Here is a 133420-nt window from a genome sequence, read left to right as displayed (position 1 = left end):
ATATCTGTTCCGTGTCTAGTAGCTACAAGACTCTATATTTCATACTATAAAGTGTAAAAATCTAAATTTTTCCCCTGAGTCTACTTGGGGTAGTCTAGTTAGAAAGGGCACACATAAACCTATGATAAATAACAATTCCATATTATATAACAAACCAAAGCAATAGGACAGTACAAAACAGACTGCTAATTTTGTGGAAGAGCAAGTAAGATCTATTGAAATTCAGAGAAAGGAGTAATTATGTACAGTTAGGGTGGAGATTGTTTTTTAATTTTTAATCTCTGATAGTGGTTATCTTAGAAGATAAGTGTGGTATGAAACAGAAGCATTGTCTTTCATCTGGAAAGGATGTTATCAAGGACTAACTGAAAAATGCTTTATCAAGGACTAACTGAAAAAACTTCTTTGTTAACTTATAATAGAAAGTAAGTTCAAAGAGACTTGAGACCCTCTGGAAAATTTACATGAGATAGGCCACAGGCTGCTATTTAGCCTTCCAAGGCCTGCTTTTCCTTACTGGCAAATGAGGGGGTCCATGATCTCAAAGACCCATTCCAGTCAAGGACTGTAAGATTCTGGGACCTCTTGGAAATGACTGGTTTGAAAAATTCTCTAGACCGTGAGCTTCATGTATAAAAGTTCTTATACCTAACAAAGTCTGTGGCACTTGGCATTAGGAATCTCCAATCAGCTTTTCATCCATGGAATATGTTTGTTGAGCTCCACAGTAGACATGAAGGTAGGCATACAAAAAAAGTTTCTCTCAAGGAGCTCACAGGAGTAGACATGGGTCAACGTTTATTTAAAAACATGTGGTAAGGCCCAAGATAATTCAATGGGGGAAAAGAGTTTTTGTTTTAACTAATGATGCTGGAACAATTGGATATCCACATACATACAAAGGACCCCTACCTAAACCACTTACAAAAATTAACTCAAAATGGATCAAAGATCTAAATGCGAGAGGTAACATTATACAACTATTAAAAGAGAACATAGCAGTAAACGTTTGTGACCTTGCATTAGGCAGTGGTTTCTCAGATTGACACCAAAAGCACAAACAACAAATGAAAAAATAAATTGAACTTTATCAAAATTTAAATGCTGGTATTTCAAAGGACATCATCAAAAAGTGAAAAGTCATTCCATAGAATGGGAGAATACATTTGGAAATCATATATCTGGTAAGGGACTTGCATTCTTACATATATATGATATATATATCATATATATGATATATACGTATTATATATTCACATTTATATATACGTATATATATCATTATATATAAATGTGAATATATAATGTATATATATACATATCATTATATATTCACTTTTTGATGATTTATATCTATCTATCTATCTATCTATCTATATATATATATAGATAGATAGATATATTCATTCTAAGATATATATATATATCTTAGAATGAAACAATGAAAAGACAAACTTCTTTTTGTTGGCAAAGGATTTGAATAGACATTTCTCCAAAGAAGACATACAAATGGCCAATGAAAACGTGAAAAATATTCATCATTAGTCATTAGGGAATACAACTCAAAATCACAATGAGATACCACTTCACACTCACTAGGTTGACTTTAATTAAAAGACAGATAATAATTAGTGTTGATAAAGATGAGCAGAAATTGGAACCCTCATACACTGCTGGTGGGAATGTAAAGTAGTACAGTTGTGTTAAAAGCAGTTTGACAATTCTTCAAGATGTTGAACATAGAGTTAATATATGACCCAACAATTCCACTCCTGGTTATATAACTAAGAAGATTAAAAGCATATGTCTACACGAAGACTAGTACATGAATGCTCATAGAATCATTATTTGTAATAACTAAAAAGTGAAATCAAACCAAATATCCATTAACCGAAGAATGAATAAACAAAATGTGGTTTATCCACAACATAGAATAGTATTCATCTATAAAAAGGAATGAAGTACTAAAACATATTACAATGTGGGTGAACCTTGAAAACGTTAAGCTGAGTAAAGGAAGCCAGACACAAACAGCTACATGATGTGTGATTTCATTTGTATGAAATGTCCAGAATAGGCAAATCCATAGAGACAGAAAACAGACTAGTGGGTGCTAGTGGTTGCAGGAAAGGGGGAATTGGGAAATGGGAAATGATTGCTTAATGATCATGGAGTTTCTTTTGGGGTAATGAAAAGATTCTGGAATTAGATAGTGGTGATGGTTATACAACACTATGAATATACACTGTGTTGTACACTTTAAGCAAATGAATTTTATATTAAGTGAATTATATCTCAATCGCTTGGTAAATACTATTAGAGGAGTATAAACAGAGTTCTGTGGGAGCAGCTGACTCTTATCTGAGAGAGGCTGTGAAGGCTGAAGGAAGAAAATGTTGAGCAGAATCTGAAGAATACTGTCAGATGACGATAGTGCGTGGAGAGAGTCAGCATATGAAACAGGCCAGAACATGTATTTTGGAGTTAGACTTTGGCTTCAAAGCTGGTCTTGCCACATACTAGTTGTGTGACCTTAGATATGTTATTTAATCCCACTAAAATGAGTATCCCCATCAGCAAAACGGAGGATAATAATACCTACTTTATGGGTTTGCTGTGCAAATTAGATAGGATACTGTGTAGAACACTCAATAAGTATTCAACAAGGGTAGCTTCTTTTTCTCCATGGAACCTCTTCTTTTTGCTATTTTTAGATGGAATTAATGTTGAGTGTAAAGGTACAGCAATGAAAAGGCCAAGTTTGTGGTGGGATGGTGAGAAATTCAATGAAGCTTAAGTATAAAGGCAGTTGGAAGCAGAGGAAGGTATTTTATAGTCAGAAAATAAAGACTCTGTAAGCCTAGGATGGAGCTTTGGATTTAGTCCTATGATTTAGTCCTAAATCAGCTGAAATTTTAGGGAGAAGAGGAATTGAAGATATTTGTTCTTTAAATGAGGGCAGAAAAAAGGGTGGCCCAGAATAGATAAGAATCATAGGTCTGGGACCTCAGGAGAGTATGCAGATTCCTAACTTCATTAAGTGTTAACCCAAGGCCTGCATCTTAGAGACACTTGATACATCCTTTTGCTGATACTGAGTTGCTAATGATTATATGACAACAGATTTTCTATATTTTAATTGCTTGCACCACCAAGTATTTTGATAAAAACCACACTTTAGATGATTCCAGCAAAAGAACGTGCTTATTGCGGAGAGCACTGCAATCTCCAGTCTGAGTAGTATGTGGCAAAATTGAAAGCCTTTGTTCTTATTTTGACTTAAGCAGGTTATATAACTTGCTCTGTATTTATTTCCCTTTCAGAGAGCAAATGACGACAACTTTAACCTAACTGACTTCAAAATATTACGAAAATAAATAAGCATTTCAAAGCTTTTTGAAGTTTATTGATGGAAAAATACTCTTTAAATCCGAAATCTCACTATGTAAATAGTAAATTATTATTCTTTTCTTGAATCAATTTTTAGTGTTCCCCCCTCTGGTCTTGCCCTTGAACATTTCTACAATTACAACAAAAAAAACCTTCTGAATTCTTTCTGAAAAAAAAGTCCCTGGAGAATATTGCAGTCAGAGTAAACTTTAAACACATGCACGTAATGCATTGCAGTTATAAAACACTTTGGCAAATAAATCACATTTAGGTTAATTGATTTCTACCAAAAGCTAATCTGGTAAAGATTACTGCTATTCTTGCTTTAGTGATGATGAACTTGGTATTCAGAAAGGTTAAATGAATTGCTGAAGAGCATTGGCTGGAAATGGGCAGGAACCAGTGCTGAAACCCGGTTTTTAACTCCAAATTTCTGGCCCTGCCTATCTTCCAGCATTGAACTAGACAAAGATTCTTGCAAAAACACACACGCGCACACACACACACACACACACACACACACACGCATTTAATTACCTACAAAATATTCCATGCTGTTACAAAGAATAGATTGCTTCTGGGATCTTAAATATACGTATTAAGATTGAGGAAATTTATTGTAGATTGAGATTAAATAGTATGGTACCAGATAAGAGAAAATTATCATCTTCTACATGTTTTTTCCCATAAAACTACTTCAAATAAGTAACCTAAGCATTACTCAAAATATGTTAATATTACACAAATTATTTGAATAAAACTAGGTATAGATTAAATCATCATAGCAAAAATCATTCTGAAATCAATGTATATCATACTATGCTTTGTATAAGTATATAGTGTATTTAAAATACCACATAGTAATAATGGTTTTTATCTTTCATCTGAAGAATTTAATCAGGAAATAAACCTTCATAATACCTAAATAAGCCTAGAAATGTATTAAAAACATGCTTTTCTGCTATATTTTATGATATTTTGACATCTTGGTGGCCTTCCTGACACAGAGAGAGACTGTCCATCCTGGAGCTAGCTAATTCCTAGAGACAGCAAATGACTCTCCTGTGAACTTCTTTGTCATATGCAAACCAACCAATCCAAAACTCATATCCACAACAATGTCCTTTACCTAACTGTCACACACCAAGCCAATACCTGCCCTAAATCACTCCAGGGCCAGGTATTGGACAACTAGAAACCACCTTTGTAGATTAGAGCCTGCCAAAATTACTCAAACTATTCAATCTCAAATTGGTCAAACTTTCCTATACTGTTCCACCCATTCCTTCCTGCAGATACCACAATAAAGGCTCTGGACCATTCTTTTTCTTGCACTCCTTCTGCTTCTGACTGACCCTGGTATTTCCCCATGTAGCCCTGCATATGGTGTGGCATGCCCCCTTCTTTTGGGAACTGTAAATACTAAACTCTTCTTTCAAAGGCAGATGTCCCTACGTCTGTCACCTTACCATACCTGATTAAAATAAATCCCAGGTACAAATCAAAAGACAAGTGTGGTATTGTTTCTGAACTACGAGTAAATAAAGACCTGAAGAAAAAAGAAGGGAATGCTCCTTCCATCATGCACAGGAAGTGAAAGTTCAAATACACTTCTTTTCAGTACATTACGTACAAGTTTATTTATTCTTCCAACACTTATTTATTGAGAGCTTCTTATCTGCCTGGCACCATGCTACGCGCTGAATGTACAGTAATGAACAAAACAGGTTTGGTCCCTGCCCTTGTGAGAGTCACAGGTTAGAGAGAAAAAATAGGCAAGAAAACAAGTGAACAAACACATAATTAGAAACTGTAGTACCTGGTCCAACGGAAATAAATATGGTGTAGTGAATAGAGAATAATGGTGGGGAGGACTCCATAAATTGATCAGGAAAAATCCATCCAAAGAAATGACATTCATGCAGAAAATTAAAGGAAATAAGGAACTAGATTTACCAAGTATGGGAAAGAATATTCCAGGGTTGTGTGGAAGGCCCCAAGGTCAGCAAAGTTTGGTATGTTTGAGGAACTAAGAGAAAACCATGCACACTGACATGGAAAGATACACTGTTAAGTGAAAAAGTTTGCAGAAGAGTATGTATAGTCCAATACCATTTTTGATAAAAGAGATACTGTGGGGACAGAGCTAGGAGTGCAGTTTCCAGGCTATCGCCCTCATGTGGAAAGGTGCTCACTTGGGTAGTAAATGGCCATCAACTGTGATTGGATGGCCATCAGCTGTGGCTAGTTGGCCGTCAGCTGTAACCAGTGAGCCATTGGTCACTAATGTAACTGCCGTGGCTATGCTAGCACCAGATGGGGGGGCTAGCAAGAAGATGGTGGCTGAGCTAGCAAGGGTGGAATGTGGGTTGCGGATTGCAGAGAAGTGGACGGCAGGTTGCAGATAATGTGGCTTCTGCTTCCTGAGTCTCCAACCCAGCCACCAGCGAGAATATAGTGGTATGACTCCCCTATTTATGGCTCCGTGGGTGTTCCTTTTTGGCCTCACCATATCCTGGGGTTCTTATGTAGGGAGCAGGAGCTGAGACCCCGCATGACACCCTGCATGACAGATACATACACTTTCATGTATGTCAGTGCATGAAAAATGAAGAAAAATATACAGTAAGCTCTTAATAATGATTATTTGAGGGCATGGAAAGAGTGGATTATAGTGGACTTCCACTTTTTACTTCATATATATTTCTGTATTATTTAAATTTTTGCACAATTTTGTATTCAGGATTTACTAAAGCTATATATTAAAATCAAATTCTGTATCTTTTATGCTTGTATCTCATAACTTTTCCCTAAAATTTCATCCCTGTTCACTAGATTCGCTTGTTTTCTATAATATATTTTGTTCTGCCTCCTGTTACCTCTGGCATTTTATGTGTTTATGAGAGATGTATCTATCATAAATAGATCATCGCAATTAAGATTTATACATTAGGAGCATCCAGGCAAAAATTTATTCTCAGATACTGTCCCTAAATATTTTAAAATACAGATGCAAATTAAAAAATGTATAATGTTAACTAACTTTCAAAAGTAAGGACTGCTTTATAATTTTTAAAAAATCATAACATTTGAAAGCAGGAGGATTATTTTCCTTTACTTTTAGCATAATAATATGGGGCAAAATCACACAAAAAAGTGAACAATAAGAATAGCTGTGCTTAGTGAGCATTGCTCTACTATGCTCTATAATGTGTATACATTATTTCATTTTTAAATTTAACTTCAGAATAATTTTGTGGTAAATATCCCTATTATTCAGATTAGGAAATGGGATTAGAAAGGTTAAGTAACTTCATTCAATGCATATTTATTAAGCACTTAATGTTTTAAGAACTGGGAATACAGCCCAGTGAACAAAACGTGGAACTTACATTCTGGAGGTTGATGGGAGTAGTGATTAAATAAACAAATATGCACATAATATAATGTCTGGTGCATTGCAGTGCCATGTGGGCTAGAGAAAGACAAGTGATGTGGGCTAGGGAAAGACAGTGTTAGGAAGGCCATGTTGGGTAGGTGGTAAGTAGGGAGTGTTCTCTGAGCAGAGTCCTGAATGAAGTAAAGAAGTGACATCTGTGGGAAAGTCACTCCTAGCTGGGGAACAGCAAGTACAAAAGAGGAAAAGCAAGGAGGTCAGTGCGGCTGGAGCAGAGTAAACAAGAGAAAAACTCCGGGCTCTCTGCTAAGTGTAATGGGAAGCCATTGGAGGATTTGAGAAGTGTAAATCAGTGATCTGATTTACAGTTTTAAAATCTTACTTAAGTTGTTGGGTGGAGAACAGATCGTAGAGGAACAAGAATAGAGAAGCGGGGTGACTTGTCAGGAGCCTATTGCAGTGGTCCAGGAGAGAGACAATGGTGGCTGGGCCTAGGCTGATAACAGTGGAGGTGGTGAGAAGTGTCAGATTTGGTTTACATTTTGATTTCATGCATGTTTATGGTAGTGTGGCCAGAGATGAGGTTATAATTTGAAGGTGGAGCAGACAGGATTGCAAGAGATCACACAGCTAGCAAGTGGAAGAGCCAGAATTTGTAGTTAAATTTGTCTGATTCTAAAACCCTTCTTATAAGAACTCTTCTAGGCTGCCACAATGCTAAGCAAACACTAAATATAAAAGCAGAATGGAAGTGAAAGTACATAGCATCTTTAGGTGTTTATTGAGCACCTATATACTTGAAGTAAGGCTTTGCGGCACAAGGCAAAAAACTAGACTGGGAGGGTAGGAAATCAGAGTTTAAATTCATCTTTTGCCATGGATTCTTCCTCAGCGTGGATCACGTGGCTTCTAGTGACCTAGGTACTATACAGCACCTAGGGAGATACAGCAGACTATGTACAGTACCGCCCACAGGTATACAAAGGAAGATAAGACAGATAAGCATATGATTAACATACTGATTATTGCTAAAGTACATGAGAGGTGGCAGGACTAGAGATTGTCTTTTCAGTTTCAATCATATTTGGTTTAGTAAAAGTATTTGGTTTTGGTATATTACTTTCAAGGAAAAGACAAAGCAAGTCTACACATTGTGTCATTCCAATTTACAGGGTATTCTGGAATTGTATGCCTCATTCATTCGTATATTCAAGCACGCATTCCCTCAACAAGCATTGAAAACTTATTGTATATTAGGCATACTCAATAAAATCTACTGAGCAAATCTAGGTAAAGAAAGACCTTGATAAAAAGTTAAAGAAAGAAAAAGAGGACTTTTTTTGTAGATTTTTACATGTTAATTTTTAAGACTTTACAACAATCTTGTAAGGTGTTGTTGTCCCCTCTTTTTTCACATTATAAAACTAAAACTTGAAGCAGTTCAATCACTTCCCAAGGTGGCTCACTTGGTAATGTAGTGAGCCCAGTAATCAAATCTGGGTCTGCTGGACTTTTTGTCTCCAACATAGGATCCTATGAGGACAGTCACTGGCTAGGTGGGGCGTAGGACATGGTGTGCTGTGTTAACTACCCTGAAAGTGTCCAGCACAGGGTGATCAGTGACATAGAACAGAGGTCAGCAGACTTTTTCTGTAAAGGGACAGACAGAAAGTGGACCATTGTCGTGTCTGTTGAAACTACTCAGCTCTGCCCTTGTAGCACAAAAGCAGCCATAGACAACACATAAATGAATGAGTGTGTATATGTTCCAGTAAGACTTTATTTGTGGACACTGAAATTTAAATTTCATGTAATTTTCACTTGTCACAAAATATTCTTATTTTTCCCCCCAATCATTAGAAAATGTACAAACCATTCTTAGCTTGAGAGCTGGACAAAAACAAGTAGTGGGCTATATTTGGCCTGTAGGCTTGTGTTAGTCCGTTTGGGCTTGTGATACAGTGATTTATAATTAAGAAATATATCTTAGGTCTTCGACCCCATTACTGGCAAAACTCCTAAAACCCTTGCAATTTCCTAAGAGATAAGGGCCATAAAGTTGTCTTTTGTCACGTTAATGAGGTGACTTTTGGACCCCTACTTAAGGGTTCGAGTTGATTGGCAGGAGGACCTTGCAGTCCCATGCCTCCCCCACCCCACGCCTGCCTCCACAGAGGGGAGAGGGACTGGACGTTGAATCAATGGCCAATGATTTAATCAAACATAACTATATAATGAAACCTCCGTCAGAACCCCAAAAGAAAGGGTTGTGGAGAGCTTTTGGGTTGGTGAACCCATGGAGGTGCCGGAGAGTAGCGTGCACGGAGAGGGCATGGATGATCTGTGCTCCTTTGCACACTCCTTGCCCTATGCAGCTCTTCTATCTGGCACTTCCTGAGTTATAGCCTTTTATAATAAATCGGTGATCTAGTAAGTAAAGTGTTTTTCTGAGTTTTGTGAGCTGCTCTAGCAAATTAATTGAACCAGAGGAGGGGTCGTGGGAACCTCTGATTTATAGCTGGTAGGTTAGTAGCACAGGTAACAACCTACACTTGGTACTGGAGTCTGAAGTCCAAGGAGAGGGTCATTGAAATCTCCAATCTGTTGCTTATTGGTCAGAAGTACAGGTAATAGCCTGGGCTTTCGACTGGCGTCTGAAGTGTAGCCCAGGGGACAGTCTTGTAGGATTGAACCCTTAATGTGTGGAATCTAACCAGTTAGATAGTGTCAGAATTGAGTTGAATACTTGGATACCCTGCTAGTAATCCAAGAATTGTTTGTTGGTGTGGGAACCACCGTCAACCTCCCCATATTGGAAGTTGGGTCTCAGGGCACCCTAAAGAGGGCTGCTGTAACAAATACCATAGACTGGTGGCTTAAACAACAAATAAATATTTCTCCCAGTTCTAGAGCCTGGAAGTCCAAGATCAAGATGCTTGTCAGATGTGGTATCTGGTGAGAGCCTTCTTCCTGCTTTGCAGAGGGCTAACTTGTTGCGGTATCTTCACATGGTAGAGAGAGAGAGAGAGACATCTCTCTCATGTCTCTGTTTATAAGAGCACTAATCCCATTTATGAAGGTTCCACTTTGATGACCTAATTACCTCCCAAGGGCTCCAAATCCCCATCACATTGGGGATTAGGGCTTTTACATATTTAGGAGAAACACAAACATTCAGTCCATGGCAGTTTCTGAGAGAAACCCTGGCATCCTTGAAGAGCTCTGAGATCACTCTTCTCTATAGGCCAGAACTTACATAGGGAACTGCAACCACTGAATTGGGAAACCTAAATGCCATAGGAGTAATTGGGTGGCAGGGGCCAAGTGGCAGGACAGTGACACACTACCAAAAAATTTATACTGTTAATCTTTCTCCAGCCTTCACCTAAGGGACCTTCAAGCTTTTACCAGGGTAACTGTGCACAGGGGAAAAGGAAACAATCAGACCTTTTGGGGACTACTGGACGCTGGCCCTGAACTGACACTAATTCTAGGAGACCCAAAACATTCCTGTGGTCCACCAGTCAGAGTAGGGATTTATGGAGATGAGGTTATCAGTCAGGTTAGGGTTAGGGTTGAAATTCTGAAATGTTTCTAGAAAGCAATACTGGTCTGACTTTACCTAACACATTCTGACTTGTAAAGACAATCTGTACAAGGTGACAATATAAATAATAGACCTTAGATAGTCAAGGGAAAGAGAGACGAAAAGGAACAATTTTGGCCCGTTTATTCCAAACAGTTCTTTGAATTACGCATTTTCCATCTTAGGTATAACACTGCTTTCTTCACTTTTGTTTTTCTAAACAAAAATTTCAGCAATACCAATGGACAGTTGATTCTTGAGAGTTGAATGACAATGACATCATATGAGCATGTCAAAAAAGAAAGAAAAAGTAGTAATATCTTATTTTTAAGCATCTACAGGGACTTTCAAAGGGGACTTTCTCAGTGAGTTCTCTTAGGAGGAGTAGGAAGGGCACTGTTCTCAGCGAGGAAAATAAGGTAAAGAACCAATGTTATGAGATGAGAAAAGGAAGGGACAATTTAGCTTACATAGGAGGTGTTCTATTCCCCTCCCTAGGGAGACTCTGGAACACAAGATTTCTAAGATTAAGTGTACTTTTCATTAGACCGTATTACACTTTATGATGGATTTCTGTCAGTGCTTTATTTCTCAATTCTTGAAATTAGTGTGACTCCACCATCTTAAGGAACGCAAGAAGAAGACATTGTTGTGATCATTACACTTTTTTCTGTGAAAGGCAGTGAAGGTTTATTATTTCTTGAATTTAGGGTTTCCAAAGCACTTAATGGATGTTTCAGAACACTTACTAGATTGTACAGATGTCTCTGTAAAACCCACTCCACACTCCAGATTAAGACTTCTTAGAAGAAAGAGCCTTTTTTTTTTTTTTAACTTTCATTTATTTTAAGTGTGTTTTTCCAGGACCCACCGGCTCCAAGTCAAGTAATTGTTTCGATTTACAGTAATTGTGGAGGGCGCAGCTCACAGTGGCCCATGTGGGAATCAAACTGGCAACCCTGGTATTACAAGCATTGCACTCTAACCATCTAAGCCAACTGGCCACCCCAGAAAGAGACTTTTTATACTCATCTTTATATGTTTGTCTCATCCTGCCACACAGTAGTTGTCATATATACATATATATGTACATGTGTATATATATATATATATGTACATGTGTATATATATATATGTATATGTGTATATATATATATATATATATATATATATATATATATAGCAACATTAGTAAACTGGTAGCCGTTCCTTGTTTGCAAACATCATTAGCAAATAAGGTGGCCCTCTGCAAACCAGGAAGAGGGCTTTCTCCAGACACCACATCTGACAGCACCTCTAGAACTGGGAGAAATAATTGTTGTTTAAGCCACCTAGTCTATGGTATTCTAGTTTTGTAATCCTAACTAAGCACTTAGTAAATTCATGTCAAAGACATGAATGATATTCGCGGGATAATCAGGATGATTCTTTAACCCTTTCCTCACTGGCATCCAGAACACCATCTCTGAGCCTGAGAGAAGTTCTGCTAGTTCCTACCCTCAAACTCCAATGTGTCCCAGGCAACAAGCCTTGCAGTCACCAGAGCATAATCGTTTCCCTCTGAGACCTAAGCATCCAATATTCTTGGTATTTTCTTTCATCTCACTCTTTACAGTTTGAATAGGCTTTAGTATTTATATGTTTTTCAAATTTTTAATTTAACAGTCTAAGCAGAACTTTTCATATCTTGATTACAGACCCTTCCCCAAGAGCAAGAAGACCTTAGGCAAGAGAAAGCGAGGGTTGGAAGTGAGACACAGGTATTTAAATTGGGGAAACCTGGTCACTTCCCAGAATGAGCAGAGCCAGAGTTTGGAGGGGGGTTTTGGAAGCTGATGACCCCACGTGACCTCTGGGGCCCAGGGGCTGAGCCGACCCCGCCCCTCCGCCCGCCGCCGGGGGGCGCATGCGCAGCCCGTATTAGTGATGGAGGAGAGAAGATGGCGGAAGCGGAGTGAGTGACTTGCTGGTGACTGATGTCGTAACGGGGGGCGAGTAGGGGCAGCGACACATCCCCAGGGGGAAAGCTCAGGGCTCTTTCGCGGGCAGTGCGGGGAAAGGGAGACCCCAGAGCTTCCTTAGTGTGGAGGAGCCCGCTTGGCCCGTGTCGGGGGCGGAGGCGAACTGTAAGGGTCCAGTTAACCTCCAGGCGGGAGCGCCCCTTCAACCGTCTGGTCCCGGATCAGCGGAGCCCTGCGCGCAGGGTCACCCTTGGGACCCTGGCCGCTGGGGTCTTCCGGGGGATGAGCTACTGCAGGCCTCTCAGGCGCTGTCATTCCTGCAAGTGGGCCCCGCGGGCAGCCTTGTCACGGCTGCCGGCGCCGGGGGCCGCGGAGGCTGGGTAGGGCTGGGCGGGTACTGCCAGGCCTCCTTCGCGCTCCTCTCTTCCTGATCCCGGCGCCACCCCACCCCTCCGTGGGAGAACCCGAGACGTGGGGTTGTTTACCGCCCTCCCCCGGGAGGCGTGGAGGTGGTGTCCCAACGCCGGCCTTAGGGCGGCGGGGGCTCCTGCGGGTCTGGTCAGCCTGAAAACACTCTGGAAGGAAAGATCTTCTTTCCCTTGGGTCTCTGGCTGCAGTTGATGCCTCCCTAGAGGGGCCACATTCTTGTGTGGCCGTGTGATGGTATGCTTAGTTAGCGACGCAAACTTAGCGTTTCCTGGGTAGGCCTCTGATGTACCAGGACTGCCGGCTGTGTTTTGCAGGCATTACTCTGCATAGACAGCGGAGTTACAGAAATTGTTCTTTTGTGCCAGGTATCCAAATGCATTTCAATGGTCTGGCCGGTTCCACTCACCGATGTTTAGACTTGTGCCTACAATTCGGATTCTCTGTGATCCTATTTGGTTAGTTACTAAACTGCTTACCATTGAGTTTGGGTTTGAGGATGTGGCTGAGCAGAATAGCACTCTAAAAGAATGTAAGCTGGCTTTGTGCATATCATTGGTACGCAGTTCAGACGTGTTATGACAGCCAGTAATTTGGAAAAAGTTTACCTTATCGACCACTAAGTCTGTAGGATGAACAGTTAACGTGTGATGCTGTGATTTGATGATTGGAAGGCAGCTTGAAACATTATTTTAAAAAAACCTACAGAGAAGCATAAAGGTGAATGAGTCATTTACTAATAAAAAGTAAGGGAAGAGTTAGTCCCCTCCCACACTTTTTTCCTTTCACTTTTCTATTTATTAAGTTGAGATTTTTTTTTAAACATTTGATTCCTTGAAGAGCGTATAAATATTTACATAAATGATACAAAGAACAAAGAAAACTTGTACATAAAAGGACACCATATGGGAATAGTGTATGCATGTGCAATTAGTACCAAATTCCTTTGTCTTTTGGTGAAGTAGAAAGTGTTCTTGTTACCTTTTGTCAATGCTGCTAATGTGAGGTGGGTTAGATTTTGTTTCCCAGAAGAAAAGACTGATAAGAAAGGCAGATAAAACCAGTAAATTCTCAAGTGTGCTTTTCACCATTGTGGTGCATTTCTAACCCTACAATTACTTGTAGTTCTAGCTTTTTAACAATATGGAGGCCCTGAAAATTGACTTAAAATAAAATATTGTTTGAATTTATTCAGATACAGATTCTGTATTTAGTGGAATTTTGTACCATAACAGTGAAGTGAGTTTGTAGTAGTGGAGGGGAAAAAAAATCAAACCATCGGGAAGTCTTGTACAAAAATGTATTTTACTGTCCATACCTGAAGAAAGGGGCATAATTATGCTGTTTTTGAAATTTCAGGCAATTCTTTGGAAAAAGATTTTTAGTAAAGAAGTGGGGAAATTGTTGTCAGCTGCTTCTCTATTTGCCCAGAGTAATCTGCTTACGAGTATTACTCAGAGTTATTAGATGTACTAAGGACCAAGTAGACTTATAGGGAAAAAGCCAGTGTGATTTTTAAAAAAAAATTATTATTATTTTCTAAGAGAACTGATTTTTAAAGCAAAGTATATATGGTAGCCAAAAACTAAGCTTATTAGCACAAGTCCTTAGGCATCCTACTTAATGTATAGATAAGAGTGACCTTAATTTGTAATTAATATGGTCAAAAGAATGTTAATAAATATTTTAAAGTACTCTGGTGTTGCTTGAGTTTTTATTAGGTAGTTTAGTATTCTCTCATCACCTGTGTTGGTTTCAAAACTCTCATCTTCTTTCAATCCCGAAAAGATAAACTTTAGGCCAGGCTTTATGTGAGTTACATATCCTGAATCATTTGAATTCAAATTTTGTTGGTATTAAGTATTAAATATACTATATATTTATGAAGTACTTTTTCTAAGTGTTATATGCTGTCTGTATTTTGAGGGCCATAGAAATTTAGACTGTTGCTGATTATTTCTTTGGAATTCAAATATTCTTTAAAGCCCAGAGGATAATGCTTTTGCCAATGCAAACCCTTTGCTATCTGCCAGATTTAAGGATCACAGTACAGCTATGGATAGTGAACCAAATCCTGGAACATCCTCTGTTTCGACAACAACCAGTAGCACCACCACTACCACCATCACCACTTCCTCCTCTCGAATGCAGCAACCGCAGATCTCAGTCTACAGTGGCTCAGACCGACATGCTGTACAGGTATTTCAGTTATAATGGGTGGGCTAAGACTTAGGATGCCATTAGTTTTTGCTTAAGCCAGATTAATCTATTGTTTCATATCCTTCAATAAGTTCAATGACGTCCTCTAAGTGAGTACAGTTAGAATTGTTAATGTGTGAAACATGCAAAAATTTATCTAATAATCATTCTGTTGAGGGGGCTTCCATGTATCGGCATGTAGCTTATACAGTGATATGTCAGGAAAACTATAATTGGAAGGTCTCTAAGCTGCTGCTACAATGTGGACACACGCAATCTAGAACCCAGCAGCAGAATGACTCTAGGTTTTTCTGGGTTACTTTATATTTGAACCCAAAATACAGACTTAGGGAGATCTATTCAGGTCTGTAGATGCATAAAGAGGTTCATTTTAAACCCAAGTGGTCCAAAACCCTAAACAGATAGTTTTAATCTAAAGCCCTTTAGGGGCAGAAGGGAAAGGGATATTTAGGAAAAGTCTTTGGCTCTTCACTTAGTTGAGAAAATGAAGTTTACTTAGTTAACCTTTACAATAATGAAAGTTGAGGCAGTGTGGTAGTATTGCATAAAAAGGGTATGGGCATTGCAGTCTGATATGTTCTTTGTAAGAATTCCATTTTCTTATCATTAGTAGCTGTGTAGGCTTGGGTGAGAGGCATAATTTTCAGCCTCAGGAAACTATAAAATGAGGGTGAGACTACCTACTTCATTAGTTATTATGAGGATTAATGGAAGCATCTAGAACATTAACTATACCCAATAAATAATGATAGCTAATATTTATTGAACAATTGCTATGTGCCAAGCATTTGATAAATGACTTACATGGATCATCTCTTTTAATCCCCACTACACCTCTATGAAGTAGATACTATGATTATCTCCATTTCACCTATGGGAAAACCAGTATTTTAAGCAGGCTAACTCACTTTCCTAAACTCACTTAGCTAGTAGGTTCTCTGACTTTAGAGTTATGTCCTTAACCACTCTATGAGTTCTTATTTTTTCCGTTATACCTGCTTACTCTCTATAGAATCCGCACAGTTGCATTCTACCCTGAAAATAACTGTTTGTGATGTAGTGCTTTTCCCATTCATTTTTGTAGAGTGGATATCTCAGTATAACGGCTATTTAACTGTTCTATGGTTTAGGATTATCAACTTATCATGGGTGCAGTCAGAATTGTTGGAGATCCAGGTAGTTAAAAAATTCAAACTGGGAATGCTGAAAGTGTTTTAAATGTTCTTCAGCTTTTTGAGGCAAGGGATATAGGGAAGAGTGTCTAGATCTTTTAGCATACAGATGATGTATTTTAATATGCCATTTAGTTCTTTAGTTTTTATCTAAGCTGGATGTGTTAGTAAAAAACAAAGTGTTACTCAGGGATATAATGTACAACATAGGGAATATAGTCAATAATATCATAATAACTTTGTATGGTAATAGAAGGTTACTAGACTTGTCAGGGTGACCACTTGCAAGGTATATAGATGTTGAATCACGATGTTGTACACCTGAAACTACTATAATATTGTATGTCAGCTATACTTTAATAAAATTTTTTTAAAAAGTGTTACTGGAGATGTATAGATACAGATATATCTCACAAATACCACTAACATTAGTTTTTATGAGATCACAGAATTGCTTCCCCTAAAATGTAGTCAAGTATTTATTTAACTACCTAAGTAGATTCTTAATACCTTCCAACTTTCTTTTTCAGTCCTGTGAATTCTATGTACCTTCCTTGTTCCTTTAAAGCAGGGGTGTCCAAACTGCGGCCTGCGGGCCAGCTGCGGCCCGCAATCCATTTTTTATTGGCCTGCAGCAAATTCCAAAAATATATTTAGTTAAATAAACCAGGTGAGGCAATACGTATTTCACCTCGAGTGAGTGGCCCGGCTATTTGTGTATTTTACCGTATGTGGCCCTTGGTAAAAAAACGTTGAAAAAAGTTTGGACACCCCTGGTTTAGAGGAACAAAATGAAAACAGTGTGCTGTATCTTTAACTTGTATTTAAGAAGTCTCTCTCCCGTCAGTATAGCATTGAATGGTAATGAAAGACTATGCTGACAATAGAAAAAATTTCTATACTCTGACAAAAATATCCATCAAATAGATTATGCATTTGTTATTGTGGTTTGATTTTAGAATTTTGTTATGGAATTAGAAGAACATATATTTAAAAAATACAAAAACATATTAAAATATACATTAAAATATGTAAAAAAAGAACATACAGATTTACCTGACCAAAAAGACATATTGTTATAATTCTAAATTACTTAATGCTGATCTGTAATCCCCTGCAATTAGGGGTTAGAAGCCCACATTGATTTTGTGACAAGGGTTTGTAGCAGGTCTAGCAATCTATAGTCGGACAGATGAAATATGAATACATATTATAAAAGCAAACAACACAAGGAAATATGCTTTCTTGGAATTTGGATAAAGAGATTCATGGCTTTGTAGTTCAAGGTGTCCTGTCTTAGATCCTCAAGCTGTAGGAGATGACTCCATTACTCCCTTAGTTCTTTGCAAACTGGTTTGATGCTGCTATTAGGGTTCTGTGCTGTTTCAGAGTCACTGTGGGCATGAGGTGACTTTGGGATGTGGTTGCAGAGGACTGGCATGGTTTGAACAGAAAAAGGATTTTTCTGTTAGAATACTGGACTTTTCTACATTTATCTATTTATGAAGTTTCAGGTTGAGATTTTATATTTTACTAATAAACTAATAACTATTCACAGTAATTAACAGTGAATAGAAACAATTGAAACAAGGAATCTGACATTTAAAAAACATTTTAAAACATTTGAAAAAATAATTAGTAGTTTTCTAAAAATGAAATCTCTGTAATTTTTGTGATTATTAATATAATACCTACTCATTCTATGTTTTTTCAGACATTTGAAATACAAATGAGAAGACAAAAATCACCTCTAATCTAGCTACCCATCGGTAGTCTTTTGATGTTTTCCTGAATATTCTTTCAGATTTTTTAGCATAAAAATGGTATCTTTACTCTGTATACTATTTAGTAACCTGCTTTTTTTCACTGTATGATATATTTGGGAATTTTTTTGTTAATAAATATAGATATATCTGTGCTGTTCAATATAGGAACTACTAGCGGCATATGACTTTATATTTAAATTAAAGTAAAATTAAAAACTCAATTCTTTCATTGCACTAGCCACATTGTAAGTGCGCAGGAGGTGCATGTGGCTTGTGGCTACTGTGTTGGACAGCACTGATCTGTGTTACTATTTGTGATGGCCATAGGGTTACACAGATTCCTCTCTACACCGAATTCTTTTTTATCCGACTTTTACCCAAAATGGTTATACCAATTTACATTCTTACTAACATTTATGAGAGTATCTGTTTCCTCAGTTAGTAGTAGTATTCTTTTAAATCTTTATCCATCTGAAAGTTGGAAAATAGTATCGTGTTTTAATTTGTAAGTTTTGATTACTAATGAGATAGAAGATCTTTTCAAATGCTTGGTGGCAGTCTTTTCTTTTGCCCATACTGGGTAATTTTAATTTGTACAGATTAGTGAATCCTAGTGATACGTAACTAGGAGAGAACTATGTTAATAAGCTGGATGATGCTGAATATTAAAGTAGTGAAATTTTAAACTGCCACTTTTTTCATGGTGAAGATTAAGGCTGAGGTTATGGTTTTGACATTGGTTCAATTGACTTATCACAGGTAATTCAACAGGCATTGCATCGCCCCCCCAGCTCAGCGGCTCAGTACCTTCAGCAAATGTACGCAGCTCAACAGCAGCACTTGATGCTGCACACTGCCGCTCTGCAGCAGCAGCACCTCAGCAGCTCCCAGCTGCAGAGCCTCGCTGCTGTTCAGGTAAGGCTGAAGTGAAGGAAGAATTAGGAGGCCAATTTGACATTATCTGTGGATAATTACTGAAAATAAATACATTGGGTATTATTTCAGAGTTCTGAGATGTTTTGTGATTATTTTTACTTGAGGAAATATAGTAGTCTGCCACATGGAAGTTAATTTTAAAAAATGAATATGTTTTATATGTTACTTTGTTGCTAGCTTTTTTCCACTGCTTTTTATCTACATGGCAGAAATGCTATGCTGGTATCATGATTTTGTGTATAAAATTCTAAGTACAACAGTGAATACTTAGGGTTACATGAATTATATTTATATTTTAACAAAAAAGGTCTTTTTGTATGCAAATAATTTACACTTATTAAAAAAATCAAATAGTATAAAATTATTTATAAAAGGTGAAGTAGAGGTGTTCCTTTCATCATCCACTGCTGTTTTCCACTTTTCAGAGGTGGCTTCTGTAACAGTTTGCTATATAGCCCTCTAGAAATTCTCTATATAAATACGCATACGCATGTTTCTAAAATCTAATCATACTGTACCTACTGATAATAAGATGATTTTATGATTAAATGCTTATGTTTTAAAAAAGATTTTCATTATTCTGTTTATTTAAGTAAAACTATAAGTGAGATTTCATCATAAATTTTATTAGAGGAAGATCTCAGTTGAGTGAACCTGAAAAAGGTTTATTTCTGTTACAAACACATCCCCAGCTGTTGCTTCTTTTTGGTAGTGTAATTTTAAATAACATCGTGTTCATATGAGTTAGGAAACTGAAACCCACTGGCACTTGATGTAGCTTCAATTCCTTTTTATAACGTTGGAGTGGTGACTCCACTTCAAAGACAGACCTGTAGAGTAAAACTGACAATGAATGAAGTTATTAAGTTAAGACTAGCCTTTGGGTCCTCTGTTTTCAACATTCAGTTGCTTCTTTTTTTCTTAATCTATTTGGTCAAAGCTTGGTCCATGTTGACTGTGGAATGGATTTGTTCATAAATAGAGTTTTTGGCTTGTATAGTGGTTTTGTGGCATCATAATACCGGAAAGTTTTTAACTTCAGGGTTTTTATATACATAAAGATTTTATTATTTTAGGCAAGTTTATCCAGTGGAAGACCATCTACGTCCCCCACAGGAAGTGTCACACAACAGTCAAGTATGTCCCAGACATCTGTAAGTGCCCTGATTTTTTTTCCTGTATTTAAAAAATTTAATTATCGCTTTCCAAAAGTAAACTGTTAGTATTTACAAAGCTGTTATTGTATATTTGTTGAAATGCTATTTAAGTAACAAGTACCTAGACATAGGAATGATACGGTTCAAGAGCTCAGAACCAATGTTAAACTTCTGAAAATCTGAGTATTAAAAATATTTTTGTATTATTTCTTATACATGCTTTCCCATTGATTGTATTCAGATCTTTTATGGTTCTAAGAGATTGCAGTTTCCAGTGTGTATTGAAAACCTGAAATATACAATGCAGGGGTACTAGGCCATGCATTTACTGTAATATACTAAAGAATGTCATATCCTTGGTGGACATCTAAATGTTTCTAGCTTTTTCTGTGAAATTGGCATTTTATAAATTAACTTTTCGGCTTACGCTTACTTGAGTTATCTGGGTCAAATTTTCAAGTATCCACTCAAGATAGTGTAATTTATTTTGAGAAAGGAGTAAAAGAAAGCTGATTTGCTATATTGCACATATAGTATACTGGGAAATTGTGCCGAGTTCCTGGTTAAAAGAAATTTGCAGGCATGGTAATACTTGTTTAACTTTTTATTTTGATATAATTTCAAATTGCAAGAATGAAAAAAGTTTTCTTTATACCTTTTACTCAGATTCACCAGTTATTAGCATTTGGCTCCTTGCTTTATCATTCTTTTTTTCCCCTCTCTGCATATTTACATATTTTTCTGAACCATTTGCAGGTAAGTTGAGACATGTTCCTTTACTCCTAAATTCTTTGATATGTATTTCTTAGGAACAAAGTCATCTTTTTTATGAAGCCACATGAAAATGATCAAATTCAGGAAATTTATTATTGATACAATGCAGTCCATATTAAAATTTCATCACATGTTCTAGACTTCCCAACCTCATCACTATAGATATTTTGGACTAGATAATTCTTTGTTTGTGGGGGCTCGCTTGTACATTGTAGAATGTTTAGCAGCATCCCTAGCTTCTATCCACTTAGATACCACTAGACAATGGACCTCCTTCTTCCCCTATTGCGTCAACCAAAAATGTCTCTAGGCAGTGCCAAGTGTTTCTGGGGGCAAAATTGCCCCTGGTTGAGAACCACTGAGTTAACTTTATAATGTCCTTTATAAGTATTGTTTCCTGATCCAAGATGGTAATAATTTAATATTTTGTAAAATTGAGTCCAGTATAGTTTGTAGATTGCCAGGAAATTGAAGGTGAACTTGTGCTCTATTTACTTCAGCTAAGGATATGGTCTTTGCTGACTAAGTACATGTATGGGGAACATATAGTTATTTTTCTAGGTATTGATCTGATATTTTTAATTAAAAAATTCTTTTTTTAGCATGGAAGTATCCTAGAACATGAATAAAAACAACTTTTGAAAAAGAAATTAACTTTTCACTTGTTAGACTGAAAATGTTAAAGTGAAGAAAATGAAAAATCTAAGTAATGTAATCTGACCCTAAGCATTATACTATAGCTGTGGTTATTGATGTCAGATATATCTTTAATTAATATATTGGTAGTTCAGGAAAGGACTAGTAAACATTTTGTGGGCTGGTTAAAAAATTATAGACGAATTCTTTATTCTGTGAAATTCTGGAATAACACTAACGAACAGAGATAAGTATTTTAAATTTTTTTCCCTTCACATTTTTAAAAGGTATTCTTTTAAACTTTTATTCTCTCATTATGATTTCATGCATGTGACTTTCACAGAAATTACAGTTCTAGTGATTGTACTTATTTTTCAGACATTGTTAGTGCTACTTGTCATAACCACTCACCTTTGTGTAATGAAGTATGCCAGAACCTGTGAATGGCTGGTGGGGGGAAAAGAAGTAAGTAGGAAGAACAGATACCCAAGAAAAAAAAGGAGTAATATATCTAATTTGTGTTATTTTCTATCTCAGCTGAGCAGTAAGCTCAACAGAGTTAACTAAGCAGTTCAAATTATGATACCCAAGGTAGCTTAGTAAATTTAGGTCAACCTCTGAAAAAGAGGCAGAGCGTGGTAGCAGAAATCTCTAGATAGTGATAATGATGATCTATCAGGTGGCAGTCTGGTCGTTTTTCAGAGTTTTGGTTATTTTGAGGTAAGTTTCCAGATAATAGTGAAAGCCATGGGAAATGGTTTTCAGTAGAAGAAAGGGCTACAAGGTAGGTTGTCAAGTCACTAGCCATATAAGTTTGAGGTTGAAAGTAGGAGTGAGATCCCAATGGGGAAATGGAAAATTATTTTAAAAAATGGAGTCAAAGGTCCAATCATACCACCTGGGAAACTGTATGTAGAGAAAACAATTGTTAATTGAATGTATAGGTAATTAGCGGGTGCCAGCATCCTCTTTCCCCTCAATAGAACGAAAACTAATTCTGGATTCTTAACAGTAGTGAGAGGTGATTTTATGATTAATTGGCTGTAAAACTAGGTGGGACTGAGCCTTTAGATGTCTTTGTACTTCAACTGAATGGCACTAAGATTTAGTTAAATTTGATTTGCTAAAATAAAATATAAACCCATTAAAAACTTCTGCAGAAAAAAGTTATCAACAAAGTTAAAAAACAACAAAATGGTTGAAAATATATTTAAACCATATTTGCCAACCAGCTTATGTTTGGGCTCTTTTATATTAGTAAGATAAACAGAATTCACAAAAGACCTGCATTGGTGATTTTCAAAAGAAAGACTATTTTTGGCTTTTAAACACATGAAAATGTATTTATCTTACTAATGATAAAGAAATGTATGTAAAAACAACGATGTACTATTTTCACTTATCAAATTACAAAGCAAAAGCATTGAGACAATACCCATTGTTGGCAAGGATGTGAGGAAGTATGAGGTTGGTGCAAAAGGAATTGCGGTTTAAAAGGTTAAAAATAATTGCAAAAACTGCTATTACTTTTGCACCAACCTAATAGGTAGACTCATACTATCAGAGGGAATGTAACTGGTACAGTTTTTCTGGAGAGTTATTTGGCAATGTATATGAAAACTTAAACTGTGCATGCCCTTTCATATAGCACTCTCATTTTTAGTGATGTCATTTACTAAAAATTACAGTTAATTATGTAAAAATGACAAATAATTGTGCAGTTATGCAGTGTTTATAATAGTGAAAAATTATAAACAATATAACTGTCCATTATTTGAGGATTAATTAAATAAATGATAGTTCATTCATACAGTAGAACATTATGATAGCTACTAAAAATGCTCTATGTGTGTTTATAGGGAGACTTGGATTTTCATTAGGCATTACGTTGAAAAAAGCAAGAATGTATATAGTATGATCTCATTTAACTTATTTAGGTTATTCTATTTTTCTTTTAGTTCTAAACTTCCCATTTGGTTCTTCTTTATATCTTCTATTGCTTTGCTGAGAGTATATTTTTTTCATTTGTTTTAAGTGGGCTCGTAACAGCTTGTTCAAAGCGTTTTTATGATGAATGCTTTTCATTTAGCTTGAGGTCTTTCTGGTTCTTGGTATGACGAGTGATTTTTGATTGAAACCTGGATGTTTTTAGTATTATGTTATGAGACTGTGGATCTTATTTAAACTTTATGTTTTGGTTGGCTTCTGAAATGGAGCATGTGTTACCTCTTTACTGCCATATGGGAGTAGATGTCCAGGTTCCCCGTTTGGTCTCCATGGACACCCAAGGAGGTGATCCCCGTAATTGCTGAGTAGGGGTGAGAGTTCTGGCTCCTCAGTAGGCCTCCATGGATGCCTTCCTGGCTGGGAGGTCCGACTGCCTGCTACTGCTCCCCACATGGTCCTCACTCATACTGCAGGGATGGGGCGAGTTGGCGGCGGTGTTACTGCCTGGCTGGGATGAAAGTCCTGGCTATCTACCTGGCCTTCTCTGACACTAACCCTTTGGAGGGACTGGGGGGCTTGGGGTGCCTCATTACAGCCTGGCGAGGGTGGCAGTCTAGGTCTTTGCTGGTGTGGGTATGGATGTGGGCATGGCCACAATGTTTTCTGTGGTGTTTGGCTGAAGTACAGCAATTTTTGTCTAAAAGTTTTCTATGTTGCTAGGTCATCCATTTCCTGGTCCTATATTCTAGAAAGAGCAATCTTTCATTGGGGCTTCTTTTTGTCTGCACCCATTGGTGTTTCTGGGTTGGTTACTGACTTCTTTAACTCCAACTGTGGATTATATGAGACAAATGAAAACCCAAGGAGCTCACAACTACATTGTTCACTGCGTCCTGAGGTCCCTAGCCAGTCTGCTTTTCTCCACCTTTTGGGATCGTCTTACGTTTATTTTATATGTAACATACAGGGTTTTTAGTTGTACTTAGGGGGAGGAATAGGGAAACATATGTCTTTCATCTTCCTAGAAACAGAATTCCTGTCATTTAACTTAATTTTTTAAAATTATATTTATGTATCTGTCTGATTACGCAGGAAGAAAATCTGTAATACACAACAAACTGTTCATCAGTGGTTATCTCTGAGGAAGTAGATTAAAGAGCTTTATTTTGTCAATTTTTGTATTGCCTAAATAAAAAATATACTTTTGTTGTCTAAGAGACAGACAATACAAATGTATAGAGTAAATAGTCCCCTTTGGCCTGACAAATTTTTTTGTGAAGCTTTCTTATCTTACTACTGTGCATTTCTATACATAAATGTAACTAGATAGGCCTATGGTTAATTTTATTTGTATTAATGTAAGTGAAGTGCCATCATCCTCTTCTAAGTCTTTGGGCATTTTCAGCTGCAAAAGATTATGTGTTTGGAAATTGCAATCGTAAATCTCTGAATGACTCAAGGGCTATTTGTATCTCATTCCCTTTCTCTCTCTTTCTTTTTTGGCCCTGGAATCTACATTATTCCCAAATGTTTTGACTATAATTCATGGTACTATTTTGTAAAAAAGGGGAAAACCTTATTTTTGATAGCTTTCTCGCTATGGTGCTAGACAAAGTGAGCTTTTGAGGCCCAGTTAGTTTTATGACTTCATTCGTATATGAGTATTCATTCAACAAATATATACTGAGCATTTAATACATGCCAGACAGCCTTCTAAGTGCTGGGAATCCAGCAACACAACAGACAAAATCTCTGTCCTTATGGAGCTAGGGATAGATAGTCAGCTAGTATATAAAATGTCATATGATGGTAAGTGCTATAGAGAAAAATCAAGCAAAGGAGGGGAATGGGATGAGGGAATTTGCTATTTTTAATAAGGGTGGTCAGAGAAAGCATTGCTAATAAAGATGGCATTTGAAGGAGGGTGAAGGAGGCAAACATGCTCAAGGAAAAGAAAAGAGGGCAGTGTGGCTGGAGTGGAATGAGCGGGAGTATAATTTAGAGATGACATTAGATGTAATTATAATCTAGTCATGAAGAGATTATAAAACCTGTGGATTTTACTCTGCATGAGTTGGGAAGCTCTTGGAGAGTTTTTTCGCTAGGGGAGTAACATGATCTCACACAGGTATCTAAGGGGCAAAGATAGAAGCAGGAAGACCAGGTCAGTGGTTCTTGTAATAATCCAAGAGAGAGATATTGGTTGATTGACAATGATGGTGGCAGGTGTGATGCGAAGTGGGAAGCCAGATTCTGAATATTTTTTTCTCCAATATTTTATTATAGGAATTTGGATATGATTTGAAAGTAGAGCTAACAGGATATGTTGATGAATTGAATAGAATTGTGCAGAAAGGCAAAGTGTCAAGGATAACTAGTATTTGGCTTGAGCATCTGGAAGGATCTGCCAAAGCAGGTGTTGGAGAAGGAAATGAGGAGTTTGGTTTTGGACATTGTAAGTTTGTGATGTATATTAGACACTCATGTGTAGATGGTGAGTAGACATTGGATATATGAGTTTGGAGTTCACGTGGGACGTCAGGTGATTAGTGATGCCTTGTATATCTCATGGAAAATTCAAGTCCCGAGTACATGGTGACTTCACTAATAATTGTAGAAATCATGAGCGAAAGTTTGGTAGATGGAAACAAGGGACCTGGATTTTAGTCTTAATTCTATGACTGACTGGTGACATGTATTAGGGCACGTCATTTAATGTCCTTATGTAAAACTGAGGTGTTCAGGTGATTTTTAGGCCTTTCATCCAGCTGTCCTCTGATCTAGATCATGGAGAAAGTGCAAGAAAGAGATGGTGCTATGCCCTTAATTGCATTTCAACAAATTCATGTGTTGAAAGTCCTAAAATCCTACGTGACTGTATTGGAAACAGGGCCTTTAAGGAGGTGACTAAATGATGTCACAGAGGTGGAGCACTGATCCAGTAGACCTGGTGTCCTCATAAAAGAGGAAGAGACGTCGGAGTTCCTTACCTCCCTCCCCCTCTATTTCTCTCCCCCCACGGGAGGACCCAGTGAGAAGGCAGCCATCTATAAGCCAGCAAGATCTCCAACCAGAACCTGAATGGCCGGGACTTGATCTTGGACGTCCTAGCCTCTAGAACTGTGAGAAATCAATTCCTGTTGTTTAAGCTACACAGTCTGTGGTACTTTGTGATGGCAGCCTGAGCAGACTAAGATACCGGGGGCTCTGGACCTTACCCTAAGCTATAGGCAAAACAGTTCTATGATGTGTTTGAATCTGGGAGTTCAGAATAAGACTGCGTTTGAAGAATGGTTTCTATTTAAAAAAAAAAAAGTTTGAGAACCAGTAGTTTAGATGTTAACCTAAGATTCTGTCTGGGTTTCTTAAATAGTTTATACGTATTATAAAAAAGCACCTGTCCCATAGTAAGAGTGTAATAAATATTTGTTGAAAATGAAGTTAAAGGTGTTATAATCATCAGCTGGAATATGTAATGCATAATATTAATTCTAATTCTTGATTACTGCAAGTCGACTATCTGCAATTCAAAGGATTATTTTAGGATATATTCTGATTGCCTGAAATTGCGTTATAGAAGAGAATCTATACCCTGACCTCAGTGACGAGATTCATTTGTTGCCAGTTATGGACAGGCAGCCAGTTAGCAGGTACCGGGCATACAGATGAGTGACAGTCCCTTCCCCCAGGGACAGTGATGCGCATTTGAAGAATTATGCCTAGGCATCTCAGTCAATAACATAACAGTGTATAATTAAGTGATAAATGCCATGGGAGTTAACAGAAAAGAGGTCTTTGGGGTTGGAGTAGTTAGGGAAGACTTCGTGTATGGGATTTAACCAGAGCTTCAAAAAATATGTAGAGTTTGCAGAGAAGAGGACTTATCATGAGCTCATGATCCTGAAACAACAGCACTTACTTTCAGGAATTCATTCCTGGGAGGGACTGTGTTAGTGCCCCGTGCTCGTGGGGATAATCTGTGCAACCACTGCCTTCCTGAATGCCAGCGTGGTTCCAGGCATGCTGTTTGGTGCCGAGAATTCAAAGTAAGCAAAGGTTTTAGGGTACAGTGAATTACAGGATACGGAAATATAAACAGTCAAAGGGCACTGTAATAAGAGTTTTGTTTTACTGGAGTATCTTCTAATAACTACTTGTGAAGGGTACATGGAAGATAAACTTGGACTCTTTATAGACCTGAAAATTCCCTCCCCTTACCTTTTAAAATAATTATTTTTACATAAATTCTGCATTGAAAATAATTTTTCTTCGGAAATTTGAAAGCAAGCACCATTGTTTTCAAAATTTTAGTATTGCTGAAGACGAGGCTGATGTTGAGTCTCATTATCATTCCTCTGGGGGTAATTGGTTCTTTCTCTCTTTAGTATTTTAGGTTTGCCTTTCTTTAGTTTTTTGGAGTTTCATGAGGTTGTGTGCAGATGTCATTGTGCAGGAAACTTATTGGACCCCCTTAGTGTGAAAACCAGGTGTTCAGTGTTCATGTGTATGAAACTAAAATGGTTTTAAAATTTTTTTATTTCTTGCTCTTTTCTCTGTTCTCTCTTTCTAGAGCTCCTTAGTTGGATGTCGGTCTTTCTGGATTGGTCCTTTATTTCTTTTAGGTTTTTACTCATTTTCTGTCTTTATCTTTTTACTTTGTTTTGGGATATTTCCTTCCTTTTAAAAAATGCTTTCCTTTTATGTTTAGAAAAAAAATTATTTCAGCCATTGTATTTCCAATTTCTATGATCATTTCTCATTCTTTTTTCATAGTATACTGTTTTTCTATTATGGATGAAATATTTTAGATTTCTGTTATGATACTTATCTAAATTTAAAATACTTTTCGTCTGTTTCCTGAATAATTTATTTTCCTTAGGAACTGTCGTGGTCTTTTTCTTTCATGGTGCTGGTTTTTCTCTTATAAGAGAAAGCAGTTTTCTCTTTAAAAACTTGGTTTTCTGCTTATATTTGAGAGTGAGTGATTATTAGAATTAATCAAGGTGCATTACTTCCACTGCTTTGAAAATAGATCTGCCCCCAGCAGCTCTTTCCTTAGTGGAAAGTCTGATAAGAATTTCTGTATTTGCATGTGGGAATAGCAGAGGTGGTGACAGTGGAAAGGATATATTTTTGGCAGGTTTAGAATTGAAGGTATGCAGGTAGGAAGCTGGCCATAAGGCTGATGAGCAAGTTTCAGAATAAGGAGGATTTTACTTCAAGGTACGAGTGTCCACTCTAGAAGCCTAGCTTTTCCTTGGCAGTTCTTTGACTTATTTAGAGGAGACCTTTCTTTCTCAGTCTCAGTGCCTGTTCTAGGTGGGAGAGGGATGGTGTTACGACTGGCGAGTCTGTCTCCTGGGTGGACTTGTAGATAATCCTTCAGGTTCCAGCCCCATTGCTTCCAGCATCTAAATCTTGGGTCTAAATCCGCTTTGGTCTGTTTCTTCCTATATTCTGGACTGCAGCTTCCAGCTATTTCTTCTGTCAGTACGATGCCATCTTCTTTGGGTCTAGAAATGGGATGAAGTATCTTGATGCAGATGGCACCCTCCTCTCTCTTTCTTTTTGCTTTATGGGTGTGTGTTTTTGTAGTTTGATGCTGTTCTTTTAGCCCCAAAATTTTTAAAAAACATTTAAACCTACAGAAAAATGGAAAGACTAACCAGTGACCCTTGTATGCCCTTCATGTAGCTATTTATGCCAATTGTTAAGTTTCCCATAATGTGCTATATCTCCCTCTCTATCCACTATATATGCACTGTTTTCCTGGGAGAGAGAGAGGAGACCTTTGTGTATTAAAGGAAGATACACAGGACATCCCACCGGCATTGTGTGATCCTTAATTAAATTCTAGATGGGAGAAAAGGGTATAAAAGGTATTTTGGCAATTACCTGAGGGAATCCAAATATGGAGCATATACTAGTTATTATTTAATATTACATTTCTTAGGTGTGATACGTTACTGTGGTTGTATAGGACAATCTCCTTCTTGGGTTAATACATGCTAAAGTACTTAGGACTGATGTGTTGTGATCTCTTCAACTTACTATTTTTTTTAATTTATTAAGAAAAGTACACTTATTGTGTCAGTGAGATTATTTTTAGATCACTAACCTCAAAAATGTTCAGTTTTCTCTAAAAATGTCTAAGTCAGATCAACCACATATCAAATGAATTCATCATGATTTTATTTGAGAGAAAATTTCTTGCTTGTAACCAGTCATTCTGTGTCCTATTGCTAAGGTACTCATTCTCTACTACTTTAGGGAGTGCTTTAAGTTTTAAAACTCATTGTTTTCAAGGATGTTTAAAAATATATAATTTCAAATGATTGAGCTTAGAAAACTATTGCAAAATTTAATACTAGTCTAAAATAAAACTGAATTTTTGTATGGTCATGAGTAGCTTTACTGCATTCTTGTAAAATATTCCAAGTAAAAAGTAAAAAAATGTTAAGTCCCCTTCAGCCTCCTTTCCCCTATAGTCCTTCTGTCTCCTCAGTTCGCTGGATATCCCTCCAGATCTTTACATATGCACCATGGGCATACGTATGTATGTTTAACGCACGGTTTTTTCTGCACGTGGTAAACACAGGGAGGTGTTCTGCATTTTGTTTTTTACACTTAACAGTGGTATTGAGATCTTTCTAGGTTAGTACACAGAGCTCAGGCTCACTTAAGCGACTGTGTAGTATTGCGTAGTATGGATGTGCTTTATCCTAGATAAGTACCCCCGTTGCTGGACATCTAAGCTATTTCTAATATTTTCATTGTTTTAGCATTGCAGCTTTTCTGAAAGCAATTGGAAAATTGTGAGATTGTTTTGCTGTGTTTTTTTATAGTTTTTATTGCAGAAAGTAGAATTAATAGTTTCTATAATAGGGTAGGCATTTCATTTAATTTCATTATTAAAAATGTAGTTTCTTAAGAAGGAAATCCTTCATGGGTAGATACTATTACTTGAAATTTCTATATAGTTTTATATGTCTAGGTATTTGAATTACATAAAAATTCATATGCTGCTCTAAAGGGATAAAAACAAAACAATATAGCAAAATAAACATTAAAAAGGAAGATAGCATTTCCCCTTTATTCTAAAGTTAATTCCTACAGACAAAAACTTTGAAAAAGAAAGTATAGGTTGTTCCAGATTTCACCCCAGGAGGCATTATTCATCTTTAACATTTTGGTGACTGTTCTTCCAGGGTGTGTGTGTGTGTGTGTGTGTGTGTGTGTGTGTGTGTGTGTGTGGAATCTAATTACAGACAGTTTAATGAGTACAGTAGTCCCCCCCTTATCCACAGGGATCCGTTCCAAGACACCCATTGGATGTCTGAACCTGCAAATAGTACAGAATGTTATATATATTGTTTTTTCCTATTCATACATCTCTATGATAGTGTTTAATTTACAAATTAGGTACAGTAAAAGATTACCAACAATAATTAATAATAAAATAGAACAATTATAACAATATACTGTAATAAAAGTTATGTGAATGGCTTTGGGACCATTATTAGGTAAAATAAGGGTTACTTTCACATAAGCCCCAGGTCATGATAACTGAGATGGCTGCTCAGTGACTAACGGGCAGGTAGCACATAGAGGATGGATACACCGGACAAAAGGATGATTCACGTCCTAGGCAGGACGGAGTCGGATGGTGAGATTTCTGTATGCTACTCAGAATGACATGCAATTTAAAACTTATGAATTGTTTATTTCTGGAATTTTCTATTTAATATTTTTGGGCTGTGTTGACCACGGAAAGCAAAACCACGGATAAGGGGGGAGTACTGTATGCATTATTGTTTGTATACCAGGGGTGCCAAAAAATGTATATAGGTGGACACTTTGGTCAATGCTGCTCAAGCAGCAGCTTGCCATAACCAGAAGTGTCTGGACGCTGATGGGAACCACTTTGCAGAAGTCAAACGTGACGTGTATTCATCTTTTGTTATCGGTATGTATATATTATTACAATTTTAATAGTTTTTCCATTTCTTAAAATGTGTATACATTTCTTAAAATGTGTATACATTTTTTGGCACCCTCTGTATACAGTACAGTCATTTTTCTCTCAATATGTTTTCTCATGTGATATGTACATATACATAAAGACGTTTGTATGTAATTAAAGAAGTGGGATAATACTCTACATGTTATTCCATAGTTTTTTCACTCAACAGTGGGTCATTAAGATATTTGCATGCCTGTATTAAATGGCATCATTCTTTTAATGTCTGTGTACTATAGATATACTTGATTGACTTTGATTAATCAAATGGCATCGTGGCTCTCAAATGGGCTTTGGCTCTAGGGAGTACTTTGGGCCAGAGAGCCTGTGTGAACCTTTTGGGGGCACCAAAAGGTGGTTGAGAGCTAAGTGTTTTTTCTTGGCAGACTTGGTTTTCTCTGCTGACTCTTGGAATTAGTGCCAGTGGGGAGAGATCTTCTAGTAATAAGGTCAGGGAGTAAGTTTCTTTATGAAGTGTGGGGCTTGAGGTATGAAGTGCAAGGATTGGCCAAGCCTTTAAAGTGAAAGAGCATTAGGAGAGTTGGGATGGAATTGACAGAGAAAATAATGGAAACAATTCAGGGCATCTGGTTCAGGTCAGCAGAGCAAAGCAGAAAATAGAGGAGAGCCTGATCAGTTGTGGAAAGGAAAGGAGAGTCAGGCCTGCTGTGGAGAGTGGCCTCTTGCAGAGGTGGGCACTGGTCACTGGCTCTGTGGGTTGGGTATTCATTAGTAGACACTGCCTGAAATGTTACTAACTATATGGAGCTTAAAAATAAACATGGTATTTGTTCTTTGATCTCACAACTTAGACAAAGTAGAATGCAGGTGGTTAGGAAATTTTCTTACTTCCTTTTTTCTTTTTTAAGAAAAAGAAAAGCATTCTGTTTGTACTTTGTGTTCTACTTCCTTAAAGAGTACTTTCAAGCATTTTGGCTATCAGCCAGTCATTTGTTAAAAAGACTTTTATTATGTTTTTGTTAAAGCGTGTGTGGTCTATCCTTACTAGAGTCACTCAGCCTGTCTTTGCCTTTCTCTTCTTTCCTCCCTTCCTTCCCCATCTCTTTCATTGCTGACTGGGAAAAAAGTGACAAGGCATTATTACTGCAGAGTGACCCAAATCAGCGAGCTTTCAGGATATAGGAAAGCCCTTAATGCCAAAATACATGAGTTGGAAAACCTGGGTCCAGTTTTGTACTGCTGAGTGATTTAATCTTTGGAGCAAGGCTTTCTCCAAAGTGTCTGTTTATAGAGTGATGTAAAAAAAGAATAGGTTTTTTGGGGGGCTTATTAGTAATTTATTATATAGCATCAAAAATACAGTTGTACTGATATCACACTGTCTGCGTTTTTACTGTTTTGTTATGGTCTATATCAAAACATTTTTTTTCTCATACACTCATGCTCTTTGATAGGCTTATATATTATATTACATTAAAACTATAAAGTACGCCTTAAAATATCCTGGCATTCATTAACTTAATAAACTTAACTGAATGAAGACACTTTTATAGATATTGGATATATAAAGATGAATAACACATGGTCCCTACTCTTAAAGAAATTGTTATTTAGAAGGGTGGGATAGAAATATGTGCTAGAAGTGTATGGAAGTTAACAGGCAAGAAGGAGGAGAAATAGTTCTATGGGATGTAGGGATGCCTGGAAAGCTTATCAGAGCAGAAGATTTCTGTAAGGAAGTTGTTCGCTACATAGGTGGGATGGGATGCGGCCTGGCAGAAGGAGGGTGACCAGTCCCGTCCAGAGCATTGTTACCGGGGCCATATAGGCCTGATCCATCACGACGTTGCAGAGAGCGTCATATGGCTCATGAGAAGGGCGTGTGGGGAGGAGTGAGAGGAGACGATGCTAGAGAGTCAGGAGAGGCTGAACATTATCCAGAAGGTCTTTAAATGGTTAATTATTAACAAAATCAGGGAAAGATTATCTGGCAAGTAGGAAGAGGCAAGATTCCAAGTAGGGAGATCAGTTTGCATGTGTTAAAGTAACCCAGGTGGACGTGCTGTAGGCCCAGACTCAAACTAAGTGATTAAAAATCACAATGAAAATGAGAATAAAGGTGTAGAAACAATGAGACGTGTGTGGTAAAGGAGAGGGAAGAATCAGTATGACTCCCAGATAATCTGTTGTGGGGGGTTTAAAAATACCAGTGTCCATTTGAGGAGAAGCTGTTTTAAGAAGGAATAATAATGAGTTTGATGTTTGAACATGTTGAGTTTCGGTTGGTAAGAGACATCCAGAAAGGTGTTCTGTGGATGTTTGGATCTGGTGCTCAGAGTAAGAGTGTTATCAAGGATTGAGAGTCATCAATCCTTTGAAACTATAGGAATAGATGTGATAATCTAGGAATTCAAGAAGAGAAATGTTGAGCACAAAGCACGAATATTTTGGGGGTGGGCCAGAAAGAAGAGCTGGTAAAGAATCTTGAAAGGGAATGGTCTGAAAAGCATCCACTGAATTTGTCAGATAGAGGGCATTGGTGGTTATTGCTAATGGGGTTTTAGTGGTATGCTAGAAGTAAAAAACACATTGCAGACTAATTTCTGTATTTTGTGTTTATGTACTGAACTACAGGATTAAGTATTAAAATTAAAATACTTAAAAGATACAGCTAAATTTAGGGAATTAATTAACCAACTCTTGTATACCCTCTGTAGAGGTATTTTTTTTTTAAACTTTTTATTTTAAAATAAGTATAGACTCATGGGAAGTTACAAAAACAGTACAGAAAAGTCCTGCTGTATAGCCTTCACTCAGCTTCCTCCAGTCATTTCAGTTTAACAAATGTCCTAGACTAGTGCAAATGCTAATGTTTGGGTGGATTATGGAACTGTACAGGCAGTGTCAATTTGGATTCTGTACCCCCACATGGCACAAGCCAGGCGTTTTGATGCTCATAGAAGCCTCTCCCTCCACTGAGCAGGGCAGATGGCAAACTTCCTCACTGTTTCTCAGGATATGGGTGGAGCTTTTCCAGCTCCCTTTTCATATATTGAGCAGCCCTTTTGAGGATCTTGGCTCAAAATAGCGTATTTACTTCCAGCTCTTCCCCGAAATAGGCTCAAAATCAGGTCTTCTGTATCTGTAAGCCAGTACCCCCCAAGTCTGCCTTGAAGTCAGCTGCAGCTTTACATCTTTGAGTTTCTTCCTTTCTGGCACCTAGAAATTCCCTTCTCCCCTTCCCTTTTTTGAATTCAGCTATATATTCTTATTTTTCATGTTGATCTATCATTGCAGTTAGTGTATTTGGCACAGGATGTATTAGTCCAGTCTGCCTTGTTGCTTGAATCAAAAGTCTAATAAACAGTTTCTTAATTTTATTCTCTGCTTTGTCCACAGAAAGGATTTGAGGTCAGATTATGTTACTCTCATTAAAAATATTATTTATTTTTAAAATGGGTGTTACATGCGTACGGTATGACCTTGGAAAGATAAAAAAGGGTATACGTATTTCCCTTTGCCCTGTTCCCTACCTACCCCACCCAGTTTACCTTCACAGATACAATCGTTACTAATCTCTTATGTATCCTAGAAATAGACTATGCACTAGTTTATTCTTTAACAGTAGTTTTAAACTTTAAATAGTGTTTATAATTTAATTCCATCTGTTTGACAAGTAGCAATTGTAGTTTCTTCTCTGAGAGCTTTTTGGGGGAGAATGTTGTGCTAATTATATGTTGCATGTGTTTTTATATATATGAATGGATTATCTGTTTTATTTTTTGTTCACTTCAGAAACCCCTCAGAATGTGACAGAAACTGACAAAATAGTGTAAATGGTTGATTTGAATGTTTTAAGTTATTATGTGGAATATTAAAATAATGGAACATTAGCCATAATATTTGGGAGGTAGTGGAAATGATATTTTAAGATACTGGAATCTTATTGAAACACATTGAGGATATCCTTCAAAATTGTTCTAATTACTAACCAGTAAATGCTGTCATTTGCCTATATGCAAATAATTGCCCAAGGAAGTGAGGGGCGTCTGTTACACATGAAGCCCTCTCTTTCAGGTTCCTTAGCCACTGTATGTACCATTGATTGCCTGAGTGCAGCTTGGTGAAATTCAGTGACATGGAAACAAGAAATGGAAGCCTATGACCTAATATGTTTTCTTCCTTAGATCAACCTCTCCACTTCTCCTACACCTGCACAGTTAATAAGCCGTTCCCAGGCTTCCAGTTCTACCAGCGGCAGTATTACCCAACAGACTATGTTACTAGGGAGTACCTCCCCCACCCTAACGGCAAGCCAAGCTCAAATGTATCTCCGAGCTCAAATGGTAAGATGTGAGCTACCAAATTTTTTCAGTGTTTAAGGACTTGAGATAGATCAAAATATTTCTTGTTTTGATGCAATAAGAGGCATTTTTAGTATTGAAGAAATGTTTTAACAATTTTTTGTGTGTGCATGTGCTTAGCTCTTGTATATTTATGTCATGAAAAGTTCTACTTTTAATTGGTAGGCCTTCTTGGTGTATCAAATAGTAATTAGCAACATCGGGAAGCTTAACAGATTCTGTAACATAGGAGTCATTATTTTTTTAGTATCACATTTCACTGATTTCAAACCTATTTTAACATGTCTGAAACTGAGATGCATTTTATAAGTGATGTCATCTTACAGTTATAATTGGTCCTTATAGTGATACATAAAATTATTGTATATCTTTGACATCTTAGATTTGATGAAATAGTTAGAAATGTTAAAAACTTGGTTGTTTTAACATAAGTTAGAATTTATATTGTGGAATCTTCTGAAATTTGGATTGGAATTCCTGGTAATTTACCAGATGATTCTTAGCTTTGGTTATTCCCATCTCAAATTCTGTAAGGTGATTTGTGTTCTTATCCTCACTTTGATCTTTTATTCATATAGGAAATGTTAATTTGGCTAGACTGTATTTTAGTACCTACTGATTTTCTAATTTAACTGTTGAGCTTCTTTAAGGAATGTATAAATTGGTTGACATTTACTTTATTTGATGTCTTTAACCAGGTAGCTAGACAAAAGCTTTGGTCTAATATATAATTTCTATTCTTTTTTGTCCAGTGTACTGAATATATGTCTGGATGCCCAGATCACTACTGAAATTGCAAAGAAAGTTTCCCATCATATTTCTTACAGAAAGCAATGACATGACCCACCTTTTTTTTTTTTTTACCGATTATTCTGTAGATATTACCATACTTCTGTTTTTTCCCCCATGAGATCAATTTAATTAATAATATGCTTCAAAATTAGCCTGAACCATTTGAAATCGTTGTAATTTGACCATTTCTGACCCCTTAACAGTTTCATATGGTTCTAGCTAAATAGAACATCTTCTCTTTAGGTTTAGTGCTTTCAGATGTTTATATTGGAAATTACCTTCTCATGAAACAAATTACACTTTATTGTTTAATTCACTTAAATTTAGTATATAAAAAAACTGAAGTTTAAAAGATTCCGTAATTGGTAATTTTAATTTAAACAGGAATAGTTTTTGAGGAACTGATTAACGCTAGGCAATTTTGAAATAAAATATACACATTCTTTGAAATAACTCATAGTTTACTAAATATGGTTGACTAATCTCTGAGTGGATTGTATTGCCTTTTTAAATTAATGCCATTCTGTTTCAATACTGAAAAAAGCAGTTGAAAAGAGATGGTGATTATAAGTAAATAAACTGAGTATATCTTTCTTTCCTTTATTATTATTATTTTTGATGTGAAGCTTTTTTACAGGCTGTTTTGTTGTTGAATTTTGACATGTTGTGGCATTTACATTTAGAATGAATTTTTCTTTACAGATAGTTTTAAAATCAAGAAAGAACGGGTGTTTGTACTATGGGGTCCTAGGTAGTTGAATGAAATAGTATAGTCTGTGGCATAGCTATCCTCTGTGGTCAAGAGGACTGAAAAGACTTTTTGGTGTTTCTTTTCATGTTTCTCACTGAAATTTAATTTGTATTCAAGAGAAGTGACTATGGTTGTTTATTATAACTTCTGTTTTAGGCATCTTGCCATGGAGTTTTGATTTGGGAGAAGTTTAAATATAATAAATAGCTTATTTGGGCAAAATTTGTAGGAGGATTTCATGTTACCAAAATACATATTCTTTTTTGAGCACTGATTTATTTTTCTACTCATCAGAATCATGAGCTGTTTCAAAAATGTTTATGATTTTTTTTTTTTTTTTGAGTTCTCTATTATCAGAAACTTCTCTTTGTCGTGTAAACCCTTTTGCTTAGGAGGAAGTCCTAAACTGCATTGTCTTCGTCACAAATTTCAGTCTCTCTTGCCTGCTATACATTGTCTGTGAGACATGTTCTTTTGTCTTAGAGTATTTTTTTGGTTTTTCTGTCTGTACAGCTGATTTTCACACCCGCTACCACTGTGGCTGCTGTACAGTCTGACATTCCTGTTGTCTCGTCGTCATCGTCATCTTCCTGTCAGTCTGCAGCTACTCAGGTGAGCTTGTCTAGCTTCATAATGTGGTACTTGAGGTCTGGATCTTCAGGTTAAAGATAAACATACATTTGTGTTTAAGTTACTGATGGTTTCAGTGCTCTTTGTCGTACAATTCAGGTTGAAATTTAATAAAATACAATAAGAACTTCAAGAAAGATTTTTTTTCCTATAGAAATTATAATATCATTAAACACAGATATTTAGGTTACTTAACATTAGTGAAAATGAGTTTTTGCTATGACATATGTTTAGTTTTATTGTAAAGCAGATTTATTTCACTTATTATGTGAGATGTATTCTTTTGTGTAGATTCCTTTGTAAGCAGTTGTATAATAACTAAGTCAAGATGGATTTTAAGATTAAAAATTAATTGGGTAAATTTTAAATTAAAAATTTGAATAGAATATTACTTTGTTTGGTACTATGGAAAAAATGAACCTTAACATTCTCCTCACACCATTCATAAAAATAAACTAGATGTAAAATGTCGACCTAAAGGTAACAGCCAAAGCTATGAAACCTGTAGAAAAAAAACATCTGGTATATCTTTACAACTATAGGGGAGGCAGAGCTTTCTTAGATAGGTCACAGAAAGCACTAATCATAAAATAAAATAATGATAAATTGGAGTTTATAAAAATTAAAAACTGTTCTTCGAATAAACTGCTCTTCAAATAAAAATGAAGAGGCAAGCTATAGACTGAGGGAAAATGTTCACAATACATATATCTGACCAAGGACTTGTATTCAGAATATACAGAGTATGCTTACAACTCAATAATAAGATCATGAGCAATTCAATTAAAAATGGGGAAAAGATTTGAACACTTCATGAAAGAAGATATACAGATAATCACATGAAAAAAATGCACATCATTAATTATTATAGAAATGCAAATCAAAATCATAATGAATATCACTACACACTCACTAGAATGGCTGAAATGAAGGAGACTGATTGGCAAGAATGCGCGGCAGCGATACTCTCATACATTGCTGGTGAGAGTGTAGTGGTACAACCACTTTGGAAAATAGTTTGTCAGTTCCTTATAAAGTTAAACATATTCTTAACATATGACCCAGCAATTCTAAATGTTAACTGTGAGAGATTTGAAAACATATATTTACATAAACATATCCGTGAATATTCATAGCAGCTCTATTCAGAATAGCCCCACACTGAAACAGCTTTAACTGGTGAATGGATAAGCAAATTGTGTGATATATTACTCAGAAATAAAAGAGAACAAAGTACGGATGCATCTCAGAAATATTGTAATTAGCAAAAGAAGTCAGACACCACAGAGAGTACATACTCTGTGATTACAGTTATCTGAAAATCCAGAATAGGCAAAAGTAATCTATAGTGAAAAATCCCTTTTGGTGATACCTGGGTAGAAGGTGGGGCAAATTGATGGGGAGAGGGCATGAGTGAACTTTCAGGGTGATGGAAATGTTCTGTATCTTGATTGGGGTGGTGGTAACATGGTATATACATATGTCAAAACTTGTTCAGCTGGTTCATTCATTTTATTGTAAGTTACACCTTAGTAAAGTTGATAAAAGTGAATTGAGTAAATTGTAATACTACTTTGTATGATACGATTTTGGTATTTTTCAATAGTTAATGTTTTAGACTGCATATAGTAGAAATTGACATATCTTAGGGTCATCCTTGGCTTCTTATTTTTAATTTAATTGTCTCAGTCTTTTGGTAAAAAGCAAAAAGTGAGATAGTAATAATATTCTTTGACACTTTTCATGGAACCTCTTTGTATGTTATTTTACTAAATAATAAAGGCCAGTTTTTATATATCAGCATATAAAGATGATGATCATTTAAACTTGGGTTTCTCCTAATGTGCTCTGTGACCCTTTATAATTCCTTAACTTTGTTGGACTTTAGTTTCTGTATTTTCAAAATGAGACCTTTGTCTTTGTTAACTTTAAGATTTTTCAGCTCTAAACTTTTATAATGTCTCTGTGTGGAATGGATTTGTTAAAGTAATGATCTTACTGTTTTGTTTGGTTTATTAAAACCTAATAGAGTTAGATTTTTAGCAACTTCAAGAATATTTTAAATCTTATTTATACTTTGTTCCAGCTAAAATTTTAATTGATTTACAAGATGCATACAATAAAAAAAGATAAAATAAATTGAAAACATGAAAGAAAAAAACACAAAGTGTCATGGAGCAAGGAGTGAGGTTGCTATTCGGATTACATGCATGGAGTCCTGCATGAACTTAAGATCAATTCCCACTTCAGGCATTTATTAGTTGTATGGCTTTAGACAAGTTACCAAACATCTCTAATAGTCATACATACACTTGCGGGTAAGTTGAAGAATGAGTAATACGAATACTTAGTGTCTGGAACATTATAGGCACTCTAGAACTTTTTTTGCAAGGGGAGGGGAACAGAAAGACCTGGGTTCAAATTCTGTCTTCAGAACAATTGCCAGCTTTGTCACTTGTCAGTTGGTTGATTTTGGACAAGGTCATAGTATAGCATAGTGTTTATAAGTTTGTACTCTGAAGCCGGACTCTCTGGGTTCAAATACATGCTCTACCACTTTCTCATTGTATATCCTTAATCTCTTGCCTCAGTTTCAAAAATACAAGATAAAATAAATGTTTATAAAATAATTATAATGCTTGCTTCATAGGGTTGTAGTGAGGATTAATATATAGTTAGCACTCACTAAATGTTAGCTATTATTATCTGTGCTAAGCCTTAATTTCACTGTAAACTGGAAGTCATGGCTCAGAATTGTTACAAGGAATAAATGAGACAGAAAGTAATCATAAAGTACTTAGCATACTGCCTGGCACATAAAATATCACATGCCACTAATTACTATTTTTGTTATACATTGTCTCAAGATGAGTCACAAATTTGATTCTTAGCTTTGAAGTAGCTAATAGTGAAGAGAAACACAACCATTTAAAGGATTTACAGTTTTCAGGGTAAAATAAACCAGTTGTTAGGAAAATACAACTAACATGCTTTGTAGAGCACAGTCTGTCTTTTGGGTTCTCATGGAGAAAGCATCGTATAGTATCTTTAATAGCATAATGAGCATAGTTAAAGTAATTTATAAAGTGGCTGCAGTTTGATCTGATCCAGATATGTGGCCCTGTGATAATCTGACTTAATTCAAAGATAGATAGAGTTTGAGAAACCAGAGGAATGGATTGACATTTAGGAATTTCTCTACAAATGTTTTTCTCTGCTGTGCTTTTGAAATGGCAGTGAATGAGGCTGGCAGTAGTTGGTGATGCTAATACTTTGAATATTCTAGTGGTAACTTTCCTCAAGTTCAGGGCTATTAGTTTTGAAAATTTTTGCTCCACTTTGTTAATTTTAAAGCTTATATTTGCAGTTTTTAAAACAATAAGTTTGTGATTGAGAAATACCTAATTTTAAGTTTCATTTTAATAATCTTTAAGTGGTAGAAGTGAGTATAACAGCTTTTCCTTAGTATTAAAATTTATTTATAGCATAGTCAAAAAATTAGAAATTTGGAATATCTTATCCCTATTTACTATTTTAAATGCACCATCTCTTCTTCCCACCATGCAAAAAAAAAGGTTTAATTTTAAAAAATTCTAATTTTCAGGAAGGTATCATAGGGCTAAAAGTATGTTTATAAGAAGTAAGAAATCTTCCTGTGGCTATTTGGGGAATGCTGTTAGAATTGAGGAGAAAACAGCCCTTTGGGTTTACAATCTAGAAACTCAGCTCTATTGCCAGCAATGTGACATTAACTTTTAGTTTCCTCATATGCAAAGGAATGCTGCAGTAATTCACACAGTGTTTGTTAGGTACAAATTAAATAATTGGTATGAGAGTATTTGGGTAATCCACTGTAAAAATATGTAAGGTGTGAAATTAGCAAAACTACTTCATATGAAATTTAGATTTTTTCAAAAGTCAGAAAATTTCTATCATTTGATCATAGGAAAAGTTCAGATGCAATGAAAGTTGGACATTAGAGTGCCCTAATATTCTTTATTTAGAGAGCGTAGGTTCTCTTCTAAAGTGAAGCTCTGTCATGGAAACCTGAATATGCCACCTTTCTAATAGCTAAAATAACTTTGTAATATACTTTAGAAATATAGTTCACATGTTTGAAATTTATTGTAAATATTTAAGCCAAGATGACCATAAATATAGCCACAGTCTAAAATTAAATTGTTCATATAAATAATATATAGTATATAATAAATACATAAAATGCACAGAATTCCTTTTCTTTCGGAATTCCAGGAAACAAAAGGAAATAGAAGAAAAGAGTATATTATTCTATAGAAATGGACTGCTGCAGGTTTTAGGGTTCATTGTGTCAAATCTTCATTTACATTGTGACTATGCTTTTCCTTTGAAGAAAATGTTTCAAATTTTCAAGATTTTAATGTGCCTCCATGAGGTATTTGAGATTTTGTGGTTAAATATGAACAGATTTTAATGTTAGTCTAAGAAGACCATAAATAGAACTAAATACTTACAAAAAAAAGCCACGTAATATATATTTCAGAATCAAATACAGGAGACTACTTCAGACTTGGAGAGTTTCTGTTATGTCTGCAGCACTGAACTGTTGGGAATACAAAAATGAATGTCAGAGGTGAGAACCTGCCAAACAGAATTCCAGTATTTCACAGACATACCGTGTTTCCCCAAAAATAAGACCTAGCCAGACCATCAGCTCTAATGTGTCTTTTGGAGCAAGAATTAATATAAGACCGGGTCTTATATAAGACTGGGTATGATATGATATAATACAATACAATGCAATACAATATAATATATTACAATACTGGATATACTATAATATGATAATATAATATAATAATACCAGGTCTTATAATAATACAAGACCGGATCTTATACTAATTTTTGCTCCAAAAGACACATTAGAGCTCATGGGTCTGGGTAGATTTTATTTTCGGGGAAACACGGTAGACATGAGTAATTCTAAAATAAGCTAGACGTTTGTCAGTGCTATAGACCAACATGATCCAAATTATATAGGAAGGAGAAATTATTTCTAACCAGGGACTTCGGGGAAGTTTCTTTGGGAGAGTGAGTGGGATTTTTAGTGGGCTTTGAAGGAGTTTTGAGGAAGAAGGGCATTTTAGGCAAGAGGAACTTGAGCAAGGGCTCTAAATGAAGGAAGTGCAAGGTAGTTTGGATAAGTGTGAGCAGAACATTTTGGCTTGAATATGAGTATTGTGGACTGGAGGAGTAGAAATGGGGCATGAAGTAGTTTGGGCCTAAACTTTGGAGGGCTTTGAGTGGCAAGCTGAGAAATCTGGAATTTAGCATATTTTTCTTTTGTATTAAATTTCAATAATACAGCAGTTTTTAGTCCACTTTATATTGCTGTGAAATATTTGACAAAAAACAAAAACAAAACAACAGAAAATGCTCCATGTGGTCTCACTTAGAAAATTCTTTTAGTCGCTTAGAATAGAACTGATTAAAACCTTGACTACACTGGAAGTAAACATTTGTTTAGCACTCGCTATTGGCTGAACCCTGAATTGGGCACTGGGAAAGATAAAGTACAGCTTTGAGCATCAGTTAATGACATAGCTGTATAGCAGGGGTGTCCAAACTTTTTTCAACGGTTTTTACCAACGGCCATATGCGGTAAAATACACAAACAGCCGGGCCACTCACTCAAGGTGAAGTACGAATTGCCTCACCTGGTTTATTTACGTTAAACTAATATATTTTTGGAATTTGCTTAGTCAGAGTAGTTTGGACACCCCTGTTGTATAGAGACAGAACACACATGAAACAGAAGAGCATTCCTAAAGCAGCAGTGTATCATTTGCTCTTTCACTTTAGAATCTTTTACTTCAGTTTCTTTCCCAGGGCCAGTGCTAGCATAAATGTATTTGGTGCATTCATTCCAGATAGGCAAAAAGTTAGGCAACTGTTGGAGAGGCATTTTTCTGCCTTGCTGTTTGGAAATGTTGTAAACCTCAGGTGAGAATAATTGGGGTGATCCTTTCCACCATCCAGACTGGTAGTATCTTTAGAATAGTCCCGGGTGTAGAAAGATTGCCATCACAGAAGCCATTTCAAGGCCATGCACAATCTTTTCAGTTCATGAGGTCTGGTTCTCAAAGGCAAGGAAGTGTTTCATAACAACAACAGCACCAGCAACAACAACAACAACAACAACAAAACCTAACCTTAAAAAGGAGTTAATGGGAAATGCTTCATATAATTATCACAATGGGGTAGGGGATTTGTTAAATTAGTTTTCTTACAAGATTAGTGTTCCCTTATAATTTCTATAGAGTTGGTAACTTTTTTTGGTTATCTCTGTCTCATCTTTATTAAGAAAGTAATACTGTATCCACACTCTCCTAATTATGTGTAGTAATTTCTTACAAGTTTATGAGGTACTTGTAACCTTAAAATGTTTCACAGTCCTGGCATGGAGAAGTCAGACTGAAGTTGAAGGAATTGCTCATTATTCCGTACACATCCCAGGCTCTCTCACCTTTGTAACTTCGTTCACGTTTTCTCCTTTACCGGGAAAGACCTGCTTCTTTCTCCTCTTTGATTTCCTCAAGTTGGTAACTTTAAAATGCAGTATGTTGCAGAGTAATTTACTCATAATCGTAGTTCATTTGCTATATATACGTATATATGTGTATGCAGATATATAGCAAACATAGTATTATATATGTATATGTGTGTGTGTGTGTTTGTGTGTGTGTGTGTGTGTGTATATATATATATATATATATATATATAGCAAATGAATATATATATTTCACTTTCATTTAGTTCTTAATGATTCTTTCCCTTAATGTCTGTTTTTAAAAATGCCCCTTAATATTTAAGATATGATTACTTAGAATATCCCCTTTCCTTTAGGATTAATTAGTTGTTTCAAGTGCTTGGAGCTTTATTTATGAAAACATATATAAATGTGTTGTCATTATTGTTATAATGGTAATGATTACCACATCAATTAATACCATCTGTTTTATCCTTATTTTTTGTTATGTGGTTCTTAGGTTCAGAATTTAACATTACGCAGCCAGAAGTTGGGTGTATTATCTAGCTCACAGAATGGTCCGCCAAAAAGCACTAGTCAAACTCAGTCATTGACAATTTGTCATAACAAAACAACAGTGACCAGTTCTAAAATCAGCCAACGAGATCCTTCTCCAGAAAGTAAGAAAGGAGAAAGTCCAAGTCTGGAATCCCGAAGCACAGCTGTCACCCGGACATCTAGTATTCACCAGTTAATAGCACCAGGTGGGATAAAACTTTTGTTGAAAATAGTTGCATTATTCATTTTCTTAGCAGGCAGAGCAAAACAAAAGATGTCCATTACTTGAACAAGAATGATACTTTAAAAACATTTTAAAATGTGAATTTCATAAGTTAAAAAAAGGACATCTCAATATTGAAAAACAAAGAAATCAAAAGAGCCCAACAGCTAAAACAAATTATAATAAGATAGAAATTTTTTTGGTCAGCTGACATTTGATTAACATCTTCATTATATGCTGGTCTCTCATTTTACAATAAAACCTTTAAGCTTTAAAAACAAGATTTGCCAGTAGTTTATTTAATATGCTTTAGTGGAACAAAAACTAAAAGCCTTTAAAAAAGCAAGCATATTTTTTGTTTAAAGTTGTCATTAGTGGGAGGAATTTATCACTTTCCAAAAATAAGAATTATGCATAATGATTTTCCTTACCATATTGCTTTTTTCCATCTCTGATTTCATCTCTGAGAGGCAGATGTCAGGGAATCAACTAAGTCATTTTCATTCTCAGCAACCTTTGAATTCCACGTGTGCTCATTGCTATCTACAGATAACTTTGCTTCATGGTTCTCATGCTGAAAATGTTGGGGCCATTCGGAGTGAGTTTCCTTACTGTCCCTTCTATTCATCTCAGAATTTCTCGGTGTTGAGCTTTCTTCATATCTAATAAGATAAGGAATTATTTCCTTTCTTCTTTAAAGTAAGCATTATTTGCTGGTGTCAATGATTGCATCTTTTTTAACAGCTCCTGACCTCCTCTCGTTACTATTACATCTTTTGTCTCCCTCATGCTGGATTTTTTCCTTTGTTTCTCAAGACTTAGGTCTCCCCTATTCTTAATATATCTGCACATATTTTTATACCAGTATAACTTATTTATTGAAAGTATGTGTATGTCATGCACTGGACTAGACACCTCACTTAAAAAAAAAATCCTTTGACCCAACCTCATCAGGTAAGCATCGTCTTTCTATCCTTTTATAACCCTGTACTACTTTTTAAAGCTTCATTTTGCACTACTGAAGTCTGCTTTTCCTCCACCTAAACCGATTTCTCTTTTCATGTTTCCTCTGTGCTAATATCGCTAACATTCTCTACATCACCCAATCTCAAAATGCTGGGATAGTGTGATTCCCCTAGTTAGAAATCTCTCATTACTGTGAATTTGTATAGCATTTTTATGCTCCTTTATCATACTTTTATAGTTATTTATATACTTAGTGATCTTAGCTTTTCTACTAGACAGTAAGCTCTTTGAGCATAGGACAATAGTATTGTGTCAGGCAGTTTACATTTATTAACTCTTTTAATCCTTTTTCAGATTCTCCTTTTCTTCTTTTATATTGACAGTACTAAGTTGTGCCTTATATGTACTGATTTTTGGTGGATTAATAATTGATTTTTTTCCCCCATTTGAATTGTGGAAGTTATAGCATAGTTTTTTCCATTTGCACTAATTAGGTATCACTGCTTAGAATTCTTAAATCTGAATCTTAGGTAAGTGCAGGCTTTGTTATAATGTATAAATTCATAAATTTATTCATTGTATAGTTAGATATGAATTCTTTTTTTATAAACATTTGTGTGCGAGGTCCTGCTCTCTGTACGCCTTGACAACAGGATTTTTATATTGAACTGTCCAGAGTTTTCTCACTCTCAAAACAGTCTCTGGCCAGTGTTGATAGGAGTCACTGAGGAGGCAGCAAGGACCCACTGTGCTTGGAACGACTGCTCAGGGCACAGCTTCTAGTGATTCCCATAGTTTTAATAGATTATAATGGAGGGAAGGTTAATTTCCTTCCAAAGGGAATGCTACCTTCAGAGAAAACCAGGAACTCTTTCAGGGTTACTTCGAGTGAGGAGATCTACTTTCAGATTTTCAGTCTCCCTGAATTCCCGTACTTGTTTCTAAGTTGACACTTATTCTTCCTCCTTTCATTGATAGTGTGATAATATTTATGTAGGTGTGAAGGACACCAGTAAGCTAAAACCATTAAAGAACCTCAGGACAATTGTAATTCCAAATTCAGATCTTATGTGTATTAACCAAACTGAGGTATTCCATGGTGTTGTTGATTAGAAACTAAACCATGGAACATCCTAAGTCACATAAACCTTTGCAGCCATCAAACTTATAAGTTCGTTAAAATCTGTTCAAGCCTTACACTGCAAATATTCAAAGTGATTTGTATTTTTTGGCAAGTCAAAAGCTGTATTTTCCCACGCTTTTAGTTCTTTCTACTCTGGGAAGTTGGTCTGAAGATAAGATTTTTTTTGGAGATTCTTGAATTGGTAATTGGTTCTTTTCCTCAGAAAAATGCTTGTTCCTGCAGATCACTTTCAAATATTAAAAAATCTATTTGTATTCTAATACAGTATGGTATAATAATTATTACAATGGACATGGTTATTTTTTCCTTATATGTATTTCTAGGGTGATAAAATCATTTGGTTTTCATAATTTCTTCATTAACTAGCAATTCCCACTTGATAGTTAATAATTCTGCTTTTACTATATAAAGATAAACTTTAACCAAATGTCTGGAAATTATCATTAACTATATTAGAGCTCAAGTTTTTTATGGCAGTTTTTAGAACTTTTATGAAATTAGTTTAGTTGGAAAAACACATGCCATTTTTTGCCAACATTAATTCAGTGTGTAGTGGAAAGCCTGTATTAGTCTGTTCAGGCTGCTATAAAAACAATACCATAGACTGGCTGGTTTAAACAACAGAAATTTGTTTTCCCACAGTCTGGAAGAGGCTAGAAAGCCCAAGATCCAGGTCTAGCAGTGTTTGGTTTTTGGTGAGAGCTCTCTTCCTGGTTTGCAGATGGCTGCCTTCTAACTGTGTCCTCACATGGCCTTTCATCTGAGTGCTAGGAGAGAGAGGATGACGGAGCTCTCTGGTATCTCTTCTTATAATGACACTAATTCTTCTAGGTCAGGGTCTCACTTTTCTGATCTCATTTAACCTTCATACTTCCTTAGAGGCCGCGTTACCAAATGCAGTCACATTAAGGCTTAGTGCTTCAACATACGAACTTTAGGGGACAAAAATACCCTGTCTGTAGGAACCCAGCCTCATTTAGGACTATGGGTTCTTGTGATTTCAGACAAGTCACTTAATGCTCGGTTTGCCTGTAGTATATTGGATTAATGTAGTACCCTGTTTACCTCATGGGATTGTTTAACTATTGAATGAAATAATGTATTTAATAATTTACAATAATATCTTTAATTACCTACAATAATTAAAGAGTTCTACCATATGTGAGAGATGATACCAATCATTAATTTTCCAATTATAAGGCCCCCCTGACAATGATAAAGTGTTTATTAAAATTAGAGAAATAAACAAACATGTATGATTCTCCAGAGCACTAGGACTTTTCTTGTACAGAAGTATTGCTTTAGCTATCCTCATAATTATTCTTTAATATATGTGTTTTTCAGTTGGACTTATGGACTCGTTTTGATTTCTGATAAAAGAAAAATTTAATCTTGGTGAAAGGATAGATTGTTAACCTATTGAATTATCAGCTCTAGAATACAAAAAAAAGATTGCTTACTTGCTAGAGCACCAAAATTTTTATTTCTGTGAATAAATATCCAGTGTATGTCAAGAATATAGTAAGTTTTAATTATAATTTTAAAAATTGAATTAAATGGGGCCTTTGCTATTATGCTTGCAGACACTATTTCCTTATGTGTAAAAAGGGGAATAATAATACCGATAATACCTACCTACTTCACAGGCATTTTTTTTTTTTTTGTACAAATGGGAGGCATATAAAAGCACCTTGAGCCCCTTGGAGGCAAGGCAATCTATAGAAATCCAAGGTTTTATTGAATATATAGAGTCTTTATCAACACATTTATGAAATGCTGACATAAATTTTCAGTCTTAGTTTGAAGTGCTAGTATAGTTATGTGAAAATTATTTTGTTACATGAAATTTTAGACCTAATTTCTATTTTTTTTACAATCCATGGATATTTGTTAAAACTTCTGAATTCCTCTTTTTTGAGATGTTAATCAGATGTTAATTTCCTTAAATGATCTCCAAAATTTTAGATACTAACCAATGAAATGCAAAAATTTGGTTAGAAGTTGTTAGGAGTTTTTATAAGGCCTTTGTCACAAATGTGGTTGAATATAAAAAGAGATGCAAGACATTATAGTCTTTATCTTAACATTCTGAGACTAAGAAAAACATTCTGCCTTGTCTTTAGATCTATTTTAAATGTGTATAATTTTTACACAGTGTTAATATTAAGCAATCTTTTCAGTTTGTCTTCTAGTGAACCCAGTTTATTTTAAAATTTATTTTCAATTACAGTTGACATACAATATTAGTTTCAGGTGTACAACATACTGATATACATTTATATATAGTGAATCCAGTTTCCATTCTTATTCAGATAGAGAGGATTTCACCAGCATATCCCTCTGTGTAAACATATGCACTAGTGTGCAGAAGTGGCATAATGATGAAAATACTTGATTTTGCTAATTCTTATATATATTATCCCTGTTGTGAGTCCTCCTCTGTGGAGAAAACTGGACTATCACTTATAGAGTAATGTAAGTTTGTTTGTTTTTGTTGGGGGGAAGAGAAGTAAAACAAAATCCTTTATTTAGACAGCACTGACTTCTGATTGCCTCATTTTCTCTGCAAGTAAAACTAGTACTCTCCTAGATTTCGAAGGGCCCCTGAAATTTCATTTCTTAGTTACAGTGATTATTTAACCGTGCTCTAGGATTCACACATCTGTTTTTGCTTAACTGAATTAACTTTTTAAACAAAACATTTTTTCTTCCTGGGTCAAATTATACCAACTCTTCATCTTGGCTCAATTTGGAAACTTATTTGGGAAGCTTTATAAGTAAATTACTTTGATTATTAGTTGGAAGAATGCTTAGACACAGATTAGAAAGGATGAGACCTTTATTTTATATATTTTATATTTTTTATGATTTTGACATTATCTTTATATATATTAAACTTGTTCAGTGATACTTCTCCTCTTCTCCCCAAAGAAGGAATTCAAGTGGATTAACTTTGTTAAAAGTTACTGTGTTACAGAATTGTACACTTGAAACATACAATTTTATTAACCAATGTCACCCCAATAAATTTAATAAAATTTAAAAAACATGAAAGTTAATGAAGATATTCTGAGGACCTATAAAATGTAATAAGAATAAATCGTGTAGATTCAGATTTATAAAGTAATTGTTTTAGGCAATTTTCTTCTGGAACTTATCACAGTACAACTTATTTTCTGAAATCTTTATAGTTTTTCAAGGAAAAGTTTGTCATTACATTTTCAAGTCGCTCTTGTCTAGAAGACTTTTAATAGATCTCTGATGATTATGACCTTCTGATGTAAAAACTTTCCTCCTTTAGATTTATTTAAAAATTTCTATAATTTTGAAAAAAATACTAATTGTCATTTTTTTCTCTCACAGCTTCATATCCTCCAATTCAGCCTCATCCTCTAATAAAACATCAGCAGATTCCTCTTCATTCACCACCTCCCAAGGTTTCCCATCATCAGCTGATACTACAGCAGCAGCAACAGCAAATTCAGCCAATCACACTTCAGAATCCAAGTCACGATCCACCCGCATCCCAGCACTGCATACCTCTCCCAAACCACGGCCTGCCCCCAGCTCCCAGTAGTGCCCAGGCACAGCATTGTTCACCAATTCAGAGCCATGCCCCTCCTCTCACAATGTCTCCTAGCCAGTCACAGTCCGCACAGCAGTCTGTCGTGGTGTCTCCTCCGCCACCTCATTCGCCAAGTCAGTCTCCGACTATAATTATTCATCCACAAGCACTTATCCAGCCGCACCCTCTTGTGTCATCAGCTCTCCAGCCAGGGCCAAACTTGCAACAGTCCACTGCTAATCAGGTGCAGCCTGCAGCACAGCTGAATCTTCCATCTCATCTTCCACTTCCAGCTTCCCCTGTTGTACACATTGGCCCAGTTCAGCAGTCTGCCTTGGTGTCCCCAGGTCAGCAGATTGTGTCTCCAGCATCACATCAGCAATATTCAACCCTGCAGTCCTCTCCAATCCCAATCGCAACCCCTCCACAGATGTCAGCATCTCCTCCAGCTCAGATTCCTCCACTGCCCTTGCAGTCTATGCAGTCTTTACAAGTGCAGCCTGACATTCTATCCCAGGGCCAGGTTTTGGTGCAGAATGCTTTGGTGTCAGAAGAGGAGCTTCCAGCTGCAGAAGCGTTGGTCCAGTTGCCATTTCAGACTCTTCCTCCTCCACAGACTGTTGCGGTAAACCTACAAGTACAACCACCAGCGCCTGTTGATCCACCAGTGGTAAGCCCTTGGAAGCTCTTTGACTTTCTTGCTGAAATGAAAGTAAAAACTGTTTTCTCCCACATGTTGTATCGCTAGATCTACATGCCTATGAATATAAAAAGCTTGAAATTTCCATCTGTCAGTGTCTGACAAACATGCTGTATGGGCAAAAAAATTGCCGTTTGTTGTAGTATGGTTGCATGCTTGATAATTTGTGATGGTTATTAAAGTCCCTCGTTAATTTTATTACTATTTAAACAAATCCATCTGCTATCTTTACAGAGTTGATTTTTTTTCCCCAAGGGAATGCATTTGAACCAGTGTCATCTGCACAAAGTTTTTTCTCTTAAGGTGATTATCCTTCATAGATCCCTTCTATTGGCTTGTATGTTCTTAAACGTATGGTTTATCTAGCGAAACCTTTTGGTTGTGTGAATTCTGAAGTCCTGGGCCTTTAGGGACTTTTGTTTCAAGGTGGAGGTATGCTTGTACGATGTACTTTTTTGGGAAAATTATATTTTATAATTAAAATTTTGTAAAAACGTTTATTCTAGGAAAGAATCCAACTTTGCCAAAAAGATTAAATGTAGAATTACTAAATTTCTGATTTTTAAATTTCTAGTAAGGGAAAATATATACTTAAAATGTTTCTCATTTAAAAAGCTAAAAAATCTCAGTACATGAATGAATACTGAGGATGAAAACAATCCATTGGGAGGAGTAAAAGTTTTGAATAATTGAGATTGTGGTGAAGTTTGTCAGAATAAACCTCTAAAAATGGTATGTTGCCTAAAAAAGGGAAATTATCTTGAAAAATGTTTTCCTTTGAACATTCTCTAAAGGACTTAAAATGTACAAAATAATTAACAATAAAAATTGAATAAGGTCTTTAAATGTTTAGGCAGAATGATTAAATTCATAATTAAATTCTAACTGAGGAAAACAGTCTTCCCAAAGGAAATTTTATATCAAACTTCACACAAGAAATTTTATTACTTAAAGACCAATAACCATTAGCTCAGAAAGGAAAGATGTTTCAAAGTCTGTTCCTTAATGGGAAGCGTTTTGGTTTGCAAATCTATAGATTCCTTATTCTTGTCATTCAGACTGACCTTAAAAGGCATAAAGAGATTGAATTCCACTTCCTACTCACTTTTATTAAAAACAGAACTTGACAAAACAAAAGGGGCATCTAGAAATAAGTTTGTCATTCAATTATGTCTCTGTTATGTCTTTTCTTTTAATGGAGTTTTGAAGAATTTACAATGGATATTGTCACAAACAGACTGAAATGTACAGTACCTTCAAAGAAATCAAATTTAATTTAAATTTGTATTCTCACATTCTAGTTTGGTGAATTGGTTTTTAACAAGTACAAAATTAAATGTCTTTATATGCTTTATGTTTTTCTAATTGTTTTTCTTAGGGTAAACTTTGAAGGAACATTTTTGGGATAGAAATATCAAAAACATAGTAACTTATTAAATAAAACTTAAAATATTTAAAGTTTTATTTTGTTACTTCCTGTTATCTCTTTAAAAATGTTTTTTAAAAAAATGTGTTACCTAATTTTTGGAAGTTGTTTTTCCCCATGAAAATAGCAACTTCCTCTGCTATTACTGGTACGGTCATACTTGCTATCAATGTTTCCATGTTATCTTTCTTTGAGTACCACAGCCTATTTATTAAATTGCTATATTTTTCTTTTATTACCTTTGATCAAATCTTTTTTTAATCAAATTGAATTTCATCACGAATTACTCATTTCTTCACAATTTCTTGGTTGTTTCAAATATTTAAAGGTATAGAGATATATTTACTTCTTAAGAGATGTGAAATTTTGAAAGATAAGTGAATTATCAGTAAAATCAGTATGGTTTTAAAAAGGTATATATACGAAACTAAGATTTTTCATTGACATTTGGATATGATAAGATGTGGCGAGAATAGATACTTTAGAACTAATAAATGTTCCAAGGTTTGTTTAGGAAAGAGAGACAGATTAGATTAATATACTTCATTAAAGTAAGTTTGGCAGGCATTGCTAGTTTTAGAATAGCTGTAGTTAAGAGCTAAACAGAAATTGTGATGTGCAGTTTCCTAATGATCTTGTGAGCGAAACCTCTGCTTTGCTGCAGTCAATATTTTAGTTGTTGCATTTAGATTTTATGCTGATCGTGATAGATCTGTTTTTGCCTACTTCTATTCATTAACTCATTTTGTCTTTACATGGAAGATTTGGAAGAAAGTATATATATTTAGGCTTAGAATGAAAAGTATTATACAGTTTTGTATAGCAGTATATAGTATTCTTTGATGGATTATTTCAGAATATGCTATTTATGTTATGCCTCTTTTTATAATTTAAAACTCATTATTTTTAAAAAATCAGAATGTATGCACGATCAAACTTTGATTCCTTAAAAGGTACTGTAGTAGGTGTTTGAAAAACTTGTGACGCATTAATATTAACCAGAGTTTCAACATTTTAAGAAAAGACAGTGATCTTTAGAGGAAAGTAATATCTAAGAAAGGAATACTACACAGATACAATTGAACTGGTTGATAAATCCATACTAGTTTAATTACCTCTGAATCAGCATCTCCACCACTCCAACCGAATTAAGGTAACCACTACAGTAGATGCCCCTCACTAGAAGGTCTTTTTCTTTTTCCTTTACCTCCAGGATAATTGTTTTGGATGACTTTTCCTGTATTAGACATTATCATCATTTTAAAAAATTTATCATTTGCAGATATTGGCAGCTATCATTGTTGCACTGTATAATAACCAGCAAATACTTTTACTTCTGAGGATCCAGACATGAGACAAGGAATCTCTCTTGGTGAAATAGGTTTCCAGATTCAGGGTTGTGAGCAAATACTTCTAAAAATGTTGCGTACTTAGTAGCTGATTTAGATCACAACTCTGGATATATTTGCTATAAAATTACCAGTAACAATAGAATTAAAAGAAATTCTTTTTAAAGCAAAAGAAAAGATTTCTTAGTAGAGGCTTAGAAAGTTAGTCTTTTTTTTTTTTTTTTTGAACTATTGCTGTTAGGTATGGCTTTGGTGATGAAACTTCATAGTCCTTTTTGTAACACATGGTTTATGCTAGTTTCAGAAATCTTGATCATTTTTATATTTAATCACATGTACTTCAAATCATCAAACCCTTTCAATTACAAATACAATATTAGGTATCACTTAAAGTTTTTTCTTAAGGTTGTTGAAAGATTTTTTTGTTTTAACATTCATTAGAAGTATTAATCAGTTTGGGTAAGTAATCTGAAAATTTCACAACCTTTGTAAATTTAAGTAATAAGCTTTGTACATAAAAAGAAAGGAGGTAAATTACTTTGTGGCTTTTTTTGGTAACCTATCATTTTTCAAAAGTAATGGTTAAATAAATGATGGCAAATTAAAATACCCGTGTCAGTCTCTAGAAGTGGACTTTGAAAATTCAGCCTTAATTTTAATGAAAAATTAATAATATTATTTTTAGTTGTGTGGTTCCTTCTTAGAGTGTTTTTTGAGTCCATGTTTTCTTCTTAAGTATATTCTTTACCATTGGGTAACAAGGTAGTTAAATTAAAAACTTTCCTCTGTAAGTATGGAACAATATTAAGAACTAAAATTAACTTCTCAAATGGCTTAGAATGGTGTGTGTGTTTGTATGTATTATTTCCAAGGACAGATATTTTCTATTTACCTGATATTAGCTTGTAAAAAATTATTAGATTTTTGAGATTAGAAGATAAAGAAAAGGTGTAATTGCATACCTTTTTTGTAGCTACTCAGACATTACTTTTCATAATTTAATTTTTAATTCACATAAATATAATAAGGATCCTGGGATGTAGTCCTTTAAGTCAGTACATTTCCTGATATATTGTGTGTCATTTTGGAGATTTACTTAGTGTGTTTGTGGAAAATACCATCTATTTTTATTTATGACAATTGGAAGTTCACGGAAACAATAGTAATTTCCCAAAATAGAGTATATAAAATGAAAACATTTCTTTTAATTCTCAAAATTAAAAATATGTCCTGACTTGGCTGTCACCTTTTTGAAAACCTTAGTGATTTGTAGCCTAGATACTGATCCACAGTTTGCTTTTATTAAAATATCAAGTATTATGAAAACGTCATTTGAGGGATTCTAAGGTTTTGTTTTCAAGTTGTCAAATAGTCCTTTTGCCTTGTTTTCAAGTTTAAAACACTTAGAATTTATTTTTAAAAATTAAGTCAGGAACACCTTGTTAAATGTATTTTTAGAAACATTTTAAGGCCATGTGGTTTGTTGTTGCAGGTTTATCAAGTAGAAGACGTGTGTGAAGAAGAAATGCCAGAAGAGTCAGATGAATGTGTCCGGATGGACAGAACCCCACCGCCACCCACATTGTCTCCAGCAGCAATAACTGTGGGGAGAGAAGATTTGACTTCTGAACATCCATTGTTAGGTGAGGAAATATCTAAATTGAGGGAGTTTTCTATTAGATAAAAATTTTGTTTTAATTAAAGTTTACTGTGGTGACAATTGTTAGTAAAGTTACATAGGTTTCAAGTGTACAATTCTATAATACATCATCTATATATCACATTGTTTGTTCACCACCCAGAGTCAGTTCTCCTTCCATCACCATGTATTTGTCTATTAGATAACTTTGTTATGTAACTGTAGTAAAGAATGGATTAGAATTCACGATTTTTTTTATTAGAACTAATTAGGACAATTGATGAGGAACCACTCAAATGAAAAACATTGTAGCCTTCTAAGTTTTAGTGGTTTGTACAGATGTGTTTCATGTGCCTATTCAGATTCATGTGTCAAGCTATTTATAGCTTAGAAATTGGAATAAATCAAAGTTCTGTCAAAAGATTTCAGTTATACTTTCCAAAATCACAAAGCATTCTAAGTTATATCTGACATTCCTAATAATTGCTTATGATCCAGATTGAATAAATGCTTTTAACACTGTGTTTTCCCAGACAGTACTTAAATTAAGCCTCACTAATTCTTACTGGAGACATGGATTAAAAAAATTCTTGAGCTTAAGCACTCAAATTTTTATTCATTACTTCAGTGCTACTTATAAATTCAAGTAAATCTTTTGTTTGCTCCTCCTCACAATATCAAAGTGACTGTGAATCTTAGGTATTTTACTAAAACATTAGTATAACCTATTGCTCAGTGTGGAGGTCCTAAAAAAGATACATTCTGTGTTAGTGTTTTTGTTTTGTTTTTTTTCAACCAGTTAATCTTTTAGTCCACACAGCTTTCAGAGTTTTTTCTGTACATAGATCACAAGGTAAATATTTTTGCAGCTTTACAAAAATGGACTCATGGCCATACATATGGTTCAGCAATCTTTTATTTTTTAGTTTTACAGTGCAGCATAGACATTTTTCCATGCAATGGATGAAAATCTGCTGCTGAAACACAGAGGGCTGCAGCTGAATAATGAGAGTGACCCTAAAGCAAAACATTAGCCTAAGGTTATACAGCCCAAGGCCTGGCAAATGCCTGTGGGGACACTACACAAAAGGAATGTCTTCAAAGCCCCTTTGTGGGGCCCTGCAGCCACCCCTGAGCTCCCTTGGGCCCTTCGGGTGGAAGGGGTCCTGTAAACTTTTTTGCATCCACATAAACCCCCCCAATTTCTGTCTGGTTTTCTTCACCTCATCTTCTACCCTAGCCATCTCATCAAATTCTCTTACCATCTCCTCATTGCTCAAATGCATATCATGTATGGCCTCCTTGTATTCCTTGAGGCACTGAGCCAGCCTCTTGTTGGTTTTTCTTTTAGCTTTCTTGGGTATATCATCTCCAGCTGGGCGCTTTACTGCAGCCCTTGGTTCACTGGCTGGTTGTTCTTCCTCTTTTGGCTTTCCCTCATTCACTGACTTTCCCTCATTCTCTGGATTTCCTTCTTTTGGTTTTCCCTGGCTCTCCAGCTTCCCCTGGCTCTCTGGTTTTCCTTCGCTCTCTGGCTCTCCCTCTTCTTTTGGCTTTCCCTCCTCTGGCTTATCCTTATCATTAAGTATTTCCTCATCTTCTGTCTTTCCCTTGTTTTCTACCTTTTCCTCTTTTCTAACTTCTCCTTGTCTTCCAGAGTACAAGCTATTTCTGGCTTTCCCACATCCTGTGGTTGTTCTTGGTTTTCCATCTTTACTTGGTTCTCAGGTATTGCTTCACTTTCATTGCCAAGTTTGTCCATGTTGAGATGTCCCCTCCACGTAGACCTGACTAGCCAGGGAATTGACTGATCGGCTCCAAGTCCCCAAGGGGCTTCGGCAGGATACCTTGGCTTATGTTTCAAAGCCAAACAAACAATGTGGAAGATTTAATCACATAACTCAGTTTTCTCGCTTGGCTTTTCAATTGAGGCAGGGGCTGAATCACAGTGAGTCCAGAGAGAGTGAGGCTCGGTAATTGGTGGATCAGGAGGCAGGCTCTGTCCCTTCCACTTCAGCACTTGCACGTCTTCCTCTAGGCCCTTCTTCTACTAAGGAATTCTCCTTCCTCCCAAATAGTGACTAACCTGGTGTTTTTTTTAAATTTACCAATAGTTACGTCAGGGTTTGGCAAACTAGCTCACACTTTAAATCTTTCCTGCTGTCTCTTTTTGTATGGCCCATGATGGTTTTAAAATTTTTAATTAGTTGAAAAAAACAAGTTAGAAGAAGAGTAATATTTCATGTCGTGAAAATTATGCGAAGTATGAATTCCATGTTCTTTAATAAAGTTCTCTGTAACACAGCCATGTTAATTTGTTCATATGTTATCTGTGGCTACTTTTGTGCTTCTACAGCAAAGATGAGTAGTTGCAGAGACCATACTGTCCTTTATAGAAAGTTTGCTGACCCTTGACCCAGATAATGCTAATGTTGGTTCAGGCTTTGTTATTAGTATTCTGTTCTATTGAATATCTCTTGGCCCTTGTGATCGTTTCAGATAAAGAACCACTATAACAAGCATGGAAACAAATTGTAATGAGACATTGACTTTGCTACCAAAGCAATACTTGTCCTCTTTTTTCTTCAACATGCCACATCCCTAACCCTTTCGTTCTCCCCAGCTTTTATTCCATTACTACCAATATGAATCTCTGAGAAGCATAGAAGGGGTAAAATCAATTTGCTTCCACTATTTCCCCTTCCTGAAAAATAGAAAACATTTAGTCAATAAAATTATGTAAAATATTTCAGACAAGTTTATTATTGCCTTTGTTTATTCAAAATAATATTTCAAAAGATAGATTTAAGAAAATTGAACTGTAGTATAAAATCTTTGTAGTTTCTGTATACTAAGAATGGATATATGTTGCTGCAGCTTTTCTGGAATTTTGATTTAAAGACAGAAACAGCAGTTTACAGTAACTGGATACCAACTTTGCATTTTGGCTGTGATTTAATTGCCTGATAAGCATTACTAATGGTACTGAAGGACATTTAAACATTTTTGAAATACTGGAACACAAGAATATCTTCACATTTTCCCTCAGGAATATAGTATGAGATCCTGTCAAGCATATCCCTCTGGCTAAATTGTCTAAGTACAATGTAGACTTTTGAATCTTGCTGTAATTTACTTCATACTCATTCTTCTTCTGTAGTATATGAGGGGAAAAGCAAGCAAGGTCTGTAGTTAGAATAATGCTCATCAAATCATGAAATAAACTAACCTGCAAAAAAAGGGACTTCTTTCTATCTAGGATTCAGTTTTCATACATCTCTGCTCTTTTTAAATTTTTCTCAGATAAGTGTACTCACTGATATTCCTAGCTATCAGCCGGTTTCATCTTTCCACTTTAGTACCGACAGGAAAGGTTCAGAGCTATTGAGTGGGTAGGTCAAGTCTCCACCACAGGCTGTTGGGTCTTATCTTACTGTGGTCCTCAAGAGTTTGAAGGGGAGGAATCACAGTGGTTCAGCCCAACACTTTGCAACTGCCGTGTACTACAGTGTTCCCCCTGACGTAGACAGTGCCTCTGAAGAGTTATCAAAACAAGACAAAACAAAGAACCTTTACGCATGGATTTGGATTAGACTCACTGCTTGAAATAAAGGTGATGTGACCTGTGTAGTTCATTAAAATCTATTTATTCTATGGATTTCATGATCCTTTTTTATTTAAGTATACTTTCCAAGTACTCCCCCCCATACCATGTGGAATATGTAAACAGGAACATAGGGAACTTAATATCTATGTAGCTTAAACATTTATAAAAAGTAACAATTTCAGTATTCTTAAGTTGACATTCTAAAACACATTCATGTCTTATGGGACAATTCTTTTTTACCACTGTTGGAATGATAACTGAGCAAGTTACCCCCTTCTTCTGTAAAGTGGGGATAATAGTTTCTATTTCATAAAGTTATTGTGCAGATTAAATGAGGTAATAAACGTGAAGATTTTAGAATGGTTTTTTTTAAAGCACCACATAGTAACTATTATTGTTATTAATGACTTTTCTTGAATTTTCTTTCATATTTGCCTGGACAGAATGCTAAAGATTTTTTTTAAATGATTTTTTTTCCAGAGCAAGTGGAATTACCTGCTGTGGCATCAGTCAGTGCTTCAGTAATTAAATCTCCTTCAGATCCTTCACATGTTTCTGTTCCTCCTCCTCCACTCTTACTTCCAGCTGCCACCACAAGGAGTAATAATAGTACGTCTATGCCCAGTAGCATTCCCAATGTAGAAAACAAACCTCCACAAGCCATTGTTAAACCACAGATCTTGACCCATGTTATTGAAGGCTTTGTGATTCAGGAGGGATTGGAGCCATTTCCTGTAAGTAACAAGCAAATTTGTATCTTTTGAATTATTCATGTAACATTATTTTAAAATTTAGTCTATTCGCTAATACAAAGGTTGAAGTTTTGTTCTAAAAAAGTTGTTCTTTTATCTAGAATTCATCTCTCCACATATATTTGTATATTCCAAATATACTTCTAGAATTTTATGCTAGCTATTTAGATGTGTAAACTAAGGAGAAAAATTTTAGGACATAAGGATATCAATTTTATAATTTTTAGAGAAAGGTAGTTCGAAGTTTATTCCAATGAAATAAACTTTTCTATTTTTTCTTTCTAAGGGGACTGAAATCACACCTAAAGTTCATTTTTCTTTAAATGGTGTTTCTTATATAATGTGACACTTTGTGAACTTTAACTTGAGTACAGAAAATAACAACTTCCCAATAACTTAATAATTCTGAAGTTACCCAGTTGATGGTTTATAATTATCAAATAGATTTTCTCATTATTCTTAAGTCTGAGTCTTCAGATTTTTTAAATGCTTTAAAATGTTCACCTGAAAATGGGGGTGCTATATCTATCACTAAAAGTCTTATAATTTGAGACTAACTGTACATAATTTATATGCTAATATCTAGAGATGAGCATTTTTTCCTTAGAAAATAAATCAAAAGCAAGTGGCCAAAGCAAAATAGATTATTTTGAAGGTCTTTGAATCATCTCATTTTTCAGATTCATGGGTAGTGAGGATTTAGCATTGTGATAGTTGGTTGCCTCATCAGTTGCCTTTGTTTTCCGTTTACTGTCTGTGTATTAACGTTGGCTATCCTATAAGAGTCCTGATTTAGTGAGTGGAAGAACAGTCTCTTCTCCCTACTCCTCAGTGTTTGGATCCTGACTCTGCAGCACGCTGACTGTTTATCCTCTATCAAGTCACGCAGTCTTTTTGATCTTCATTTTGCTCATCGGGCAAATGGAGATGATACTTTGCTGTTAGGGTTGTGTAAGGATTAAATATGCATAAATTGTTCTGTGTACTACCTGGTACCTAATAGCCATAGCTGTTATTATCAATTATTACTAGTTACAATTACAATTTTTTTTCAGATTTCAAAAGTAATATGTATTATTTTTTAAATGGAAAATTTGGGAAAATACAGAAAATACAGGAAAATCCCCACTAATTCCACAATGTGTATATTTATGTATGTTTTTTTCATTTGATCAAGATTATTATTATAAGTCCTTCTTTCACTTAGTATACTATCTTGAGCTTTTATTTTCTCATGATTAATAGTACTTTGGAAACATTTTAAAAGGTTACATAATATTTCACTTTATGTGCAACCAGTTTAAATAATCCTTCCATTGTTGTTGGACAATTAGGTTTCCCTTTTTCACTATTCAAATTCTCCTGAAAGGAATATCTTTGTATATAGAGTGTCCAAATTTTATATAATTTCTTTAGCAAAAATTCCTAGAAGTACAGATATTGCATTACATTACATATATATTCATAAGATTCAATATATATTACTAAATTATTTTCTGGAATGATTATTTAAATTTATTAATACACCGGAAGTGTTTACCCCTAGCAGCACTGAATTTTACAGTTTTTTCAGCAATAACTTACCAATTTTACTTGAGACATATTAAATATACTAACTGAAATGAACAAAATTTAAAAGTTTATTTTAAATTTAAAAGATTATTTAATTTAAAAGATTATTCTCTAAGGTTAAATGTAGAAATTTCTAATAAGATGTTATTCACCATGTGTGGCAAATATTGGAGACTTAACCAGAATTCTTAAATAAGGTTTTGTTTTTTCAGATTTGCTGAGGGTTTGCTAGTGAATCAGTAAATATTTTTGGTCTGGATTGTTTTTGCTAAAAAACATTTTTAAAACAAGGATTCTTCATGACATAACCAAGTATACTGAACATGTTAATTTTTTGTTGTTGATTTCAATATTAATGTTTGTGGATTTTTTCCATATTTTTTTGTGATTATAGTGGATTTGGTTACTGAACTAAGAATCAGGAGACTTGAGTTGTAGTCCTGTTTCTGCTTTTGTTAAAAAATCACTTAAATACTTTGAACATTACTTCCCTTATGTTTATTTCTTTATTTAAGTATAGTTGGTATACAGTATTATATTAGGTTGATGCAAAAGTAATTGCGGTTCAAAAAGTTAAAAATTGCAAAAACTGCAGTTACTTTTGCACCAACCTAATATTGGTTTCAGGTGTACAATACAGTGATTTGATATTTGTATACTTTGGTATGTGACCACGACACTAAATCTAGTAATCCTCTGTCACTGTGCATTTATCAAAATGTCATTGACTACATTCCCCTTTACCTTTTCACCCATTCCCCTACCCCTCTCCCTGCTGACAGCTGTCCGTTTCATCTGTTTCTACCGTATGAGTCTGTTTTTATTTTGTTTTGTTTGCTTTTTTTAGATTCCACATATAAGTGAAGTCATACAATCTTTTTCTTTCTCTGATTTATTTCACTTAGCATAATACCCTCTAGGTCTATCCATATTGTCACAAATGACAAGATTTCCTTCTTTTTTATGGCTGAGTAATATTCCATTCTCTGTATATATTCCACATTTTCTTTATCCAGTCATCTATCGATGGACACCTACTGTTCCCATATCTTGGCTATTGTAAATAATACTGCAATGAACATAGCAGTGTGTATATCTTTTCAAATTACTGTTTTGGATTTCTTTAGTAAATACCCAGGAGTGGAATTGCTGGGTTGTATGCTAGTTCTAGTTGTAGATTTTTTGAGGAACCTCCATACTGTTTTCCATAGTTGCTGCACCAATTTACAATCCCACCAACAGTGCATAAGGGTTCCTTTTTCTCCACATCCTCACCAACACATTATTTGTTGACTTTTTGATAATAGCCTTTCTGACTGGTGTGAGGTGGTATCTCATTGTGGTTTTGATTTGCATTTCTGTGGTGATTAGTGATGTTGAGCATATTTTCATATGTCTGTTGGCCTTCTGTGTGTCTTTGGGAAAGTGTCTATGTCCTCTGCCCATTTTTTGCCCTTATCTTTAAAATACACATAATAATTTATCCTGAGGAGATAACCCTACAAATGAAAAGCTTTGTACATGAAAAATAAATCTTAAAAGTTGTTACAGAAAAAAAATTAAGGATACCAGCTAATCAAAATCTATAACCGATTTTTAAAGACTTTTTTGTAACGACTTGCCCAAACTAGGACAGTAGGTTCTATTTGACAGAGACTTTGAAGCATATTGCTAATAACCTGAAATATAAAGTATTTATATCCAGATTGTGTAACCTTTTCTCAGTCAATAAAGTACTTAATGACTGGGTCTGATCGACTGAACAAGCAAATTATCACAGATACCATTCTTCTCGAGGTTTTTTTAATCAACTTATTTCTGAAAGTCTTTTAAAAGATTATTTCATTTTATTCTCTTTCTCTTTTAAAGGTGAGTCGTTCATCTTTGCTAATAGAACAGCCTGTGAAAAAAAGGCCTCTTTTGGATAATCAGGTGATAAATTCTGTGTGTGTTCAGCCAGAGCTACAAAATAATACAAAACATGCAGATAATTCATCTGACACAGAGATGGAAGACATGATTGCTGAAGGTTTGTGGATTTTACTCAAGATACCTCTTAAAGTAACTTTAACTTTTACTGCTTGAAACAGTACATGGATACATGGATTTTTATTCTACACAGATTTTCAGTTCGAAGTATTCACTTTTATTCTCATAATGCATTATTTGATGAAAATTATGGGAAAGTTAACCAGACTCTTAATGGCCAAATAATTAAAATAGCAAGATTGGTGTTAATTTGCATAATGTCAGTTTGACTTTTGAAAGCCTGTAGATGGGAAAACCTCCATTATATATGAAAATAATTCAGGATTTTAGCATCAAAACAACCAATGTTCTGTCTTTTCAAGCAGACTTAAATAAATGACTATTTTATTGAATTGGCTTAAAAATTGAGAGTTTCTGGGATGTTTGGTTTTAGACTTTCCATAATCTGATGTTTGATATCAGGTGGAAGGATGTACTCTTCAATCAAGAGGTGATTAAATATGTTCAAAGAGAAAAATATCACTAAATCTCTTTAATGGCAACGAATCTTTTTTTATAGACTTTGTTCTAATAGTGAATATTCCATAAAAGTCAAGTGGTATACAAAATGACTACAGGAAAACAAATACAAATAAATGAAAACATGATATATTTTATCTTTTATTGATTCTGATCGTGGCCCTGCAATTGATACAATTCAATTTGTGTAACATTTAGTATAGTCAGGGCTCTACAGTAGTGAATTAACATATGTGTCTTAAGTAATTATCCTCAATATATTAGCATATTTCATTTAAAATTGTATAAATTGTATAATGTCCTTTCATAGTTACTTTGTTCAAATCAGGATCCAGACAGTGCCTACATTTTGCCTTTTGTTATTATGAATTTAATTTCATTTAATTAGCCAATACTTGCTTTTAATTGTGCATACTATTTTATCTGAGAGAAATTTTCATTTGAGATGAAGAGTAGTAAAGATGAATGTGCAGGGAATATCTTGTCTATATCTACAAGGGGTGTATAAATGAAAGTTTTAGGCTGTAAAGCATGTATATTGTTCCTCTTATGTGTACACTTTGGAGAAAAGTGGGAAACTGCTTAGGAAGCTTCACAGCATATTTCATGATACTCGTGGTTTATATATAATAGACATAGAGCATGTGCTAGAATCTGAGAGGAGCTTTCAATCTAATAGGAAATTAGCGAATCTCTGTAATAGAAAGATAACTAAGGAGGAACATATAGTAAGTTTTAAGTGAATTATGTAGATAGTAAGAACTTAAAACTGGTTGAGTTTATTGCCAGCTTAGTGAATTTTCTATGAAGATGGGATTTGACCTGGGCCATAAATGATTAAGCACAGATTTAATGTAACAAACAGGAAGACCGTTTCGGGTTAGAATACCATGACTAAATGCACAAAGGATGTATAAGTGCTAGGTAACTTCAGGAGGGGGCAGTGAAGAGGAGCAGGTTGGGTTAGAGGAGCAGTGGGAAGGAGGTAAGACTGGCAGTGAGATTCTAGAGTACCTTGGGTATTCGACTAAAGAAAGAGGAGTTACCTTGTTAAGAGGATGGTTCCTGAAGGTTTTTAGGCAGGTGACATGAACAAGAGTGATTTTGGACACTCTGCTTGTCATCTATCTGTAGGATGAGTATAGAGGTTTGGCATGTAATTGATACTTGTAGTCGTGGGAAGAGGAAGGAAAGAATTGATGGAAGACAAGACAAAGGGTAGTTTAATAGGACAACATACGAGAGTAAGGAAAAGGAAGATTTAAAGATGATTAATCTATGCAATGAGTAGTAAATAAACCACAAAGGTCTAATGCACAATATAATGAATATAGACAACAATATTGTACTAGAATCATGAAACTTGCTGAGAGAGTAAAACTTTATTATCCCAACAACTAAAAAGAAAGAATTATGTAACGTGATAGAGGTGGTAAATACTGCTACAGTGGCAATCATTATAATATATAATTATACCAAATTAACACGTACACCTTAAATTTACAGTGTTGCATGTTAAATATATATTCAGTAAAAAGTGATTAATCTATTTCATAGTGGAGATATTTTACATAAAATGTGCCAAAATTTTAAATACTTCATAATTTCATTTACCAAGGTAATTTTATAAAGTTTTTCTATTATTCTACTTCAATTGGTTTCTCTTAGTGGACTTCAGTGTTTATGGAAAGTGCTATCGGGTGAAACGGTGAAGTCACTTACTTAATGGCTGTGGATTTGTATTTTTGTTAGATTGTAACCCTTAGACCTCTTTGGGATCTCCCTTCTCTTACCAGCAAAAACATTTCCTTCTCATTCGTGAGGTATTCTGTTATCAAGTATTGCATACTGTTTGTTAATTAATAAAAACTTTTGAAATAAAACTTTCAGTATAGTCTGAAAATGGAACAACTTGAGGATTGGACTCTCGGGGCTGAATTGATGTCAGTGGTGGTTGAGTAAGAGATTCTGTCTCTAGTACAGTCTTTTCAAGGTCAGATCAAGTTACAAGCATGACAAAGTGAAAACAATACTCCTGGAAGTTAGGACATCAGGTCCCAGGAATGTATTGTTGGGCCACAACTGTGTGAAAGCCATCTCTAGGTCACTGTAAGAAGCGATTTTTATTTTACTTGTTTTGAGACTATTTCTTCCTCATGGCTACTAAATAGATGACTTTTGCTTATGAAGGTAGTCTTGATAATTTCCTTAAAATAATCACTTGCCATTGCCAGTTTGTGATTTGATGAGTCATGACAATGTGTTTGGATGTCCCCTGGAACTTCAAATATTATTTCAGAGTATTTTATTTTAGTTCTTGCTGCCCTCACGTGATTTAGCACTTTGCCATTTGCTTCTGGGATAACACTAGGATAATGTGAGTGCTTGAACTTAATGAATACATGTTACCAGGTCTACATTTCAGAGTCCCTTTCTTCATCTTATCAAGTCTTGGTTAAATGCATAACAGAAAAGCACATATGGAGCTCACAGAGAGAAGCTTTAGTTAGTAGAGTGCTTTTTTTTTTTTTTTGCATATTTTATGTGAGTTGGCATAGAAATTATGAAGATGCAAGAAAATGGAAAAATATGGTGGATTGAAGAATTTTACAGTTTTCATGGAAGTATTTCCTAAACACTTATTACAGGTCTTGGTACTCTTAGTTGTTAGGTGGAAAATCGGAAATGAAACCCTTTAACTTTTTATGCCTACTACCTGTTGGGCACTCATGTAATCTTCACTGCAATTTTTTGGGAAGGGTATTATAAATTTTTTACAGATGAGAAAACTGGGGGTTGTGAAGATGAAGTTGCTTGCTTACAGGTGACTGCTGCTGACTATCTGAGGATTTAGGTAGGAAGTTTCTTTAGGTCGTGTGGAATGGCTCAAAGAAAGTTATGGATATAGAGGTGGAGGAAGGACATTCTAAATTAATAGAATAAATCCTGACAAAAAGGAACAGAGGTTAGAAATTATAGAACTATTTGAGATTTTAAAGATTATTATGAATGATTTTTGTTTTACTATGATATAACCAAAAGGCACTTTTATAATTAGATGTATATATCTTTATATAGTCTATTGTACACTGTGGATCTCTGAGAATGTTAATTATTTAACATGATCCTCTAAAACCATACATATCCACATGTTACCTTCTTCTTGAAGTCATCCTTATGTTCTCTGGGTAGAATTAAGTGTTTTCCGCTGTGTATCTCCATTGCACGGTGTAGCAACATACCCACCCCACACTGTGTTTGCAAAGTATTCCTCCTTCAGGTTAGTGACTTTGTCTTATTCATCTTCATTTCTCTTACAGTGCTTAATAAAGTTATTTGCATATTTCTGACATGTTGGATTCTTAGAAAAATGAACCTTTACAATGTATTGCTTATTTACATAGAGAAAACTGTAAAATTTTAATGCAGGAGAAAGAGGAAATTAGTGGAGGTGACTGTTTTCGGAAGCTTTTGCCCTGCCAAAGTAGCTGTGGATTGAAAAGTTAAAAGGCCATTCCTTTAAGTTTCCTGGAGGGTTTGAACTAGCAGAATCCAACCAAAGTTGAGGCTAAAAGAAAATTTGCCACAATTCAGTTTTTGTAAGTTTTGTCCTTTGTTTCCTTCTTTTTTAGAGACATTAGAAGAAATGGACAATGAGTTGCTCAAGTGTGAATTCTGTGGGAAGATGGGATATGCTAATGAATTTCTGCGGTCAAAACGATTCTGCACCATGTCATGTGCCAAAAGGTATTTCTATTCTCTTGAATTTCCTAAAGCATCAACCAACAACCACTCTACCAAAACCAGAACCCTTGTAGAGTTGAACAGTAGTCAAAACTAGATACTATAATAGAGAGGACTAATATCAAATAGGCATTATCTGGAGCTACTTTGGTATTTAATTAAACGTTTTGCTCTGTGAAAGTTACATATTCATAACACTTAAAATTAGTTTCACAGCATATTCTAGTATTGAAGTAGCGTTATCCTAGTGGTTAGAATATACTTAGGAGAATCCTTCCTGTGAATATCAAAACAATATTTGTTTTATCGCTTGATTTTTAAATCAATATTGAAATACCTGGACTTACTTTGTTTTACTTTAAAATGTTTTCATTTGTTTTAACCATGTCCTGTTAATTTTAGGTTTCTAAGTGGGACAGCTATAGCATAAATTTTCCACGTTGTTACATCATCACCAAAATGTCTGTCTTTTCTAAGTCTGTACTTTCAATAATAATATTACAGGTAAACAGTATTAATAACAAAAGAAATTTTAGTGTCTTCGTTGATCTTGTCTTAAGTTTAGTTTACATTTTAAAAAAACCCTGATTCTGATAATTGTAAAAAATTCATAAACAGAAACCTCATTTACAGTGAAGTAGGGAGGCCAGAAGGGGGAGCTCTTATGCCCTATGTCGTTTGAAAGGCACTAGGGAAAACTGGGATAACCCTTCCCAATTTACTTTTCCTTTATATAAAAGAATTTCCTCTCTTTTGTTGAGGAAATAGAATAGAAAAGTAGAAGAACAGAAGGGAAGAAATGTCTGAGTCTTAGTGGCTCAGGGTTGCATGTACTGGATTCCAATTTCTTAATTGTTCTCGAATAAACCCATTTTGCTGGAGAACTGTCTGGCTGATTTTTTGCTTACAGTTAACATAATAAATCCTAATACAGGTGTTTATCACTAAAGATGACGTGTATGCACAGGTTGATTATTTTGAAGTTTGTTCTTTGTTCCAAAAAGAGTTTTAAGATCTTAATTGTATACATCTAGGGAATTTCTTGCTTGACCATATTATTTAGCATGGTGCCACTGAAATAGTAAAACTTAGTATAAGCATTGTACTATTAAATAAGTAATAGAAGTATTTTCCTCTGAAAACGGGTTCATTGGCTTCTCAATTGTCAATCTGTTATTCAGGTATTTTTTCAGGTTATTGATAGTCCTAATCAAATTGTGACTTGTTTAACTCTGTGGAGTTTTCCAGTTTGCACATACCACAAGAAAGAACAGTGGCTCTTTGATTCCAAGCGATTCAAAATTCTGAGGGAAAAAGACTGCCTTTCAGAATATTTTAAACTTCTTGACTATTTAGAAATGTTTCAGGACATTTAACCCTACCGTCACTCTTCTCCCAGAGATGATTGCTGAGTTATCACATTATTACATCTTTAGGGGAACCTTTTTAGACGGTTAGTGGTCCTAACATAGGAAAATGCAGGCAAGAGAGTGGAGAGGAGAGGATAAATTAGGTCAGGGAAGAAGAACTGCTGCTGCTGTTTACCTGACTGCCTAGATGTTTGTCTTGGAGATCTAAATATTTACGGATGAAATAGCAAGTGTAATGTTAGTTTCTCTTTTCTGTTCTTTTAGTCAATGGGGAAAGAAGTTTTGTCAATTGATATGAATGGAGAGCTGAGCCCACAGCTGAGCATAATTAACACAGCAGGAGCTTGTTAAATTGTTTTAGGGTAAAATGAAGTGGCCATCAGGACACTTTCTTCTTTTTTATATTTTTAGAAGAGGGAAGACTATTCGTTCTCATAGTTCTCCTCATTTCTGCCTCCTGATATTGTCATAAAATGTAGGTGAGGAAAATTTATTTTGGTATCTGTATATTGGTCATAGAACAGTTATCAATAGTGAACTTAATTGGGATTTATTCTTGTCATTTTTCTGAAACATTATCTTAGAGCCAAAGAGTTTTGAAAATAAATTATGATGGCAGTTTTATATGTGTAAGAAAGAGGAACTGCATGTTTTCTTAGCCTTTCTGTAGCTTTTTAAAATTTGTTAGATTATTTCTTTTCACTCTTCTAGGGAAGGGGGTGTGGGGACAGAGCCAGGAGTGCAGTTTCCAGGCTCTCAGCCTCACGTGGAAAGGTACTGACTCCGGTAGTAAATGGCCACCAACTGTGATTGGATGGCCATCAGCTGTGGCTAGTTGGCCATCAGCTGTAACCAGTGAGCCATTGGCCACTAATGTAACTGCCGTTGCTACGCTAGCAGCAGATGGTGGCTGAGCTAGCAAGAGCGGATTGCAGTTAGCAGAGAGGATTGCAGCTAGCGAGATGGGTTGGCAGAGAGAAGTGGATGGCAGGTTGCAGATCTTGTGGCTCCTGCTTCCGGTGTCTCCAACCCAGCTGCCAGCGAGACTATAGTGGTATTACTCCCCTATCTATGGCTCCGTGGGTGTTCCTTTTTGGCTTCACCATATCCTGCGTTCTTATGCAGGGAGCGGGACTAGACACCCTGCATGACACCCCCGCGTGACATATGGCCAGGCCGTCATTCCTGTAGCCTGCCTATATTTGTACGGCCCCTGCTCTAAGGATGGTTTTTAAATTTTTAGGGGGTTGAAAAGAAGTCAAAAGAATATTTCATGACACATGAAAATTATGTGAAATTAAAATTTTAGTCTTATTAAATTCAATGTTATTGGAACACAGCCACGCTCATTCATTATTATTATTATTCATTCATTATTCGATGGCTGCTTCCATGTTATAATTGCAGAGTTGACTAGTTGTGACAGAGACTTGAATGGCCCACAAAGCCTAAAATATTTACTATTTGACCCTTTATGAAAAGTTCGCCTGCCCCTGTTCTAGGGCCTTGGAACCTAATAAATGGTGTAGGACTCTTTTTAAGCTGTCATTATGTCTTATAAAGGTCTATATTCAGAAATATTAGACCATTTATTTTGATAAAAGAAAAATCTTTCAGCCAGATTTAAAGAATTATGTATTTTTAGGTTTCCTGAAGGGTGAGAGCTGTGAATTCCTTGTGTACTTTTGAAATCTCAACTTTACACTTTTGCTCTTTGATTTCATTTATATTTGAAAAATCTTTTTCTACCAGTTTTGAGATTTCCTCTTCTCAACTATATTAGCCTCTTTTTATTAATCCCTCTTCAGAAATTATTACTTGAGCTAATATCAGTTTGGATGAATATCTAAATAGTTTATCCATAACTTCTTTTTCTCCTGGAACCTTGAATTATGTTGCTGCTATAAAAATTGGTTATCCTCTCTACTTTGCAGAAAGTTTCCCAGTATCATGCTGTTATTAGGAGAAAATACCAATACCTTATTATAGGTGTCCAGTATTATATTGAAAGCTATGTTGTGATATATGCAGAGGCCAATTTTTGCCTGTTAGCATAAGTAAATCCACTGAACGTTATAGTTCGCTTTCTGAGGTAGTATAGTCCTTAATGAATTATATGGCACTTATTGATTCACAAATTCACTTTAAAGTCATAATTAACTACTAAATGGAGTGTCCCATATATCTCTTAATATTTTTTCTTACTTGAATTTCTTAGGTACAATGTTAGCTGTTCTAAAAAATTTGCACTTAGTCGTTGGAATCGTAAGCCTGATAATCAAAGTCTTGGGCATCGTGGCCGTCGTCCAAGTGGCCCTGATGGGGCAGCAAGAGAACATATCCTTAGGCAGGTCTGTAGAAACCTTGCTTCAATGTACAATACCCTTTTCAGAAATGCAAGGGAAGTGCAATGCTGTATTTTACTTGTACTACATTTTCCAGCTTCCAATTACTTATCCATCTGCAGAAGAAGACTTGGCTTCTCATGAAGATTCTGTGCCATCTGCTATGACAACACGTCTGCGCAGACAGAGTGAGCGGGAAAGAGAGCGTGAGCTCCGGGATGTGAGAATTAGGAAAATGCCTGAAAACAGTGACTTGCTACCAGTTGCACAAACAGAGCCCTCTATATGGACAGTCGATGATGTCTGGGCCTTCATCCATTCTTTGCCTGGTATGTAATTGAGCACTTTGGCCTTAAGATGTTTCTTGTGCATTCACACACCGGAATAATGTTAGATCCATCCACACCTGTTGCACGAAAGGACTAGAGAAGTGCTTATGTATATGTATTAATTAAATGGCTTTTGCTATTGAAATGTGATCTGTTTCCTCTTGCTTATTCCCTCAGCACAACTGGGTGTTTTCTCATACCCCCCCAAGTCGATAAAAACTGACTAGTCCTGCTTCTGCTGTGACATCTCAGCCGGTGAAGATATTAAAGGTGCTCTCTTCTCTTCAGTCTGATTTCTCTCGAGAGGTCAGTAGAGAGATTGAGTCAGACACTTCTTCCCTTCTGCTCTTCTATTTTTCTATTCTGTTTCCTCTTTATTTCCTAATTTAACTTTTTTTTAAAAGGAATAAGAGAGGCTATAATTTTTTTTACATTTTTGAAAACTAATTTTTTAAAACCTTTTAGAATATGATAAAATTTTGTTTTCTTTTAAAAAAATCAGCTGGTTCTTTTAAAGGAAGCTGCCTTCTTTGATTCTTTGTAATAAGTATACATCAAGAATACTTCTGAAATTTGATTTTTTTTTAAGTAGACAACTAACATTCAGTTATGATATTCCATTCCAATATTGAGGGTAACTTTCTTATTTATGTTTTTCTGCTCTCTCATGTTGGTATTCTTTCCATCAGCTTAGTCTTTATGTTCTTTTATCTTTTTTCTTTAATGCAACAATAATCCTTTATATTCACTTTCCAAGGGGTTGGCTACTAAAGACAGCTGCACCTTTTGCTCACGAGACCCACACCGGTTATATATGTTTAGACAATATACTTTTTTTGTCAGCAAATCTTATCATTCACTTTGGCCTTATGAATATGGAAGACAAGGAGATTTTAAATTGTTCCATTTCGGTTTCATTGTGAATCATACCATTTCTCTTGACACAAGCTTTCTAGAAAAATACTTCCCCCTTTGAACTTAACTAAAATTAATCCAGCTATTTTTGCTAATTAACCTTTCTATGAAGGTGACCACTGTTTCAGAAGCAAACCTACAGCTAATGTGCTATGTGAGTGAAGAAAGTATATTCAGAAGTATTACTGCTTTTAAAAAAAAATCTGTTAGCCATTTTACCTTATATACAGAACTCCATGAGATTTTATTAAATTATTTTTTAAGTAGATTGTTTTAGAAATGCTAAATAGTTGGGGTTTTTTTTAGAAAAACAAGATATGGTCACTTTTAAAATTATTTAAGGAGGGTTACATTTTTCAACGGAAGATTTTTAAGCATACACCTAAGAAAACTTAGGTGTGAGTTAAGTGCTGACTATGTGGGTTTAGAATCTGCTTTAAAACTGATGAGTTAGAGGATGGTAAGTCTTTACTGTTTGTGGCTTTAATATTTGATGAAATAAATTTTAGAGTTTAGACCAGTCTAGATATCTTCAGAATTAACCCTGGAATCTATACTGATTCTCTAGGCTAGACTCTGATTCTGTCATCTTCAGAAGTAGTCTCAGTCTTCCAAATGGACATGTGAGCTGTTAGCCGGATTTCTCATTGGTGGGGGAAGGGGGAAGGGGAGGATGTTTCTTTTATTTTGGGGAGGAGGGTTGGTTCATATATTGAGGAGAGTAGTGAGACAAATAATTTACACGTAATAGATAGACCTGAGTCTTGTCACTTCATGTCCTCTTCTTTAGGGCTAATTTTCTAATTTTCCCCAGCATCTACTTGTCGTGAGGCTACTCTTGGCTGCTTTTGTTAGAACAAAGATTAACTCCTTTGTCTAGTTCTTGTTTCTAGTAAAAAAAATAAATTATTATAACTTGAGATGGTTGTCTTACTGAGTTCATCAAATTTTATTGCCAGTTGTTTAGAGAACATTACATTTCATTAAAAGGAGACAGCTTTATGATTAAGACTTGCTTGGGACTGTTTAAGAGTCTGCTTTTCTTTTACTGATTAAATAGTAGTATTTCCAAACTGCTTTGATAGGCTAAATAATGAGCTTATTTTTGTGATCATTATTGTCTTCTTTCTTAAAGATTTTCTCTGAATAATGCCTGTAGCATAAGGAAAATCTCATATCAGAATATGCCTTTATCTTCATTTCTCAATGCTCCTCTGGCCTTTGTAAACTTTTTTTTGAGCCTCTTTCAGCTCATTCAGGGCTGTTCTTTTTTCCCCCTCCAGAAAGTCTATTGCCAGGTTTTTTCATAAAATGAACAAGTTTGTAAATTTTATAATCTCATATTTTGTTTCTTTCCAGTTGAGGATAGGCTTCCCTCTTTTATCAGGGCCTGTATTTACTCCTAGAGTGTTCTCGTCTCTTTGTATAATATCATCTTGTAAACCAGCCATCCTGGTGGGACCAGAGCTGGTATGTAGTACACCCAAATCTCAGAGCTGTAACCAGAGTAAAAATTTTCTTCTAAACTTTGTGCGTTAAAAAGTTCTCTACAAAGTGACTCTTTTTATTTTCAGTTAATTGCAGACATCTTTAATTCTTGCTTGCTACAGTGAACTGCCTTTTGCAAAGATCAGTTTATTCTGTATTTATGGATCTGTGAATCTGCAGTAGATCTAGTTTCTCTGTAGGCATATAAAGTAAGAATAATCTAAAAACATGGCTGTTTACTAGTTTTCATAATATTAGGACTTGATTATTCTGTAGTATTGTGCAGCAGGTGGTATCTTTTCACCAACCTAACTGAGGTCAGTTTTTGTGTGGGGTGGATTTAGCTGGAAAAATACTTGGATGCTTGCAAAATTTAGTTGGGACCCATGTCCATCTGCAGAGGTCTCCGTCCATCCAGGTAATTGGTTCTGGTGATGTAAAGCCAGCTGGCTGGCTGGTTGCTGCAGATGGGATATGTTTTGTACGTATCCCTAGGATGCCAGCCATTTTACAGAAGTAGATTCTAATGTCAGAAACTCATAGAACTTTAGCTCAGTGTATCATGAACATCTACAATTTTTAAAAAATTCATTTTTCTCTAATAATTTTCTGGAAGCATGTTTGCTTATGCTTTTTTTTTCTTTTTAAAGTTACTTTATTTTTTTCATTTCCATACTAATATATACTAATATATAGTATAACCACCCTTTTTGTGGTTGGTTTAAGAAAGTTGTGATCTAAAATTCTGAAGATAATGCATTCATTCATATTTGATCATGCTCTTTTCCCAAAACACTTTTTGTTCTTTATTATTTTGCTAATACATTTACTGTCCGCCTACAAGAAGACATTTGAAGAGGGATCTCATAGTGCAGAGGAACAAGACATGCTATATATTTTCCTCATGGAGAACTCCCTGTTTCTATTCCCAAATGTAGCTCTTAAGGTCCTCATTACTTCTCATTGCTCCTGTTTTCTGAATCTCAGTAAGTCCTATCCCATCTTTCTCTCTCTTCTTTTCTTTCCTGTGCTCTTATAAGTAAGACTGAAGAGAGAAGAACATTATTTCTTTCATATAAAGGATGAAGTCACAACTAGATGCAAGATTAGTCAGTTTTGTCTGCCCAGTTTTGAGAGCTACCTCTGGGAAAAGAAACGGGGCTTTTCTATGGTGAGTAATCCCATTTTAACTAGTTTATTTTATATGGTAAAGGTGCAAAAACCGTAAAAATTTTGCATTGGATACTTTTGAAAGGTCATGTTTTAAAAGTCTGTGAAATTATTAAAATAGAGAAACTGATAAACTGGCTGTTATATAAGAAACAGGAAAGATATAGCCAACAGAGAAGTTGGCAAAGGAACTAACCAAGAGAAAAGATGACCACACAGCTGAATACAGAAAAAGTGTTTGTATTCCTCTTACAGATAGCTCCCCTGTAGCAGATTCTATTTTTTATTTTCTATTTATTGTGTGTTTATTCACTCATTCAGTCCTTCACTTATCCAAAAAATATATACATTTAGCACCTACGGTACTTTGTGCTTGGTGCTGGGGCTGTAGGGATGACATCATTATTTTATATAAACAAGAGGATGATTGATACATTTGCAATAGAAAGATAATCATTCCGGCGAAGTTGTGATATTCAAAGGTATAATGTAAGCATTTCCGTTTTTTATTATGTTTTTCTTCTTGTCCCTTTGAATGCTGATTTGAGTAAAGACTTTAAGCATTCTTAAAATGCATTTTTATAATTTTAATGTCTAAGCGATTTTTTACATTTTTGTATTCTCTCCTCTCTTGGTTCCTTAATTACCTTCCCTGCTGATTTCTTTATCCTTAGTGAGGAAGTTTAGTAAGTAACCTGGCTGTGCAAAATTTGGTAGATAATAAAAACGTTTGAGGTTCAAGTAGATGCTAGCATTGTTTTTGTTACCTGCTAAAGCACCTGGTTTAGACTGAGAGCAAAAATATTGGTTATTTGGCAAGATTAGCCAGCAAACTCATAAATTTCAATGAGAATTTATGGGGTTTTTTGGTCAAAACTGGAGATGAGTCCAGTGACATTAACATTTGAAGTTGAAATTATAAGTCGAGTTGTGTGATACGATCTTGATGCATTGGTTCTATTCTGAGTCAACAATAAAAATGTTTTAGATATGCTTGGCAATTGAAGATTGTAAATTAGAATAAGGCAAATGATAATGAAAGTCGTGCTCTGGTACATCAGAAAATATTTCTAAATCATTATTTAAATGGTACAACATTATATTTTACTCCTTTTACCTATATGTGAAGGATATTTTATGGAACGATAAGTTCATGACATCTGATAACTAGTTAATCCAAACTTGTTACATGTGTGGCATGCTTTGAGGTGACACCATCGTCCTTTTTTTGAAGGTATGTTTTATCTAGACTGATCAATCTGTACATTTTACCTGACTCTTACTATTTCTATAATATTATTTTTAGAACAAGAATTCCAAGTAAATTTCTTTACCTGGATTTCATATTAACTTTTATTTTCAGAATGCCAAGAAATACTCTCTTCAGGAGTGAACCCAAGACTACCATAAATAAATTTCATTTGTTTCTCAGCCTGTATTTCAGCTACTCAGAGCCAGTGAGAGCATAATTGTGACTGTTAGAAATAATGTCTAATTGTTGTGTATTAATTCTAACTTCCTCTGATCAAATTCCAGGCTGCCAGGATATCGCAGATGAGTTCAGAGCACAGGAGATTGATGGACAGGCACTTCTTTTGCTAAAAGAAGACCATCTTATGAGTGCAATGAATATCAAGCTAGGCCCAGCCCTAAAGATCTGTGCACGTATCAACTCTTTGAAGGAATCTTAACAGGATCATGAGGCTTTGAGATAACAGCAATTTTACTCTTCTTAAACAAACTTGTAAGGTAAAGGCTCAGGTTGGCCTAGGATATTATCACTTATGGTGGATAGCCAAGCACATTGGGATCTCTGCATCAAAAGTTGACATTTCTTCTACAGATACAATTCATCATACATTTTCATAATTAGCCAACATTGGTAAAATTAATTTTACAGGTTACATGCAACAGTGAAAGACTTGTTATAGAGGGCCATTGATATTTTTCAAAGAAATGTGTTATAGTAGATAATTTTTTAAAAGGTAATGTTTATCATTAATATAAAGAATCCTTTTAAAAGTAATTTAATGACTTACATTTCTCCTCTTTGATTCAGTTTTCTTATACATTTTTCTATCCTATAAATTTTTTATAAGTTGTCATGAGAGATAATTTAGGAATAATTTAGTAGTCCAGGGATTGGAATTGTTTGCAGTGAGTTATCAGTACGCATTTAAAAACCATGTGTTAGAAAGCTGCTTTGTCTATAAAAAGGTTTGCATTCTAGCATGAATAATACCGATCTGAAAGTCAGAAGAGTTGGTTTCTATTCGAGACTTGACCAAGAATTTGGTATGGCTGGGAAAGTCTCACTTAGCGTTTCTACTTTGAGAATAGGTTTCTGTTTGGTATCTGAACACGGAGGACGGGGATGTTGCTGACCAGCCCACAATGCACAGGGCAGTCCTCACACCACGTTCCCTGGCCCAGAAGGTCAGCAGTGCCAAGGTGGAGAAACCCTGAGGTCGGAGTGCTAAATGTTTCTCTTTTTCACCCACAGGAATATTTCGAAAAGATGAGATATGATAAGGAATACATTATACAATGGAAGTATTTCAGATAGCGTCATGTTCTGCTGAAGTATTTTTCCCAGTTTATGCATACTAGAAAAGGGGGCAAAACCCATTAAATTGGCCTATAAAATAAGGACTGGGATACAGATAATTTGACTCAGCAGTACATTCATATCAATTATCTTTTATATATCTGCTCCTCTGCATTGATGAAGGCATAATATGATTATACCCTGTGAACCAGTAGACAGCCTTTGCTGGCAAGGCAGTGGTTTGTAGCAGATACGTGCTTGGTCTTTGGATGTTTTTCTGATGTTGAACATACTGGGTCTAGCTAGAATACATATTCCTTTTTGACTAAACCCTTGCATCCTTCCTGCAAAGCACTTAGCAAGTGAAATATCTTGGATAATCAGATCTAATTTTGTATGTACATATTTTAGGGGAAACATTTTTAAAGCACAACCTTTCACTGAATAGTTAGTGTTCTGTTAGAATTATGACACTACAACAAAATTGCTGTGGGAGCCCTGAGAGCTTTATAGTCCTGGACATCAAAACTTTGTTTTACTCTTTATCGTGTCTTTACCATACAGTGGAAATGTTTTAATAACTGAAGGAACATCCACAGACATTTGACAGAAGTTCATTAAGTGGGGAAGAGTCCATGGGTTTCAGTCATTGCCACTGCTCTTTTCGAAAAGATTGTGTTGAGCTAGTAGAAGACTAAAGATGTCATTAAAGACATCACAGATATTTATCTTTTGGCTTTGTGTACATTAGAGAATGTTGATTATTTTTATACAAAAATACAGCGGGTAATTTTTTTAATCTTTAGATGCCTCTTGTTTGAATGTATGCTTTGTGGGATTCTTTTGTGTAGTGTTTTAAAAAAAGATGTTTACTGATAGTTACGTGTAGGATTAGAACGTGTAATATAGTGTAAGGCTCATGTTCCAGACCTACAATAGCTTATAGTCTATGTTACATATTTCTTTACATCATATTTTTAATTATTGCATTAAAGTTTCAAGGAAAGGTAGGTACTCTATAGTCAATTTCCATTTATTAGCAGTTAATATGACATAGTTGTCATATTTGACTTCCCCTCATCTTGCAATTTCAGAACACAAGTATAGGCTAAGCATTAGATGGTCCACAGTATTGGGGGTAGGGGGCATAAAGAAAAATCTCCCCTGGAATTAAAACTTTATCATAGATAATCCACAATTAATATAAAAGTATTTGGGAATAGATTCCCCTTGCAATAATAATTACCTCCCATAACTATATTATCTATAGCCTTTAAGGTGTTAACTTTGAACTATGTTATAGGTTCTTTTATTTGCTTTCTCTTCTAATAGGTCATTATGTACTTACTAACAGCCCCTGTGCTTAGCACTGTTAAAGATTCAAGGAAGCTTACAGGAGGGGTTTCCATTTGAGAGCACCTTATAATATTAAATGTTATAATAATCTTTTTTTTTCAGTGTATTGGGATGACAATTGTTAGTAAAGTTATATAGGTTTCAGGTGTACAATTCTGTATACATCATCTATATATCACATTGTGTTCACCACCCCGAGTCAGTTCTCCTTCCATCGCCATATATTTGACCCCGTTTACTCTCATCTACCACCTCCTCCCCCCTTACCCTTTGGTAACCACTAAACTATTGTCTGCGTCTAATCTTAATAGTCCAGATTTTCTGTTGTACCCCCTTAAAACATACCAGAAAATATACTGGCTGTTTTTAAGTGAGTTGTTTTATTTAGAAATGGCTCATTTGCTTTCAACTGGTAATTCTCACCATTGATGAAGCAATTCTCTCTAGATAAATCATCTTAATTTCAAAGCTTCAGTTACATATAATGGATCTAGACGATAACACTGGTGTCTACCTCTCTCCTGAGCTTTAAGCAGTTTTACTGTAATATAGATGGGGAGAGTACTGTCGTTTTCATTTTCATTCATATTACTAATTGTTTTTAGGATTTTAAGGAGAGGGAATGACAAGCAGAAAAAAGGTATGGGAAGTTCTTCTTACCTTTGCTACCTAAGTTTGCATTTTCTGACTTCTTTAAACTGATGTACTATTTTCTATTTTCCTCTTGAGGAAAAGAAATCTTACAAGTTTGAAATGTTACTTGCAAAACAAGTAAACTGAGAAAGCTGGTTTGTAAAAGTTACTTTTTGCATGACGTGGATTTTCATCAAGCCGTGTGTAGGGATGTATGTGTCCGGCGTAGCTATGCAGCTCTGATATAATTAGTATAGTATGAGGCAGACTGCTGTCCCAAAACGTCACTTTTTAAGTGGCACTTAAGTATTTCCATTATGATACTTTCATTTTGCTGTGGCATCCTCTAAACAGACATTTTTTTTAGTCCCCAGTTTTAGAGCTGTTACCTAGAAGTAGAGAAGGTGGAGTGTGGGAGGAAAGAAATGTTAGTGAAGAAATTTAATGGGAAAGAGGCAGACAAGAGAACTGCCCCTTGTTTATCCCACTTCAACACTGAACAAATTTCTGCACTTTTGAAGTTAATATTCATGTTTTACCTAGTTTTAAATAGAAATTTTTCTTCAGTAGCTCACTGTTTATTTTTGCTTCCTGGTGTATGAAATCAGTATTGCTGTGCCCATGCCTTTGAATAATATTTTATAGAGCTAATCTTCATATATCCAGTGTGAAATTATAGTCAGACATTTCTTCAAATACCAGTATTAGACTGAAATCTGTCAAAGTGCCTCGTATCACTGACTTGTTCCATTAAATGTGACAAAGTCCTATTATTTGTATTTGCAGGCTTTTGGTACCACCGTGGCTCAGGTATGGTAGGCAGGCAATACATAGATTGTATTGTCTTAGGTTGTATTTACATGTGTGTAAACAATTTGGAAAGACAGAATGGTTACAGATGTATGTGAACAATGCTACACTCACAGCCGTATCGAGTGGATAAAATCCTGACTGGACACACTGCTCAAGTGTTTTAAAGATCTATTTTCAACCAGAATAGCCTCGTGATATTTTGTGGTTTGAAGATTCTCACCCTTGGTGAATGGCAGGAACACACACTGTATATGCTACTGGCATTGAGACTGACCTAATAGCATGAAAGGGCATTATTCACCCCTTACTTCCTCTAAAGCCTCCTGTAGCCCCAAGAAAACGCAGCATGAACACTTTCTTCGAGACTTTTGCCTGAAAATCCATAGAGAGGATTTTGTAGTGGGGTTAATTTTAGGGAGGTAACTGGAACAGCTTTCTAATATGTAACAGTCATATACTGACCCATCTATGCACAATGTTTGCTCAGTCACTTTCCTGGGCACCATATATGTAACTAGCTGGGCCTTGAGGAAGGTTTTCACGGGGGGAGAATAGGGAAGTGAAGGAGGAGACAAACAGGCGGAAAAGCATTCCAGACGCAATAGGATAGTACAGTTAACTGAGTGAGGTCATGTAATGTAGATACAGCCTTCAATAGTTCAAAATAATTGTAGTGTTTGGATCCCAGTTATAGCAATAACAGTTTCTAGTTTTTATTACGTCAAGATTTGCCTGTAATCAAACTCATTCTTTCACCCTTTATCAAGTGACCCTGTCTTTAAGAGCATCTTTTATAATAGTTCCAGTGATACACAATTAGTGATTTTTGAATTCTGAAAAAGGTGACAGCTATAATAGCTGGATAATATTTGTCAAAAAATCAAAGGTTAATTGTAATTGGGTTATCAAAATTATAGAGAGAGTATCCACTTTCATATATACCAGGTGAATCAACCTTGTAGATTTTTATAAAGAAAAGCATTTTTAAGATTGTATTTTATTTGTTGGATTGTGTCTCAGTCTAAGAATTGGATGACTAAGAGCTATAGCTGTTTATTGGTGTGGATTTCTGTAAACACAAGCCTACCTCTATTTCTTTGATGGACAGTAGTGTGGATCAAGAAACATACTTTAATACACATTCATTAACACTGGTATTTTATGAATCTATTTAGAACATTGATTTCATCTTAAAGATTGTGATTCAATTTAGATAAGCACAAATGCAGTATTAGGAAAAGTAAATACGCAATCTTACTAAAATTTAATTTCAACCTATTAAAAGCTGTACATCTTTCAAAGAATTTTTTGGGAAGATATTCTTCAGTTAGAAGTTCAGAAAATGTATCACCATATAATTTCTTTCAGAGCAGCAATATAAGCCATTTCTTTAATAAAACATGTTAAACATTGTATTATTTTCTTTGGGAAAAGTTTCCTAAATTTTAAAGAATTCTAAAGTTTTACATGTCATTTTTAGAGCTTATTATTTAATCTTTTTAAAAATAATAGTACTAGAAAATTTTTTTCAAAGTTGTAAAGCACCGATACAGATATAATTATTACCATCATATTCCAGAGCAAAACATTTGGCTTTTCCTGGACTTTCACTTTAGTACACATATATTAAAAGGGAGTGAACTCCCTCCTTTTCAGATTTGAAGCCCAGATTCTCTAATGAAAATTCTCCCATCCTACTCTAACATGAACCCATTATCTTTTAAGTTCCATGTTTATGGAACCTTTGGAAAATGTCCACAAATGTTTAATTTTTTCCCTTTTTAATAAAGCTCACGAATATTTAATTTTATTTAAAGATGACAATTTTAATGTTAGAGAAGAGGTACACTAGAAAAATATTGGTTGCTACTGCCTTTGAAAAGTATAATTGTGCTCAGTGATACTGGTGGCTTAAATATGAATCCATAGAAAACCTGTGTAAAGGTTTTAAAATGTATTGTTTAAAAGAGGTATAGTAATGAGTGAATTTTAATTTGGGGAAAAAAATCAATATAAATTTAAAACTTATGCTAACATGGCATAGTTTTAAATTTAAGAGTAATATAGGAAGTCCTTTTGACCACCTATTTAAATTGACTCCAGTAATCTTCTTAAGGATTGATAGTAGCCATCATTATTGGCTTAAAGTTATACTTTAGGGAAGTATTTAAAATCCATGTTTTACTTGGAGCTTTAATTGATGGAGGTGAAGAAGTTGGTGTTTATGAGGGTGGTGGTGAAATGAACATCAACCTATTTTATAAAAAAGGAACTTTTCAGTCTTGCCTAAAGCAAATCTGAAGTATCCACTGCTTAAAAACCTTTGTTTAGAATGCTATGTTAAAAGTCATAATTCTTTTTGTTTTAGGTAGTACTAAATAATCTACTTCAATAGTAAATAATAGATGAACATAATCATTAATATGACGAATGACTGGGGTTTTACATCCAGTTGGTGAGTTAGCTGTGTGTGATACCCTAGGCAAGTTACTTAACTTTTAACCTGTTTCCTCTTCTGAATATACAGTATGGAGCTTATACTACTCAAAATGTTGATTTTGGTTTAGATCATCTCTAAGGTACCTTCCAGATCTAAAACTATGATTCTAGGCCATATAATGCGGTGTTTTAAAATCGTTCCTACTTAATTCTCATTTCCTTTTTAATCGTTCATTTCATACTTAAGAGCTTTTGCTAAACGATAATTATTAAGCATCATTTCCTGGGTCACTTACAGTCTTTGTTCTCCTAAAGAAAAGGTAGAAAATTCATACAGACAAGCAAATGAGGACATTTTTCTAAATGCTTCTTGCTAGTTAACCATTGGATATGTGAATACATATGCAAATTACTATGCATTTATCCATTCATTTAGCACACCATTTGAACACTTACTACTGTGTTTCCCGAAAAATGAGACACAGCCAGACAATCAGCTCTAATGCGTCTTTTGGAGCAAAAATTAATATAAGACTGGGTGTAATATAATATAATACCAGGTATAATATAATATAACATAACACTGAGTCTTATATTAATTTTTGCTCCAAAAGATGCATTAGAGCTGATTGTCTGGCTCGGCCTTATTTTCGGGGAAACACGGTATGTGCAATTGTGTGGTATACATGACTTACGGAACTAGTAATAAGTAAACAAAATCTTCCCAAACAAAATTTTGATTGTCATTTAAACAAACATGGACATAATTATTAATGTACTGAATGTAAAGTTGGAATTTTTAATGCATTGGGGAAGGATTAGGCTAGATGACATCTAATGGGTCTGAGTGAATCACATCAATTCATATAACATTTCACATACTAAACATCAATCTACCATATACCTGATTAGGTTACAAAAATAAGGGTACCTAACATTAAGGATTTACATTTTGAGATGTTGTGACAGCCCATATTTCTAAGAATTATTATGACACTTGAATCTATTCAAGAGGTGTCGCTATGCAGTGTGTGATAGAACAATACAAAGAAGCAGGTGCTGACTATACGTTTTCAACTACAAAAGCTTTACACCCAGTATTGACAGAATTTTTGAAAACTGAAAAACCTCAAAGGAGATCGCTGAACAGGTTTGTTTTTTATTTTGCTTTGGTTTTTTGTTTCTAAAGCAAGAAAGATTACATAAATTTTACTGTTATTACATATATTTACTTGTTAGAAAGCACACATATGTTACATAGGAAAAGGGTTTCCTTTAAAATGCAGGACTGGTAAACATAAAACAGTTCCATGTTTAAACTGGTAATTATTTGGGGACTAAACATTGAATGGGATTGATTATTAATTGGGTAGAGATTCCTTACCACTTGAGGATTCTGTGAATTCCTACTGACACAGCTTTACAAACATTGTTCAATACTAACATTCTCCATAAAGATAAAAAATGAAAATATCTAATATTAAAAAGACCTTTTATGCATCACAGTCATAGCTTTCTTTGTGAACCAGGAAAATGTCCAAATACAGGTTAGATTAGAATCTAGAACAAACAAAAACAGAAACACTGGCATTAACCTTATGATAGTCTTGGTTTAAAAAATTTCCATGGCACTGGTTAAAATTTACTTTTAAAATGTTTTAATTTACCCAATTTTTCAAATATTTTATAGTTAAAATATATGTTGCATAAATACTTTTTGTATATGTATTCTTAAAATTTAAAAAGTCAGTGGGGTGTGCAAAGATGATATAATTTTGGATGTCTAACTTCCGAGACACTATCTAGATGCCCAGTCACCTAGTTCAAAAGGTTGGTCTTTTTGTTTTTCTCCATGGAAAAAAAGTCAAAGTAGGTTCCAAAAACTGTCCTCAGAGTAAGGAGCGCGCTGGTGGAGGCGGAGCTGCAGGTAGTCCAGCGCTCTTCAGGGTGGGTACTGGCAGGCATTTCAGGCTTATTTGCTGAATTAGTGCTGTTTGTCTTCTGGCGTGTTAAAAAATTTGTTACTGATTTAACAAATTGTTGTGATTTTTTTTTTAAATACTAAGTTTTGATGCTTCAAGCACATGTTAACTGATTTTTTTAATTCCTCCTTTTGGTTCCTCCCATTGTTCTAACGTAGGACTTTCGTTATTTTTAAAACCTCAAAAGCTGATCCACCCAGGATGAACAGAGAATCACCAAGCGGAAAAAACAGTTTTTACCTTTACAGAAAACAAATGTTAAGATTATATATAGATGTATTCTTTACATTGGGTATTGTATTAGAGTCCTCCTTACAGTAAATTAAATAGTTTTAGCACTCTTAGCATTAGTAGCATTCCTAGACTGGTGTCTGTAGCTACAGTTTTAAAATGTATAACCTGAAAATGAAGTTAATTTTGCATTATTAAGAGCACATCATGATCTATGTAAAAAGATTGTTCATTTGGTGTATTTTTTTAAAAAAGAGAAGGCACTTTCATATTAACAAGTAGCATGTGTATGAATTTTAGATTTTCATATTTGTTGTGTCTGTATTCAGTGAACATTAAGCATTCAAATGTTTGTTGATGGCAACATTAACTGTTAAATTAAAGCACCTTATACTCTGCTGCTTAAACTTGCTTGTAATTGCACCTTTGTTACCTGCATATTTTCACATAGAATATTGTTGTAACATTGCTTCATGTGGGTCTGGATGGAAGTTAGTGGGCCTACAGGATCATTTATTTATAATGTTTATAATTCAATAATATATTGTAGACCAGCTGATAAGTTCATTTCTTTACAAATAAAAGCCTGTTCCATTTGGCTGGTCTATTGAATAATTTCTTTGTTTTTCTTTAAGCTTATGAAGCATGTGGAATACAAAAAGCATAATGAAGGGTTTGAAATAGTTATAAAATTTTCCTGATTTAAAATCCGCAGAATATAAATCTTTACTAATTAAGTACAATATATTTTTTAATTGTCTTAGTCCCATGTTATGGCCAATTAGAAAGCAATACATTCGAAGAAAAGTAACAGAGAAGTAGAGAGAGCCAGGTTTAGACATTGACAGATTAGACAACGTCTGTATAGTTTAAGTCACAAAGTGACTTCAGATTATTCTTCCATTCAAATTGCTATACTCTTGTAGTTCTTAGCCGGGGGGGCAATTTTGCCTACCGGCGGAGGTTTGGGAACTTCTGGAGACATTTTGGTTGTCTTGACTGGGGAAGGAGGTGCTATTGGCATCTAAAGGGTAGAGGGCAGGGATTCTGCTAAACATCACACAATGCACAGGCAGCCTCCCAAAACAAAGAATTATCCAACCCAAAATGTCAGTACTGCTAAGGATAAGAACCCTACTTTACTTTTACAGTGTGATACACTGCCAGTGTAATTATGATTTGACATGCAAGTGACATACAAGTTATAACAGAATGAATCTGGTATGTCATGGAAAGAGACCTAGTCACTACTCCCAATTCTGTAAGGTAAGCAACCAAAACTTGGCTTCCAGGAATATCTGCATTAAGAACAGAGATAGATTTTTTTTAAATTAGCTAAATTTAAATTGAGCTAATCTTCCCCTTATGTTAAAGAATATTCATCCCATGTCACTTCAAGAAAATGATTTTCTTGCTCTGAATTTAATAAAAATGTTTTAAGTTTATTTCTTAACGTTGGTGGCCAATCTCAGATTTACATGACAGTTTGCATCCAGTAGTTTTTTGGTAACACGAACATCAGTATATTCAAATGTTAACTCTTCACTTTTGTGTTAAATATTTGTAATTGGCAGTTTTCCTGAACAGGTATAAAATTTTTTCTTGGAATTATTTTGTTAAAAACAAACAAACAAACAAACAATATCATTGCCCCAAAAGACACATTCTGAAAAGGTGTGAAAGTTCATTCTTTATATGTCCTGAGTCATCATTCTTTCCTGTTTTGTAAAATTATGACTCTTATTGTAGTGTTAAGTTTTAATTAGTTTTAACAAGGCAACATATTAACAAATCATTATTGATATAGGCTTTTCTATATGCTCAAGATTATGAATTGCAAGTGGTATGAAGCAGCATTTCCAGTTGACAAATGGATCCACAGGTAATGCAATGTCTCTTAAATTAAGCTTGTGACAATTAAACCAATAAACTGCAGCAATGAGAAAACTATTGACAAAGTACAACCATGGAATGTTCATCTCAATATATGCTGGAATCTGTACTTCAAGTAAAAGGATAATTACTTGTAGTAGTACAAATGGTAACCAGGTACCAAGAAAACAGATAATGAGCTTGGGCAAGAGTGTTTTTTTAGAACTCCTAGTATAACTAGAGTGGGATGAAAAGGGAAAATACAGGATAGTCTCATTCATATAGGAAGTTATCCTAATAGCCTGTACCAAAGTAGTAAGTTCTGACCAAGAGGTTATAAAAGCCACAAATAAAATCATCACCATAGAAAAGGACAGCCAGTAACTTTGAATGCTGATGTAGAAAGGACATTGATAAGAATAAACATTCTGTGCCTTCTGGTTTTGGTAGATAGATGGATCTCCCAAAACATAAACAAAGACTGAAATCCAAATTGAAATCACTGTAAAGAAATAAAATAATTTTTGACACTTAAATGGAAGCTTGGCAGTTTTAGAAAAATTCAGGTAATAATCTATACAAGCTATCAGGAAAACTGGATAATGCAAAAAGCCGTAAGTAAAAGAAATAATTTGAGTAAACAGGCAGATGTGGTATTTAGTAAACCTAATACCTAATAGTACAAAATCCCTGAAATAGGATATAATGGAAATGTTTACCAAAAGTAAAAGATCAATGAATGCGAGTGAAATGCAAAAATAGTCCATAAAATTTTGATAGGTGATTTTTCTTCTCATTCCTAGTGTGAGTATATTTAATAATATTTTTCCAAGTATAATCAAGAATAGCAGACAGTTACCATCTAGAGGCTGATTTGTTTGATGTAACTGGCACTGAATAGAGCAGTTCTCTGAAGAAAGATCAGTCATATTTTTAGTGAATTTTCAGAAGGCCTGCTGAAATATATATGATAAAACTGCTTCGCTTTATTTTCCAACACTGCAAAGGAAAGTAAAAGAAAAAAAACCTGATGTTATCTTGATGCTATCTCTATTTTAAAACTACAAAGCAAGCATTTCTATTCTCAAACATCTAATCCAATCATTTTCTCCCCAAAATTAAATATATAAACAGGAATTTACATTTCTCATACTTACAGAATACAGAATACGATGTGGAAGAATCAATGTGTATACTTTGGTCAGTTTTTGAGACTCAGAACGCCCAGAAATCTTAGATCCATAAGCAAAATATTATATATAAATAATTACTGAAACTTCTAATAAGTACAGCTTGTAACGACTTGTAACAAGATAAAATAGTTACCGACTAGAGCCAAAACACAGGCTTCAAGCAGCCGCCTGACAGAATGGTCACTGATGGCAGTTAACCGGGTCCCGCGGCCTCCAGACGATGTTACCTCAACCCTCCTCTTTGTTCGTCAGGGCGTTTTAGAGGTAATGCTTATGGGGCCCTTTAGCAATTTTCAAAACGTTTTAGCTGCAGGATAATAATTCAAATTAAATTTCTGAAGCTCAAAAATATAGTTCAGCTGAAAATAATGGGGACATTGGTAAAGGAAAAAACAAGATAAATATTTATGTTCTGCACACGCTCTTGCAAGTATGGTACCTGGAGAGACAAGAGGATACAGGGAAGGACTAGAGACTGAGTAAGGACACCTGAGAACATTAAGAAATGCTAGGTAAAGGCAAAGGAACAGGAGTTGAAGTCCGAGTGATAAATGCATTCGGAGGTAGGAAAAAGAGAAGATGATGAAAGCGAAAGGTCAGAGAGGAAGAAATCAGGAAAGGATGGAAGGAAGGAAATTTGAGAAATTTATCCTTAAAAAAAAGTCACAGCTGACCCAAAGTTGTTTCTGCAAGACTGTTCAACTAGTCTTTATAAATAGCAAAATAAAACCCATCCATAAATGCCAGCAACTGGAAATGAGTTAAAAATGCTACACGGTACATACATCCTTATGATGTACTATCTTGCCAGTAAGTGTTTCTTGAGTTAGGAAGACTTAGTGTTCCCCTTTTCTATACTTGTTAGATGTTAAGCCTTAGCAATCTGTTGCATGTTTTAAAGACACACGTTCACAGGCATAGATGAAGCCATGATTACCACCTTGACAAATGGCACTGGCCTCATAAGTGGTGTTGCTTGGCTAAGGAAGTATAGATGGAGTAATAAGATGACACGAAGCCCTCCTGAGCCAAGAAAAAAGACAGGCTTCATTTTAAATAGCAAATGTTGGTTTAGAATGGGGTTGAGGGAGGGAAATAGTGTGGGTTCATAGTTATGAAGACCCATTTAAAAAAAAAAATAACTAGGATAAAATAAAAGAATTATCTATATAAAATCATTTTATCGTTAATAACTCCTACCTAAAATTAAATAAGCAAAGCTAGGGGATCCATGTTTAAGTAGGCACCGTCTAAGGGCTATTTTCCGAGTTTCCACTTCCTCACTGACTCTGCCGCCAATGGGAAGGCCAGAAAAGCTGGCTAGTCCTTGAAAGGACGGCTGAGTGTCTCCTAGGGGCTAAGGAAGGCCAGCCAGGGTGCCAGGAGGGGAGGAGGACCAGCCACAGCCACCAAAGCACAAGCAAGAATCTCCTTGGAAGAGGACGAAGAAAGAAGACAACTCGGATGGAATATGTAAGAGAATCATACACCTGGAGGAAGCTTTAGAGATTGGGGAGCGGGGAGGCCCAGGAAGGATACGCAATTGAAGGCAGTAAAAAACAATCAAAGGGAAGTATATTGGAAAATGAGGTTTGGGTCATTTTGTAACAGTTCCTAAATGTAATAATCATGGAAGCCCATCAAAACTTGCTTAAATGATACCAATTTCATACCCCACTTCTATAAATCACTAAAATTACTCAAAATTCCAACATTTTGTTCTCTAAACAACCTCCCAGGACGAGATAAAAACCCGTTAATAGGCTACCTGTTTCGAATTTTCCCTTGAAAAATGTTCACATTAACTCGAGGGATTCAGAGATATAGAAGATACAGTTCTCGTCCTGAATAATGTTAAAAACTATGAATCAACTCATAGTGCTTCATATACAACTTACAGACTTACAGTGGAAGTCCTTGTCAGGGCATCTTTCGGCTTGTTTTGTGAGCTGACCAATTTAGAAGTATTAGCGGGGCCTGAAGAAAACAAACCATAATTTGTTTTCACTGACCCAGACTCTGCTTTTCTACTCACAACACAATTCTTAAAACAAAACATACTTACTGTGCTTTTCTCTAGTAGGTCTTTCTCGGCTGATGATCTTCCTATTTTATTTCAGTTTCCCTGCCTTCAATCATCTTACTTTTGGTTCCTGGCACACCAAAATGCCACACGAAGAAGGTCTATGTAAAAGATAGAAAACAGCAAAACTAACCATTGTGAACAGCTATCTTAGTAACTGGATTTCAGTATAACTGGCTCCAGATCTCTGCTTAGAAAAGCTGTCACTCTCTGTGGTATTGGAGCCCATAACAAACTGCTTATAATCTTGTTAGCAAAAGGAAGGGAGGGGATACTTAGATTGAAAGTCCACCAAGTACACTGAGATACGGGTGCATATTACATGGCATCTATTTAAAGCAAGCTTGCTTATATTGCAGTTTTCACCCACAGGCTTTGGAGTCTAAACGAGCAGTTTTCTATCTTTTTTGGTTAACAGGACCCTTTGACACTTGTTGCACGTTAACATAAATAATTTTTTGAATGGAAAATCAAAGTGGCACTGTTTCCCATTTCATAAATTGCTTTAGTGTCTGTGGCTCAACAGCAGACAGTTGAATCCTCACCTATAATCAGTTGTAGATATCACACTTCATGGATCTTTTGGAAAGTCCTCTACATTCACGAGAGTTTGAGAGTGAAAAAAATACCTTTTCTAAATAGGTACTAAACTTCATTAGTAACGTCACAGTAGTAGTATAATCAATAGTTGTGTTATGCAATCTCAGAAAAGTTGAACCAAACGATGGGAAGATAAGCACAGATAACAGCGCTCTGGTCCGTTGTGCGGGAAGGGTGAGCGCGCTGCCGCTGGATTTGCTGCCGCTGAAGAGACTGGAGAGAGCCTGGGGAGAGAATGTAGTGACCTGGGCAGGGGTTTGCCGTGCCCGTCCTCTAATCCTTACAGTCATCTAAGGGCTATGTATTCTTTTCCCAGGAGGAAACAGGCTTGGGGGCTAATGAGCACGTTTCCTGCGGCTGCAGTGTTGGAGCCAAAGTGTAGTCCCAGGTCTGATTTCAAAACTCATTTCTCCAGTAACCCTCAATTACGGCTCAACTCACAACTGGAAATGTAGAAAGGGACCCAATTTATGTATGTAAAAGAGCTTTCCAAAAAGGTAACATCCAAATGACAGTGACTGTTGATTACTGGTACCCAAAGTACCATAACTAACTGATCTATTTGAAGAATGTAATTTTATTCCTCCAAAAGGTAAATACAAATTTTTTTTTTTAATTTTCAAAATGTGGTCTTTGCTTGGTATGTCAAAATTCAGTGAAAAAATGTCATTCAACTGTATGACAACTTTTGAACAGGTGTTTTGTTTTCATTTACATAGTATAATTAGATTCAATATAGAAAATTAAGAAAACAGAAAAAAGTTAACTTATTTTTAAAAATAGGTAATATAATTTACATTGTACAAAACTCAAGTTGCAGAAATGTATACAATGAAAATTACTCATCATACCTGCTCTTTCAACACCCCTCACCCCGACTCCTCACTGTCCAGTCCAGTTTCCCTCCCTAGTTGAAACTACTGTTACCAGTTACTTGTGTATCTTTCAGTGATATTCTAAAACAAAGTTTTAAAAAGAAATTTGAAATTTTCATGTTGCTAAAGCAACTAGCAAGGGATTCTTGATTTGTCCTTCCCCAGGTGTCATTTACATAATGATAACATGAGATAAGAGTTGCAAAGGAAGAACACAGTAAAATGTGCATCAGTGAGCTGCCGGACCACAGGAGAACTTCCACCAATGCACACGAGCTTGGCCACGAGGAAGGTCAGTGGAGCCAGGCAGGAAGACAGGAAGTAGGGATTATCTCAGAGGAGGAGAAAAGGTAACTAACCCAGGGCACAGAATTATACTAGTGCTCACCCATACCTGCTGCTTTTCTGCCTCTAAGCCCATAGGAAGATTTTATTTCCTTGACCTTTACAATTAGGTGGGCCCATGTGGCTATTTCTGGGCAATGGGCTACAAGGCCAAAGCTTGTAATTGCAGGAGAGAGCCCCTTCAGTGTTCTCTTCCCCTGACCCACAGAATAAAGAGGCCATGTGTTCCAGATGGGGTCAGCCTGTCAGCCTGGGTCCTTGAGTGAGTGTGTGGAGCAAAGCCCCTGATGATTCACAATGGATATATAGTGTGAACAAGAAATAAAAGTTTGTTACATTAAGCTGCAAAAATTTTCTGATTATTTGTTATAGCTTATCCTGACTAATACAATTTCTTATAATTCTCAGTACCCTTTGCAAATTTTTAACAGCATGTATTACTAATAAATTTTATATATAAATTGTATTAAAATTACTTAGAATTAAAAAGCTATAGTAGAAAAAACTGAAAAGCAACAATGCTAGTATAGGAAAATGGTAAAATCAAACTTCAATTTTAATTTCCAATACATTAATTACTTTTGCATTGTTTTGTCCTGATTTTCTTAATATTTTCCTATTATGAATAACTTTATTCTACCAAATGAGACAAATGTGATGAAACTGTCAAATTTCTGGAAAGACACTAACTACCAAAACTCATTTTTAAAAAAATCCCTATTAAAGGAACTGATTTTGAACTTAAACACCTTCCCACAAAGAAAACTCTAGGCTCAGATGTCTTCATTGATGAAATCTACCAAACAGTTAAGGAAGAAATACCAAACTTAAAGGGAACAGAAGAGAACAGAAACACCTCCCTGCTATTTTATAAGAGCAGAATTACCCTAACCCCAAAACCAAAGACATTTCAAGAAAACTAAATTGTACATCAACATCCCTCAAGAACACTGAGGCAAAATCCTTACAAAATATCATCAAATTAAATCCATCAACCTATAAAAAGAATATATCCTACTACATCACAGCCACTGCAAGCTCGGTTTAACATTAGAAAATCAATGGAATTCACCATGTAAACAGAATAAAGGAGAAAAGCTATATGATATCTGAATAGACATAGAAAAAGCACGTAAAGCCCAACATGGTAAAAACTCTCACAAACAATGGAAGGGAACTTCCCAACCAGATAAAAAGCATGTGTGAAAAACCTACATCTAGCTTCATGCTTAGTGATGAAGCGTGGTCATTTCCCCCCTGAGATCAGGAACAATGCAAAAGTGTCCATCCTCCACTCCTGCTCTACATTTTATTGGCCGTCCAGTGTACGATGGCAATAATAAGAAATAAAAGACATGTAGACTGAAAAAAAAAAGTAAAACTCTAATCATGGGTGATATGATTATGTACTTACAAAAATCTAAGGAATTTACAATAAAAGCTACAGTAACAAGTGCATTTACCAATGTTGCAGATTAATTTTTAAAAAATATTTCCATATACTTATGATAAACAATTGGGAAATGAAATAAACATTTACAATAGCATAAAAATATGAAACATTTAGGGATAAGTCTGGCAAAGTGCATGGAAGCGCAGTATTCTGGACTTTTAAAACATTGTAGAAAGAAGATCTAAATCCATGATAAATACAATGGATTGGAGGTTTCAGCAAGGTTTTTTCTGTGTTTTTTTTTGCAGAAATTGGCAAGCTGATTCTACAATTTATATGGAAACATAAAGGACCTAGCAGAGTCAAATAATTTTTAAGAACCACAAAGTTGGAGGTGTTATACTACCTGACTTTAAGACTTGCTATAAAAGTACAGAAATGAAGAGGGTGGTATTAACATAAGGATAGTCCCAAAAATTAATGGAACAGAAGAGAATCCAGTAGTAGACCCACACATTTATCGCCAATTGGTGTTCAACAAAAGTGCAAGGTAATTCAGTGGGGAAAAGAACAGTCTTTCCTAAAAATAGTGCTGGAAAGTGATTATCCAAATGGGAAGAAATTAACCTTAACCCTTACCTCATACCGTACACAAAAATAAACTCAAAATAGGTCATAAGACCAAAGGTAGAAGTGAAACTGACATTTCCAAAAAAAAAACACAGGAGAAAAATCTTTCTGATCCTCCATAGATGTACTAGTTTTCAAGGGCTGCATAACAAATTACCACTGGGTGGCTCAAAACAACAGAAATGTATTGTCTCAGAAGTCTGAAATCTAGGTGTCAGCAGAGTTGGGTTCCTTTAGAAGAATCTCGAGAAGAACACTTCTATGCCTCTAGCGGCTTCTGGTGGCTCCTGGCATTCCTTGGCTGCTGACAGCATAACACCAATCTCTCTGCTTCCATCTTTACACAGTATTCTCCCCCTGCACACCTCATTCTGTGTCCTTTCCTGTTTTTATAAGAACACTGGTTATGGGATTTATGGCCTAATCTAGTATGACTTTACCTTAATTACATCTGCAAAAGACCTATTTCCAAATAAGGTGACATTCTGGATGGACATGAATTTTGGGACACACTAGTCAACTCACTACAACAGGCATCACTTTCTTGGGACGGGCACGTACACTTGTGCAAATACACGGGTTGACAAACTGGACTTTGTTAAAACACAAACACTTCTTTTTGAAAGCAGAGTTAAGAAAATGGAAAGGCAGGCTACAAACTGGAAGAACATACTTACAACGACTTGGATTCAGAACATAAAAGGACTCTTACAGCTCAGTAAGACAATTAGCCCATTAGAAAATGGGCAAAAGAGTTGAACAGAAACATTGGAGAAATGCAAATGAAAGCCACAATGAGATACTGCTGCAAACCTATTAGAATAGCTAAAATTTAAAAGACAATACAGGTGTAGACAAAGAAACAGAACTAGACTTCTCAGGCACTGTTTAAACAGTTCAGAGGTTTCTTACAATGTCAAACATCCAACTACCATTTCATCCATTAATTCTACTCCTACATATTTACCCAAGAGAAATGAAAATGTGTGTCTACAGAAATACTTGTCCACAAATCTGTGTAGCAGCTTTATTCACCATGGTTTCAAACTGGAACTCTTCCATATATCCATCAACAGAATGGATAAACAAATAGTAGTACATCCACACAATGGACTACTCAGCAATAAAAAGGAATGAACTACTGATACATGCTACACAGGGATAAATCTCAAAAACATGCTGAACAAAAAGAACCTGACACAAACGTATACAGTCTGTGTGATTCCAACTATATGAAATTCTAGAACAGCAAAACAACTCTGTAAGGCTAGATGAACCATCAGTGAAATCTGGGGTCAAGTGGGGGCAAAGGGGTACCAGGGAACTTTTTATAGAGGTTAAAAGGTTCTATATTTGGACTCACTATACACTGAAAATAGTGTATTTTACTGAATTTTTAAGGGATATACATCTCACAATACTGGATATACAATTAAAAACCTGGAATTAATTTAAATATCCAACAACAGGAAATTGGCTACATAAATTATGATACAACTTCCAATGAAGGATGGCTGTCTGAATAAATGTAATTACTTTTACTCCCTCTCATAATACCACTACAATAGCAGTAAATTGAGTTGCTACCTGATTCTGAAATGAACATGCAAATGTAATTTGTCATTGAGGACACCAAGGAACCAGGTCATTGTGTTTGTAAACTGGTAAATACAGGGAAAGAATCAAGCATTTTTCCTGCCTTTTATAAACTAACTGTACCACTTGGTGATAAAATAGTGAGGAGATGTTTACTTTTATAGAAGTACTCTAACCAAAGACTGAGTAAGGAATAATAAAATTTGAAAATTTCCATTTTGCAACCCCTGACGTACTTAATGGAGGCAGCCAATGATCCACAGCTACTAACATCCACGGGGGAGAAGGAAGGACGCACCATTGCCCATGACGTAGACTTGCCAAAAACTTAGAACCCGATCAGCCTGTGGATTCAACTATTTGTCCACAAAAAAATAGAGCACAAACGAGCATGTTAACGCCGCAGGATACAGTAAGTAAAAGCCAGGCGGTAAACTCTACAGTTTAATTTTTTTGATACAATTTCTTCAAATTGTATCAACAACAACACACAATATTAACCGAGATTTAAGATGTAACAACTAAGTGCAATGTGTAGAACTTATCTGAATTCACTGGAACAAAGCATTACATTTATAAATGACAACTTGAAATTTGAACAGTGACTGGAAATTTGAGGATATTAAGGAATTATTAATCTGGGGCATGATAATGGTATTTTTGTTGTGATGGGCTGAACTGTCTTCCTTCCCTGACTTAGTGCAACAGGTGACTGTCTCTCCCCAATTATGGACTAAGAATGGAGGTGTTCTCTCCTGGCAAGTGTAAAACAGGGTCTCTGGACTGTGGGAAGAATTCAAGACGGAGGAGTACAATGCTGCAAACAGGGAGTCGGAGGGAAAATACACATACTAGAAATTGAGACTTCTCCAGCCTTCTTTTTCTCACCTGAATTTCAGGAATACCATTATCACAAAACAAAGATCCAAAAATCCTTCTCTAGTGATCAGCCCAGGAATAAATATATAAAGAGAATGACATTGAGTCTTCCCTAAGGAAACATTCTAGATAATATCCTACCCATAAATATGACACGACATCCAAAGATCCCCAGACAGTCAAATAAAATCTCTACTATGAAAGATCAAAACCCGCAAGCAGAACAATAACTTGGAGGGAAAAGATACGATGCTAGAAGAAAACTTTATTTAGAAACTCATTGTTTCCAGGGAGAACATATTGCATCCATGAAACAAGGAGACGGTTTAAAACAACAGAAAACAAAATTAAAGCTGTTCGGGGAAAGAAAAACACGATGGCAGAAATGATAAACTGAACAAAAGAGTTAGAAAATAAAGTTCAGGGTATTTCCCAGAAAACATACAACAAGAAAATCGAGAGAAGGATAAGAGAACCAATTCAGCAGGTGCAAAATCTGAATAATGGGAGTCACAGAAAGAGAAGAACTGAAGGGGAAGAAATCAAAGAAGAGAAAGCTGCACTATTCTCTAGAACTGAAGGTTTTTCAAAAGTGAGCAAGTCCATCAGTGGCCATCTCAACGGAAGAAAACCCATACCAAAGCAAATCAGAAATTTCAAAACGATGATAAGAAAGAGAAGAGATTACCAGTTTCCCAAGAGAAAATAAAAAGAAGATTTCGTACACAGAATTGAGAATAAATTAAAAATGGGTAAATTAAGGGAAAGAATAACACAGTTACCCTGACTTATAGGAGACATACCACTGGGTAACCACATAGTACGTGAGGAGAAGCACCTCTTCAAAGGGTGTTCCAACTTGTAAATGAAAAATAAATTGCAGACTCTAAATTCCACCATTTTGCAACCAGCTCTTCTCCCCCAACCTCCCACCCATGAATTAACAGATATAGACGTTAAGCATCTACTGGTATGTTCATTACAACGGGAGAGAAACCAGACACTTTGTGCGTCCTCCAGGCCAAACCTGAGTCGATCAAATCTCTGGATCCAACTACTAATTTGCAAGAAATGCTGAGTACACAAAACTGGAAACAATCCACACTTCTATCTACAAGCGAATGGATAAACGAAACGGTGGTACACCATGCAATGGAACACTACTCAGGAACGAAAAGGAAGGAACTATCAATACATGCAAAAACACGGATGAAATCTCAAAATAATTATGCTGAGTGAAAGAGGCCAGGCTGAAAAAGAACGCATGCTTCATGATTCCATTTATGTAAAATCGTAGAAAACACACAGTCTGTAATGACAGACCATTGGTTGCCAAGGAGATATGGAGGGGCAGGAGGGAGAAGTCACAAAGGGCACAAGGACCTTTGAGGATAACAAATGTGTCCACAATCCTGACGGTGGTGGTACTGTCATGGGTGTAGGCATATGGCAAAAGGTATCAAACTGTACACATTAAATACATGCAGCTTAGTGTATGTCACTCATACTTCAATAAAGCTATTTTTCAAAAAAGGACAGAAATCGCACAGCGGACATACTGACACAAATACAGAGGGCGTACTGAGCTGTGGCATGAGTGTGCAATCAGCAAAAGTCACACTGGAAAACTCTAATGGTCAAATGGCCCAGTTCTTCAATAAGCCAAGGGCGTAAAAAAAGGAATGGGGAAGTAATCTGCAGAGTAAAAGAGACTTAAAAGACAGGGTAAGACTGAACTAAAGTACTCAGGGGTATATATTTGGGTGCTAAACCTATTTTTTTGAAATGCAAGCAAGTGCTTACTGTATTATGGGGAAGAGGGGTTGGTTCTGGGAGAGGTCACCCAAAAAGAGCTTCTGGAGCCGAGTTCTATCCCTTATCTGAAAGGTAGTTACAAGGGTGTGTGCCTCATGATAATTCATTAAGCTGCACATTGTTGTGTAGGCTTTCTGATTCTGTGTCTTATTTTTCTGTAAAAAGATATTTAAAAAGAATGAGAATGCAGTCAGGCTCCTCCACGACACTGGAAACGAGAGATACTTCCAACTCTAAGGAACTGGTAAGCTCAAATATAAACACCACTTCCTGGCATAGAAACCATAGCAAAATCAAAAGAAAACAACAAACTGGGAAAACTTTATCAAATATTAATCTCCCTCATTTATAAAGAATTCTGAAATCAAACAGGACAAAGATAAACCCAATAGTGAAATAGTAAAATGAGCAAAGGATTTGAAGAGACAATTAACAAAAAAAGGATAAACGGCTATTAAACATAAGATGGTCAGCATTGCTCATAAAATTTTTTTTTCAAACCCAGAAATTTCAACTATGCTGTTTGCCTCTTAAGAGACAGGGCTGCGGACGCCGCCCGTGAGCCCCTCTGGACGCCAAGCCCGCACATGCTCAGCATGTCCCGCAGTGTGGCTTTGCTGGCTCCACGGTCCCCCGTCTCACTCAGCTGCACGTCACTCAGGATCTCAGTGGTGCCCCTGGAGATTTTAGTGGTGATGCCCACAGCCTGGACTCAGGAGGTCTTCTCGGGCCCCCAAGCAGTGTTCCAGGCTGGCACACTGACTTACTGGCCAGCAGCACGTCGCTGATCTGTGAGGTCCTCCTTCGGGAACACACAGCTCACATTCCCCGGAGATGAGGCCACCATGTCTCTAGAGCTGGAATGTTTTCCAGATGCCCTCGGATGGCCCTGTGCCCATCGGTCTCTCGAGGGGGGACGTGCAGACCCACGGCATCTCCCGGAGCCCACACTGTCTGCTCCCACGGTGAGGCAGTCTGGGTAATGACCCCACAGTTGATGATCCCAAGGAAGTAAGTGGTTGGACCTCCAGGTGCCCTATCTTCCCTGGGCATCACGGCGGTGCGTCGGGGACTGCCCTGCGGGGTTTAGAGATGATGGCACTCTCACGAGGACGCCTAGTAAGCAGCACTGGCATTTTTTTTTTTAACAGGACTTTATTGGGGGAACAGTGTGTACTTCCAGGCCTTTTTTTCCAAGTCAAGTTATTGTCCTTTCAGTCTTAGTTGTGGAGGGTACAGCTCAGCTCCAGGTCCAGTGGCCATTGCTAGTTGCAGGGGGCACAGCCCACCATCCCATGCGAGAACTGAACCAGCAACCTTATTGTTGAGAGCTCGTGCTCTAACCAACTGAGCCATCGGCTGCCCCAATAGTGATTTTCTAATTCTCTGATTCATTCTGCTTGTATGAGCTGCCAATTTTTTCCCCCTGGACATATATTATGGATTCATGGACTTATTTTTATTCCATGTATTATAATCCACTGTCACCTGAATGATTCAATTTTCCCAAATGCGTCCTTTCAGAGTTCCTTTAAGCTGGCTCCTGGGTCCTCTGACATACCCATCTCGGACTGTTACATGAGAGAAATAAACTTGTACTAGGTTTAAGCCACTACATTTTTGGTCTATTTTTACAGCATTTTAGCCCATCCTACTTAATACAAAATACTTCTAATAGTTCTATTTCATACTCCTCTCCTCTTACTGCATATGTCCCGGCTTCTATCGCAAAATGTAATCCACCATAAACCTTCACCGTATCTTCTGCCTGCTCTCAGCCTCATCTAAGTATTTTTAACCAGAGCACTGACTTCTGAGAGTTGCTATTCTGCATGTCCTTGCATCCCCGTTACTGATGGCTCAGCTACACTGGGATTCACATGGCCCAGGGGCGTTTTCTGCCAGGAACAGGCATGAAGCCAACCATTCTCCAATTTGAACCTCCTACTTACAAAAGGAATTAGCCTTCATTTGACTTTGTCCAATTTGTAAGTACTCAATTTATCCAGGTTATTTTGATTTCTGTTTCCAGTATCTCTGGATGGATTAAACAAAACTGGGTCCCAGACTGAGCTCTGCAAGGTTAGCTGAAAAGAGCTGTCCCACTCGGGCACCATTTCTTTGATAATGTCTCGGTATAACCTCCCGCCATCTGACTGGTGTATCATCTGAGCTAAACTGATGGGTCGCTGATGACTTCCTGGGTCACCAATGATTGCATTATCCTTAATTAAATCAATGGCTTGAGAAACTCAAGATATAGTATGTGCCCTGCTTCCTCCAGATCCTTACAACATTCCTGAAAAAATTAGGTTACAGTGATATGATTCTGTTTTCCATATAGCTATCATTCATTTTCACCCAGTGCCCTATGTTTGCTTGAGATATTGTAGGGATGCATATTTTCATATATCCCTCCCTCACAATGTGAACTGTGTCGTCTTATTTAACTACAAATTGTACATATATATTCACTTCATCATTTTGGTGGGAAAAGAATTAATACAAGTACAATGTTCAGAATTAAGGAGAAAGGCATCTCTACACCTTGTACTAACTGTTCAGTTTTTGTTATCAAATTTTAATATAGATATCAATACTTGTAAATAGGAATATACCTAAAGAAGTCAACAAATGAGGGAAAGGGCTTCATAAGAGAAATAGTTAAAGGGTTCTAAGAATTTGAGTTGTTCCAAAGTACAATGTGTTAGCTTGGGAGCTAGTGTTTCCAGCACCAGAAAGGTCCAAATACATATGGGATGACTGCTTAGCAAACAAGCGTACAAAAGACGTTTAGTCTTCAAAGGACACTTGAACTAGAGATCACTTCCTAGTCCTCAGTGATTACCATCAACTTTTTTGTCTTGCACTTGAGCAAAGGAAGGGGTTAAGCATCCAAGGACCTAGAAAGTACCTCTCAGAAATCTGTGCTCAGCAGTTCCTGAGACCTCACTCGCAGTCCCAAGCTACCGAACATGGCGCCTGGAATGACTGAAAACCAGAGAGATGCGACACTGCTCAAGTTCAGCTGTTTGTGGTTTCTGAAACCATGGCTCTGCTTGTCATTTCGGAGAAGGCAAACCAGGCCACCCACCTGAGGAGACTGTGTGCCCACCTCACACCACCTGGAACAGCCTGCCCAGCCAACCAGGGTCTGCGTCTCCCTTAGGTCTCTACGACTGCATCCCAGACCCACGCCCGCTCACTCTGCTTCCACAACAGTCACCTGTTCTGTTTCTATTCCCTCAGGGTTTGCAAAATATACACATATCCTCAGACTGATTTTTTAAAGCAGGAGACCAATGGTGAAAATTTGAGATTAAAAGAAGCTTAGGGGGCAGATAGGCCGCTTAAGTCAATAATTATACCTAAATACAAACAGTGCTTTTTATTTTATAAAGTGTTTTATGGAGATTATCTGATTCAAAGTGTCTAAATTATGCTCCTGAACCTATCTATATTCTATGAATGATGCCAAGATGTTCCAGTGTTAAAAATGAATAATAGTGGTCTCTTCCCTAATTTGTGGTGAGGAGAAAGTCCCAACAGATTAAAAAGAGACATAGTCACATGAAGAGAATAAAGGAACACAAACCATATGATCATCTAGAAAGGTGCAGAAAAAGCTTGTGACAAAATTCAACACTCATTCACGATAAAAACTTCTCAGCAAAGCAGAAATTGCAGGAAATTTCCTTAACCTGATGTAAGACATAGGAAAAATCTACAGCTATTATCATACTTAATTGTGAAAGACTGACAACTTACCCATGAAAATCAGGAACCAAGCAAGGATATCTGCTGTGATCACTATTATTCAACATTTTAGAATATCACAGGCAGTTCAGTAAGGTAAGAAAAAAAGAACGAAAAAAGAATGGGCATAGAGTTTAGAAAAGATATTTGTAGATGATATTTATATATACAGAAAAGTCCCAAAGCATCTACCAAAAATTTACTGGAATAGTTAATTTTTAGTAAGTTCAGAGATCAGGTCAACTTAAAAAATTGCATACACACACACACACACACACACACACACACACACACACTATATGCCAGGGGTGCCAAAAAAATGTATACACATTTTAAGCGATGTTATCTTAAAATGTGTATACATATTTTTGCCACCCTCTGTGTATATTTTCCAAACAAGATTTGGAAAATATAATTTATTTATAATAGACTCAAAAACACAAAATACATAGAAATAAGTCTTTTTAAATATGTATAAAACATGCATGCTAAAAGCTATAAAACACTGCTGAGAAAAACTATATGAGACCTAAAGAAGATTCATATTAACACGTCAGTACTCCCCAGACTGATAGATTCAATGTAGTCCTGATCAAAATTCAACCAGCCTTTTTTGTAGAAATTGACAAGCTGGTTCTAAAATGCACATGGAAATGAAAGGAGCCAGCATCGTCAACATATTTTGAAAAAGAACAAAATTGGAGGGCTTACACTACGTAATTTCAAGACTGATAAACTACAGAACTGAAGATAGCGTGGTATTGGCTTAAGAACAAAAAGAACAGAGCAGAGAGTTCAAACAGTCCACTTGATTTACAAGAAAGTACCAATGCAATGCGATGGAGTAAAAAGTCTTCTCAATAAACGATGCTGGACCAACTGCACAGCTGTATGAAAAAGAAGGACCTCAATCCCACCTTGCACCATACACACAAATTAGTTCAGGATGGTTTACCAGCCTAAACATAAAATCTAAGACTCTATCTAAAGCTTCTAGAAGGAAAACAAAGGAAAATATCTTTGCAACCTTAGGGTTGGTAAAGAATTCTTAAGCAAAACATAACCATCAAAGAAAAAACTGAATAGAGTGGACTTATTAAAATTAAACTATTCTGTTCATAAGAAAATGAAAAGGCAACAAACACACTGGGAGAAAATACTCACAACACATATATCTAACAAAGGCCTGGTGCCCACACTACCAGACCATATGCATGCAATGTCTACAAATCAATAGTAAAAAGACAAACAACTCAAAACAAAATGGGCAACTTGAAAACACTTCAAAAAAAAGGACAGATGGTCACTAGCACGTGAGACGGTGCTTAACATAATTAGTCATCAGGAAAAGATGCATTAAAACCACCCTGACATACAACTTCACGTCCATGAGAATGGCTAAAATTAAGAAGACCAATACCAAGTACTAGGAAAGACACAGGAATGTAAAGTGGTACAGTCCTTTGGCCCTTAAACATACACGTATGCTATGATCCAGTACTTCCACTCGTAGGTATTTTATCCAGAAGGAATTAAAATACGTGTCCACAAGAAGACTTTACATCACACCAAATGCTGGAGAGGATGTGGAGCAAAAGGGGACTCTCTCTGCTGGTGGGAATGCAAAACAGCCCAGCCACTTTGGAGGACAGTATGGCAGTTTCTTACAAAATTAAGCTTTTTTTTTTTTTCATACAACCCAGCAACCGTGCTCCTTGGTATATACCCACAAGAGCTGAAAACATGTCCACTCAAAAATCTGGACATGCGTGTTTATAGCAGCTGTATTCCTAACTGCCCAAAGCTGGAAGCAACCAAGATGTCCTTCAGAAAGTGGATAAACTGTGACTATTCCGCACTTAAAACAAAAACAAAAACATAAATCCATGGAAAGACATGCAAGAACCTTAAATGTATATTATTAAGTGAAAGAAGCCAATCTGTAAAACCTACTGTATGATTCCAAATATATCACATTCTGGAAAAGACGAAATGATGGAGACAGTACAAAGATAGTGGTTGCCAGGGGTTAGAGGCCAGGGAGGGACGAATAGGTGGAGCACAGAGATTTTCAGTATCACACTGTAGAGCACTATAATTACTCGTGAATACATGTCATTAGGGTCAGTGACCTATGACTAGGGAGAACACTAGACAGCAAATGTGGCGGCTGACAACCTACCCCAATCATGTTGTGGACTGGTGGGGAGGGATGACAGTGGTTGGGATGACAGGGGTGACAGGGTTTGGAGTGGGGGGAGATGAACCGGCAGAACACAGGATTTTTAGGGCAGTGAAAATACGGGGCATGATACTATAACGATGAGTACATGTCACAAATTTGTCCAAACCCATAGAATGTACAACACCAAGAGTGAACAGTAATGTACGCTATGGACTCTGGGTGATACGATGTGTCATGGGTTCCCCAGGTGTAACAAATACACCACTCTGATGTGCGATGTTGATAATGGGGGAGCATACGCATGCGTGGGGCTGGATATACCTATATGGGAAATCTCTTCGGGAAATTGTATTTTCTGTTCAATTTTGCTGTGAATCTAAAACTGCTTTAAAAGATAAAGTCTAGGGGTGGCGGGTTAGCTCAGTGGGTTGGAGCGTGGTGCTAATAAGACCAAGGTTGCTGGTTCGATCCCCGCATGGACCACTGTGGGCTGTGCCCTCCTTAAAAAACAAACAAACAAACAAACAAAAGATAAAGCCTATTAAAAAAAGACTTATACAAGGTTAGGCAAATATTTCTTAGATATGTAATTAAAAACAAAAACCATAAAAGAAATTGATAACTGAGACTTCAAAATTAAAAATTTTTTTCTTTATAAGGCATCATTAAGAAAATAAAAAGTCATAGATTCAGAGAAAATATTTGCAAATCATATATCCGATAAAGAACTTGCCTCTAGAATTTTAAAAAACATTTGAATATTTTTATTAAGATATTTTCACTTTAATATTTAAAATATTTTGAAACTCAGTAAGATGACAGTGACAAATAACCCAATTTTAAAAATGGGAAAAAGACTTAACTAGCCATTTCACCAAAGATATATGAATGACTAATAAGCACATGGAAAGGTGCTCAACATCATTAATCATTAGGGAAATGTAAATTAAAACTGCCGTGCAATACCACCACACAACCATTAGAATGGTTATAATCAAAACGACAAACAATAATGAATGTTGGCCAGAATGTGGGGAAATCAAAACCCTCACACAGCCACTTTAGGAAAACAGTTTAGCAGTTTCTTAAAGTTAAGCATCTACATGATCCAGTTATTACACTACTAAGACTCTACCCAAGAAAAAGAAAAATATAGGTCTATACAAACACCGGTGCATGAATGTTCATAGAAACTTTATTTATAATAATCAAACCTGGAAATAATTCCAACGTCCATCAAGTGGTGAATAAACAAAATGTGGTGTATCCATAAAACTGGATACGATGCAACAATACAAAGGAACAAGGTACTGATACATGACATGGACAAACCTCAAAAATATTATCCTAAGTGAAAGAAGCCAGACACAAAACACTACATATTCTTGGATTCCATTTATAGGCAATACCCCAAAGAGGCCAGAGACAGAAAGCAGATCAATGGCCGCCTGGGCATAGTGGGGACTGACTGCAAACTGGCATGAGGGGATTCTGGGGGTGACAGCCAAGTTCTACAATTAGATTGTGGTGATGGTTGTGCAAGTCTACAAAAATCACAGAATTGTACGCTTACAATGAAAGGATTTTATGGCACGTAAATTATACCTCAATAAAACTGTTTTGTTTTAAAGGACTTATATTAGGGTGTTCAGAGCAGCTTTATTCATAATAGCCCCAAACGGGAAACGATCCAAACGGTCTTCCAAGGAGAATGGATAAATAAATTGTGGTATAATCAAAGACTGGAATATTAGCTATTAATAAAGAAGAAACTACTAAAATACACAAGACAAATGAATCTCAGAAACATGCTGACAAAAGAAGCCACCACTTTTGTTCTCCTATTGTATACTGTATTCCATTTACAAGAGTCTACTCTTTTTTGTATTATTGTATTGTAGTCCATTTACATGAAGTTAAGAACAGGCAAAGCTCACTTACGGTGCTAGAAATCAGAACAATCTCCTTCTGGGGTAGGAAGATTGCAAAGGGGCACGAGAGAACTTTCTGGAGCATGAAAATATTCTCTATCTTGACAGGCATTTTGTTGACATGGGTGTATATATTTATCAAAATGCAACAATTAAGATCTGTGCATTTTACTATATGTACCTCAATAAATTTTTAAATGATTAAAAATACAAAAAAAAAAAAAAAAGACTTACTATGAGACAAACTATGAATCAATGAGTCACACTTGATTCCAGAACACATGAACTGTAGGTCCATCCGCTCCACCTCCTGTCCTGCCCCCCAGCCACTGGAAGACAAAGCCCAGGCGGGAACACACCCTGAAGGAAGCTGCTGCCTGGTCAGCAGCATTTATTACAACGCAGGACTCAGGCCTGGAGGAAGGAAACATCAGTGGCACAGGCAGCCATTCACCCTTTTGGCAACTCCCTTCCACTCGGGTCTCCCTCAGCCCCACACCTTAGTCTGCTCTCAGCCAGGCCTGGAGGTGTGATGACAAGCAAGACATGGCCCAGACCACACGCCCCAGGGCCCTTCCGACACTCCTGGTACATTTTAGGGAGCGCTTAAAATATTCGTGCCTTTTGCCACAGTATCACCACTCCAGTAATTTATCACAAGGAAATAATCAGAGTTAAAGGAAGTAATTACTGCATGAGTTCACTTCAGCATACTTATAATAGCCTACAGAACACTCTCCTGCCCCCAAAGAACCAAAACAACCTAAATGCCTAACAATAGGGAAGTTAGTCAAATGAATTACACAATAGTCTTAACGTGGACTACTATCTGCATCCACGAAAGCTTGTCAGAAAAATTAAAGGACTGGAAAATGCTGACATAAAAATGTTAAATGACAGAAGCAAGATAAAGCTGTCTGTACATCAGGGCTTCTCACAGGGGGACATAGTGGAAATCCCCCTGCCTGCCAGAGATTCTGCTGATCCCTGAATCGGGGCTCCTGAGGGGAGGTGCTCTCGTCCTCAGTCTTACCGAATGGGGGATGGGAGGTTGAAAACCAGTGGTACAGAAGAGTCACCCCCAAAATGTGCCACTCTGGCATGAAGATTACTTTACCTGAAAACAACCAAGGCCCAAAGGGCTCAGGAAGAACCTATGACTTTTCCCCTCACTGCCTAAAAGAATTCAGACAAAGGACTTGCTTCAAGAAGGAAGCAACCATCATAAAATGACTACACTTTAATATGAACTAGGGGTGACTGACATGGAGGAACCTAGCAAGGCCCATTTGATCAAAGTGCTCTCTCTTGTCCCAGTGTTTCAAGATGACCCAATCGATGCACATTTGTTTACTAGACAATAACTCTTCATCTCCCTGTGAATCGCCTTACTTCCACCTCCTAAGTTCTGAAGGACATATGCGTATATACCTCATTTTGCCTTACTGTCTTTGGAATATTCACCCTTAAGTGAATTCCCTGTAATAATGTATTAAAACTTGATTTTCTCCTGTTCATCTGCTGTATGTCGTTTGAATTATTCGACCAGTCAGAAGAACTTTAAGGGAAACGAGGAGAAAATTTATTATCCCAGTATCAGGTAAAGAAAAAAATTGTATGTATCTACACAGATCAGAGGTAGTTAATGCCAGGCCACCTGCCTGGTAAGCAGATTGGTAAGGTCATGGCCTTGTAGACCAATACTTCTCAAAGTTGAATGCAGATCTTGTTCAAAGATAGATTCTGATTCGGGACGTCCGGGACGGGCCTAGGGTTCTGCATTTCTAACAAGCTCCCACGTGATGCTGTGCTACTGGCCACAGGAAAAGCCAGGCAGTAGATGGCACACATCCCGGAGGGAGAGCGCCAGGCTATTCACGGTGAATACCTCTGATTAGTGAGAGTGTGGGTGTGAATTTCCTTTCTACATTCCTTTGTTTATCAGATTTTCCAAAATGAAAGAAAAATTTTTAGGATTTAAAACCTTTGGTTCAGTAATTATTCATAGGAATCTGTCCCAAATAATGTGAAATGGAATCAAAAGGTAGAATCACTGTATCTACTCAAAACACTTCTAACACCAAATGCGTGGGTTTTTCTACACCAAGCAATTCTAACACAAACTACCCCGAGTTAGAACAGACCCCACAGATTGAGGGTTCAGTCCCAAAAGATGCCAGTCCCAAGTCCCAGGCTATCAGCTGAACTTCTACCAAGTGGCTATAAATCAGGAATTCCCATGACCCCCTCCTTAGGTTCAATAATTTGCTTTAATGGCTCGCAGAACTCAGGGAAACACTTCACTGATATGGACCCCGAGAAAAAATTTATCTGCTGAGATGGACTCCCCACGGTCTACTGAGGGCCCCAATTTTGTAAATAATGAGAGTCTGGCGGCCAGCTGCTGACAGGGGCTTTTTATGTACCAGAAAAAACCTCAGATTTAACTCTGGGCTTCCCACACTGTGCCCTGCTCACAGGCCTCCTCAACTATTACAAGGGAGTGAGCTCCCGGTCCTGTCTTTTGACCTGTGGACTGATACCTGCCCCATCCAATCAGAACTGCTCCATACCAACCAAACAGGACGCGCAATGTTGACCAATCAGGACGGCGTGATTCAGACCAATCAGAACCTTACAAATTTGGATACCTCATTTACATAAAACCTAGCTGGGGACCTGAGTGGGAACCTCCTCTGTAAAAGGCGGCCTTCCCTTTGTCACAGCAGAGCACATCTTTGGTTTCTGCCAGAGGCTGCAACTCCCCAGTTTGCAAACTTTTTACATGATTAAAGTCTCTCCACTTTCTAATATTCTTTTGGGGAGCTTCTGGTGACATTTACTATTACTGATTTATTACAAAGAAAACAAGTCCGGACCAGCCAAATAAGTGATGTATAGGGCGAGGTATGGGAAAGGGTGCAGAGCTTCCAGGCCCTGTCTGGGCACACCACCTCAGCAGCATCTTGCTGTGCTCACCACCTTGGAAACTCTCCAAACTCCACTGCTTAGGTTTTCATACAGGCTTCATTAGCTAGGCATGGTTGATTAAACATTGGCCATTGGTGACTGAATCCATCTTCAGCCCCTCTCCCCACCCTGGAGGTCGTGGGGTGGGACTGCAAGCTCCAACCCTATCATCTGGTTGGTTCTCCTGGTAACCAGTCCCCACCCACTCCATTAGCATAAACTCAGATAAGGTTGAAAGAGGTGTATTATGAATAACCAAAGACTCTCCTCTCACCAGTTCTGTACCAGGAACCAGGGATGAAGACCAAATATATTGTATCACAGAATCAAAGGTTTATGTATATTCAACTTAGAATGATTTATAACATCAAAAAAAGAGCAACCACTTAGTTCCCTAATATTAAGAGAAGGGCTAAAATAGGTTGAAATAGCACGCAATTATTACAAACGGTATTTGTAAAGACATGGAAAAACACAATGTAAATTTTAATCACAGTATGACAACTTTGTGAAAGTGCTAACATGAAATGAATTAAATGTTCATAAAATGCAAAAATTCATTAAATTTATAAAAAACAAAAGTAGAAGGAAATATGCCAAAATGTTAATATCTTTGGATCCTGGGGTCACAGATGATTTTTTCCTCCTTCAACTTTCCAGAATAAAATAAACTGAAAAGAGGGAAGGAGCCTATGAGGATTAGGAGGCAACAGAGACACGGGTATCAACTGAAAACAGTAGAGGCAGTGGAGAGAAACCCGTTCTAGGGCTGGTTAGGAGGCAGCAGGACTTGGGGGCCTAATACCGTGTTTCCCCGAAAATAAGACCTCACCAGACCATCAGCTCTAATGCATCAGCTATAATGCATCTTTATAAAACTTAATATAAAAAAAATTAATATAAGACCCGGTATTATATTATACCCGGTATTATATTATATATTATATATTATAGTATATTACTTTATATAAGACTGGGTCTTACATTATATTAAGACCAGGTCTTATATTAATTTTTGCTCCAAAAGATGCAGTAGAGCTGAAGGTCTGGCTAAGTCTTATTTTCGGGGAAACATGGTAGCTGGGAGATGGAGTAAGGGCAGGGAGCTGTTGCTATCTCACTGGAATACCTGGCTGAGGGGGGAGGAGGAGAAATAGGAGGCGAAAAGCAACGGGTTTAGTAAGGTCTGGTCCTGGGGCAGAGGAGGAAGGAGTCCAATAGACCACAGCCCCTTCTCCCCCAGTTCCCGATTCCCAGCTGGCATTTCTACAAATGGGTCTGGGCAGGAGCTGCTAACAAGGGTGAGCTCTGCCTTGGCTGCTCAGGGGGGACTGGCTGCCCCCCCATTCAGCCTCTCCGGACACAATGGATGCTTTCAGCTTCCTGGGAACACCTCAGCTCTCACACTTTCCCTCCCCAGGGTGTCACAGTTCCCCCTAACTCCTTAGGGGGCATAAGGAATACAAACTCAGATGCCTTCTCTGACCAGTAAAATGAATGGCCCATTCCTAGGTCCCCATCCCTGAGCTCATGTCTGGCCTGAATCTCAGTTCCTTTTTGTACTTCTGACAGGCAGCAAAGGCAGCAGACACAAATGCAGACAAATAAACCTGCACCACTGGTCGAAGATCAAATTAGACAGCACTTTTTAAAACTATCTTTAAAATACCATGTAAATATTAGTTATCAGCATCTGTAAAGCTGCCGGTGGACCTGTTCTATGATTTCACCACTAAAGGGCAAGTAGAACACAATACTTCCCTGTGCTTGGGTCAGGATTTCATAACATTTTCATTAGGCCTTCACGACATTCCTGAGGTGTGCTGATCCTCGGCCGACAGCAGACGCTCCAGACGCACAGGACTCCACGGGCTGCGTGCCCCTATTCCACGCCGACACCAGTCTACTCTTCCACAGTAGGGTGGAGTCTGTGCCCACACGGAATGCTAGGGGGTTCGACCTCTTTTCCAAAGTCAGTATGGATTTTAATCCCCAAACAACAGAGCCAAAGCTCTGGGTTCAAAGCCCTGGGCTCCAGCCCAGTTCTCTTCATCAGTCCAAAGTTGCAGCTGCTCCAAACTCCCTGTGAGCGTTTGTCACAGAGAACATTTCCCTAAAGCCTCGCGGCAGCTCAGTTCAACAGCCCATGGCTCACTCCGAAAATAGGGAGGTCAGAGCTGGAAAGCATTTCTACCCTGTAGACTTCCTTCTAAAGTTTTTTTGGGGGAGTGTTGGGGGGACTCCCCAAAAGCAAAAGTAAAGTAAAGGAAGGAGGGCTCTAACAACAGTAATAGCTAAACCATAGCAAAGCCTTATTCCATGCCAGGCACTGCAGTGCCATTTAATCCTCAGCTCTACACAGTAGGTATTATTCATTAGTACTTTCCACTTTCCACCGGGGAAAACTCAGGCAGAGTGGTGAAAAAAATAATCAAGGTTACACAGGTAGGTGGTGGGAGAACCAGAAGCAATCCAGCCATCTGGCTGGGGGCGCACACTCAGGATGGCTCCCTCACCTTTGTTTGCTCTGGCAGATAATCAATCAGCTTAATTGCCCTTGCCACCTGCCTATTTGACCAGGGAGTTAGTAATCACCTACCTAAGGGAACATGCACCCACAGACCTGAGTCCCAGAGTTCTCCTTGAAAGGATTCAATCAACCAATGGCTTCGAATATACAAAACACCTCAGTCCCTAAGCTGACTTCTTTCAACCAAACAAGGCGTTGCACTTACAGACGTCCGTTGTTCTGTTTTTCTTATCACACTGGGGTATGTTGAAGGGGTTCAGAACCAGATTCCCCAAGATGTGCTACTTGGGCATAAGAATTATTTTGAGCAGAAGGCAATCAAGAGCCTGTGGGCTCCCAAGAAACCTCTCATGTATGTTGGTCTCTGACTCTTTCATGGAGGTGGGGTTCCAGTATGTATGTGTATAATTAAATTTGCTTATTTCCTCTTGATAATCTGTCTCATGTAGACTTAATTATTAGAACAGTTGAAAGAACCTTGAAGGGCAGAAGTCAGTTCCTTTCTTCATCATAATGAATATCCCTAGACTGCCAGTTCTAGTGACACTTCCTCAAAACCATTCCACAAGGTTCCATTTGTGGTATCTCCTCTTCCCTTTCTGCACCCCCTTTCAAGATGAGGAAATTAGGCCATCCTTGCAGCTGCATCACAGAAGGCTCTCCAAGGCTAGAATACAGGCCCTCAGTTCCTTATTCCCACAGAGCTCTCAGGCGGGGCTATGCCCGTACAGTACGTAGGAACAGACCGAGAGGAGTGGACAGAGAAGGAAGAGTGCCAAGTACCTTCACAAGTCCTGGGAACCCTCAGAGCAGCTACAGAGAGCCAACACACACGCTCAGGATCCATTTGGACCCCAATCTCAGGCTGCTTCAAGAAAGAGGGCTTCTTCCTGCCCCATCCCCACGGGACTCCCGGGGAACTCCCAAGGTGCACAAGACCCATCTTCTCAGTGAGTGGGTTGCGATTTTGGAGGCATTCCTCTACTCCGCTGCGGCTGGCCCACACATGTCCTCCATTTGTGTTGTATTGCAGGAGTAGTAAACTCTAAAGTTCTATGTAAATGAGTAAAGCTAACAGGGTGTGAGAAAAATACCTTGTACTCATATTTTTCTGACATGGAAGCGCTGCAGAGTAAACACAAGACTCTTCATTCCCTCAAAGGAATATGCCCTTTTCCATTTTTCTTGGAACTAGAGCCTCTCAACCTCTCTTTCATTGTCCCATTTTTGGGTAGAAAGACCTCTGACTGCAAGAGGAACAACAGTGTAAGAGCTATAGTCTCCAGCCTCAAGGGTAGGGGACACTGACGGAGTGGGCGAGACCAGGGCACTACACTGCAGCCTTCTCTAGAGAGAAGGCCGTGCTCCAGTACTGTCTTCAGGAATTCTTGGGGGTGAATATTTGAAATCTCCCAATTTTCAATGTTGGATCAGTTTTCCTTTTAACTCTATGCTGGCCTGATAAAACATATCTGTTCATTGAAGGTGGCCCACGTCCCGGGTTTGTAACCAGGGCAGGTGAGAGGGGCAGAAAGATAGCTTGCCTAGACTAACCAACCAACTCTTGGGTGTGTAGCTCTGCTGTCTGCTAAAGGTGTGCGCAACAGCACAGAGGCTAGAAATACGTCAACTCGAAGGTCCAACAGATTTCAATTTAAATCTTGGCTCTACTTTCACTAGCTGCAAAACTTCAAGTGGACTATGTATTAGCCACTCTTAGCTATAATTCCATCTGCAAAATTCGGCTGACAATACCCAACTTGTGAGAATTAAAAACGTGTGTGTGAAGACTACTATGAACGCTCAACAAATGTTAAATTTCCTTCCCCATGTCTCTAAAAGAAATGACTTGACAAGTCTTACCTATTTTCTTTAGATTTCAATGTTCTCGTCTGTTAAAAACTAAAACAATCCTTCAGCTCCACTGCTCCAGCTCACAGGATGGGATGAAGTGATGTGGATGAAAGCAGAGCGCTTATAAATTAGAAGAGTTACCGACTTGATCACCAACACCCTTTCCTCTCATTTCTAGGTCAACGAAAAGTAATTTGCTTTTCTATGTGTTCATACCCTTAAATAAAATGACAGATGGAGGAGATGGTGTCACATTTGTGGTAATTCCTTAAAATGGCTATTAGCCACCTACTCTCCAGAGTCCAATTCCATCATCCTCACACAGAGGCGAGTAAACATTGTTAGGTCACTGCCTGGTCACTTAAGGGCCAGGAAAGTTTCTTTTCTGTCTCCATGCTCTTGTTTTAGATAACTAAGGCAGAAAAAAAATGTCACTTAACAGGTGAACAGGTGCATATTTCTTTTACTCACACAAAGAAAACTGACCGACAAGCCAAACAATTTCACTTAAGTACCATCATGAATTCACTGTGGTATTTTCCAACTGTATAGGAACTTTCATTGGTTCTCTCATTTTGCCCTACATTGAGAGAAAACTGGCGTGTGCTTTGGTGTTTCCTCCAATGAATCCTTCAAACACCTTTACAACTTTCTCTTACACTAGCAAATGTACACTAGGCAAGGTCTAGGCTGAGAGACTTCAACTTTCAACTGTCACAGACAACATTCACTTGGCTTGTTTCCTCTTACAAGCAAAGAGGCATTAAAATCCGTTCCACAGAAGCTACTAAGAACTATGGCTTTATCTTTCAGGAGCATACCTCCCCTTCCTCCCTCTGCTAAACTTTAATAGCTCCTTCAAATAATCATCACTCTTCCAAATTACTAATCAAGCATGACAGAATCAGTAGGAATTGTATGATAAATCTGGGGGACGGAGGGGAGCAAGTAGGATGCATACAGTATAGATATTACTCCCCATGTCTCTCTTCTTCAAAGCAGGGTTCTTGGAAAGGAAAAGAATAGCACAGAATTTTTTAGGAGTCAGTTCTTTGCTAAATATGTACATATCACGATGCCTGAAGCAAACAAGGTACAGACATAAAAAAGACAATGCACACAGATAAAATCTCTTTCAGGTAATAAGTAGATCTCCACTCACCCTGTGATTTGTTTTATCATGTACACTTTTTATTGATGTATACAATGCTTCCAGAAATGTACACAAATCCTACGTATATATGGATGTGTTCACTACTCTGAGCTCTGTTTTTTCATGAGCATAACGTGGAAAGGATTTGGGCAGTTCAGAAAAATTGCTAACACGTGTTATACAACCTGTCCATTTGGAGACAACTCAACCCCCAGGCTTGTTAATGCCCTTTGTATAAAAAAAAGCTGACCCAGCATCCACCTGCATCAACTTGATCCTCTCAGCTCTGTCACACTCAGCAAACACCCTATGCTTTCTGAGCAAAATAAAGCGACACGCCAGGGCGGAGAGAGAGCAGATTTTCTATGAGTCTGGAGAGGCAGGCTTTACACTCAACTTAAAAAGAGTAAGGGTCTGTGGGGGGCTTTGAAACTAGAATCACTAGCAGTGCCTTCCAAACCCACCTTTTACAAAAAAGCTTCGCACATGGTGGTGGTACTTTTAAAGGAAAATGCCAAACACACAAAAGTAGAGACAATAGTGTAAGGAATTTCATATCCCATACTCTTCATCCAGCTTCAACTATTACTAACAACTCATGACCAATCTTCTTTTGCCTAGTTCGCCCTCACTTCTCCACTAGCAGTGTTCCCCAAAACCGGATTATTTCGAAGCAAATCCTCAACCTATATTTCAATTTCAGTATGTATTTCTAAAAGATAAGGATTTTTTGAAAAACTGTCATCGAGGTACCATTACCTAAAATAACTAAACAAAACTAATATCCTTAGTGCTATCAAATAACCAGCACAAATTTCCTCTATTGGTTCAATGTTTAGAAAACTTTTTCATCATATCAGGATCCAACCAAGGTTCACACATTGCATTGTCCTCTTATGCCTCTTAAATAGTTTTTAAACCACAGGTTCCCAGTCCCTGGGATTCTCAAAGCAGTCAGGCTGGTCCCCACTGGCAATTCTCAATAATTCTATTCTGATATATACAGATGGTGCCAAAAAAATGTATACGCATTTTAACAAAAAAAATTGTATTAAAATTGTAATTCTATGTACCAACAACAAAAGATGAATAATACAAGTCATGTGTATACATTTTTTTTTGGCACCACCAGATACAAATTAGTCATTTTTATAATAAGTCCAAAAAAACAAACAAACTCAAAATCACAAGCAAAATGATTTCACTTAAAGGAATTAGTAATTCTGAGAGCCACTCATTCACGTCCTTTGCAGTTGTGATGTGTGGATTTACCTGTGGGGTCTGAGGGACCCCCTCAAGCTCCTCACCCAAGTCATTTGCATAGGGTGGGGCGAAGCGAACCGTTTCCTCCCAGCTGGACTTTTCCCTACCGGCCCGTTCATTGCGGTCGCCTCCGGAATGCGGGGGGCGGGTCCTGCTGCCACCTACCAAGGCCACAAGCCCAGGTGAGAAAAAGAGCTTCAGCCAACGAGTTCCAGAGGGCGGTCCCAGGTTATCTGGAGAGAATTTCGAACTAGCCTAGGCTGGTCATAGAGGAACTAACCCGGGCGCCACGGTTTCCAAAAACAAACAGCTCTGCAAAACCCTGGGGCTTAATCCCACAGCCCTGCAAGCGCAGGGGCACAGTCCCCAACTTCCCAAGGCCAGGAGAGAGGGCGCAAAGTCCGACCCCAATGAATACACGTGTGTATACACTCAGCTCTATGTGCCAGAAAGGAGAGGAAATGTTACATATTACCTATTTCTAAAAGATCACCTGTTCTTATCATGTTTAAGAGTTATCATCCCTGGAAACAGAGGGTGTGAGTATACACCCAACCCAGACAACTAGATTCCATCTGCGATCCCCCCGGGGCCCCAAGCCCACTGGCGCCCTAGGCGCGAAGGCTACACAAAAACCCCCAAAACTAAATGTTCTGGCTCGGGGGCCTGTCAAGCTCGGGCTTTCAGTCAAGCGCCCCCCCACCCCCCCGCCCACCACCACCACCACCACATATACACACCAGGACCCTTTAAGTAGTAGAGAAACCCCAACCTCTGAATCCCTGGAAGGGAAATTCCTCTCCCCCGACGCGCAGAACGCCCATCAGGGAAGCGGCGAGCCGGGCGGATGGCGTTGACCACCGGGACCCGGGACGGAGAGGCAGCGCGCGTCAGCTCCCCGCACTCACCCGGGGCGCGGCAGCTCCGGCTCGTGCTCCGCGTCCCCCACGCTGGGCGTCCCACCAGACAAGCGACGAAGTGGCCGCACGGGAACCTGCTGCGCTCGGCCCCAGGTGACCGCCGAGGGAGGGGCAGGAGCCCGGGCGCCCGCCCCGCTCCGCCCCGCCCCGCCCCGCGCGCTCCCGGGAGAAGGGGCGGGGGCGGCGAACGCGGCCCCCAAGACCCCGTAGCGACCGCAGCCGCCGCTGTGCTAGCTCCGACCAGGAAGTGCCGGCGTCGGCAGTGGGCAACCTTTGAGCGCACGCCCCGTCGTGACCCCGGCGGAACATCGGCCGGGGGGCGCCGCCTGCTGGCGGGGCAGCGAAAACCGACGAAACCGCCACTGAAACCACCAAGGTGAGGGATGGAGAGTGACAGGAGTGGGAGGCGCTCGGCGCTCAGTGAGACTCCCTTCCACGTGCCAGGCCTTGAAGCTCCAGCCCCAGCCCAAGGAGCTTCCATCCCCCCAGCAAGGTGGTTAAGGGGATCCTTGGCAGTTGTCTCTAGGTTGGGCTATACAAAGTGACAGAACTTGAAACGTGCCTGCCACTAAGCATCCGCCTGTAGTGCACTATGAATTCAAATTTTCAAATGAAAATCTGCAAATAGCACACTTACGTTGCATTCTTTTTTCGGTCAACAGTGCTAATTTGATATTCAACAGGTATTTGTTGAGCACCTAGGACTCGCCATTTAAACATTTTAAATAGGGCCCAATTTTCCCCTCCTCCTTTTCATGCAGAGCGTTGAACAAGAGGGGTGGCCTGGGCCTTTCTTAGTCTCCCAGCGAGCCTGGACTGACCTTGACAGGAACTTAGTAAAGGCCCACCGGAGGGTGCAATAAGAACCGGGATAGAATTAAGTACGGGCTGCTAGAGCAACTGAGGGAGGGCTTGACCCAACCTGGGGAGGTCAAAGAGGAATTCCTGGAGAAGGGGAGCGGTGAGCTGAGGCATGAAGGACTTACAGGATTCACAAGGTGCGCATGCTCTCTGACAGCATGCTGATTGAATACAGCTGAGAAGGAGAGGCTATCAGCTGAGTTAGAGCAGGGGGTGTAGGGTTCAGATCATGTTTCTATCAAAACTAACAGCTGCCGTCTATGGAGTGTCTAGTATAAAACAGGAGCTGGACATGCATCGCTTCAACCCAGGCTCACACCAACTCTACAAGGTAGCAAAGGTTTTCTCGCCTTTACAGAAGAGGAAACCGAGGACCAGAAAGGTGAGGTGCCTTGCTAGTGACAGGGCCAGGAGGAGATGTCGCTGAGGAGCCAGCCTGCACTCTTAATGCCTCTTTCCAGGCCAATCCAGGAGGCTGAATTTGTCATCAAATGCTCCTAGCATCCCCACGTATCCTCCAAAGCCCACTGCTCTCCCCCATTCGCAAAGCCCATGTCAGTAACTGCCCTCAGAGCCCTTCTGTCTGGAAGATTACGGAGTATACGGCTGTGCACATCGGACCCAACGGGGACGCTGTCTCAGGGGCTGGTAGAGCGACTGTGGCAGAGCCCCTGCTTGTTCCCCAATACCCATTCTCTCCTTTCATAATAGAATAGAATGCAATTCAATTGAATTGCAGCTGAGCCCAGGGCAGCTTTGAACAAAGACTACATTTCCCTGCCTCTCTTGAAGCAAAATTCATCAACAGTGGTGCCCAGAACCCCTACAATCCACTTAATCCAGTAGCACTTCGGAGGCAGCTGTTCCTCCCCGAACATCCTTGATGTGTCAGGTATTCTTTATGGGACAGACACTGCTTACTGCCTCCTCAGTATCCATTCCCCCTTCTTCTTTTCTAAGAGAACTCAGATTTTGCTCAGGGAGGCAATGCGCCGCACTAATATTCTCACCTTCCCAGAAGTCCTTGCACGGCAGTTTCATGACTCAGTTCTGGCCAGTGAGACGCAGGAGGGTCCTGGAGGGTCCTGAGAAGGTTTTTGCTTCCCGGAGGCAGACACCGCCGCGCCTCCTCCTGTTGCCTGGTGACTGTGAAGTTGTGAGGTTGGAGAGGGAGCAGCCATTTTATCAGCCATTTTATGACCACAGGGCAACACTAAAGAGAAAAGGAGCAGCAAGTACTCAAACTGCTTAGCTACAGACGTCTTATTACATGAGAAAAATAATCCCCTTACTTGTTTAAAGCCTCCTTGGACCGGGTTTGCTACAAGCAATTGAATGCAATTCTAATAGATACACTGTTCTTTCCAAAGAAAAGCCTCACAATTCAATCCAGCCAACTCTACCTAATGTAAAGTGTCATAGCAGAAAGAGGGTGGGTTTTGGCATGAGATAATCCGAGTGAGAGTTTCAGCTCTTCCATATTTTCAGCTAATGACCTTGGGTAAATTTGTGAAACCAGATTATGTTAAAATTAGAAGTTGTCATAACACAAACCACAGTGCCTGGCATGTGGTGAGTGATTAATAAGTGATCACTGAGCTTTTCATCTAACAGTTTTGACCGCCACCAAATGGATATTTGGCCAATATGTAGATTCAGAATGACATATCCACTTCCCCTTAGACAATCTTTTTTTGCGTATTCAAATCTTGGATGATTGGTAACAGCAAAGTCAATCTTCAAGTTTCACTAAAAACCACAACTCACAAAGCCTCTTGTTTCCTCATTTCCTAGACTATATTTACTCTACCAAAATTTTTTACAAAGAAAAGAAGCACATGCTTTGTAGTGATTAGTCATGAATTACTGACACACTAGTTTACCAGGTACAGATGCAGATTTCTGTGTGACTTTTTAAAATAAGAAACTATAATTTCAATACTTATAGGTTTGCATTTTTAAACAAACATGTTTTAATGTTCAAGAAACATGCTTTTCTTGCAACTTCAACATATCCCTCTATGCTAAAATTGAATAGCATTAAAAATTAATATTATTTGCTTAGATTTTTAATTTAAAAAAATAATACATGCTTTCAATCACTACAGAAATTTTTAAGTTAAAAAAAAAAGTAACATAATTTATTTGACCTGCATTCTGTTAATGGACATTTAGGTGATTTCTATTTCTCTCAACTACAAATGAGATTGCCTTAGACATCTTTATCCCTACAGTTTTGTCCATTCACGTAAGATGACTACTTCTCCCCACTCCACTGCTTCCCACCTCTGGTCCAAGCCATCATCCATCTCTTGACTGGATTATTGGAACAGCCTCCTGGAACAGGTTCCCTGTGTTTGCCCTTGTCCTGAGTCAAGCATCTGCAATGCAGCAGCTGGAATAGTCATGTTAAAATGTCAATTATCCCTCTCTGCTCAAAACTTTCCAGTGGCTTCCCTCTCATTCAGAGTAAAAATCTGGCCTATAAAGCCAGACGCACCACTTGTCTGCCCCCGTTGCCATTACCTCTCTGAACCATCTCCTTCCATATTTCACTCTCTGCTCCTACCACACTAGCTTCTTTGCTGTTGTTTTCATGTGTCAGATAGGTTTCTGCCTCAGGACCTTTGCACTTGCTGTCTCCGTTTTTCTTTTTCGTTTCTTTTCTTTCTTTCTTTTTCTTTTTTTTTTTGGAAATCTCTTATTCCAAATACCACATGACTTAATCCTCCACTTCTTTCAGGTCTTTACTCACATAAGAGTCTTCCCTGACCACTGAAATTACAAAGTGCCTGATGCCTCCTGGCCCCCATCCTTGCTTTTTCCTTTTCTCTTAGCACTTTTCACCTTCCAAAACACTGTATCTTTTAAATGTTTACCTTCATTACTGTCTGTTTTCTGTCTTCCCTTCTACCCCAAGAGAGTAAAGATTTATTTTTTTGAGAGTAGAAACTTTTCGTTTGTTTTGCTCATTGCAATATCTCTAGCACCTAGCACAGTGGTCAGTAAACATTTGTTGAGTGAATTAAAGTGTGTTTAAATATGTAAGCTAAATTCCTAGAAGAACAATTTCTGGGTCACAGAAATTTATGTTTAAATATATCTGCCAAATTGCCCTTTTAAAAGCTTGGAACGACATTCCTACCAACGGTGTATGAGTATCAGTTTCCTCTCAAACACACCACTTTGACCACATGTATTGTCTTCCTTAAATTTTATTTGAACGGTTAATCAGTCAGAGTCTTAATGACAACAGACTCCACTGTGGCTAATTTAAGAAAAAAAAAAAAAAAATCTTTTTGTTTTAAAGGGAAGATCACAGACTCCCTGGGCAGACCAAACAGCCAGGTGTGCTTCTGCAGATAGGACCAGGGCCCAAACCATACCTTGATGGCTGCTCCTCCAAGGCCCCACCGCTCATACCTCTGGGTCCGGATGCCCAGCTTTCCCTCCTAGACCATTTGATTGGTTGTTTACATTGACATTGTCAACCCTGCCACACATTCTGCTCTGTAGTGATCATTCTTGCTATTGTTTACCTTAGTTTGATATTTAATCGGATTCTTTGCTCACCAACTGTCAATTAAGGCAATGTCTTTCCCATTCTTGAATTCTTTACTTTGAACTGTCTTTTGATTGTCTAGGTTTTGCAAGTAACTTCCAAGAAGGGTTGATGGGTACCACTGGGTTATCTCTCCTCATGTCTGCCATCTCTAATCATTGTCTTGTCTTTTCTTTCCATCTGCTTCTATATTTTCTCAAGCTCATCTTCCAAGTCATTGATTTTTTTTTTCCAGACACATCTATACTTCTTTCTGCTTCTATTGTGATTTTTATTTCCAAAATGGTTTCGATGTTACATTTCATGTCTTTCCTGGTTGATGCCATTTTACTTCATCTTCCTCTCTGTCCTGTCATATCTGCTCCTGAAGCTCTTTTGCAATGAAGCAGAGGTTCTTGGATGGCTTACGTTGCATTCTTTCTGTATTTGGCTCATCTCTATATGTGAACAGTTATATGTATCTGGGTCTGCCTTTTGTTCAAAAACAATTTGGAGAGGGTCAGTGGAGTGAACTGGTGTAGTTTACAACTTCAAAATGAGTGTGCTGCCTCAGAATGCTCTTTCCAGGTTATCTATGTTGTTCTTTTTCTCAGTGGAATAATTTCCCTCCAGGTGAGCGGGTTGCCCAAGCAGACTGTTGTTGCAGGCAACTGTACTGGTTCGTAGATAACAGGTGTTTTGTCTAGTGATTTTGTGTTTCACTTTGTGTGATGGAGTCTGGGCAGCACCTGCAAAACCAGTTTTGTTTTCCTCTCTCTTCTCCTTCCCACTCCCAGGCAACTTCATTATGATAGAACACAGACCCCAGAGAAGACAAAAAAGGTCTTATGAATTCTGTTTTAGCATCAGCCGCACTTTGCTCAGTTCTCACATTCCTCTGTCTGCCCACAATTTAGTTGCTGTTGGGTTTGTTTTTGTTTTTCATGGTTAACGTTTATGGAGAGGTTAACATGGGCTAAGCGAACATGGGTTCTCAGTGTTTGAAGTGTATTCCTTCTTTTAATCCTTATTACAGGCCCAGAGTTTATGACCCCCATTTTAAAGACAAGGAACCGGAGGCAAAGGGAGATGAAATAGCTCGCCCAAGCTACACAGTGTGTAAATAACAGAAGCAGGATTTCAGTCCTCAGAGCTGCTGAACTTGACCATACTGTTGTAAGTAAAGAACCTCTCAGGAATGGCTACCATCCTTTCTACTTGCTATATATAACCTTGCTCGAGATCTGAAGAGACGCACATTTCTTCATAGCCTGGGTTTTGGAGTTTGCAGTTATTTCCTTGTTTGTAGATGGACTTGTCTAATCTTTTTATGGTTGTTTCTCTTGTTCATTTCAGTAGATTTCCTGGAGAAGCCCAGTATTTCTACATTGTATTTTAACTTTTACCAGAAATCTTTAGTAGCATTATTTTCAAGTAAATTGCAAAGTATCTGTTGACTTCCCTATCCTGGGGTCTCTAGGGCTGCTCTGCCCAATACAGTAGCCACTAGTCACATATGGCTACTAAACACTTAAAATATTGCTAGCCCAAATTGAGATATGCTGAAACTGTAAAATACTGCATTTGTAAGGCTTAGTACAAAATATCTTGATGATCATTTTTATATTGATAACATATTAGAATGCTACTATTTTAGATATATTAGGTTAAAGAACATATAGTACTAACATTAATTTCATTTTTTTCTTCTTACTTTTTACAATGTGTCTACTAGAAAATATAAAATTCCACATGTGGCTAACATATTTCGATTGTACACAGTGCTGCTCTAGGGTTTTTGTTTTTGGTTTTTTTCATGCAGCAATGGCTTAGGCAAGATGGGATGAGGTGTTGGTGGGGGACAATATGGATCCTCAAACAAATGACTTAAATACGTTGCTGGTAAACCTACTGGGGTGGGTGTGGGGACAAAATACAGAGATGGTGTGCTCAAGACACGTGACTGGTGGACCCACCACATTCCTTGTCTGTAACCAAAACTTTCCATTCATGGTGTGTTATTGTCACCTGTGCAAATGCCCCCAATAATCTGTGCCAGTCCTCCGTCTTTTCTGTGATCAAAACTGCACAACCTAGGGGGTAAGGGGATGGTAGAAGAGGGTGAAGAGGGTCAAATATATGGTGATGGAAGGAGAACTGACTCTGGGCGGTGAACACACAATGTGGTATATAGATGGTATAGTACAGAATTGTACACTTGAAACCTATATAAGTTTTGTTGACCATTGTCACCCCTATAAATTTTAATTAAAAACAACAACACTGCACAGCCTATTCCTCTTTCTTGTAACTGTTTTCCCAAATACCTTGCTGACCAAGTCATGTTTATTTGGTCTATTGATTTCATACATTCTACATTTTACCAACAGAACATAACATTCAAAATATTCCCAAACATATGTGCTTCAAAATAAAACAAGAGGGGGAAAAGTCAAAGGCAATGTAAATGAAACATATTGGCTATGAGTTAATCATTGTTGAAGCAGGGTGATGGTTATTTGGGGGATTATTATGTTAGTCAGTCTACTTTTGTATGTGATTGAAGTTTTCCTTAATAAAAAGTTAAAAACAACTTCTCAGATGTGCATAATTAATATAAAAACTCTTTTCATGCTTCAAAGTCCACACATGCAATACCCTAATAATTTCTCCCTTTTAAAATATAAAAAATCTCTTGCTCAGTACCCATGTTTAGGAGGTAAGCAGACAAGATATACTGTGCAATGAAGAAAACAATGCAGAGCTTTCCATCTGGCGGAGAAGATAGGCTAAGCTCACGGCAGGCAGTGGCTTCACAGCTTGAGGGTTTCTAGCTAATTTCTCTTTATAGGAAAGATTTGGTACAAAGTCCAAATTCAGTGGTTAGTGCTTTGGGCTCATAGAAACATGGCCTTATCAGTAACAGGTTTTCAACAGCTGTTGTTTTCCTATGAAAGCTTGCACACAGAGCTCTGAAACCAGGACTCCCAGTGGAAAGCACTGATGAATTGCAAAGTGTCCTTTGTTTTATTTTCTCCTGCAGCGGTACTCAGAGATTGTCAGCAGTACTTGTCAGCTTCAGCATAAAGTTTAGGGTAGACTCCAGTTTCAAATCCTGGGTTACTTAGAGTTAGCTAAGTTTTTAATGCCTTGGTGGTTTTTTCCCCCTTTTAATCTGCAAAATGGGTATAATAAGGCATATTTCAAAGGGTGTCATAAGGATTAAATGAAATCACATGGAAATATGCTTTGTATCATACCTGGCCCAAAGAAGGACCTACTAAATGTTAGCTGTTGTTTTTACAGTTAACTCCTGTTTATCCTTAGTTGTCTGACACTTTACAGATTCTCTGGCTAATTAAATATTCTGGCATCTATATATAATACATGAGAAATTACCAATTTCAAATAATTAAATGACTGTCTTTTCCACTAGACTCAGCTCTTGGAGGAAGGATCATGTATTATTCATCTTTGAATCCTCAGTGTCTAGCATAATTCAGCTCATAGTCTTTTAAAAAAGTCATATTGACTATAACAAACCACACTTAGAATTAAAGGTCTGAGTATTATTCTTGTGGTTACAAAAGGTTTAGGACACTGGTCTATTAGCAATTTATAACATGAAATGGATGTGGCTTTTGTGTTTACCTTTCTTGGGGGCCTCATTCAACAAATATTTATTAAGTGCTTCCTATAAGGAAGGTTTTGAACTGTTGCAGGATGCCTCATGAGGGAATAAGACACAGTCTTATGACCACAGAGTTTATTTTTAACAGGGGAGACATCTTTGCGTGAACTACTTCGACAATTACATGTGTAGAGTTGCAGGAGAAGCACAGGGTACTGAGAGAGCCGTCTGTTAGGGGCCTCGTGGGCCGTGGTGTGCAGGCTGATAGCAGAAGCAGGAGCAGCTAAAGCTGAGCAAAGAGAGTGAAAGAGGAGCAAGGAGAAAGGATGGGCTTTCTGGACACTGCAAACAGCCCAGCCTGAAGGCCTCAGGACCATAAGGAGACAACATAAAATTTTGGAGGAACTGAGCAAAGACTGGTTTGTCCAGGTCTGGGATGGGGAATAGCCAATTCTGATCCATAGCTGGAGAAGTCAACAGGAATCAGATCATGGCAAGTCATGTAAGGATTTAGAATTTTATTCTGAATGCATGAAAAGATTCCCCTTAAAAGCTATGACTCCTGGAATTCGCTTCAAATAATCCAAGAATATTGGAGAAAGTGGGTGGGGTATACATGAAACAAAATTGGCCAATCATTGATCATTGTTGAAGCTGCATAATGGGTACATGGAAGCTTACCATACTCTTTTATTTTTGTGACCATTTAAATTTTTCTGTAATTGACAAAAAAGAAAAAAATATGTCTGGCTACAGTGAAAAGAAAGGATTATAGACGAGTAAGAACAAATGTGAGGAGACCTAACTTTGCTACAGACCAGATGAAAAAGAAGATAGTCTTGAACTAAGGTGCTAGCAGTAGAATTTGAGGGAAGTGAGTAGATTCTAGTGATAAGTGAGAACTAAAACAGAATTTGGTGATTGATTAGATGTGAGAAGGAGGAAGAGGGAGTTGTCACAAATAGGTCTTTGTTTTCTGGCTTGAGCAATTAGCTAGAGACGCTCTCATAAGGATGAGTGACCAGCAAAGGGGAGAATTCTGGTATAATCTTAATATTTCCCATTAATTCTATCTACCATCTCAAGGTTTAATGTTATTCAACAAATATTTGTTGCATTCTTACTATGTTTTAGGCACTTACTAATTGGGAGATATGGAGTGGGGTAAAGAGGAACACGCAATTATAAATACAATAAGCTACCATGAATTTGAGTTCTGTGGTGGGAGAGGCATTTTACACACATTACTAATAATCCTCACAGCTCCTGGCAAAGTAGATATTAATAGGCCCATTTTATTGTTGAGGAAACTGAGGTCCGGTGAAGTTATATAACTGGTGGGTTTATGTAACTTGCCCAAAGTCACACAGCAGGTGTCTGAGATGCAAGTAAGTCAACTCTTTGGCTCCAAAGTTTGTGGTCTTTCAACTACACAATATGCCTCATGGGAGTGCTGAAAAAGCAGGTGAAGGTGTTCCAAAGAAAATGCTAGATCCATTTCACAGTTGTTTTTCTCAGATTTGTACAGAGTCTGAAAACCACAGTTTCATGATCCAAAGGGATTCCATTATGAAAATTCTGAGACAGGTCAAGGCACTTCATTGCCTCCATCACAGAGAGCCACCATGATCTCTTAATCAAGTTAAACTATCTTTTTCCAGATTATATCTTTAGCCCTTCAAATCCAATTATTGGAATAATGTTCTAGAGTTTTATGGGTTTCTTCTCTGAAGAACAGTACCATTATTGTTTCAAGACGAGCAGCAGGAAAGATCTAGCACTTTCTCTTCCTTGCTGTGACTCTAGTGACTGTAGAAAAGGACTAATCTGTCAAATATTTGTATGCCTGCATTTATTTTTTTAAAATCTAGACAATTATTAAACAATAAACTATAACCAAATGTTAAGTTTGTTTCAAGGACATCAGGTGAAATGTGGGGCCTTCTCCCCCCGTAACTATTTTTTTTAAAAATTTTAAACATGCGAAAAAAAAGAATAGTATAACAAACCTCTGCATTCCCATCACCCAGCTTCAACAATTAGCTCACAGCCAAGCTTGTCTCATCTATACCCACCCACTTCCTCTCACATGTTTTATTCAGAAGTAAATCCCAGATGTGTATCACTTTATCTGTAAATATTTCAGTATGTATCTCGAAGCGATAAGGACTCATTGGGAGCCAAGTGTTTTGTCAAGCATTTCCTGAGACTGGTTTAGTCTCAGGAAGAGTTGCCAAGAAATGGCTCAGGTGTTTTCCAGAAGTCTGCACTTGGAGAGGCAGGGCGAGAGGTCAGAGATGAGGACGCTGGTGAGTGTGTGAATGGCCCCTGCAGCACCAGCGCCCACGCAGGGATTGTCAGCCCCACACGTTGTGAAAACCCACAACTTCACATCTTGGCCCCCACTTTTTGGGGTGAATCCACTGATTATTCTTCCTGTGTCTTTGAGGGTGTTTTACTGACTCAGGGCAGAAACTCAGCAGAGGTGGCAACGCGGTGACTGCACCCTTTGCAGTGTCCTCGCCGGCCAGCCAGCTCACTTTAATTGGACCAGTAACAAGGCTATTCAGGAAAGCTGACTGTAAATTCCTTGAGGGTAGAGGCTGCATACATAGTTGTCTCCCCACAATGTCTGGCAGACTGCTTACCTCATAGTAGATGTGCCGAAAATGTTTGTTGAATAAAGGAAGGGAAGAAGAAAGGAATGAATGGCTAACAGAAAGGATGCCAGAGCTTTAGAAACGGTTCCATGTGACAATAAAGAAAGCAGCAAGGAAATAAAAATCTATGGGGAGTGTGGTAGGCAGAATAATGCTCCCCTCAAAGATGTCCATGTTCTAGTCCCCAGAACCTGTGACTAGGTTGCCTTACGCGTCAAAAGGGACCGTGCAGATGTGGAAAAGTTAAGGACCTGGAGAAGGGGAGATGATCTTGCGTTATTATCTAAGTGGGCCTGGTGTAATCCCCAGGGTCCTTATAAATGAAAGCGGGAAGCGGGAGAGCCAGAGAAGGACACGTGACGATGGAAGCAGAAGCTGGAATGATGCCAGGGTTGGCCTTGAAGATGGAGGAATGCAGGTGGCCTCTAGAAGCTGGAAAAGCAAGGAAACAGATTCTCCCCCGGAGCCTCCAGAAGCCAGCCCTGCTGACATCTCCATTTCAGCCCTAGACCCATTTCAGACTTCTGATCTCCACAGCTGTAGTAAAATGATACCTTTGTGTTGTTTTCACCCACTAAACTGGAGATAATTTGTTACAGCAGCCTTAGGAAACTAAGTTTGGACAGTCTCCAATTCCGTTTTTTTGCACCTAAGTGATGAAGCCATTACAAATCAAGGCATAGAAGACTCTATGGAAAGTGTTTAGAATATGCTCCTAAAGCAATCCGGTTGTCTCTATACTAATAATATATTCTGAATCCGCCCCTTCCCCATCTGCACACTGTCACCTGATGCATGCCACACCCGTCTCTTCTGCCACAACCTTGTTACTGTAGTCCACTCTCCAGAGCAGCCAGAGGGGCCTTTCCATCAGAGCCTTTCCATACGGCTCCTCTGCTTCAAGCCTCCCCTCTGCACCTGGCATAGAAAGCCCTTCGAGCTCTGCCCCTGTTGGGCTCTCCCATCTCACCCACACCAGGCTCCCCCTTACTCATGATGCCTCAATCTGAACAGGCAGATTTCCTTCCTGCCTGCAGCCCTGGCACTGCTGGTCCCCTGCCTGGAGCCATTTCCCAGACTCTGTGTGACTGAACACTTCTCCACCAGGCATCTGTTTAAAGGTCACCTCCTCTAAGGCAAGATCCCTAACCCTGATCCGAAGCACTGGCCTCGCCCTTTCCTTGCTCTCTGAGCCCTATCATTTATTCAAGGACATTTATTACTCTCCAAAATTATGTTGTTTGTGCACTTGTTTATTGTCCATCGCACCTCACTGGGAAATAGGCTTCTAAGGGCCTGGAGACCTTGTCTGTCTTACACCTGTCTTGTATTGATCTCTGGATTCATTTTGAAAAAGCTGTGTCCTCAGTTCTTAGAACGGCCTGCCTCATTTATATTGATCAATGATTTATATGTATTGAACAATGGATGGATGGATGGATGGATGGATGGATGGATGGATGGATGGATAGATCGATGGATGGATGAATTATTGGCTAGTAGGGCTGAAGCTGGACCAGAGATTAAGACCCTCACTTAACTGGGTCATTACTACTCTCTAGCCTTCTGGGGGTGCCTGATGAGCAAGGAATTCACCCATGTGACACCGGGATGGGCACCGGTATGAAGGCACAGTGTTGTGTGCATCCCTCACCTCACCTTCCAGTCCAACCCACTAGGTGCCTGGTGTCACATCCTGTGAGAGAGGGAGATGCTTCATGAAACAGCCTGTCAGTGCCAAGTGGTGAAACCAGAGAGCAGACGGCTCCAAGGGGCAGAGCAGTGACTGCTGGACCCAGGCAGAAGGGCAGTCAGGACAAGACAACCTGACAGCAGGAGGGTGACAATGAGGACAGCAGCTATGGTGGGAAGGGAGACAGCAGCAGGGCAAGGAAGGGATGCACACAGGGCACAAGTGGTCCCCGAGCGTGGGGGAGGGGCAAGGCGTATGGCAGAGTCACAGAAGGACTGTTGTGGCCACTGGGGAGCATTTGTGAGCTACCGTTGCAACTCCTTGAACAAAAAGGAGGGATTTGGGGTTGGGCTCCAAGTGCTTTTGGTGACTGAGTCAGCAGCAGGCCGCTTTGTCCCTCCCTATCTGCACTGGTATAATTTTAGCCCTAGAATGAGGAATAGAGTAGAAGAGGAGGGTCCAAAAGCCACGCAGGAAGCCTTTTGTAGTGGGGCTAATTGTAGTGTCAGAAGTCTAGTCTGGTTCTGAGCTTTTGGTTCCTGAGGTGGACGTTGTAGTTTCGCGGGTCAGGACTTTTTATCAGGAGGGCTGTGATCTCCTATCACTCAGGGGACAGGGTGGCTTAAAAACAATACATCCTTCAATCCTTCAACATGGGACATCTCATTGGTCAGCTTGTTTTCCCTCTGATCACCCAAAGTCTTCAAGGAGATGATGTGGTTTTTCCCCAAAAGACTGGGATATTACTATTTTAGAGCAAGAAATCCAGCTCTTTGGATCTCCTAGCTCTGCAGAGAAGCCATACAAGACAGGGGTTTGGGGCAGCACCAGTTCAATCCCAGTCACTTCCAGGATGTTTGTTTTTGCTGGCAGCAACTCTGGAGGAATCAGCTCGGACTTACAAGAAACCAGTTTACTTGAGCTCTGAGTTCCTGTACAAAACAGCGCTAAGGAGCTAGTACAGGCCAACTAAGCTCAGGAGTCCTGCAGCTAGGAGGCTCTTCCAACACTTACCCTGTCCTTTTGGAGAAGTCTCATAGCTGATGCTCTCAGACCCCCTCCTGAGGTGAGCGCCCGGTGAGCAATCACTTCTTCATCAGTTGGCATTTCCCATGTGCCGAGTACTAGGCTAGATTCTTCGGGGTAGAAGTGGAGTGAAACAGTGCTGGAATGGGGGTTGGGAGACCTGGGTTCCATCCTTCTGGCTTCACCATTAGCTGGCACCATGACTTTTTTTTTTTTAATGAAAGTTTATTGGGGTGACAATTGTTAGTAAAGTTACATAGGTTTCAGGTATACCATTCTGTAATACATCATCTGTATATCACATTGTGTGCTCACCCCCCAGTTAGCACCATGACCTTTGCAAAGCCCTTTAAACTGTCTGTGCAAATGTTTCTTCGACTGTAAAACGAGAGGGGCAGACTCTGTACCTTTCAAATCTCCAGTTCTAAAATTCTCGATTCTAACAAGTGGAAAAATCACATCTCAAGATTTTTAATTGCATATCCACTAAGTGCTGTGAAAATGTTAGACTCCCCAAATTCCTTGGTTAAAACATTAGGGAATGTTGTTTTTGAGTTTATAATATAAAAGGAACTTCTAAATTATGTGACTTAATTAACAAAATGTTCTACCCAGGAAAGCCTTAACATAGGAGTTAGGTGTTGTGTCATTCTAGGAGCCCTGCTGTGGTGAAGCAGATGGCTGAGAGTCCCCACAGCTGTCCCGTGCATGTCTTGGAAGTTGTATCTCATGAATGACTCAGTCTTAGATCTCTAGGATTCATTTTTAAAAAGCAATAACCAGTTCAAATTGAGTTAGGCAAGCAGGTGAAATACTTTGGCACATGACACTGAAATGTCAAGGGATTGGCAAGGTGTGGCGTAGTTTGATCCAGGAATTCAATGGTGTCCTCAAGACTGGGCTTCTCTCCACCTCTCTTGTCTGCTCATCTACATGTTGGCTTCATTCTCAGGTGCCATATGGTGGCAAGATGGCTGCCAAGAGCTCCAGGCCACCAGCTTATGTGGACTGCTGGCTGCCCCACAGTTCCTGCGATCACTCTGATTAGACTAAGTTGGGAATGACTTATTAGGTTGGTGCAAAAGTAATTGAGGTTTTTGCAATTATTTTTAACCTTTTAAACCGCAATTACTTTTGCACCAACCTAATAAAATAAGAAATGACATTTGAGCTTAAAGGGAGTGTAAGAACTTGTGAATTGTTGGTGGGACAGCGGAAATATCCTGAGCAAAAGCAGACAGATATATGAGAGCTTGGTGTGTGTAGGGAAATCCAAAACCCCAGTTCATCAGAAGCATGTGTGGTGGGCATTGGAGGAATGTCCCCAATTTTTATCCAGAATTTTAGACAGCGTCCATCCCCAATCTCCATAATTTTGGTAAAAACCTTTCTTTCTAACCTACCTACCTCATTTGATATGAGTTAAAAATATCACCAAATAAACTGCAAAAGCTTGATTGACAAAGACTTCCACCCCCAGAGTTACCAAGTTATATTAAGTTCTTAGGAAAAGTAGCCAAAGACTTAATATTTTTAGTTCAAACTCTTGATCCTTTTAGAAAGGAAAGTTTCCACCCTGTTGGAAGGGGATGATTGGAAGACTTGCCAGTGGTGTTTGCTTTTCAACTTAGCAAGGTCCTGATTGATTGTCTGTCTTGGCTTTAGCTCTCCTGGAAGCAGGCCCTAAGGTAAGGATTTGCGTGTATGCTGTTTGCTGGACAGTGACCTCAGGAAACAGGAAATGGGGAGTAGGAAAGTGAAACGAGGAAGGTGTTGTGGGTTGAAATACAGCCTCCCACTGAATGAATATGTTGAAGTCCTAACTTTTCAGTACCTCAAAATGTAACCTTATTGGGGGATAGGTTATTGCACATGTAATTAGTTAAGTTAGAATAAGGTCGTATAGAGTAAGCTGAGCCCTGATCCAATATGACTGATGTGTTTATCAAAAGGGGAAATTTGGACTCAGACAGGCACACGGGTAGAACACCATGTGAACTTGAAAGCAGAGATCGGAGCGGATGCTTCTACAAGCCAAGGAACACCAGAGATTGCAATCAATTCACTAGAAGCCAAGTTAGAGGCATGGAACGGATTTGTTTCTCACAGCCCTCAGAAGGAACCAGCCCTGCTAACATCTTCATCTTGGACTTCTAGCCTCCAGAATCATGAGACAATACATTTCTGTTGTTTAAGCCACCCAGTAGTGGGGACTTTGCTACGGCAGTCCCAGCAAACTAACATGGAAGGGAAGGTGTCAATACAGCATGTGTGGTCAAGCAAGTGACCAGCGTGAACAAATGGGTCTTAATCCCAAATGGAGAACTCTGCAGACAGTAGAGAACGTGCACCTCAAAATTATCTTGCCAGATACAACTCAACAATAAAAGGACAACGCA

The 133420-nt window shown here is 37.4% G+C and overlaps 3 protein-coding genes and 1 pseudogene across 16 annotated transcripts; 1 reads left to right on the top strand and 3 right to left on the bottom strand.

The window, feature by feature from the left end:
• Nucleotides 1-12222: 12222 nt before the first annotated feature.
• On the top strand, nucleotides 12223-86364 carry PHC3 (polyhomeotic homolog 3). Of its 14 annotated transcripts, XR_002137677.3 has the most exons (18): nucleotides 12223-12327; nucleotides 14794-14959; nucleotides 18678-18833; nucleotides 19931-20008; nucleotides 35537-35695; nucleotides 37770-37868; nucleotides 44915-45158; nucleotides 50649-51520; nucleotides 51806-51853; nucleotides 55818-55968; nucleotides 60052-60305; nucleotides 63765-63924; nucleotides 68036-68150; nucleotides 71736-71868; nucleotides 71960-72191; nucleotides 72369-72497; nucleotides 75639-75765; nucleotides 77301-77439. XR_002137677.3 is itself a non-coding variant. In XM_019735371.3 (16 exons), the coding sequence occupies exons 1-16, from the start codon at nucleotides 12314-12316 to the stop codon at nucleotides 77453-77455; spliced, it is 3024 nt and encodes a 1007-aa protein (XP_019590930.3). In that variant the 5' UTR covers nucleotides 12223-12313; the 3' UTR covers nucleotides 77456-86364. The 14 variants fall into 14 exon arrangements, 12 of the variants coding, with proteins under 12 accessions (XP_019590930.3, XP_019590923.3, XP_074183853.2 ...); XR_002137678.3 differs by lacking the exon at nucleotides 75639-75765 and having other exon boundaries at nucleotides 77301-77437; XM_019735371.3 differs by lacking the exons at nucleotides 72369-72497; nucleotides 75639-75765 and having other exon boundaries at nucleotides 18690-18833; nucleotides 77301-86364.
• Nucleotides 56863-60181, bottom strand: LOC109449331 (transcription elongation factor A protein-like 2). The gene is given in 3 exon segments (XM_088794099.1): nucleotides 56863-57597; nucleotides 57600-58668; nucleotides 60067-60181. Coding segments are annotated over 2 exon segments (681 nt in total). The 5' UTR covers nucleotides 57727-58668; nucleotides 60067-60181; the 3' UTR covers nucleotides 56863-57043.
• GPR160 (G protein-coupled receptor 160) lies at nucleotides 84693-88567 on the bottom strand. The gene has a single exon (XM_074327810.2). The coding sequence runs from the start codon at nucleotides 88565-88567 to the stop codon at nucleotides 87551-87553; it is 1017 nt and encodes a 338-aa protein (XP_074183911.1). The 3' UTR covers nucleotides 84693-87550.
• A 4850-nt stretch (nucleotides 88568-93417) lies between these two features.
• LOC141570586 (large ribosomal subunit protein uL10 pseudogene) lies at nucleotides 93418-100100 on the bottom strand (annotated as a pseudogene).
• Nucleotides 100101-133420: the final 33320 nt, after the last annotated feature.

Source organism: Rhinolophus sinicus, chromosome 17 (assembly GCF_057876585.1).
Source record: "Rhinolophus sinicus isolate RSI-liver-muscle chromosome 17, RSI-T2T, whole genome shotgun sequence".
NCBI lineage: Eukaryota > Metazoa > Chordata > Mammalia > Chiroptera > Rhinolophidae > Rhinolophus > Rhinolophus sinicus.
This window is presented reverse-complemented; position numbering and strand designations above follow the sequence as displayed.

Bases quoted from the DNA above. Each gene is read 5' to 3' on its own strand.
- GPR160 (XM_074327810.2), bottom strand. From the start codon at position 88,567: ATGACTGATCTTTCTTCAGAGAACTGCTCTATTCAGTGCCAGTTACAT.
- PHC3 (XM_019735364.3), top strand. The intron at 20,009-35,536 runs GTAAGTGCCCTG...TTTCTTCCTTAG, and splicing joins CAAGTATGTCCCAGACATCT to ATCAACCTCTCCACTTCTCC. The intron at 63,925-68,035 runs GTTTGTGGATTT...CTTCTTTTTTAG, and splicing joins GGAAGACATGATTGCTGAAG to AGACATTAGAAGAAATGGAC.